Genomic DNA, 144,179 nt, shown 5'->3' with positions numbered 1-144,179 from the left:
AATTTCCTTCCTTCCATCCTTTTTCTTTTTTGAAATGTGGATTTTTGAAGATGTTGAAGAGACTGTTTAGAGTGTCAAAATCTACAATTAATATTTTTCAATGTATACCACTCAAAATATATATTCACAATCAACAAACTCAAAGAGATGCACTGTGAGAGCTTTATATGAAGTCTTTGACATGGTGGCAAAAATGTTTCTAAAAGAATAGTTTCTTCCTCCATCTTTATTAAATTCATTATTTCTTATTTACATTTCAATTGTTATTCCCCTTCCCGGTTTCCAGGCCAACATCCCCCTAAACCCTCCCCCTCCCCTTCTATATGGCTGTTCCCCCCCATCCTCCCTCCATTACCGCCCTCCCCCCAACAATCACTTTCACTGGGGGTTCAGTCTTGGCAGGACCAAGGGCTTCCCCTTCCACTGGTGCTCTTACTAGGCTATTCATTGCTACCTATGAGGTTGGAGCCCTGGGTCAGTCCATGTATAGTCTTTGGGTAGTGGCTTAAAAAAAAAAGAAATAAGAAAAGAAAAGAAAAAAGAAAACCAATCTCCCAAGGAGTACACAGAAGACCACACCTGAAGCAAGCAAGCAAGCAAGCAAGCAAGCAAGCAAGCAAGCAAGCAAGCAAGCAAGAAAGAAAGAAAGAAAGAAAGAAAGAAAGAAAGAAAGAAAGAAAGAAAGAAAGAACAGTTTCTGACTGACCTAGACACTTCTTAGGTCAGATCTTAAAGATATCCCCATGGTTTACAATAATCTCAATCACATAACTCTGTTTCAGTAAGTGGCCCTGAAAAATTTAACTTTGCTTATGTGCTTATTCAAAGATTATGGAGTGTTTTCCACCAATTGTTTTACATGTTTTCTATATTAGTAACTGGCTGTAGGCAGTTTGTTGGAGTCCAGAAGGCTCACCATCATGAAGGACCCCATCAAGGGGTCTAGAATTCCCTCCTTTGCAGTATTTTACCTGTAGGAGGCACTTCAGCTTTCTGCATATCATTACCATGAAAATGGAGAGCCAACTTTGAGCTAAAATATCACTTTCTTTTTGAAACCCAGTAAACAATGCATTTCTACAGACTGTCTACTAGTGGTTCATGTCTTTAATCACAATACTAAGTACTTAAGAGGCAGAGACAGAAAGATCTCAGTGAGTTCGAGAACAACCTGCTCTGCATAGAGACTGCCAGGCCAGCTAGGGACCCATAGTAAGATCCATTCTCAAAATTAAATAAAATGAAAAGTAAAAGGGAATATATTAAATAAAATGAAAAGTAAAAAAGAAACATCCTCACTTTCAAGAATGCTGCCTTGTTACAGAGAGAAAATGATAAGCTCTGTATGAACTGTGGTGATAACAAGTGATAACAGCTGGGGGAAAATGTTATCAAGAAAGCAATGTCTGAAATATTAGTCCCCGGAGTCTATTAAACAATGCTCTAAGTCACAATTCTGGCACAGAAAGGAAAGACCCACGTTTCTTGAACAATGGAACTAGAAAGATCTTCCTCTGGTTAAAAGTGCACAGAAAGTTGGCAAATTAGGTGATAGCAAAGAGAAACTCCTCTCCTGTCAGTGAAAGGAAAAGGGCGGATGGTGGATGCGGGTCCTTACATGCACACCAGGAGATGCATCCTCACTATCCATCACAGTGATTCCAAGACTTATGTATTATACTGTTATTATTTTCTCAGGGTTGGCTTGGAAGTAAAGGATCAATAAAAGTTATATAAACCAATAAGGTAGTGCATACCTGGAATCTCAGCACTCTAGGAGGCTAAACCAGGAAGAATGCTAGTTTAAGTCCAGTGTGAGCTATATAGCAAGATCATATGATCCAGTTATGCACTCCTGGGTGCAAACGTGAAGGAGCCAATGTCACAATGTAGTAGGTAGCACCTATTGTTCCATTATTCGTAATAATTGAGTTATGAAATCACCCTAGGTACCATTAATATTTAAATAGATAAAGCAAACATGGTTTGGAGGTCAGAGAGATGGTACAGTAGGGCAAAGGGTTTGCTGCCAAATCTGATGACCCCAGGATCCATATGGTAGGAGAGAATTGCTTCCCACTAGCTATCCTCTCACTCTCACTCTCACAAAGTGCATACACATGCCCTCACAAAGTCCACACGCATGCATACGCACGTGCACGCACACACACACACACACATGATAGATAAACTATGTAAACAAAAAGACAGAGAGGAGGGATGGAGGGAGGAAGACAGAGCAATAGAGACGAGGGAGAGAAAGAGGAAGAAAGGAAGTGGGGAAGGAAGTTGCAAGGACAGAAGGAAAGGGATATATATACACAACAAAACATTATTCAGACATAAAAAATAAAATTATGATGTGAATGGAATAAAATATCATAATGTTAATCATAATCAACAAGATGTACAAAAAACTATTACATGCTTTCTCTCATATACAAAATCTGAATTTTTTTTAAAAGGCATGAAGTAGAAAGGGAACTATTTAGAAAGAGGAGGGAACCAGTAAGAGATGGGAGAAAATGAAAGAGAGGGTCATTGGGACAAAGAATGTGGTCAAATTGCGTTCTACGTATGTATTAGAAAAGTGAGGCCAATTATTAGAATTAGCATACACTCATACAATATTTAATACTATTGTTTTATTTTGTGTATAATTGTACAATGTAAGCCATGTATACCCACACATCATCATGTCCCTCCTTTTCCTTCTAGTGACCCTAATCTCTCAGATATTTTTAGAGAAACATTAGTTTACTGACGACCTGAACTAGAGTCTGTGCCCAGTGCTTACTAAGTTTCAAATAAGTGTCCTGCCCAGGGCATTAAGGAAGAAGAGGAGGAAACATAAGACCACATAACAGTGCAAGAAACTTGAAGCTCTAAAGGTGGTTTTTATACCTAACCACCCATGCAGAGATCATGCCACACTCTACGTACCAAACAAGCCATTAATCTCATTGTGCGAGTGTGGACATCATGTTCAGGATTAAGCAAGTATTCTTTATCAGGAAATATAAGGTTAATGCCAGTTTTAAATGAAAGGAAAATCCTTCCAGGTTTTATTGGACAGAACAGGCTGAACTGGAAGGAGAAAGGGGAAAGGTAAAAGATGAAAACAGGGCAAGGATACAGAACAGAGTTTCTCTGTTTATACATACTTATTTATAAAACTGGTGAAAGACAATGGCTAAAGCAAACTTAGCAATACCTTGAAGTCTTCAATCTGCATCAGAAGTGTTGATTCCATCTGGTTGTCGTTGGAAAGATCTCTTAATAATTATATCAGCTTAAAGACAATGAGTGGGTTTGACTTTTCTGCTATACTTGCCCTTCTGGGAGTCATTCTCATTCTCATTCTAAATATTAAAGTCTTTATGGCTAAAGCATCTAAATGGCAGTGTCCTCCAGGACCCAAACCTTGGCCAATTATTGGAAATCTACACATCCTCAACCTGAAGAGGCCTTATCAAACCATGTTAGAGGTAAGACATAAATACATAAATGACAATTCACATTGTGTGTGTGTCTGTGTGTGTGTCCTGTGCATATGTGTGTGTTTCCAAATCATTCTTAGCCTAGAATGTTTATTAGCTTACATGTGCTAACTATAGCTCATATATATGTTTTGGATTCATCAGCATTCAAAATTAGCAGAGCTAGTTAAAAATGCATATATGCATTTAAATTTGTATATATATATATATAGTGTGTGTGTGTGTGTGTGTGTGTGTGTGTGTGTGTGTGTGTGTATGAATTAGCTAGCTAATATGGTTCAAGGGTAGAAGTGGCAATTTTATTCTCAAGTATTTACAGCATGTGAACTTCTTCACTTCAAACATTTTGGTCTACATTTAATATATATTCTTCTAAAATCTCCTGGGTTTTGATCATTGACTTATGGGCAACTTTCAAATTAACCTCTCAAACCTGTATACATAAATAAGATAAACACCCATGTTATGGATATAACAGTTTAAATCTAGGTCTTCTATTAATTTGACAAATGACTTTATCTTTTGTCCTTTGTGTCACTGCCTAACAGGTTATGGACCTGGGACAAGAATTAGACTAAACCTCTTCCACTTTTTCAGTGAAAAAATTTTGTAAAGTTATTGTTTATAGGGATAGACAATGTGAATATTTTGAGCTTGCAATTGGCTATATGCTCTAAGTTGTTTCTAATTGAGTCCGGTTCTCATACAATTTGTAACATTTCAATTTTAAAATCTTAAGGCCAGCACAACATCAAGGCATTCAAAATTCTAACATGGATTAGCAAAGGGCTCATGAAATCCCATTTTTAGCTGGGGAGCTACTGGTCATTAATGACTGCTATAGGGAAGAGAATGATGACAGTTACCTTCGGGGATGTTAGCACAAATAGGCTATCTATTGTGAGTAAATCCATGTCCATACTGGTGGCAAAATTTAACAAACTGTACTTGAAAAGAGTACATGATTCTTATATCAGGAATATAAGTGATGGGTATATAGGGAGAAGGTAGATTTGGGAGTGGATTTGCTCAGACTAATATACACTTATGAAATTTGCCAACAATAAAAAGGAATATTGCATGAGCTTTGTAGAGAATTTTAGGTTCTTTGAATTTTCTTTTTAAAGTTATATCCTAGCACCTGCCCTTTGAAACTTTTATGTTTAAGAAGAATTCTTTGATCTACTTATGTGTACATGGTCAAATTGTCTTACAAAATAGTGATGCTGGCTTCCAGCTTGCCCCTTACTGTGCAAAGATGAACTCATGGGAGATAGGAATATGCATTGTAATATGAAATAGAGAACCAGAGTTCCAGCCAACAGCCTCCACTGCTTGCCCTATGAATGGAGCACTCGAGAAGAATATACTTAAAGAAATGTACTTGAATCAAAAGAAAAACAATAAAACAGATTTAAAATTTAATAGTAATTAATCACTTTATTTGCATGATGTGTGTTTGGATAAATGTTACATAATACTCCAGAGAAGCTTGAGGGCAGCTTTCTGGCGGTGAGTATTTATGTTCAGCCTTTGTGGGTTCTGGAAATAAAGCTCAGGTCACCAGACTAGTTTGGCAAAGACCTTTTCTGATGAGCTTCATTGTTTGCTATAAGACCACATTTCACACCAATGATCCTATACTGTGCACTTGAAATACACAGAGGTGGTGACTACATATCAGAAGTATAAATCTATACACTGCAAAAGGCTGGAGAATAAAATTAAATGGTGTATGTGTTTACATGTTCATATTATGAAATCTTTTATAAAATTTATTCATTCTTATTCAAAAAAATAAAAATAAAAAAATAAAATCAATAAAAAAAACTTAAGGCACAAGGTAATGAAGAGAAAACTATAATTTCACCTCAGTTGGCAATTCAAATTTGTTTTAAAATTTTTTAAAATAAATCAACACAAGGCATCCACATTCTCCTAACTAACCTGGGGAAAGACAAATTGACATTTCTATCTCCATTTTACAGATCAATATACTTTCACAGAATATAGAAACAACTTAAACCATCTCTGTGGCTCCTTCTACATCCAAAATCACAAGCCGGGGTAATCCCTCATAAGAGTAAGATCTTTCAACACATCTCTGTTTACTGCTATGCTCCTCAAAGTTATTTCCACACTACTCCTGTCCTTTGCTTATACATTAACTAATCTACCTTCTTCACGGTATGCTCTTTCCTTTCACATTTCTACAGATATGCCACTGTTCTGAACGATTTCTACAAAAACAGGAGGCTTCTACTCATTTTCATGACCTGCGTCATTTTTTTTTTTTTTATGAAACTTATCCTTAAATTGATTTTCTGGCATCAGCTAGTCTACCCTATATAAAGTAGTTCTCAATCAGTACACCCTGCTCTCAAACTCCTATTTTATTTTCTGCTTCCAAAATATGAATCTTAGTTTTACTGCTTTTCTAAATCCTTAAGTCATCCTTCTATTCCTGATGAAATTGTAAATAAGTCAAGTTTCGTATATAAAGAAGCATTCCAAATTGTTATCTCAATCTCCACCAAAACTCAGTTAGATTAAGATTGCAGGTTCTCAACTAGTGGGCCATTAATTGGGTGAGCCTTTTTGAACATCCCCACTTGCTCTGTGATCTCATGAAAATACAATATCCTTTCTATCTATTAGTGATGATATATCTACTCAGGCAAGGTTATAACGGTGCTAAGAATAAACCAAGATGTCCTATATATTGGTTCCTGCTACTTTTCAGTTATCAATGAAAAGTGGAGTTCTTTTATTTTCAGTAAATAATGTTATCAGTAACGGAGAACTAACTTGGCCCCACTAACATCATAGCACACATTAAAAACCAGAATGTGAATATGGAATAGTATCAGTGTGGTAAGTCTTTCATCTCCCTGGAATTATGGCTGGGCATTTTCTGTTTTCAAACAAACACATATAGGGAGGGATTATGGGTATATTCTGTAATAAAAGATGACTCATATTTTCAAAGTCGAAATCAAATAGAGTACAGGGGCCACCAACTGAAGGTCGTTAGAGTATCTCCAGGAGGTAGAGTGGCTGGAGAAATGACCTTGGTAAAGCAGTGCAGAGGCCATGAGCAACTACCCTTTTAATTATTCTGTGATGTTTTAGTTGTTTCTCTGTGTTTTGTACACCACAGCTCTCCAAGAAATATGGCCCCATTTACAGCATTCGAATGGGGCCAAGGAAGGTGGTGGTGCTTTCTGGCTATGAGACAGTGAAAGATGCCCTTGTCAATTATGGCAATCAGTTTGGCGAACGTTCTCAAGTCCCTATATTTGAAAGACTTTTTGATGGAAAAGGTAATGACCCCTTATTTTCAAATACATTCCTTTGGTCATAAGTATTGACTCAACTGTGTTATATTTATTTATTTCTATATCTTCGCTTTGATGGTTCTATATGATCTGAACACTAGTCTTCCTCCATGGAAAATAATGAGTTTCTTTGCAATTTTTCATTGACACCTTAGTCACACAAACTCGATATAAGAAAAATATAAACATTAAAAATTGTGCACTGAATTTATTGAGAAAAAAAAACACTGATTTTTTCCCAACCCAAAAGTCCTTGCTGTTTGACTAGAAAAGAAAATATCCTCTTACTGAATAAGCATTAAAAGAAAACAATGTGCTTCACGATCTGCCACTGTAAAAACAGGAACGAATGCCTTTTACATACTGGAATCAACATGTTCACATTACATGTATGTTCTCAGGATTAAAATATTAGCTATTACTCAAGATACTGTCCTTGCTAATTGGACCCATATAAAGAAAAACAAACTTACCATACACTTATGAAAAAAGCTAGTTTTGTGAGTTAGAGTAAGCTCACCCTCAAAGTTTGGCTCATATGTTCCCATAAAAGCTGAGAAGCCAGGGTCTTACATCCCTGGTCATTTCTGACCTGTCTCCAGACCTTTGGAAAGACATTATAGTCATATAAATATCTAGACAAAATGATGACTTGGTTTTCATAGATATTTGTATGCATTTCAAATAGGAAAGAAAAGTATTTACTGTGCTTTCTACAATAAATCCTTCAAGAAGTGAAAGAAGAGACTCCCTAGACTTGGCGCTGGTTGGGCTTCGTTTGTTTTCTTTTCTTGCTTGCTGAGAAATGAAACTAGGGTTGAAATATGCAAGATAATATTTTTTACTATACCATGAACCCATTCTTTCCTTATTTTTGGGAGGGAACACAAAAGCTTTTGATTTCAATTTTTATTTATCACTGAGCACTAAATTTAAAACTGTTGGGAGTACTTTAAACACACTCTCTTTCTCTCCAAGGAATTGCCTTCGCTCATGGCGAAACGTGGAAAACAATGAGAAGATTCAGCTTGACCACCTTAAGGGACTTCGGCATGGGCAAGCGAATTATAGAAGACACAATTATAGTGGAATGTCAGCATCTCATACAGAGCTTTGAATCTCACAAAGGTGTGTACAACAAATAAAGCCTTTTCAGTTTTCATGAAAAAGAAATAAACAAAAGGTATATTCAGTCACTTAGTTTGACATAATTTAACCTGTAGAAAAATTACACTGATATGTATATACCCACCCAGTGCTGCTGTCTACTCCAATACTGTCCATGTTGACTGTAAATGTTTATTTACATTTTCTCCTCCTCCTCCTCCTCTTCTCCTTCCCCCTCCCTCTCTCTGTGTCTCTTTCTCTCCCTTTCTTCCTCCTTCCCTTTCTGTCTCCCCTCCCCCCTCCTCCCTCCCATTCCCTTATCTTCCTACATAAATAAATCTATTAAAAATAATTTTTATGTAAAATATATTTTGAATCTTTGAAAGTGCCTTGAAACCACGCTGTCTTTTCATTCTCAGAGTACAATAATGTTCTCATAACAGAAACCCAATCTTCCCATATTGAGACTTTAACTTTGACATAATACAGAGCATCTGGGGAAGACAGTGGCATTTTCAGCCACATAACAGAATTTAAAAACTAGCCCATCATAGTAAGTTGGAGAGCAGATAAAAGGTGCTTTGGGCAACAGAACAGAGAAGCCTTCCATCTGGACAGCTGCCAGGAGGAGGGCGATCCAGATAGAGGAGGCAGCAGAGTTGTCTTTTGGAAGGGAGAACTCAGAAAAAAGGGTGTCTTAGTAGGAAAAGCCTGTGAGCCCCTACACCCCACCCAAGGCTAGGATTTTCAGGTCTTCTGCACGTGTATCTTGTTTTTTTGTTTTTTTTAAATATTTGAGCTTTACCTGATCTTCTTTAGGCTATAATGCTTTCATCTCAATGCAGGAGCGTGCTTTATTGCAAAGGGGATCCTTAGTTTTTATCCAGTTAAGGGAAGCAATCGTTAGTAAAGGATAGATAGCATCGATCACAGACCAGGGCACTTGAAAAGATGATTATCCACTACCAGCCATTAGAGGTGTGAGCAAATGTCACACCTGACATCAAATGATGCCTGGCAATGAGACAGCTCCAGGTCCCTTTTCATGCCTTTCCTGTTTTTCTGATGTTCCCTCTCAAATGAAAGCTACAGAAACTGAAACTTCTCCACTCTGAGGAAACCCTTCTGCTCAAAGCAAGCCAGGAACATCATCCTAACCTTCACTGGCATTTCTTAGTTGGCTGCAAAGAAATTCTTGATCTACCATATATATCAAATCCCAAGACTCACATTTCTGAAGGAACTATGCTCTTTTCCCTTAGAGGAGGCGATAGACAGACGGAAACCAGGAATCTGAGCAGCTACCCTGGGTTTCCAAAGTGTCTATTGTGACTCGATCACATCCTTTGTGTCCAATCCTGTTTTCACTTAACTCTCCATGTTTCATGGAAACAAAGTGTGTAAAATGGGTAGCTTATTCTTTGTCTCTGTGTCTTCAATCTAAGGGTGCCTATGCCACACATAATGATCAAACAAACTTGTTATTCTCTCATTAACATATTTTGGTCATAGTGCTATCAGTGTACTGTTTTGAATGAACATGGCCCCCATAGGCTCATATATTTGAATACTCAGTCCTCAGTTGTGAAACTGTTTTAGAAGGATTAGGAAATGTGGCCTTGTTGGAGACGGTGTGTTACTGGGAGTAGGCTTCGAGACTTCAAAAGCCCACACCATTTCCAGTTAGCTGTCTTTGCCACCTACTTGTGGATAAGAATGTTAGTTCTCATCAGGCACAGTGGTGCATACCTTTAATACCAGCACTTGAGAGGCGGAGACAGGTGAATCTCTGTGAGTTTTAAGCCAGCATGGTTTACAGAGCCAGGGCTGTTAAACAGAGAAAGCCTGTATTGAAAAATCAATAGGGGCGGGGAAGGAGGAGAAAGAGGAGGAAGAGGAGGAGAAGGGGAGGGGAGGAAGAGGAGGGGGGGGGAGGAGGAAGAGGAGAGAGGAGGAGGAAGAGGAGGAAGAGAAGGAGGGGAAGGAAGAAGAAAAGAAGAAGAAGAAGAGAAGAGGAGGAGGAGGAGAGGAGGAGGAGGAGGGAGGAGGAGGAGGAGGAGGAGGAGGAGGAGGAGGAGGAGGAGGAGGAAATGAATGTAAGCTCTACTATCGTGACTGCCTGCTTGCTTGCTGTCATTCTCGTCCCTAATGGTACCAGACTCTAAACCCCCAAAACTGTAAGCCAATTCAGTGCTTTCTTTTATAAATTTCTTTGGTCATGGAGTTTTCACAGCAATAGCAAAGTAACTAAGACTGTCAGTCATGACTTTTTCTTAATTTCAACATTTAAGCAACAGAAGCAGATGGATCTCTATGAGTCTGAGGCCCGTTTGGCTATATAGCAAGTTCTGGGCTAGCCAGGGTTACATAATGAGATTATGTGTCAAAAATAAATGGGCTTGTTTGCAGGTGGTAAGCTAGTTAATGCCCAACATTGTACAGCCCTCTTGCAATGCACTCAATATGAGAATTTTTACTAATAAATAAATGAATGAATAAACAATGTTTACCTACTGATGTTTACTCAATAATCTTATAATCCAGGTAATTTGTATATGTGTGCTGGGCATTAGGGCTCATGCATACTGAGAAGGCTCTTGATCACTAAACTGTAGCTACCATCTTCCCTTTACTTTTTATTTTGGAACTGGGTCCCATTAGGACCTAGTGACTAGGTTATTTAAGCTGGCCTTGAACTTATTCTATACCCCTAAGAAACCTCGAACAGTAGATCTTCCTACCACAGCCTCCCCAGCAACAGGGATACAGAGCTGAGAAACCAAGTCTGATTTCACACTCTGTGTAGATTTCAGTGATGCAGAAAATATCAAAGTATAGTAGAATGCTATACTCAAAACTTAAATGCCGTATATGACAGTAAATGATATTTCCTGTATCCAATACATTAACAATGATCCTCTATAAACACACTGAGTACCCAGGTACACCTGCAAATGTTAAATGCCTCTGCCACATTATTATTTCTCTAGCGAAACTGAGTGCCTACTTTTCTTTTACATGCCCATTGAATTTTTGTGGCCATCTGAGCATTTGTGCCAAAATTTAGGCATTAGTCAAAGTCAAAGCTATAAATGTCACATGTCCATTAAAGGTACAATCACAAATAATTCTTCCATGAAACTCTTTATTGGATAGATTGTCCCAATCAGTCTGTAACTGGGTTAGTGCTGGGTATGTGAAGATTCCTGATCTGTCTGATGAATTGCCTTATAGGAAAACCCTTTGAGATCAAAAGAGTACTGAATGCTTCTGTCGCTAACGTCATTGTGTCCGTGCTGCTTGGGAAACGGTTTGACTACGAAGATCCCCAGTTCCTGAGACTCTTAACCTTAATTGGTGAAAACATAAAACTCATTGGAAACCCTAGTATTGTGGTAACTGTTTCTTCTTTATTTGATTTGTTTTCATTGCTCGATTCCTCTGTGGTACACTTGATTGTTCAAGAGACTGTGAAAAGGATGTCAGTGTGTTCTAAGTCATGATAAACATGTTTGTTTAGCCTACCTGATGATTTTCTCACCACAAAGCACTGCAATAATTACCTGGATTCATGGACGGTGAGTCACACTAATGTTATATGGTTTTGGTGTACCTTATAAGTGTAGCCATGAGTTGTTTACCTACATCAACAATCATTATAGAATGATTGAATATGAACTAAATATCAATAGTAGATATTGAACTCACAGTATAATTCAATTAGGAAAAAGAGGTTATGATGACTGTCTTACTTAGGGTCTCATTGCTGTGAACAGACACCATGACCAATGTGAGTTTTATAAAGGTCAACATTTAATTGGGGCTGGCTCACAGGTTCAGAGGTTTAGTCCATTATCATCAATGCGGGAGCATGGCAGCATGGCAGCATCCAGGCAGGCACGGTGCAGGAGAATCTGAGTTCTACATCTTCACCCGAAGAAAGTCAGGAACAGACTGAACATCCTCAGGCAGCTAGGAGGAGGGTCTCCAAGCCCACCCCACAGTGACACACTTCCTCCAACAAGGCCACACCTTCTAATAGTGCCACTCCCTGGACCAAGCATATGCACACCATCACAGAATGGCTTGACAATCTGATTCATTTATCACTGGAAGCTCCATCTTCTACAGAATGGAGAAATGAACAAACAGAAAAAAGCACTGGCTGTTCCTCTAAAGGATCCAAGTTCCTTTCCTAGAACCCACATGGTGGATCACGGCTAGCCCTAACTCCAATTTCATGGAATCAGATCAATTTTTCTGAGCTTTGTGGACATCAGACACTCAAGTGGCACACAGATATACATGTAAACAACACCCACACTTAAAAAAAATAGAATAGCTTTCATCTTCCAGATCCAAGAAAATAGAAATTTTGAATAGTACCAATCAATACAGCAAACAATTTAAGTTTTTTTCTACAAATGCAGGTAACCTATTAATATATAGGTACTTAGAACAGGCACAGGCAACTGTCTCATATAACCTTAGATGAGATCTTCTGTTCATTAACTCATCTGAGACAAAAACTAAAGGTGTTATTTTTGTGACTTTTTTCAATAATAATTTATCATTTACATGGTCCAACTAGTTTGTGCCTTTATGTAAAGTACTTTTTTTATATTCCTTTAGCTTTTTAATATTTTTCCTATTCTGGGATTTCTCCTAAGAAGCCACAAGAAAGTACTGAGGAACAGAGATGAACTATTTTCCTTCATAAGGATGACCTTCCTAGAACATTGTCACAATCTTGACAAAAATGACCCCAGAAGTTTCATCGATGCATTCCTAGTCAAGCAGCAAGAGGTAATGGTGTTTTCCTAGGAGGATTTAACTGATTGCTTACAGAGGCAAAACATTCCTTCAAGGAAGAAATTCGAATGGACCCAGATTAATAGTGAGTACTGTATAGAGTCTGAACATGCTGTTTATTATAGTTTGAATACAATTTCCACCTTAACTATAAAGAGAAATTGTGTGGGGAATATTTTAAAAACTCAACTAAAAACTAACTTTGAAACTCCCTAAACAGAAATAGGCTTTGTTATTTTCAGAATTATTTACCACGATTAGCATCTGGGATGCACGTGACTATCCAAGTTCTGCTGGACACTTGCATAATCAAAGGAAATTCCTCTGAGTTGAAGAATGCAATACCTGCTGCTTTTAATCCATGGTACTTTTTTATGATTTACCCATGATGAAATTATTCCATTCTAATAACATATTTTACCATTTTAGGAAAACAACAAATCCGCTGACTATTTCAATGAGGAAAATTTGCTAGCCCTTGTTAGTAATCTATTTACAGCAGGAACTGAGACCACAGCCGCCACACTGCGCTGGGGAATTATACTCATGATGCGATACCCTGAGGTCCAGAGTAAGTCTCCAAGAGGCAGAGTGTTCCCCAAATGGAGCAAAAGAAAAGTATCTTGGAATAAAAAAAAATTGCAGAATTCTACAGTCACACTGCTACCTGTAAATTGCAGCCTTGACAATAGTTTGTGGGGTTAGTGTCCTTCTAGAAAAAGAGAGGAAATAGTTTGAACACCCTTATAGAAGAAGGGGAGGGAGAGGGGATAGGGAGCTTATGGACAAGAAGCTTTAGTGCTGGAGTGATGGTCCAGTGATTAAGTGTGCATACTGCTCTTGCCAAGGGTCAGACTTCAGGTCTCAGTTTTCCCATTAGACAGATTACAACTGCTTATACCCCTAGCTCCAAGGGCACTTTCTTCTGGACTCCACGGACACCTGAACTCATACTCACTTACCCACAAATAGACACATGTGTGCACGCCACACATGTACATGTGCATGTGCACAACTAAAAGTCAAAGAAATCTTTCAAAAATTATTTTTCAGAAGAAAATAGGATTCGTTCTTTAAGCATCCTAAAATGGTCTGAAATCTTTCCATAATCGTTTCCAGAGCAACCTTAAAATAGAAGGAGGGTAGCAGGGTCTCATGCTTTTAATCCCAGCACTTGGGAGGCAGAGGCAAGTAGAACTTTGTAAGTTTGAGACCAGCCTAGTCTATAGAGTGAGGTCCAGGATAGCCAGCTACATGGAGAGACTCGGTCTTAAACCCTTCTCCACTCTCTTCCCCCACACCCTCTCAAAAGAAAACAAGTAGGGATGATGAAGGTAAAAGCACCCAGGTTTGGGTTTGATTGTATGTGTGAAGAAAACATGTAGAATCACTTGAATTCATGTCCATGTCAGACACTAAACTCTAATTGCATTCTATCCAGAAAAGGTCCACGATGAGATCCACAAAGTTGTGGGCTCAGCTCAGCCTCGGATTGAGCACCGAACTCAAATGCCCTACACAGACGCTGTAATTCACGAAATACAGAGAGTTGCTAACATCCTACCCACAAGCCTACCCCATGAGACAACCACAGATGTTGTATTTAAAAACTATTATATTCCAAAGGTAAGGGCTTAAGCAGAAAGAATGAGAATATATTCCCAATCATGGAAGCACTGAGATTGAAGTTCAATGACAGTCTTAGCCTATCTTTCTCCTTCCAACCCTGGTCGCTCTCCTTTCTGTTTACTATCTTACTCCTTCCTCCAACCAGTCAAAACAAGATAACTGTGTGTGTTTATGTATGTATGTGTGCATGTGTGTGTGTATGTGCCACAGATGACTATTCTCTAACACTTTATAAAATATTCTTCTATTTATGCTATAATTGAAAAAAAAATGTGGTTCAGAAAAGTTAAGCCTTTTTGGAAATGAAAGGTTGCTCTCTGAAGGAACTAAGAGTTTTCCAGTAAGCTGTTTCACGTTCTGAGCTCTGAGCCTTGAGCTTTTCCCAGGCAGGCTCTTTCCATCAGTACCTCCATACTTTCATCCTACATGCTTTAATCCCATCACCCCATAAAATAATATATACAGATTCCCAGGCACCTTCATGCCAACCTTTGAGTTCTTGTAAACTGAAGAAATGCATGTATGTCTTCCTAAAACTACACTGAAGGCAAGAGTGAGCAAAAGGTTGTGATAGCACAAGGCACCAATCCTTTTCCTCATTGCTTAGTCTGATCACTGCATAAAGCCATGAATGAATCCTACTCTGGGACTCCTAATCTCTGAACAAGACTGCACTCATCTTTGGAGTTTCTCTTCTCAGTGTAGGCATACCACTAAACTGAGTTAGTCAGATTAAGAGTGAAGCAGAAAAACAAATGCAAGCAATGTGGCATTGGTAAGCCTCATGATATCCTAATAAGATAAAACTTGTAAAGAGAAACAGTCAGTTGATTTTGAGTTTTGCCAGTTCAAGTCCAAGATTAGGCAGAATAGCCCCATCTAAACTGAACTGATGGGACAGTAGGTGTCATTGAGGCAGGTGGAGAGAGAAGCCAGTGAACAGAGAAAGGCTGACAGACTAGAGTCTGTCAGAACCCATCCACTGGAATAAAGATGATCTTCCCCATGATCCACCTCTCCTAAAGGTTCTAGCATACCCTCTGAAACAAGCCATGAACATAGGAAGATTCTTCCCACCCTCAAACCATAGCAAAAGTGAAAACAGAAAAACAGTATTAAACATTATCTAAAAGAAACAGTAAAGTGGTAAGCTTTTAGTTTTATCCGTAAACACTGTTGTTGAAAGGGCTTAGATGCAGCAGGCGTCTAATTAATGTGCTATGTAACTAGGAGGTAGGCTCAGTCTTGGCACATCTCAATCAGCTCTTCGGTGAAGGTGAAATAATTGTTATGAAGAAGAGACACATAACCCTTCGCAGTAGATATGTAGATGATAGATAGACAGACAGACCGACAGATAGATCATCCATGTTTTAAAACGAAATGCTTTTAGTCGACTGATACTAGAGCTAAAAAAAATTCAGGAAGATATCATTTGATAAAATAGTTAACCAGAATACTATATTTCAAAGGCTTATTAAAGAGATACCTATCAAGAGAAAGTAGTGAATATTTTCTTTCAATCAATTAATTTATTTCCTGCTAGCTAAACTTGAACATTGAGTAGCCTATGTTTATACCTCCTGCTCACAGTTCTGCTTTTAACCATTATTTGACTTTGTTTTGTTATCTATCATCTTCAGAATGTCTTTTTCTATACAATTAAAGTCACCCCACACCCTTCATTTATAGAAAGCTGTTTTACAGCACATGGCATAATATGAAAGCAGATAAGTTTATATTTTAGAATCTGCCTATATGATATTTCTTGATTTAACATCCACTGTCATAGAACTTGGGATATAAGAGTAAATGTTCAGTGAGCCATTGAACCATCTAGAAATTCTACCAGGTTTTTTCATTTGTATCCTTTCATCTACAACCTACAACCCCAGTAAGGTCCACTTAATTTCCCCCCTGCAGGTTTAGAAGAGAATTTATTAAAATTAACAAACTGACTGTGGTGGTTCATATTGTAAGCTCAGCACACAGGAGGCTAATCGTCATGAGTCTAAGCTGTTTTGGGCTACAGAGTGAGTTCAAAACCATCCTGGGTCACATAGGGAAATTCATTAAATTACCTGCTGTTATCATATGACCAATACACACTAAAGGCTCATTCCCATGACCTGCTTTTAGTTAGGAACTAAAGAAAACTTTGGTGACCAAAATGAATATCCCATTACTGAACGTAAATCTTTCCCTGACTACTTCATTCTCTTCTAGAGCATTCCATAGCTGGAAATTTACCAGCCATGGTTATAATGCATCACTGGAGAAGAACCTCTTAGGAAAAAATTTAATTTATCTCTTTACACTAACAACACTTTTTATTTTTAGGGCACCGAGGTCATTACCCTGTTAACATCGGTACTTCGGGATCAAACACAATGGGAAACACCAGATGCTTTTAACCCTGCTCATTTCCTCAGTTCCAAGGGGAGGTTTGTCAAGAAAGAAGCTTTCTTGCCCTTTTCAGTGGGTAAGGTGCCTTACTGAACACAGCTAGTTTACAGAGTAAGAGAGATGTCACCTCAAAGTTAGGACAGGTCTTGTGACTATTACCTCCACCTCTGCTCTTGCATTGTGATCAATATTTTATCCAAGCCCGGCTGGTCTTGTGTACACTGTGAAACCTCTTTGAACCTTTAAACAAGTGGCAGTCATTCATAATGAGGATGAGTAACTTGTTCATGGATTTCAAAATTCCTGTGGAAATCAAAATTTTTATTTTGAGTCTAGATAGATAAGCAGTTATAAGTGATTTCTGCAAAAGACCTGAGTTTGGTTCTTAGCACCCACTTTTAGTTAATGACAACTGCTTTTAACTCCAGCTTCAGGAGTCCCTGGTGCTTCTGGTTCCTGCCAGAACCTGCACTTATATGCACACCCCTATACACAGACATATAAATAATTAAAAAGAAATTTATTGTGGGCCTCAAAGAAAGCTAGGAGTACCAATATTTGTTTGTTTGTTGCTATTGTTTTGAAAGTTTCTCTGTATAGCACTGTCACCCTTGAACCTACTATGTAGACCAGACTGGCCTCAAACTCAGAGAGATCCATCTGCCTCTGCCTCTGCCTCTGCCTCTGCCTCCTCTGCCTCCTCTGCCTCCTCTGCCTCCTCTGCCTCCTCTGCCTCCTCTCTGCCTCCTCTGCCTCCTCTGCCTCCTGCCTCCTGCCTCCTGCCTCCTGCCTCCTGCCCCTGCCCCTGCCCCTGCCCCTGCCCCTGCCCCTGCCTCTGCCTCTGCCTAGAGAGCTGGGATTAAAGGCATGCTCCACAACACCCAGCCCAATACAATTTCTTAGTCATAGACAAACAAATAAAATGCAAAATGTTAGAAAACATATTAAATATAGAGCAAATTTATGTGTCCACTACAAGTGGTAGCTATAACTTCTCCACCCATTTATCCCTCTAGTTGTGTGGAAGGCATCCTTTTCTTCCGTTTTCATTTACACGTAGTCACACTTTTAGAAGTCTTGTTCTTTGAACAACTTTTATGATCTTTGTCTCACGAGATTGTTCTCAGATTTACACATGCAATAACATTCTCTTGCTATTACATGTTTTATCTTGTTGGGCTGTTCAGTGTTTACCATGAAACTCAATAAAGTTTAAATGGAAGGTTGTAATTAACATCCCAAGTTACTTTACTTCTGATCTTACTAAACACCATTTAATTATGTCCTTATTTCTTGGGCAATGGAAATATCTAACCCCAAACCTATGCTAGCTTTTCCTTCCATAGACTCCTCCATGGCTTGTGACATTGTATCATAATTATCTGTTTACTTATTGGTCACCTACTAGATGACCTATTCCATAGGCAAGCCCATGAGAACAATAACTGTTTCAAAGTCAAGCACAATAATACCTGTGCCTTGTTAACCTTAAACCTGTTGTGGACTGAGTGGTTAGTTTCTTTATGAACATTGCAGAGAGGCAATATCCTTGGCCTTTCATCCCATAAAAATCTTGCCCCATTCCTGTGCCCAATAAAGAAGTAGTTATATAGAGAGTAATTCTATTCCATGTAGATCTCAAATAAACCAAAAGAGTTAACATGAGATCATTTCCTTCTGTTGTAAAACAGAAGCCTTCTGCATTTGAGTACACCTCTGATTTGTGTTCCAAGAAGTAAATCAGAGATCTACAACTATATGAACTATAAAAATTACTGGTCATAACATAAGCAGCATGTTAAAGCTCTCCTCCTGGGAGCAAGGTAAATAGATATAGTATGTCTTCAGAAGGACTGAAAGCAGATTATAAATTAAAACTGCTACCTTTCATTCAATTATGTTGCCTTTAATCTATAAAACTATTTATCTACATACTATATATCCATAAATAACCCATTATATTTAACCTAAAAATAAAATTGTTTTTAACACAGGAAATACAGATAACCACCAAGAGCCTATGGTTTTAATAAACTTCTACCAGGAAAGTTTCCTTTCTCAATTTTATTGCATTTTTTTTCAGACATTTCCACAAATACTTTACATGTCAGAGTTGTGTCAATTGAGTCTAACTTTGCAAGATGCTTCTCTTTCTTAACCTCATTTTCAAGATCACTGTAACCTAGTTCCTTCCTTTGGTATCTGAGCCAAGATCAGCTAACTCATTCCCTGTGTACGTGGGAGTCAAATCTCATCCAGCCAAAGGCACAAGGACCTCATTGTCAACTTTCCTAATCTTTACCTGACAAATTTCTCATCCTTTCTATCAAAGTTTAGTTATAAAGCTTTCATTCAAGGAATGAACCTTCCATGGTTTATCAGGTATCTTTCCACCGGTCAACTCATGGATTATGACATGGTATAATACTTGCCTATTTATCTATAGGTCATCTGTTAAACAGTAAATCTCCTTGGAACAGTAGCAGACTCAGCACCAAGTTCAGTAGCTACCCTATTGACATTCAACATATTTATGGCCTGAATGATTAACTTTTCCTTAGCAGACACATCATGTACTTTTACCTCAGAATCTTGTGATGCACACGATTTTGTCAAAAAAATATTTTCAAATTAAAATACTGTTCTTGGGGTTTTTTCTGGGGGAAGGGCTGGTTTTGTTTTTGTTTTCTGTTGCTGTGATAAACACCACGACCAAAACAAAACAAAACAACTTGAAAGAAAAAAAGCTTCCAGGTCACAATGCATTACTGAGGAGAGTCAAGGAAGGAACTCAAGGCAGTAGCCTGGAACCAGAAGCCTTAGAGGCATCCTGATTCCAGGCTCTCTCTTTGGCTCATGCTCAGCCAGACTTCTTAGACACTGCCTAGAGAAGATGCCAACCATAGTGAGCTGGGCATTTCCACATCGATCATCAACACAATCTTTCAGAAACCTGACTACATGCCAATATTTTCTGGACAATACCTCAATTGAGGTTGCTTCTTATTTAAAATAAACGATGGGGACAAAATGTTATGTTTAATTGCTTCTCTTCATCATTAAGGCTACCATTTGGATCTTTTTCTTTTTTAGATATATTTCAAAGTCTTACCTAAAAACAAAACCAATAAAGCTCAGAAGAGGTTTGGATTAGCTCTGATCTGGTCCAGCATTGTTGGGGTTCTTGTGCTGATGTCTTATAACCTCCTACATTATCTGTGTCTCCAGGTCGTCGGATGTGTGCTGGTGAGCCACTGGCAAAAATGGAGCTTTTCCTTTTCTTCACCAGTCTCATGCAGAAGTTTACCTTCCAACCACCCCCTGGAGTCTCCTATCTGGACCTGGATCTAACTCCAGACATTGGTTTTACCATTCAACCACTGCCTCATAAGATATGTGCTCTGCTCCGAACCTCAGCTCTTTGAGTTCAGTGCAGCCCCAATTCTTGGTGTGATCTTGTAGTCCTTGGCACAAAGGCTTTCCTTTCCTTCATTTCTATAGCCGTGGTATTCAGCCAAATCCTGCAGTGTTATTATGGCAGTTAGCCTCCTTCTCACAGGGGGCTGTCTTTTCCAGAGTAAGTTTCTGTGCTAGCTGCTGTAGAAGAAACTCCCTACTGCTATTGCAGAAAACAATAGATGAACAGATAATTTCACAAAAAGATCCCAAACATGGTCTTCTAAGGCATGAGACGCCTAAGGATCACAAATCGAGAGTCGTAATTGGTGTTTATGTGCAGGAAGGCAGTATAATATCTATGAATAGCAACACAAATACAGTAAAGAAAATTCAACTCTTAGTGATGCACACACTAAACTTACGGCATTGTTTTCATTCTGAGAACAAGCAGTGGCTAATAACAGGTAATTGCTTGTGAGTACGGCCAGTTTGCTGAGATCAGGAAGTAGTAATTAATCTGGGTCCTACTAGATTGCTTGTTGGAGGGCTGCAAAGGCACTGGGCGTTTACGTCTGGCATGAGAGGTTCGATTTCCAGAATTCATGTAAAGATAGAAAGTGATGTAAACCTAACCCCACACATCACATACACTCATGTTCTCTCTCTCTCTCTCTCTCTCTCTCTCTCTCTCTCTCTCTCTCTCTCTCTCTCTCTCTCTCTCAGATTATTACTAATAATAGTATACATGTCATATCCAAAATGTGCAGAGTCATTCCTGTGGTTTGTGTTCTAAAGTCCCAGTGAAGTCAAATACAAAGGGACCCTGGCAACAGATCAGAGAAAACCCATGTTGTTTCCCCAACGCAAAAACATCTCCAGTTTTGATTAAGTCAATTGTACCCTCCCACCATCAATATACATACTTCTCCCATGCTCATATCTGATTTGTATCTAAGTGAGAATTGCCCTAGACAAAGAAGACTTTATTTAACGAATTGTAATAGGCTAGAACTTGGTCAGAACCCAGCTCTACTGAAGCACAGAACAGACTTTCAGCAGTGGGGTGTGTCGTGGAAAGGTCCAAAGGTTGTGAGGAAGTCTGACCAATAGGCTGTATCCAGCTCACTGAATCTCTCCTGCATTTCCAAGTATTTCTATGGTAGGCTGTCTGCCCTGGCTACTGGGTTCCCATTTGACTTTTCTTTTTTATCAGAAGCTATAGCTAAAAACCCAGAACTTCACGCTTCATAGGCAAGCACTCTTCCACTAAGCTACAGCGCCAGCTTGAGCGCCTCATTTGAAAAGCTACTACTTCACACGGAGAATAGGAGTCAGATATCCTATCTTCCTGGATGATTACAATCTCAAGGAAATCTCTTAGGTCCTTAAGAAATAGGGTATGGATCTGTGAAACTGTCAAGAGATCTTTTTAATACTTAGAATTTCCCTCTTTTCAGAGGAATAGAATTAACAGAGCATTTTCTCAACTCAAGCCTCAAGAGAGAAGTGCTGGTCATCAGGAAGAAAACCTACTACAGTTCAGTAAAATGCCAGAGAACATTAGGCACTTAGGTCATTCTCAACACATTATTATCCACAAAGCCTTTTGATGGGAGTCCTTTAGGTGCCCTGACAGTCCAGAGAGGTACAGGAAGTAATGAAATGGGGCACAAGTTCCATTCGGGCTCCCTTCGATGTACACAGGCAACTGTACTTTCGTGGCTACTCTTAGTTTATTTAGAGGTTTCAGTAGTATTTTAGTCAGTTCTGAACGCACAATCAAAATTAGCGGGTGGACTTGTTTCTCTTACTTGAGGAACAGTAAAAATAACTTAGGACAGAGATCCAGAGAACCAAATTTTACTTGTAGCGTTGTCAGCTTTTCATGGTTATGATGACAGACTGGTGGGGCATATGTCCTCCATCTGCCAAACAGAAGAACGGGGGAAAATAATGTTCCTCATTATGAGTACAATGTAAAAAAACATAAGTATAATGTAAAAAAGGAACAATTTCTGCTGTCGCAGAGAGTGAAATAACACCCTTTTGTGTCATTCTAAAGGAGTAAATAAACTAAATGAAAAATTAAACAATAAAGATGAAAACTTCTGCAGAAGATAAAGTAAAAATACTTATTCCTACTAATGTAATTTTTCCCTTGACTCATTCTTTGATCATAATAATTATGAGATAAAGAATCTCTTCTTCAAGTTATTCATGTCTAACAAAATTGTATTTATACAATAAAACTATTACATTTTATTATTTCTCTACTTTAAGTTTTACATGTAAATTATATATCACAATCAATAAGTTAATTTTTTTCCTTACTCACTTAAACCTCGGCTCAACACTGAATAAATCAGTTCTACACTGAATATGGGTTACAGAATTCTTTATTTTACCCCAACATAATTCCCAAAAAAGAAATTTATTCTGGGATTGTTTAACTTATACCTTGGTAATTTTCCTGAATAGTCGAGATGGAAATGCTTTGACACTTGAATTCTTAAAACTTTCAGGATCTGGATCAGCATCAAGTAGCCCCGTTGAATCCATAGTCGGTTTATTTCCTGGCTTTGGTGGATATACTGAGGGTCAAATTCAGGGCCTCAGACATGCAAGGCAGGCATTCTGCCAGAGACACACCCCTAGCCCAAGTCTGAAACCATGTGACAGTAGCAGATCTTACATGGCAATGTTTAAAAACAGATTTAAAAAAAGGAACTCTGCACAAATTGTTTGAAGTTTTCTGTTCTTTGTCATTTGAAATTACAGCTGCGATACTGACGAGATTGTTCAGTAGAAGAACAGGCACTACTCTTGCTGAAGACCTCAGCCATTTGGTTCTCGGCATCCTTGCTGGATGGCATACAACTGCCAATAACCCCAACTTAAGGGGCTCTATGGTCCTTCAAGGACACCTGCACTTCAATGCACATTACACCCACAAACACACACACACAAAATAATAAGTAAATAAATGAAGGAATGAAGGAATAAGAAAGATGAAAGAAAAAAGAAATTAAGAAACTAGGAAGAAAGAAAGAAAGAAAGAAAGGAAGGAAGGAAGGAAGGAAGGAAGGAAGGAAGGAAGAAAGAGTTGATTAGAATGAATCAAGTACACTCACCACCATGACTGATTGCTACTCTGATAATAATAGCTAATTTGGGTGTTTACTACGTGGCAGGCACTAAGTAGCTTTCATTAAACTTAATCTCAGAGAATTACCAAAATGCTGACAGAAGGCCACACAGTAATCTGTCATTTGTCCCTAATGGCTGGATTGCTCAATGACTGCCAACTTTCTGATATGTCGTCCACTTTGTCACATAGCCTAACCTATGAGAAGATGTCATTCTAGACAGTGCATGCACACACACACACACACACACACACACACAGAGAGAGAGAGAGAGAGAGAGAGAGAGAGAGAGAGAGAGAGAGAGAGAGAGAGAGATTCTTGATGCTAAGGATTTGATTTTCACTGAAGCACACCTCAGGCCTCCCCTTTCTCTGTTTCCTCTTCACTATTAAAAAAAAAGTCCAAACAGATTTAAACAAAGGAAGATTTTATTGGAGATTTTTATATGCTAGGGAAAGACGAATATACCCAGTTCCTCTGAGACTGATGTCAGGAGAGTTTCTAAACAGATGACAATGTACTGAAGGACTTTGGAGACAAGTTAGTCAATATGATTAGGCCATCTGTGTTTGTCAACTGACAGTGAGGCAAGTTAAACTTCTATTCTTTTGTACAGAAAAAGGGAAATTTGGGGCCCTCTCTTCTTCAATCACTCCATTTCAAAGAAATAACTCCTGGGCCCTTAGTCAAGCTAAGAGAATATTCAGAATTCTCCCTCTGCCTGAGTGTACTTGTTTCCAGCCAGCCTGAGGGATGTTAGTCAATTCCCTTAACATACTACAGCCTCTATATTCTTTTTAAGATTTTAATTTTTATTTATGTGCACATGTGTGAGTAGGTGTCTCATGTGTGTTAGTTCCTGAGAAGGCAGAGGAAAGCACCCAAGCCTCTGGAGCTGCAGTTACACGTGGCTGTGAGATGCCCACATGGATACTGGGAATCCAACTCAGGTCCAGCAGTGAGCACTCTTAACTGTTGAGCAATCCTCTCTCCAGCCCTCTGTTACTATCTTTTAAACTGAGAAGGCAGTTTTAAACTCACTTTCTTGTTGCTGAGCATAACCGTCTCTAATTTTGCAGGAAACTATTGGCTGGAACAGTGCCAGAAACTTTAACATTACTTCCTTCTGCCGCCCCAACTAATCTGGACTGTTTTTCTTATCTTCCTTTGTGAGGTTATTTAGAGAAATAGGTTCATAAAGAGTCATTCTTTGTAATTAAAGAGCAAAGTACTGGCTGTGGCCCTAGAGATTTCAGGGTGCTTCAGAGTCCTGGCCCTGTTTCCTTCCTGAATCGATTGACATCTAAGCCCTACCTTTGCCCCACTCCCTCATAATTCATCCTGAGTGACTACCTTGCTGGGACTCAGAGGTTTGAAGCTGTGCTGCCTCTCATGACTTCATGTTTTTACTCCCTTGAGGGGCTTTTGACATTAAACCATTTCACATTCTTTGATAATGAAATAATCATTCTCATTAAGAGATCCAATAATCAATCAATAGTTAATTATAGGATGATACAGCTGTTTAAAAAGACATGATTATTTTCTTCCACTTTACAAATCCCTATCATCTGTATTGTATACCCCTTTACAAACGCTATGTCCATGCTCTTATAAACTGTTACTGCCCTGGCATTGTTAACAATTAATGAGAATTTTTAATAAATATTTTTAATTGTAGTGAGTGACAGGTATATTAAGTAAACATGAGGGATGGGTTGATGCTTGTGAAATTTTAAAAGGAATCACTTAGGGAACTTTGCAAAAGTGCATGCCCTGACTCAGCAGACAGTGAACGCAGTGGAGACTCTGTTCTTTCTTAAAAGACCCCTTGCTACTAGATAACCAGTGACACAGACCTGTGTGTTAGCCTAGCATGCTGGTTCCTCCCTGCTACTAAAATAAGACTCAATGATCAAAAGCAACCCAATGAAGTAAGTGTTATTTCTTCTCAGAGTAGCCAGCTAACTAACTAGCACTCATAAAAGTATTCCTCGGAAAATACACAAGCGTGACATTAGGATTATTTTTTTTAATTTATGCTTACAATAAAATAGATCAGTAAGTAAGCATTAGCTGAAATGAGTACATAAAAGCCACACTTAAATGTTAAATGTTCTACAAGGCTGATTAATTAGTTAACTAATTAACTGATTGCAACTTTAATGGTTATAGAGTTTGACTGTTGCAGGTCAAGACCCAGAGTATCTTGAGATATGGAAGCTAGCCTGTACACATGATGTAACGTCCTTGAAGTAGACAGATTCTTGGCTTCCACCCAAAGGCTATTAATGACATCAGACTGCATCTGAGACCTATAGCAGAAAGTTCCTACTTTTGCTGTAACCTGCCTACCTGATGTTTCTTCAAGTATATTAAAAACTGTGGATTTATGAACTCTTCTGTTTTTCTAATACTATAAAAATGTCACAAAACCACATTGGCATATGGGTTCCTAGTCATCCATGTTTAGTTTTAGAATGAATAATCTTTTATTCCCTTTGAGGTGAAAACTGTGTGTTTTGTGATGACATCGACAAACATAAAAATAAATCAAAATAAAACAATATTGAAGAAATACTAAATATCAAAAGTTTGGGGATCATGAGAGAATTTTTGTTGTCTTTTAATCTATCTTTATTAATTTCATAATATTTCATTAATTTTTCTCTAGATGATGAGAATATTTTCTCATTCCCTTCCTTTCTTCCTTCCTTTCTCGTCCCCTCCCTTTCTTTCTTCTTTCTTTTTTCCTTTTCCTCCTTTTGTTTCACTATGTATCCCTGCTGGTCTTAAAATCGCAGACATCCTCCTGCCTCTAGGTCTCTAAATTAAAGGCTTATGCTGCCACAGCAGCCACAACATTTTATTTTGCAAATAAAGATTACTCTATTCTTTTACGAGTCACTTTCAGTGAAAGGACAACATAAACCCCATTTGTCTCCATTTAAGGACCAGGCCTCATTTTGTAAAAAGGCTTTATCTACCACTCCTGGAACAGACTTAAGTCCCAGAAACTAGCCCATAAGATACCAGCTCCAGGGACAGACCATAAAATCCAGAACAAGATCATAAAACCCCCTCTGAAGAACAGCCTGGGGTTAACCACAAAAATAGGGAAATACCTTATCTCAGAATGGGCCATCTGCCCTGGGCAGCCCTATTTCAGCACATGGTTAAATGTTCATGACAAAGGAATGCAGACCACTGACCACCTGTGACCCGCTAGCACCCACTACTTAAATTTTAGATTACCTAATCCTTCAAGAGAGTTCCACTGGTTCCCTATGAGAAGGCCTGTGCGCCTTTGTCTAGAGTAGCCATTTTGGAGGATGGTTGATCCCCCCATGTTGGATGTTTCTGCAGAATAAATGCTCTTTGTTTTTGCATACTATTTGGGGTGTTCAGCAATTGTTGGACCCTTACATTAGGGCTGTACAAACAGTCCAGTGGTTAAGAACACTGGCTATACTTACTGAGCGCCCACGTTCAGTTTCCAGCACCCACATGGAAGCTCACAAGGGACTCTTATACCTTGTTTTGTTCTTTGTGGGCAGCCAGCACACACTCTGTGTACATACACCCATACAGGCAAACACTCATGCACAAAATAAATTTAAATTTGAAAAAAAAAACTTAAAAAAGAATCACAGTGAGTTTTAATAGAAACAGCTGGTTTAGCCCCTCAATATTTCAGCAGGTCCAATGTATCCAGCATCACAGGTAATAACAGGTGTGACTAAAGGGATTAGAGAGAGGTGTCGGCCAGGCATTCTGGCACATATTGTCTTCTCAATATGTGGGAGGTTGACATAGAAAGATCTCAAGGTCAGTTTATCACAGGTTAAATGGCAAGTCCAAGTCAGCCTGGGCTATATAGTGAGCCATTGCCTCAAAAAATAAAAAAAAATAAAACAAAAAAAACCCCACATACTAATAAAAAGGAGGTAGACACTTGCCTGATCCTTGGTAGTTATGTGATTTGGACATTTGTCCCAGTCATAATGTGCCCAGATGGGCCTCTTGGAGTCTTTAATATAATTTATCTAACAGACACAATTTTAGATGAAGTTGTTTTAAGTGGAGGTTAAGTCCTAGAGTCAAGACCCAGCTGTTGGAAAGATTCCTTGGTACTGAGGACAAGTTCAGATTCTCTTCCGAAACAGGAAAGGAAAATGTTCTTCACCTGTAAAGCAAATCAAGACAGTTCATGCTCTTTCTTCATTCCCAATGTGACATCTATTTTAAACCTGTAACCATGTTGCAGACAGCTAACAGGGAAGTAACTTAAACAGGTTTTTTTCAATCCAAGGCCTAACAGTGCATGCCTTTTATCCCAGCACTTGGGAGGCAGGCAGATCTGAGGGCAGTCTGATCTATATAAAGATTCATGGCCAACCAAGACTGCATAGCAAGACCCTGTCTCAAAAGAACATTTATCCAAAGCGTTGACCCACCAAGGAAATGGGGAAGGCTTTTTAATCTGTCCATTCATTTAGCATAGTGACCATGGTCCTTTAGCCTTAGCTGATGACCCCACATGGTGTAGAAGTCATTTCTACGGAACTTGGAAAATGTACTTGCTGATATACTAATGATGGCAAAAGCTAAAAGTATAGAAGAGTATAGGAGAGAAGGGTATAGGAGAAGCCTTAGTTCAAAAACCAGTAGTTCAGTTTTCACTGGTTGTTGTGTTGATTGCTTAGTTTTTATGATTTCTATGCTACGCTATTAAATAAAAAACCGAATCCTGGTCAGGAGAAAAGTGGGTTAAATCATAACAACCACATTAGTAATCATAGAGTTAATGCTGAGTGTGTAGTCCATACCAGGCAGTATTCTAAGTATTTTAACTAAATCCTACCCAAAAAATTACAACGTTTATTATCCCCATTTAACAAGTAAGTCATAGAGATGAGGCACCTTGCTCAAAGTTTCCAGTTAGCAGAGGGGTTAGTAAGAGTCACTTAACTCCAGAGCCTGCCTTTGAAAGATGAAGGATGCTACTGGTTTTGGTGATTGCAAAAGAGGTTTGCTTCTCTTGTTTCAAGTCAGTTCACCCACTTGGGACCAATCCAAAAAGCATAGATAGGACACTTAACACTCACAATTAACTGTAAAAAGAAGCCATGCAGAATTTCTGCCAAAGAAGAATGTATGGGGGGAGGGTGCAGGGGGTGGCAACAACTCTTTAATCAACTAATCAACAGATGAATAGATGAGCTCAAGGCTAAGTTCATTCTTCAAGGGAAGCTCCCCCAGGCCTGAGCACTGCTAGTGGTGAATCTTCAGGCAACAAGCCTTGAAGGATGCAGGGAGAAAGATAACTTTCCTAAATCTGCTGACTTCCCAAATCTCAGTCAGAAAACTATGATGCCCATAGTCTTCTCTTTTGAGACTGGCCTAGAACTCAGTCTCCTGCCTGGACATATTTGGACCCCTAGAAGTAAGACCCAGCAAAAGTCATCCACAAATTGTTAGGAGGGAGATGACCACATTCCTTGTCCACTTAGTAAGCACACGCAAACACTTGATTGTGATCTACTCAAGCTATGTGACCTCTAGGCCAAAGTTAGCTCACCTATAAAAGAAAGATGCTATCTGACCTGGCAAAAGATAGGAGGTGGAACAGATGATGGCTTGAAAGCCATTCAAGCTCTAACTGAAAAAAGCTGGAAGGACTAGGGTAAGTTAAGAACAGTGTTTAATCTTCACCCCTCAGCCCCTGAGCAGAGCCCCATTCCTTTGTTACTGTCTGCTACCAAACACCCTTCCCACAGGGACAACTCAAGCCCTTCACCTATCTCTAAGAGTTTTGTTTGCTCCTTAGAATTCCAAACTGCATCCCAACACTAAAATGCTTAATGCCCTGGAGCAGGAGAGATGACTCAGCAATTTCATACACTTGCTGCTCCAAGTTCAATACCAGAACCCACATAGTGGCTTATAACCATCTCTAACTCTGATTTCAGGGGATCCAGTGCTGATTTCTGAGAGTGCCAGGCTAACTAGTGGCACACAGATGTTCATACAGGCAAAATTTCCACATAAATAATAAAGTTTAAATGTTGGTGTCTAATGGCAAAGGATTTTTTTTTTAAAGCAGTAGACTTAGATCATTTTAAACACCCAGAAAAGGATGGGAGAGAGGGCTCCATGGTCAAAATCTCAGATTATTCTTGCAGAGGGCCAACTTTGGTTTCCAACACTCAACTCCCCAATTTTCAATTTCCTTTAGTTCCAGCTCTAAGTTATCCTATGCCTCTGGCCTCCACGTACCTAACTGCACTCAGGTTCCTATCCATATATACATACAGCTAATTAAAGATAAATCGATTTAAAAATTAAAACAGTAGATTTACCGTCAATCCAATATTAACTACAATATTAACCTACAATATTAAGGGATTTATGTACTTTTATGTGCACTGACGTTTTGTTTGCATGCATGTCTGGGTAGTGCGTCAGATCCCTGGAGTTGCAGACAGCTTGGAGCTACCATGTGGGTGTTGGGAACTGAACCCGATCTTCTGGAAAAGCAACCAGAGCGCGCATAAAACCACCGAGCCATCTTTCCAGTCCTTAACTATAAATCTTATTCGTTAAAAGGTTAAAAGGTTATGGATGTAAGAGTGGGGCCTTCAACCATGTATGACGTATTGCATACAACATGTCTATCTTCCTTATTAAATAGTAAAGCAAGATGCCCTCTGCAATAAATTAAATTGCATTTCAGCCGCAAATCACAGATCAACATCCCAAGGTCCCCCCACCCTCCAGTCTTTCTTTCCCTCACACTAGTACAGAGTACCTAGAAACATTTTGCTTCACTTCCTGGTCATTTTATTTTTCCATTAAAAAAAAAAAGTTCTTTAAGGCTTTCAAAGCAAAGACCCTCTCTGCATCCACTCCACACACTACATATCCCAGAGAGCAGACCTCAAACTTTTCTTATGCTTTCGGCTGCTCAATCGGAAGAGGGATGCAGACTGACATTACAAATAGCTTGCAAAATGCAAGCTGACTAAGGTTTTGCGCTTTCAAACTCCCACTTACCAGCAATGTAAAAGATACCTTTTCTTCTCTTTAACCACTGTGAGACACGTAAGCCACAGAGGACATCTCAGGCTGCTTAAAATTTGTTCCTCAAGCATTTTCCCGCATCCAATGTCCTGGAACATTTCTCAGGCTCCAGAGATCTGTGTGTTTAATTTCCTTCGAGCATTAGGTCTTTGGAGCGATCTGGGTTTGGCTGGGGCTCCGGTGCCCCATGAGCTGTGTCACTCCCTCTGGGTCCGAAAGGTGACTGCGGTCACAGAGCGCTCCTCGGTCCTTGTGGTCATACTCCCCTTGGTCCATGCGGTCCACAGCACCTCCTGCGTCACCTGGTAATCCACGACCCGCACCAACACCGACCTGGGTGTGGCTTCGGGGTCCCGGGGCTGGCCTCGGGGGGCCGTGGCAATGCGCCTGCGGGAAGGCTTCGGATTCGGTTCGGAATAGCGGTGGTCTCCAAACGACCGGGGAAGGTCCTCGCTATCCACCAGCCCTCCACAAGCAGGGTCCGCTTGTGTTCCCAAACACCTCTGTGGGTGCAGAAGAAAGAGCACTTTCTCTCTGACCCACGACTGGCGATCCACATTCTCTCCGGTCTGAGATGTCAAGTTCCCACTTGTTGCTGATAGGAACCTATCCGTCCCCGCCAGCGCGGGATTCCCGGCGCCGGAATCCAAGGGTGGCCCATGCCCCTCCCCACCCGGAGAGCACGCAAAGCTACCCCGGGGCCGGCCGGGCTCCATCCGGGAGAGGAGATCATTCATACGCCCATGTTTCTCCAGTTCTGGGAGGAAAACTCCAGCTAAACTCAGAAAACCGCGGGCGGTGCAGCTCTGGGTGTGGCTTGAGCGAGTCACAGACTCGAGCTACCGCCTGGGGCCACAGGGTGAATTCCCGCCTCCTATCCTCATTGGTTTCCGCCCTTTTCAAACACAGTCTTAGATCCTCTCTCTTCCCTTGGACATAGCCGCATTTCTTCTAAGGTGAATTTGGCTCCATTTGCCCTCACCGCCATCCTTTTTCTCCAAAACTAAAAGGAGAGACGCATGGGTGCTATGATTTTCTCAATTTCTCAAAGCACCGTTTTTTATTTTGTTTCTGCGGATATTCAAGCATGAAGAAACAAGTAAGCTTGGTTTTTAGTTTTAATGTTTTAATTTTATTTTTTTGAGACGGTGTTTCACTATATAGCGTGAGTGTCCTGCATTCTGTAGCCTCTGCTAGCCTGAAACTCACAGCGATCTGCCTGCCTCTGCCTCCGAGTGCTGGGATTAAAGACTTGTGCCACTACTGCCCGGCCTATTGTGGTTTTTAATCATCTGATTTAACTAAATTCTTCTGAAAAGAATACTTACATAGTTGAGAAAAGGTCTCGTGCTGTAGTCCTGGTTGGCCTGGAACTCACTGGGAAGCTTGGCTGTCCTTGAACCCCTTGGCCGCCCTACTGCCATGTGCTGGAACAGAAAGGATCTCCCGTCCACTTTCACCGTCCCCTACTCTATGATACCTCTAGGTCTATGAAATGAGCTCCCAGAGTGAGGTTGGAGCAGTTCAAGTCTTAGGGAACAGGGCTGTGAGTTTGTACTATTACTTTGGAAAGCCAGGATCCGTGGGGACAGTGGTCAACTCCGTCTGTGCTTTAGTTGTCGTCATCATTTGTCTGGAAAAGAGGCTTTGACTTGAAACAAACGTCTAGAACAAAGAAGAACAAATCATTAAAGGCGCTTCAGAGTTCTTGTGCCTTTTTAGATTCCCCTCCCATTGGCCCACGAGCTCCTCTTTTAACCTCACGGATAATAAACTCATACATATGTGCCCGTGTATGCATATACCACTAAGCTTACGGGTACACCTATGCCTATGCCACAATAGTCTATGCCTGAGGTTCATAGAGAACACTAGCCAAGAAGAGAAAAGATTCATATATATACGTTCTAGTTCATCCTTGGTAGTAGCTGTTTGTTTTATTGGAAAATACTGTTTTCCTGTTCAGTTTAGCAAAATGGCCACGACTGTGAGAATTTCTGCTCTTATATAAAAGACTGAACAGCATGGTGAAAAAGACATCCTGGTATGAGCGTGGAGTCTGGCCTTATTGTGGGCTGACTGGCCACTGCTAACCCACATCTAACAATCTTGACTGCCTTAGACAAGAACGGATTTAAACTCAGTTATCCTTCACAATGAAATAAGGCGTCGGTGCTATTTCTTTGGTATCTTTGAGAATTTTGAGGCATGTTGATCCTGGTTAGACATCGATAAACCGGAGACCCTGGTTGCTATTATGTTATGAGTTTGTTCCTGACCAACCTCTAATTTATCTCTTTATAAGACTGTAAGGCTCTGTCTTGTACTTGACCAGGAAGTACTTAGTAGGTGATAAATGTCAGTAGCTGGGTGATGATGGGACTGCTTATCTCTGTCATGTTCTTCACCGGACATCAAGCAGGAGGCATAGACATTAACTCAGCTCTGGATGGTTGAGAATTACCTACGGATCAACATTCTACCCTGTGCTTACCTATTTAGTTCCCAGTGGTTTGGAGTTAGGCTTGGAACTCTGAGTTGTAGCAAGGCTCTCAGTAATTCTGATGTGGGTGGTTCAGGAACATTAAAAGAAACATATCACAAATTCACAACAGCTGCAGATGTTTATAACATGTTAGTATTAAAATGGGTCTTTTAACAGTTAGGTGTGGATGGTGAAGGGGTTCTCAAGAACCTAATCCTCACTGTTAAGCTATTTGCTACTGAATGATTCTGGAGAAGGGAAATCATTGTCTTCAGTTGTATAAACAATGGTCACCCTACCAGGCTCCAATGAATAAAATCATCTAATGGTCACATAGGTGACCCTGATTAAACTAAATGGATCACAAATGGTTAGCCCCAGAAACATTTATTCAAGAAACATTGTACAGACTGAGTAGGTTATACTTAGGATCATATATATATGCATCAACTATCATGTGATCCACTTAAATCCAACATAAATCCAACATAACTCAAACACCAGGTCAATGCAGATAACAAAAATTTATTGTAATCAAACTGCTATTGATCAATCAGGAGTGCAGAACAGAGACCAGAGCTGAACTACAACCCTGAAGAGACATTGTATAGCATATTTAAAGAATGAGACCATAAAGTGAGGTAGTGTGTGGTAGGCTATACCTTTGCCCAATCATATTTTGATATAAGGGGTTGAGCAAGGGACTTTCCATCAATCAGGATAGGAATTGGTTCCTAGGCTTAGGAACATGAATTTAATTTGATACCGACAGCAAAATGGAGAAGTTGTCCTTGAGATGTCTGAAGTCAGAAAACAGTTTCCTTATGAGTTGTCCCAGAGATATCTGGACTCAGATAAATGTTTCCTTATAATAGAAGCCGTTCAGCTATTGGGAAGTCCCTAGATCCCCTAGGGCCTGAGACTTTGAATTTAATTTCTCCCTATGATTAAATGGATGGTGTTTGAAAGCAAAATTGTAGTACTTAGAATAAGTTTCTTTTGCTTGTTCCCAACAATTACTCAAAAAACACGCCATGAATTTGTAGGCAAGCAACTAAGAGTATTTGGGAGGACTTGAAGGGAGGAGAGGGAAAGGAGAAATGATATGCTTTTATTATAATTTCAAAAAAATATCCAAAAACAAAAATAGAAGTCATAAGCCTGAGGAAGGTTGGTGGGGATGGGAAGGAGAGGAATAGGAGAGATTTCAGAGAAGTGTGGGGAATAGAGTATTGAGAATGCATTAAATACAAGCATGAATTGCCAAAAATTCCAGGCTGATTTTGCTCCTTTGAAGATGCAAGAAGAATACTATCTATTCCCTCTTTTCAGCAAAATTGGGAGAATTCTAGCTGGAGTGTGTGTATCTGAAGGAATTATGATGTAAACCACAGACCCATTGCTTTCAAGTAGTTTTCTTGCCTCAGGACCAGGTGAAGAATTAAAATGGAGAATGAAAATTGGAGGAAACCGTTTGCTAAGGAATGAGGCCAATATACCCCTCAGAGAATTCTTGCATCTTTATATGAGAAGAAATGGTGTATCTATGTGTATAAGACAAAGAATAGAAAGATTCATGATAGAAAGATTCAGGGAGTAAACAAAACTTACAAGGTTCAGGGAGCTGCTGAAAAGTCCGCACAAAGTTCTATGCACAGTAGCAGTCGCTGAGCAGAGAACTAGCCATTTGACAATTGTAAAGGGACCTCCTGGAATGCAGTTTGGTGAGTCAGAGGTCAAGCCGGGTGGGCTTTCAGGTGATGTAGCTGCCTTTGAGTCACCTATGCTCTTGTAATTAACCCCAATAAACTCACAGGTCTGCTAAGCTAGACTTAAGTGACATCATGACTTTGGCTTGTTGTCGGGGCCCCTTCAAGACTGAGTGTAGAGCTGTTCGGTCTCTCTTCCTTCCCTAAGTCACCCAACACTGTTAGTAGATTGGAGTGGTTTCTAAAATGAACAAAGGGTGCTGAGGTGAACCCACTGGCCATCTCTCTAAGTTACTTATGAGAGCTGCAAGCATGCCGTTCCCTGAGAACTGGTGAGCCAATTTATACTGAGCTACACTGAACAGTAGTGGTGAAACTCCAGTTTGCACTATATCCTCAAAAGCCAGAAGTGCAGTCTCCATGTGTGCCCAGAGCTAAGGCTGTCTCACAGCTGTCTATACCCAAATTCCTGCCCCGGAGAGAGCTGGTCTGAGTGAGGTAACCTAGTCACAAAAGAACACATATAATATGCACTCACTGATAAGTGGATATTAGCCCCAAAGCTTGGATTACCCAAGATAAAATTCACAGACCATATGAAGCTCAAAAAGAAGGAAGACCAAAATGTGTATGCTTCTGTCCTTCTTAGAAGAAGGAACAAAATACATATAGGAGGTAGAAGGTGGGAGGGACTTGGGAGGAAGAGAGGAGGCAGAGGGGAAAGGGGGGGGATGTTGGATCAGGTATGAGAGGAGATAGGGATAATATACAGAGGGTCAGGAATTTGAACAGAAGTGTGTAGGAATGGGGGATGGGGAACTGGGGATAGCCACCAGCAAGTCTCAGATGCCAGAAATGCAAGAGGGATGAGAGTAGCTGAAATGCCCAACAAAGCAGAGGGAGAATCTGTAGAGACCGAGACCTTATCCAGCAGATAAGCAAGGCCCCCAGTTGGGGGATAGAGCCACTCACCTTTCTCAAAAATTTAACCCAGAATTGCTACTGTCTAAAGAAAATACAGGGATACAGGGACAAAGAGTGGAGTAGAGACTAAAGGAAAGGCCATCCAGAGACTGCCCCACCTGGGGATCTATTCTATATGGAGCCACTAAACCCAGTCACTATTGCTGATGCCAAGAAGTACTTGCTGACAGGAGCCTGATGTGGATGCCACCTGGGAGGCTCTGCCAGAACCTTACTGATACAGATGAGGATGCTTGCAGCTAACTATTGAATTGAGCATGGGTCCCAAATGGAGGAGTTAGAGAAAGGACTGAAGGAGCTGAAGGGGTTTGCAACCCCATAGGAAGTACAACAATATCAACCAAACGGATACCCCAGAGCTGCCAGGGTCTAAACCACAAACCAAAGAGTACAAGTGGAGAGACTCATGGCTCCAGCAGCATATGTAGCAGAGGATGGCCTTATCTGGCATGAATGGGAAGAGAAGCCCTTAGTCCTGTAAATACTGGATTCCCCAGTGTAGAGGAATGCCAGGGTGGTAGGTGGGAGGGGGAGCATCCTCATAGAAACAGGAGGAGGGAGAATGGGAGGGGGAACCGGGAAAGGGGATAACATTTGAAATGTAAGTATATAAAATATCCAATAAAAAAAGTCAGAAGAAGATTTTGATTAATTCACTGTGAGAAGAAGGTACATCCATGACGTCTCACCACATGACTGTGCAAACCAGAGCCACACAATGAACAATAATTACACCAGTGGGGCCAAAGTGAATGAGGGAAAGCCCTTGAGGCTTTAGGCATGCACAAGAACTGAAGGCAACTGAGGAATGCTGGGAGAAAGTCTTCCTCAAGGAGAGCATACCAGTTGGTTATTCCACCCAAATTTTGGTCAGGCCTGAAAACATACATACAGTTAAAACATACAAATTGGGAAGGTTAAATTTAGGAATCTGTCTATGTATGTATGTATGTATGTATGTATGTATGTATGTATGTATGTATGTATCTATCTATCTATCTATCTATCTATCTATCTATCTATCTATCACATATCTACCTATCATCTATCTATCTGTCTATCATTTATCTATATGTATACATTCATACAGTATGTATGAAATAGCAAGAATGAAAAAGGCCATGAATTTGAAAAACATTGAAGAAGTGAATATGGGAGAGTTTGGAAAGAGGAAGGCAGAGGAGAAATGTTATACTATAATCACAAAATAAAAAAAGGAAAAAATTACGATTACTATTTTTTTTCCTGTAGTTTAAATGTTTACTTTTGTTGGTGTTCTTATTTTATGGGTTAGACTTAGAAGGATGATTATCTCTCTCCCTCCCCTGTCTTTCTCTCTCTACACATGTGTGTATTCTTGTGTGTGTGTGTGTGTGTGTGTGTGTGTGTGTGCGTGCGCGCGCGCGCGTTTATACTGGGAAAGGCACCCAGGGCCTTGAACACTGAATGTTCTAAAAAGGACTCCATCACTTAGCTAACTCCTTCACCATCAGGAGTTATTTCATAGACTTATAATTACCATATTCCTGTCGGTTATTCTAATTCCACTTCCTCTAGATATACCATCTGCGTGCAGCCTCTTGGCTTAATTTATACCCACACTAATATTTTACAGCTTTCTTTCCTTATCAGATCTAACATTCAAGAGTTGAAACACTGGTCTAGCAGCCAGTTCTCAGCTTATGGGAAAGTAAATGCAGCCCTTCCAGCAGCCAGGAAGTGATGAACAGAATGGAATGTCGTCGATCAAGCCTTCCCAGAACAAAAGCCTTATTCATTTCCAGCTACCTTGTAACCAGAATTCCAAGTCACACGTGAGTTTAAAATACCTCAGTGCTTCTCAAACTTAACTGGACATGGGAGTAATCTGGCAAAGTGTTCTTAAAATATGTTATGCGGTCTTTTCTGAGAGACTTTACTATAACGGTGGTGGACTATAGCCAGGGCACGTGGTTCTAACATGCCACTATAGTTCAGACTCGTTGAATCAGATCACTTTTAAGGCAACACTAAATGAAGAGTAAAAATTGAAATGGTACAGTGAACTGTGAAAGTACATAAAACTACTGTGTGTCCACTCAATATGTTTGTTTTCTAAGTGGGACAGCACCTGGGGAACCTCTAAGGTAAGTCTTCAGGCCTCCATATGCATAAGAATGTATGTATCCACACAATGAATGAATGAATGAATGAATGAATGAATGAATGAACGAATGCATGTAGAGAACAATAAATACTCACTGACTTACACAGTCAAATATTGACCAGCAATAACCAGAAATGAGTCATGGGTTCATGATGCAATATTCTGGAGAGTAGGACATATTCTGTGTGCTTTCACTTGTGTGAGATAGGGAGAGAGCTGAGTGATTCTAGGTGACCAAATGCCTGCTTCATAGAGGTCCAGAGGGAGAAGGGTAGGAGGGAAAGGTGAGCATGTTCATTCTATTGCTTGTTGTGATGCCAACGTCTTACTAGGAAATGAAAGCATGGGTGACTAAATTTGATTAAGATTGTTCCCTTTTTTGTATTTTTTTATGTCTGTCATTGTTTGGATGAATAATTTAATAAGCGTGTGTGTGTGTGTGTGTGTGTGTGTGTGTGTGTGTGTGTTTCTTTTGAAAGCATAGAATGTACATTAAGAACAACAGCTTCAGAACTTAGAGTAAATAAATGTCATCAAGGGGAAAGAAAGTAGATTAATGCTAGAGTAGTTGAGAAAGACTTTTCAGACAAAGTGAAATTTTACATATTTTGGTCTGGGTACCTTTGCTGGAAGCTGGAAAAATAACAGCTCTGGGCTAAGTACATACATACCTACTAAACACAAGAAAGAAAATGGAATTCCAAGTGTTGCTAAATCAGATCTTTAATAGGTAATGAAGGTACATGAAGTTGTCAGGGTCATGACCTCAATATGATGGGACTGTATCAGACAGGAAGGACAGAGATGGATTTAGTTCTTCTCCATGGGAGGACATTGCCCTTAGGAGGGAACTATCTGCAAACCAGAAAGAGAAGCTTCACCAGCCTAGATATAACTATGTTAACACCTGGATCTCAGAGCCCCCAGCTCCCAGCTGACATTTTTCTTTAGTTAGCTTACCACCCGTTTTATCATACTTTGTTATGACAGTCTAACCAGATGCACCAACCCAAACCTGTTTAAGGAGAACAGGCTTTGTTGTAGGGATACCAAGAACCTTTAGTAGAAGAAAACTATTACAAAGGAATAGCAAGCTGGTTCTGTAGACGGTCTTAGCAGGATCCATGTCTCAGCCGAATGAAGAATTCTGTCGCTTATTCTTGAAGCATTTACCCAGTAATTAGAGCCCCACTTGGAAACAAACTGGAGCAGTGCAGCTTGTACAACCTTTCTCTTATTCCTTAATATTTACTATTATTAACAACAATAAAACAAATGAGATTTGAAAATATTCTAGAGACTACTGTTGGCTTTAGAACATTTTAAATCTGCTTTTATAATTGTGTGTCTATGCATGTCTGTGTGTAGATAAATCTACATGAATAAAAATCCCTGTAGAAAACAAAATAGGTCCCTGGCTGCCCTGTAGCCGGAGCTACAAACTGTTATGAGATGCGTCCTCCTACATGATTGTTGGGAGTCAAACTTCCTCTGCCACTGTAGCAAATGTTCTTAACCACTGAGCCTTCTTGCCAATCCACCTCCATAAATGGAAAAAAAAGATAACTGCATAATAAAATTGTGAAATCTGTGTTACAGGTTGGAGGCTTGGTTCCCATCTGCCTGAATCTATTTGGGAAGGCCTGGCAAAGTTTTGGAGGAGGGTTTAGCTGGAGAACGTATGTCACTGAGGCCATATCATTATGGTGGTCACAGCATGTTCTGGCTCTGCACTGGCTGTCTCTTTCTGCTTTCTGACTGCTATGAGGTAAGGGTTTGCACTTTCCAGGGCCTTCTCCCATGATGCTTGGCCTCAGTATAAGCCCAGAGTAACAGAAACAAGCAACCCTTTTTTCCAACCTTGGAAATTGTGAACCAAAATAATAAAAAAAATTCCTCCTTTTAAATTACATCAAGTGTTCAGTCACGAGATGAAAACTGAACCAACAGACAACTTAGATAGGACAACATTATGAGCCACTATGAAGTGGTAAACAGACATATTTGAAGAGATCAATTTTTTTTTGTTACTGTTTATTTGTCTAGACAGGGTCTTTCTATGTAGCCCTTGTTGACTAGGGACTTCACCATACAAATCAGAGCCTTGAATTCGTAGAGATCTACCTCCCTCCACCTCTAGGGTGCGGAGATTAAGATCATACTACTCACACCTAGGTATTTTTACATTTCTCACAAGTGAAAAATAATGTCCATATATTGTCCATACTCATAGCTTCCCTATATCCTGCATTCTGATACTTCTCTCAAATCTAGATTTATTCTTGCTACAGGTGCTAACGTCCATTCTTACAGCAGATAGGGCTGCCATCGCAAGTCACTGCCTTCCCCATGTGAAATGGAAACATACCTCTGGGTTTGTAGTTTGCTTACCATGTGACTGGCAAGCCTTTACATATGTGAGTGAACTTTACTCCACTGATGTTGGGTTTGGCCACATGCTTTCTGAGTACATGACACCCAGAGAGTTCTGACCCTGGAAGCCTGTGTACAGAAGCTTGCAGTCATCGAAAGGTTGGTCCTGAGGTTGGCCTGGATCAAGATTCTTATCTTGGCCATGATCCCACAATGAAGACAAATGCATTGATCAGAGCAGAATAGAACCCAGCAGAGCTGGAGCAGCGATGCATAACCAGAGAAAGGAATGACCACTGTTACTACAAGCCAGTGAAAAGTTGGGGCTTGTTTCTTACTACAACCTGACCCAATAAAAGCTGTCCCTAATGAAATTTCTGCTGAATCACTTCAGAATATTCCCCATTCATATCAAAATCCAAATGTCCAGAATAATAACATTTATTCTCCCTGTGTCTCTCTTTTACTTTCTTCCCCTCCTTCTCTCCCTTTCTTTCTACTTCTTTTTTTGACACAGGATCTCTATATAGTACTAGTTATCCAGGAGCTTGCTATGTAGAGCAGGCTGGCCTTGAACCCACAGAGATCCTCCTGCTAAAATTAAAGACATGTACCACCATAGTCAGCTCTTTTAGTCTCTTAATTCTCTTTTCTAATTCCTCTTTCTTATCTCTGTGGTTAACAAGACTACGATTTTATTGCCTTTTCTCTCCTTCAATAACTCCTTCTCCCCCACATACCTAGTATTTAATGACATATTTGAAATCTCTCTTCTTTTTTTTTTTTTTTTTCTTTTTCTGTTCCCTTCCTCTTTAGAGGAACTAAATAACAACTAAATACTCTGAGGCAAGTCATAAAACCATCTAACTTTATTCAACCAAATTACTACATATGGTAGATTAAATTCCCTGAACAGGAACCTAATGAATAATATCAATAAGCACAAAGTATAAGTTTGAGAAAATATGAAATGACTCAGTATAAATAAAACCTAATCTCATTATGAATAATCTTGGAGACGACAAACAATTTTAAGGGTGAGCTTACTCACTTCCCTTTATAACTGATGTTCTTGTGACTAATACACCCTGGCTGCGAGAAGAAAAGCATAGTTCAGATTTTACCAAAGACTCAGGAGCCAGATGGTGTGGCTCTGTTGCTCAGAGAGTCAGAGAAAGCACCCAGCTGACCTTCCTCCTCAACCAACTTCCAAGAAGGGAAAAAAAAACCTGTTCTCCTTCCCCACAGTCTTAAAATCCTTCCAACTCAGTGTTTTATCCTTTTACTTCCTGGGTATCTCTCTATCTGACCTCATGACTTGCTCTCACTCTCTCTGGTTTTTAACCTACGTTCATTCCCTGTTAACTGGTTGCTTGCTCTGCTTCTTGGCCTATGGTTGACTTTATTCAATCTTCTACAATAAACAGAAAGCTCTCAGATTAAAGGCGTGTGCTAGGGCTGAGCCACACCACAACTAGAAACAAGTTTTACATGATACAGTCTTGGGGTCACAGTGCGATCACATATCCTCCAACATGAATGCTTTGCTAAGACGGTATGGAATTCAAATGAAATACTCTTGTAAGCTTTTCCAAATAATCTAACACATACACACACAGAGAGAGAGAGAGAGAGAAAAGAGAGAGAGAGAGAGAGAGAGAGAGAGAGAGAGAGAGAGAGAGAGAGAGAGAGTCTTTGGTTTAAGTCTCCCATTTACTTTTTTTTTTAGGAAAATATTTTTTTCTTTTATTGGGTATTTTTTATTTACATTTCAAATGTTATTTCCTTTCCCGGAGATAAGCCCCCTATCCCATCCCCCTCCCCTTCTTCTATAAGGGTGTTTCCTTTCCCATCCGTCCCCCTTCCCGCCCCCCAACATTCCCCTACACTGGGGGCTGTCCCTATTTGCTTTTAAATTGAAAAGCTACTGTATGATTTTTATAAGTTCCTCATAGCCAGAACAATGGGAGTGCATGTGTGTGTGTGTGTGTGTGTGTGTGTGTGTGTGTGTGTGTGTGTGTGTGTGGGTGTGTATGTTTACATTTTCATGTATTTTCCACAACACACAAGTGGAAGGTAGAGGACAATTGTGGAATCAGCTCTTTCCTTCCATCATCCTAGAGGTAGAGCTCAAATTCTTAGTCTTGGAGGCAGGTACGTTTGCCAGATGAGCCATCTCACTGGCTGTCTCTGAGACAATGTTTACAACCTGGATTTTTAAAAAAAACATTTTGAGTTACTCCCATGCATGTTTGTGGGAGAAGATTATAGAAACCTAGTTTTACCCAATATGTGTTCTGTGTCGCTGATCCTTTCACTACAGAAATACTACATGAAACACTGACACAGTTTCATGCCATAGAAGGGGTGCCAATTCCTGTGCATAATACTGTTGGCAAGATATTTTGAAATTCCTGGTTAAGACACAAAGAATACAGTTAACCGAAAGGAATAATCTATATGTGTATTTAAATCATACTATTGTAATATTTATCTATAACATTCTGATTAGTAAGTAGGTGCTTTTGTAGAAATTTTTAATTAGAATTAATTGTTAGCTATTTGCAATATTCAAGGGTTTAAAGTAAATTCCCCATTGCTCTCTTCTGTCAGAGATCAGATTAGGGCTCAGCTCTCTGGTGATAAACAAGCATCTTACAGAACAGGAAACTGTGCCACCAGTAATAAACAGTCAGGATTCAATGCTGGTAATGAAGACCCAGGGTTCTTCAGACTATAAGCAACTTCCAACATAAACAAAGTATACCTCTTCAACAGAAGCATGCAGTGTTGCCACAGAACGAATTTAACCTTTTACCCAATACATTAGCACTAATCACTAAAATTACTAATTGCTAAGATTAGTGAGTTAACATCGGGATCTCTGTATCTGCTATGGTTTGGCTAAGAAATGTCTTCTCACAGGCTTATTATGTTTGAAAGTTGGGCCTCTACTAGAGGAACTGTTTTAGGAAGAGTGAGACCTAGCTGGAGGGACTGGATCACTGTGGCTATGTCTTCAAAGAGAATACCTGGCGTATTTTTTTACTGCTTCGTATTTACCAGGAAGTGAAGTACAGACTCTGCCACATGTTTGTGTCTCTGATAATTTGCCCAAGTACATGAGGTTGAGCAGCTGTCATGAGAAGCCACTATGGCTTTAATCTGTATTAAATCCTTGCTCTCTAAATGGAATATGTATTTTGTTCACAATGATCATTAACAACTAACAACAGTCTTGAGTACAACAAAAAAATTAAGGATGCAAGGTTGCTTTTCTTCCTATGACATTGCTGTATAAAAACTCTCTCTCTCTCTCTCTCTCTCTCTCTCTCTCTCTCTCTCTCTGCCTGCCCCCAACCTTGTGTTTTTTGGGGTTTTGATAACCAGAGGAGTAATGTTATATTCACAGAGACTTTGCCCTCCAAATATTCAAGTCTGTATGAAGATTCATGAATGTGCTACTTCTCTAAGGAAGAGAAAGCAGGAGGAAAATATTGTCTGTCCTTCCCCAGGTTTACAAACAAGTTATTCTAAAATGTTTATCAGTTCCGAGAGAGGTTTTTTAGTGTCTTAGGGTTTTATTGTTGTAAAGTCACACCATGACCAAGCAATTCTCATTAAGACATCAAATTGGGGCTTGCTTAGAGTTTCCAAGATTCAGTCCACTAACATCATAGTGGAAAGCAGCATCCAGGCAGACATGGTGCTGTAGTTGGAGCTAAGGGTTGTGTATCTTGATCCAAAGGCAGCCAGAAGGAGTTTCTCCTGCACTGATCAGAGCTTGAGCATAGGATCTCAAAGCCCAGCCCCACAGTGACACACTTCCTCCAACAAGCTCAAACCTACTCCAAAAAGGCCACATCTCCTAATAGTGCCACTTCTAGGGCCAGGCATATTCAAACCACCACAAGTAGCAATTGTTCTGTTGCTCTCTGTTTTGTACATATTGTGCCCACTCCTTAAGGGCAAGATTTGAGCAGAATGCAGTAGACTGAGCTGGTCTTTAACATTTTTTCTTCTTATTCTTCTTGTTCTTCTTGTTTTTCTTGTTCTTCTTATTCTTGTTCTTCTTGTTCTTGTTCTTTGTATCTTTTAGATAGCTTCTTCTTCTTCTTCTTCTTCTTCTTCTTCTTCTTCTTCTTCTTCTTCTTCTTCTTCTTCTTCTTCTTCTTCTTCCTCCTCCTCCTCCTCCTCCTCCTCCTCCTCCTCCTCCTCTTCCTCTTCCTCCTCCTCCTCCCCCCCTCCTCCTTTTTCTCCTTCTCCTTCTTCTCCTCTTCTAATACCAGAACTTTCTTTAGCACCACCAGTGGTATAAATAATGACACAAAGTCTTCTATATAGGTTAAAGCTTAGGCCTTTTCCTAGGGTAGTCTCCCAGCTAGTATTTAAAGTTTACCAGACTGTTCTAGCCTAAGACCCTCCACGTGGCTAAACACTACATGGCCAGTTCTGTACACCTCTGCTTTGTTGTTCCTACTGAGTCTCTCCTGAACCTCTTAAGTCTGCTCTCTTTCCCTGTGTCATTTTTCTGCCTGGAAGTTCGATCTCCCATTTTCTGCTCCAACTATTGGCCATAACATCTTTATTACACTAGGAAGACCACCTCTGATAATAGTCTACCTTTCCTATAGACAGGTGAGGATGAATATTTACAAAAAAGGAAATCCTGTTGATAAGCCATAGCAATAACAATACCAAAATACTGTCAGAATTTAGTTCTTTGCCAGCATAGAATTAACAATTGAAAATAGAGACACATATCTTCATACAATGTAAAAAATATTACCTCAATATCCTCCTCTTATTTTTCGATCTCTCTTTTTTCTTTTCTTCTTTCTTTTCTTTCCTTATTTTCTTCTCAACCTTCCTTCCTTCCTCCTCCCTCCCTCCCCTCCCTCCCTCCCTCCCTCCCTCCCTTCCTTCCTTCCTTCCTTCCTTCCTTCCTTCCTTCCTTTCTGTCCGAGAGAAGATCTCACTATGTAACTCCAACTACAACGGCTGCAGTAACAAGAAGCCACTATAATTAATCACGTTCAATCGTAGTTCTCTAAATTCTGGGAGTCCAAACTCAGTGAGAGAACAAATATCAGATGGTGAAGTCTCAAGACTTTATTGGCTGAAGGCGAGGTGACACTTCTACTCAGGAGATAAATGTATGCCTTCTGCATATAACATCCATCTTTTATACACATTTTGTTGCTAAGCAAGGAAGAGCTAGAAAGCAGATTACACAGGCCGATGGAAAACGGTTGGCTTAGGCTAAACCACAAAGTTTTTCAGAGTTTAAAGTAACAGACATGGTCTCAGGTGTGAACCAGTTTAATCAACTGCTCTGAGCCGAGTTCTCACCTTCCTGTTTTTGTACCTTCCTTACAGCACACTGAACCTGGGTACAGACAATTTAACCCTTGGGCTCACTTCTTTTGCAGATTTTTTTTCACCTGGGTCACTTCAGGATTAGCCTAGAGCTCCCAACGTGTATGTAGCTCAGGCTAGCTTTGTCTCCACCTCTTCTAAAGGAGTACAACAAAAAGTCTAAAGTTCCGCTCTATTTATTTATTTTCAACATTGTAATTTCATTAAGAAACTAATAGAATCTTTTTGATGCAATTCTTTCTTTGATTTCTGGACCGATTCAGTATAGAAATGTAGGATTGTGGGTGGTAGAGTCAATCTTTGCAACTTTAATTCCTACTTCTGTTATGTACTGTTATATATATAATGTTATATATAAAACTTTAGGCAGGAAACTAAGTTTCATCTAGCTCCAGTTTAATCGAAGGGAAATTTGGAGTGGGAAAAATAGATATTGATAGAGAAGATTACTATCTATAAATCTTTTAGAGGGCTGGAGAGATGGCTCAGTGGTTAAGAGCACTGACTGCTTTTCCAGAGGTCCTGAGTTCAATTCCTAGCAACCACATGGTGACTCACAACCAACCATCTGTATTGAGATCTGATGCCCTCTTCTAGAAAGCTTTTAGAATAATGCCTGCCAGTAAATGTCATTCCTCCTGGAGAGAAGGAAGGAATTTTTACTTCTTTCACTCATTTCAGTACAACCATACCTATTCTGTTCTTTAGCTGAGATAAAGGATTCTTAGCAATGCTGTTGACTAATTTATCCCTTTTTGGTTTCTATCATTTACAGTACTATTTGCCCCGTGAACTTTGACTCCTTTCTCCTCTGTCAGTTGCATTTTCTCCTACCAGAGTTTGCCATCGTCCAATACTGGTGCTCTCATTTAAGATTTTAAAGCAACTTAAGACATCGGAAACTCAATTTGTATCGATAATTTTTAGTTGTGGGCTTACTTGACCAAAGTGAAAATAACATTTATATATTAAGTAGAGTTCATGGGAACTTCTTTTTTAGTCCCTTCTATAGTTTGAGCCGTCTCTTAAATATTCACTTTTAAGCAATAGTTTTATTTAGATTTAACCATAAAATAATTAAAATGATAGTATAATAAACTTCTATATACTTTGTACTGTATTTATTAATATTTTGTCATCTACAATATCTACATTCTTCCTATTCTTTCTTTACACAAACACAAACACACACACACACACAGAGTATGTAAACATGTATACATCTTTCACTAGGAAAATTTGAAATTAATCTACATAAATAAGATTTACTATAAGCCTGGCAAAATTGTTTAAAATACATTCTTATGTAATCACTTGACCCCTGCAACATCTAGGAAAGTTAACATTAACTCAGAAATGCAAATTAATATAAAATTTAAGTTTCACTGTTCTGAGACCTTAAAATACATTTTTTACCCAATTCTCCTGAAGGTCTGTCAATTATAGTTGATAAAATCTTTTGGCTGTCTTATAATATGAAATATAGTATTTGTATTTTTTCCAATGATACCAACTTTTGAAGTAGTCATGCAAATTGCTACTATGTCCCACATTTTAGGTTTTTAAAATAGTTTTACTATGATTAGATTGTTTTTGTTTTGTCTTGTTTTGCTTTAGGGTCTCACTATGTATCCTCCATTGGCCATCTTTCTGTCTATAGCTGTGTGCCAGGTTAACTGTGCGTACCATGCACAACTTTCGTTGGACACTTAAAATTTCATGCTTTGTTTTGTAACAGATCTCACTCTAGCCCAAGCTACCCTAAAACTTGAAATGGAAGTCATGAGCCTCCATAGGTGGCTGTCTAAAGATTGTAGATAAACATTCTACTTAGAAATTGGGAAAGCACTGCCCTCAGAATACCACATTGCATTCCATCAGAAGTTTCCCAGGACAAGACTGTTCCACTGTTCTCAGGGATGGTGACCCATCTGAGATGGTGAGCAGTAGGCTACGATTGTGCACTTCCCCCTGTTACGTTTAGTAAATGATCTGCAGCACAAGAATTTATATATCATTACCCTGTTTCCCAGCAATCCTGTATTGGTGCCAATGGATCCTCCTTGCTAGAATCGATTATTGAAATGGGTAATGCAAAACGACAACTTTGTCATCCCTTCTGATTTTTTAAAATAAGCATATTTCCACAAGTCAGAGCAAAATGCTTATTACTCCACCTTTGTTTTCATTTAATTTTTGATTCAAGGATTTATTTAAAAATATGCTTGCTATGTATGTTAGTATTGTTCTTTGTGAAGTTTGTTAATACCTTCTCAGAAAGCACAATTTTAGGTGGATACATAAATTTTTAATCATGTGTCAGCAGCAAGCCTGTAAAAGGAGCTTTGTGACTGTTGCAAATGTACCCAGCCACATGGGGAGAAGTGCCTATTGTTATTTTAAAAATGCATTTAAAAGTAATTGTCAAAGTGTAAAACAAATTAGCCAATGGGTGGCAGAGTAGAAACTGTAAAAATACCTTAGATATTTAAATATTCAAAAAGCCTATCAATTGAGGTCTAACTTCACTTGTCACTTTCTTGAAAAACACGGTCCTCCCAGTACACTTGTAGGATTATTTCAGTTAAGTTAGTTGAGGTGGAAAGACACACCCACTGTGGATGACACCATTCCCTGGGCAGAGATACTAAACCATATAAAAAGGAGTAGCTGGGCACAAGCATTCATTGCTTGTTCTTCTTCCTGACAACAGATGTATATATCTATAGATCTTTCTATGCCCATCTCAGCTTTGAATAAAGACACAGAGATTTTATTAATTATAGCTTTAGGTCTAGCTTACTCTTGGTCCCAACTGGATCTTATATGTTAAGTTGGCCCATATATACTAAACTATGTTCTGCCACATGGCTTGTTACTTACTCTCCTTCAGGCCTAGCCTGCTTCTTGGTTGGTGTCCAGTTGGTGAATCCTCCCATGACTGACTGTTTCCCAGAGTTCCTATCTCTACAGAAGTCCTGCCTATTCTCTCTTCCTTTGCTATAGGCCACCAGATTTTTATTAGACCATTCAAAAGGTGAGAAAGAGGGGTGTTTACAAAATATGATGTCGCCATATGAATAACAATACTAAAGTCTGGTCTGCTCTCAACTTTTTCAGTACAGATATCAGCATTTGAACAATACGAAAACAATCTTTACACAATGTACCAAAAAAAAAAAAAAATCACCCCAACATAGATTTTTTTGAAATAGGGTCTCGTTTTGTAGCCCTGGCTATCCTAGAGCTTCCTATGCAGACCAGGTTGACCTCAACTTACAGATACCTTTGTGACTCCAGCCACTCAAGTGCTGAAATAAAAAGTGTATGCCTCGGGGTTGGGGATTTAGCTCAGCCGTAGAGCGCTTGCCTAGCAAGCGCAAGGCCCTGGGTTCGGTCCCCAGTTCCGAAAAAAAGAAAAAGAAAAAAAAAAGTGTATGCCTCTACACCACATCATGCTTCTCAGTGTACTTTATCACAACAGGAAATGTAACACAATAAATATATGGCAAAGACAATAAGTAAGACAACAATAGATAAACTTGACAATATCTACATTTCTGATATTCTATTACCTGGGAAAATTTTGAAATATTTGGAAAAAATGCCAAGATTTATTTTCTTAATAGGTTAGCAGTCAGAAAGCTGTTAAGTTTTGAAAATGTTTATAATTTCAAACAAAATGTTTTTCAGTTACTGGGTAAATCAAGTGGGACAATTTGTCAAAATAATTTGAATCGAGAGTTTTGCATCATATATCAAGATTTTTAAATGTTCATATGTGTTGATGTGGCAAGCAAACTTCTAGATAGAAATTTTTCTAAAAATAGCTCAAATGCTGCAAAATTTTAAGGAAATGACTAGAAATGATTCAAGTATACCGCTTGTTAGAAATAATCTCAAACTAAAATCTGACATCTAGTGTTCACTGTAGTAACTGCAGGATCTTGACTAACATCCGAATAGCATGGCTAGCATTAGACAGTGTTTAAAATCTCATGTACATTTTGCTTTAGAAACACAGATCTTTTGAGTGAAGACAAAGATTTGGGAGGAATACCTGCATGATGCTTGTTTTTTTTTTCATTAATTTTAAAACACAGAAACAGGAGACGTGTGTCAATGTCTAGTGCGTTGGGGGCCCTGAGTATGGTCGCAAACCACCAGGACACAGGGGGTGCAGAGCAAAGACAGAAGCAACTGCATTCAGTTGCAAGCTTTATTAATCCTTATATAGTTATGAATATACATTCCTTCAATTTCCATTTTGGCAAGATACCATAAGATCGTTATTCCCATGATACCAGGAACAACTGAGGCAAGACTAAACAAAGAAATAAGACTAAACAGAGGCTTCTTCTCAAAATATTCATATAGCAAATCACCCCTCTTCTTATCTCAAAATATACTCGCCATAACCAAGAGAGTGTGAGAACCTCTCCCACAGAGACAGGACACAGCAGAACATAGTTTAAGGTCAAGTGAGAAAACATTTTGTTCTCAAGGGCAGCATTCCAGCCCCTACTTGCACCTGTCACCAGTCCTTACTTGACCCTGCCTGGGAGCTGCATCTCTATGCCTTAAACAGACATGCAATTCCCTTACAGAAAAGGAAATCTCTCAGGAAGTGTAGGGGATATGGACCATGCCTCCAGAAAGACATAAGTCATATGTTTTGCAATGTGGCAGAATGATGCTTTGGGAGGGGGTACCTTGGCAGGCCCGTACTGAGGCACACTCCTCAGGTACTAGCCATATGATGGGTCTAGTATAAAATGAAGTTATATGGAGTAGAGGCAGTTAAAGAAAGGGAAGTGAAAAGAACAAAAAGAAAGAGAAGACAGAAAGAAGGGAAGAGGACAGCCAGGGACAGAGATAGATAGATAGGTAGGTAGGTAGGTAGATAGATAGATAGATAGAGAGAGAGAGAGAGAGAGAGAGAGAGAGAGAGAGAGAGAGAGAGAGAGAGAGAGATTGCTGCCAGGCTCAGAGTGAGGCCTTCAGCAGTGTGATATGGGATAGAGCAGAGCGGGTGAGATGATTTGTTGACTGAGAATTAAGATATCCAGCAGATATCTTAGGGCACTGCAGTGCTGGACCTAGAGGGGATAAAAGACTACTACACTTTTTTTATTTTTTATATTTTACAACAACATATATATGTATGTATGTATGTGTGTGTGTGTGTGTGTGTGTGTGTGTGTGTGTGTGTGTGTGTATGTGTTGTACACCCATGTGGGGCAGGCTCTGAATGGACGTTCCTTTAGTCTCTGCTCCAAACTTTGTCTCCATATCCTCTTCTATGAATATTTTTGTTCCTACTTTTAAGAAGGAGTGAACTATCTGCATTTTGGTCATCCTTCTTCTTGAGTTTCATGTGGTCTGTGGACTGTATATTGGGCAAATATCCACTTCTCAATGAGTGTATACCATGTGTGTTTTTCTGTCATTGGGTTACCTCACTCAGGATGATATTTTCTAGTTCCATCCATTTGCCTATGAATTTCATGAAGTCATTGTTTTGATAGCTGAGTAGTACTCCACTGTGTAGCTGACATTTCTCGTTTCGTTTTCCCATTCTAGAGCTTCTTTCACTCACATTTAACACAATCTATTCAAGGTCTTGTTCTAAGCAGTTTTAGTGAAACTGGTAGCTCATGTTTGCCTGTGTCCTGATGACTCCTGATGATACATTTGTGTCCTAACTTCTCTGAGCTTAAGACTTAACATTCAATGTGACCCCTACCATTTCCTATTAGAAAACCACACAAACATTTGCCCTCCTCCCAACTGCCCTCTACCCAGTCATTTTTTTCTGGTCTCTGAAACACACCAGCAGTCACTTGAGACAGTGCTAAGGATTGACATTTATCATTATACCTGACTGCTTCTAAGCTCAGTCCTACCACTCATGTCCTCTATAGTAAACTAGTCACTTTTTCAGCTTAGCTTTGCCAACATCGAATTCAAGTCGCTATTGTCCCTTGCTTACTGTATAGCCTTCCTAGTAACAACTAAACAAATTAACACTCTGCTACCTGTGCCCAGGACTACTTGCTGTCCAACCCTACTTGCCCTTGGGGGTTGGGAGTGAGGTAGCTCAGAATCAAGGCACAGACTCTGGAAGTGGGTGAGAAACACCACAGCAAGCTCATCTAAATGCTGCTGCAAGCTCCTTTAATAGCCTCCACCTGTATCCCAAGAAAGCATCTCTTCTAAACAGCAGTTCCCAATTGGCTGGAATTGCGTCAACAGTCCTTGGTCTCTTAGGCAGTCCTCAATTAGGTCCTCCTGAAGGAGATGCCTTTGCAACTGCGAGGCCCCTGGCATTTAGGAAGAGGTGGCTACACTGTTCCTCCTACAACAGTCCACTTAAAAGTCTGCATTGGTTTATATCACACAGAAGAAAAAAAAATAAATCTATTTTATGTATGAGTATTATATCTGCATGTACACGTACATGCCAAAAGAGGGCATCAGAACTCCTTATAGATGGTGGTAAGCCACCATATAGTTGCTGGGAATTGAACTCAGGATCTCTGGAAGAGGAAGTGGTTCTTTTAATTGCTGAGCCATCTCTCCAATCCATTGAAGAACTTCTTTAATAATCTGTCAGTCTCCCCCACCTCCAAGCCCCCCATCTTTCCTCTAGGTTTTTCTCCATACATTTACACATTCCTTAAATATGATTGAAATGGAGTTGAGAGTTGACCAATTATATCCATCTCGGTTCCATGTAAGATAGAATCACTAGTGCAGTGCAAACTAGGAGAAAAAAATGTAAATATTGGGTCCAATATTTCTGACAAAATTACATAGTTACTGAGTAAACTATCAGGCACATTAAAACTTGATGTTTTGTCTATTATATAAGTAAATATATAGACTCTTTTAGATACTATTTACACCATACAGCAATGATTTTCTTGAAGAAGCAGAGAATCAAAATGTTTTTAAAATTTCTTAACATGGGAATTTACCATATTTAATGATATATCTGCATTACTCATTTTCTTTCCCATGATAATAGCCATCATGCTGAGGGGCAGGGCAGGCATATGCTAGGCACGAATTTTACCAGTGAGATATATCCCTAGTCTGTTTAAGCAAGACCAATAGTATTCTGGTGGACATCTTAAAGGTTTTTCAATGATGAATGATTTTATGCACTTGCATGACTTTTAACTAAGGTATGTAAAAATTACTATGTAAAGCTGAAAACTGGACAAAAAGAGTTAAACATTTGAAAAGAAGATGATAGAATCACTTCTAGAAGGTGCTAAATGACATAAGAAGCAAATGAAAACAAGCAGAAGATGAATTTTTCCCACAAGGAACTGTGTTCATGGCAAAGAGAAGAACCATCACTTGGTGAAACTACTTTTTCTCAGGTCTGAGCAAAAAGCAGGTTGTGTATACCCAGAGCCCAAACCTTGGAGCATCAAGGTAAGGGATGCTGTTAACATCCTTTCTTCTACAACCTTGCTGTTCGAGTCAGCCAGTGGTCATTTTCGTTTTGCTAACACTGCTGTCATACTTTTAAAACTGTAACAACTACAATACAATTCCTGCCCTTAAGGCTCAAGGAACATTCCAGAAGAGAGGGCAAAAAGATATTAAGAAGTAGAGGAACAGGACATAAGATGGCATCTCCTAGAAATGTTACAGAAGCTACATCCACAAAGTTTCACCAGCATAGATGCCTAAAGATGTGAACAAGGACAGCACCAACAGACATGCTAGCTTGAGGCGTGTGTGTGTGTGTGTGTGTGTGTGTGTGTGTGTGTGTGTGTGTGTGTGTAATCTCATGAGGCCCCACCACTAGACAAACAACTTTAGGAAAGTATGGAATGCCAACAGTAGGGGAAATAGTCTTCAGGGAAGATCAGCCCCTTCTGGTTATCCAGTATTAAGCTACCAGCCTTAAAGTCATGTGCACATAGGATATGATGTATTATATGAACGGAACAGGTTGTATTCATATATTAGAAATGTGTAACTAAAATTTAAGCAAAAGGGGCCATGAATTTGAGAGCTCGGACTACACTGGAAGGGTTAGGGGGATAATGGGAAAGGGGAAAATAATATAATTATATTTTAATATAAAAATATCACAACTAATAACAGTGGGTAAGTATACAGTTTGGAATGCAACAGACTCAGACTGTGGTCATTACTTTGCCACTTATACCATAAATAACTTTTGGTGAGTTAATACGTCACTAACTCAGAACTTATTATAAGAGTTTATGTATTCCAGTGATTATGTTGTATACATACAGTATTGGGATTACCTATCAGTATATAGTTTATATAGTATATAGCTCAATAAGTGGTAGGTCAATTATCATTAGGAAGAAACAGAGCAATAATTATCCCACCAAGAAGGAGACAGATGCTACTCATGTTGAGTCAGGGCTAAAGATAATGAGCATCTCCAGGGCAGAAATTAGACCATGTTCTCCCAAGAGTCTTACGGGCTCCTCTTCCTTCCCTCTGGTACCAAGGACCAGTTTCTAGGTAACCACTGGCTAAGGGTGACCTAAGAATAAATCCACCCTCAGGAAGTCTTACTTATTATTACATTTTGTAACATGTCAACCACCTTGTCTCCTTTCTCAGAGGAAACACCAAAAATTTAGATTTTGACTTATTTTGTTGTTAAGACTTTTTTAAGTTGCATGGGAGAGGGAAGCAGTCACTTGTATACGACAAAGTTAACTTTAGTGAGTCTCTATAAATTCAGCCATTGCACTTTTGTCCGCTCTTATCATATGGTTTATCTTCTTCTTTATGGGTCTTGAAAAACACATATCCCCAGACCAATGGAAATTAAGCTTAAAACAATGATAACAGGTGGTGAAATGACTTATCAGATAAAGGGTGCCAGCCACTGAGTCTGACAGAGTTTGATCTCTGAGATCTGCACAGTGGGAACAGAAAACCAACCTTTACACAGTATCTTCTGACCTACACACAGATGCCAACAACCTCAAAAAGAAGAAACACAACCATACAATGAAATAAAACACTAATTTATTTGAGAACTAAGATAAAAATTACAAAGTTCGGGCTTTCCAGTAATGATCACATTGAATGTAATCTTGAAGTATTCGTCTCTAGATCTCAGATTTCTTCAATGTAATAAGATTGAAATTGAATGTGATGTAAACTTTCTAGGATTATAAACATATGCCTATAGAAAATATACATGTAACATAAAACGTATATGCCATTTTTTATAATCTTGTTCACACCTATGTATGGGCTTCAGATGTTATGAAAAAGCAGGTTGTAATCTAGGTGGCTGGCACAGTTCATAGGTCCTGTCTGGTCTTTGGAAGGCAGCTGTTCATGAAGCCAAGACAAATGAGAAGGAAAAAACGGGGAAATGCAAATTCTCAGGCTCAGGTGCTCACCCAATGGGGGGCAGGGGTTTGGGGGCTGGGCCAACATCTGTGCTGCAACCTTTCTTTCTGTGAGAGCAAATGAATGCTCCCAGGGAAGAACTGTGGCTTAAAGTCACAGTCTGCCCTCGCAGCTAGTCAGTGAAGAGGAAAATGGCTGTCACCTACTGAGAGGCTAGAGACAAGACCTCCAGCTGAGGGGGCAGAAGAGGGGCATTTTTACTGGCAGGAGGTATTGACAGAGACCTGGAGCCGGGAGGTCAAAGGCCCCAGATTAAAACACTCATTTTCATTCAGTCTTACAACACTAGAGCAACAATAGCTGATTTTAAAGACTTCTTCCCTGCAGTGACCCCTCTACTGTGAGACACAGCTACAGGGACCCCAACCCCTAAAGTTCTTGATGGTGGAAATCTAAGATGCAAATAGTTTTGGGGAGTTGGGGAGGTGATCTTGCATGCCTTTCTCTGGCCCTTTTCAATGACACAGGCTCCTCTTGGTTTAATTCCCATCTCACTGGTTGCTATAAGGGGTGTCTTCTAAGGGAAAGTAAGAACACTCTTGGAATTCACCTAACTAACGGTGAGCTTGTCTAGAGAAAGCTGCAGGGGTTAGAATAAGCCTGTGGAAACGACAAGGCAAGAACTCAGCGTGGACACTCTTCAGCAGGTTTATAGAGGCCATGTTGTCATCAAGGACGTTTCCTTGGGAGGGAAATCCCCGGCTTTGCAACTTCCTGGCCAGAGTGAGGGCCACCAGTCGGCTGTAACCTTTCCTGCGATGGTCAGGCAGGGTGTAGCCATGACACATAGTGGCAAACTGATCTGTGATACCCCAGGACACTGGGTTTCCCTTCTCATCACGCACGCACACGCTGGGAAAGCAGGCGATGAGTTTGGCCAAGTACCGAAGGCACTGCTGGTTGCCTCCTCGTGACCAAGTTCGGTTGAGAAGATCAGCATCTGTGACACTCAGGTAGGTCAGTCGTGGGGTTGACCCAGTTCTAGAAAATGGCAAGGTGTAGGGGTGGGGAAGACATTGGAGTTACGTGATTACCAATAAATACCCTTTTTCTACCGATGTAAAATAAACTATCTTCAAGACTATGTCTGGCATTTTCAAGATTTTAGAACTAAGTACTTCCTAGTTAAAAGAGAAAAAAAAAGTCATGTCAAATTTAGTTTTATGCCTGCTTGTTTTCGTCAGCTCTATTGACTGAGATGTGGCCGAGGCTGCTTCAGCATCTCCATTCTCTGGGAGACGAAGTACAACTTAATTTAGATTTGGATTGCTTACAGACTGACACAGGAGAATAACAGACACTTAGGGTTCAGCCAGTCACAAGCAGGCAGTTGACCTGAGTCACTCCCAAAGGAGGCAGATTCCAAGCGGTGGCCAATGAAATGATTTCTCTACTTTGTTCCCACAAGTGCCCCACTCGCTATCACGTGAATGGTAGAGTGTTGGAGTCCCTTGATTTGTGAGTGTTGTCAGATTCTTGAATCATTCTTTGCACAAATAAGCTACAATACAGTTAACACACACACATACTAGTTCTCCTCCTCCTCCTCTTCTTCCTCCTCCTTATCCCTCCTTCCCCCTCCTCTAACTCTTTCTCCTCCTCCGCCTCCTCTCCCCCCCCTCCTCCTCCTCTTCCTCCTCCTCATTATTGGTTAGAGTTGTCCTTAAAAGACCTCCATGAAGTCTTAGGCATTCCAGACCTTTGAGCTCTAATACTTTGGTACTAAATGGTATTCTAGCATTCAGAATTGTTCTGCTCTTGCATAGCCAAGGCTAGCAAATGAGTAAAAAAATCAATATATATATGAACATTCTCTGGAAGAATTGACTTTGCCTTGGCTGCTCAATTTTTCACTGGCCAAGTTTTGCCGGCCACTAGCCTTTATTTGGTTTTTATTTTACCAAGGCATCTAATAATTTTATACGTAAAAGCCCTGATAAAGTTCCTGGTACATTAGAACTGAAACAAGGGGGGCTGGCAGTGGTTAAAAGCACTGTCTGCTCTTCCAGAGGTGTTTCAGCATGGTGGCTCAGAAGCATCTATAATGGGATCTGATTCCCTCTTCTGGCATGCAGGCATATATGCAAACAGAGTGATTGTATACATGAGTAAACAAATCTTAAAGAAAAACAGAAATAGATTACAGCCTGTGAGGCTGAGTGCCCTGGGATTTGCTTTCACCGTTAATTCGCTGATACTGCTTAGTCCATTGACTAGCAAAGACTCAGACTTCAGGCCTGCTGCGCTTTTATAAAGATAAATGTATCTGATTCAGTCTTACACTTTTCTCCAGCTGTAGCACTGGCCGTCTTCTATCCAGGAGGGAAGGGGCAAACTGCTTTAGCGTTTTTCAGTTAAATTTGAAAGTATACTTCAGAGAAAGGGCAGAGAGCTTCGAGCACAAATATCACTACAGACAGAAACACTGCTTAGTCCTGCACTTCAGGCACTGCACTACACTTTGTACCAGGACTGAGTATTAGGAGTACAGTCCACAACTGGAGTATGGCGTCTGATTAAAGAAAAAAAAAGTCACTCCTGGGGGAACTCACTGGAATAAGCCCTATGACCTTTGCATGGGCAAGGATATTTTAAATAAGATATAGAAGTATGAGGGGAAGGTGTAAAAATAGGATTACATCAAAATAAAAGCTTCCAGAAGACAGCTATACTAGGTATTACACCACTAATACACCATGGTAAAAGCTATGTACAGCAGAAAAAAAGAAATAATGGAGTTAATGAAGGAAAACCCTGCCGAATGGGTGAAGGCACTTGCAAGTTATGCTTGACTATAATATATGCTGGGGTCTAATATCCAGAACAGAAGGGATAGAAATAACTCAATGGGGCTAAAACCAAATAACCCGATTTAGAAATGACTAATAGGTCTACAGAGACCTTTTTAAAAATAAGGTATAGAAGACCAAGAGATAGATGAAAAAGAAAATTGTGAATCAAACACACAACGAGATATCACCTCATGGGGGTCAGAATGGTTCTTATCCAAAAGTCAAAATGGGACAAGGAGTCATGAGCTGATGGGAAAAGGAAACCTTTACCCAGCACTTCGAGGAAGGTAACTTAGTATAGTTACTGAGGAAAACAGGGTGGACACTCCTCAACAAATTAGAACTACCATGTGATCAAGCAATCATATTACGAAGAGTATACTAAAATAATAAAAATCAGTGTGTAGTAGAGACATCTGCAGTCCCTGCTGAGCACAGCATGCTTCACAATAAGCAAGACATAGATTTATGATGTTTATGAAAACTAGGACATATACAAAATAAAATCATATTTATCTTTAAAAAGAAGGTTGAATCTTATCATCTATAAAAATATGGGTGGGAGTATTATTATATTCATCAAAATAAGTCAAGTACAGAAAGACAAAAAAACTCACACACGATCGCATTCACATGAAAATCTAAGATTATAATCTCTAGAAACCAGAGAATGAAACCGTGGTTAGCAGATGTTAGAGGAAGCTAGGGGCAGATTGATTTTTCTTTTTAAAATCTTTGTCTTTCCTAGGCATGGAAGCACACACCTTTAATCTCAGAATTTGGGAAGCAGAGGCAGGTAGATCTCTGCATTTGAGGCCAGCCTGCTCTATAGAGTGAGTTCCAAGACAGCCAGGGCTACATGGAGAAACCCTAGGTACAACCTTTACCACTAGAAAATACAAACCAACAGATAACTAACAAACAAACAAACAAACAAAGAACCCAACACAAAAGCAAAAACCCCAAATCCTGAAACAACCAGCAAAAAAATCTCTTTCCTTTAGACATGCATCTTAAAGTTAGGATTAAGCATGCCCGTGTACTGTCGATTGAATGGTGTGTAGCATTCCTATCGTGGAGTTTTCAGAGTATATGGGAAAGATTATCTCTGTGCTGGGGGAGAGTGTTTCTTTTCAGTGTTTGTGTACACTCAAAGTATTCATACTGCGAAAACATAAAACAAAATCCTAGTAACTTCCTGTGACTTTAAAGTTAGTCTTTAACACCAGTTCCTTCAACATGTACCAGAGGGAACAGGGAAACTAACATGCACCGAGGCAGGCACTTTGTAACTGATCTTGAGTCATTCTTTTACAAAAAAAGAAAGAAAAAGAGAAAGAATAAAGGTACTATACTCAGATTCTTTTAATTTACTTATTTTTTTAAACAAAACTCTGTGTGTTTGTGTGTGTGTATGCATATATGTATGCGTGTACATATGCACATATTTGTATATGTATGTATTTATGGTTTATATATGGTTGGCCCAGGGAATGGAGCTATTAGGAGGTATAGCCTTGTCAGAGTAGGTGTTGCTGTGGGCATGGGCTTTAAAATCCTTGTCCTAGCTGCCTGGAAGTCAGTCTCCTCCTCCTCTTACCTTGGGATCAAGATGTAGAACCCTCAGCTCCTATAGCGCCATGTCTGCCTGGATACTGCTAAGCCCCCACCTTGATGATAATGGACTGAACCTCTGAACTTTTAAGCCGGCCCCAATTAAATGCCCTTTATAAGAGTTGCCTTGGTCATGGTATATGTTCACAGCAGGAAAACCCTAAGATAGGTATTTGTGTTTATATGTACATATGTATACATGCATATGCATATATGTATACATGTGTATGTATATATATATGTGTATATAGGTGTATACACACAATATATATTATCAAAACAGGATTTCTCTGTGTAGAGCAGATTGTTCTCAAAGTCAGCAGACCAGTTTGTCCTCAAACTCAGGAAGATCTGCCTGACTCTGCTTCCTGAGTGGGATTAAAGGTGTGCATCACACAGCTGGGCTCAAACTTAGGTATTTGTGCTAGGATCAAAGGCACTTTGCCTGAGTGAGCTATCTCTCAAGCTCCTAGACCCTAATGTTTGAGAAGAAATGAGGTCCAGGAAGGAGAAGCTGAAGGGAAGATAATGACAGAGGAAGGCCTCCAAACAAGAGAGAAGAAGCAATGGAGACACACACACTGTCACGTGATTTTAAGGACAGCCTTCTCATGCTGTACTCTCTGTAATTAGTTACTGGCCTTAGAACTCACTTGCTTTATTTCCAATGTTAAAAATAGAATAATAGCTGGGTGGTGGTGGCACATGCCTTTAATTTCAGCATTCAAGAGACAGAAGCAGGTGGATCTCTGACTTCAAGTCCAGCCTGGTCTATAGAGCAAGTTCCAGGACGGCCAGGGCTACACAGTGATACTCTGTCTTGAAAAACCAAAATGCATAGGATAGCATAGGATAGGATAGGATAGGATAGGATAGGATAGGATAGGATAGGATAGGATACGATAGGATACGATATGATACGATACGATATGATACGATATGATACGATATGAAAGGATACAATACAATACAATACAATACAATACAATACAATACAATACAATACAATACAATACAATATAATATTGATGGTTCTACTTTAGAGGCCCATGGAAAGAAAGGAAGAGTGATATATATCAAACATTTAGTCCCTTGTACTGGAAGCTCAACATAAATCTGGAATACACCTCTAGCTTTAACAACAGAAACCTCAACAGTTTTGGACTCCAGTCCACAGAGATCATTTAGAATTAATTTATGAAGGAAGAAACCAAGAGATGATTTTTCTATATAGACTCTATACATTATGCAGTTTTCATGAGCTCAGTGACTATAAGCAAAGACACTGATTTGACTTCCAGAGAAGTTATAAACCGTGAAGCACAGGAAAGAGGAAGAATACATAAACACACAGATATCACATACACACACACACACCTACACAGCCACCTACACACACCCACACCCACACACACCCACACACCTCCCCCACCCTCCCACCCCTCTCCCAACACACACATACACTCCCCCCCCGTCCCCTCCCCTACACCCTCAGCTCAGTGGCTCAATTAAAAAAGCTTAACCAGTTTTAACAATAACAGTATGTTAGCATTGTTTTCTGGACTTGTATAACAGTACACCCAGCCCTAAATGTAAAACTTGGCTTACATACAGGAAACTGTGGTCTGGCTCAGATGAAACAGGAGAAAAGTGGACAGCCTTGAAGGAAGCCAACTTTATGTCCAAATCTAACAGCTTTGCGCTGGCAATGGCTTTGGAAGCGGTATATAATTCACTTTGCAACCCTGGATAACAATAAACACAAAAACACACTCGTGATAGTTGAGCCAAATATCAATACTGCAGGTTTACTGCCCTGTCATGTCGTAACCAGAATACAGTTAGTTGTATGTATAACTCTAAGTGTTGTCCTCCTCACCTACAAATACAAACCATGTTTTCATCACCGGCCAGGGGAATTTCTGTTGGAAATATCTCAATGGAAATTTGGAGTTTCTTACTGGAAGTTTTATTTGTTAACTTTCTTAGTGCCTCAGATTATTTTAGACTGTCTTTTTTATTTATAGCTTTAAAATTAAAGAGCAACTTTATAAGAGTTTAGATGTACCCAGTATGGTAAGATGTGATGTTTAGCTTCAACTCGACAGCCTAACATCAGTTGGGAAGAGTCTCAGTAAGGATTGCCTACATTGGGGTTGGCCTGGGTCCAGGTTCCTTTGGCGTTAAAATATGGGGAGAACCAGGCTGCAGTGGGTGGCACCATTCAAACAGGCATGGGGCCTGAACTGTTTAAGAGTAGAGAAATCAAGTTGAGTATAAAAGCAGCTAAGCAATACGCATGTGTGTGCATACACACTCATTCCTCTGCCCTTGACTGTGGCTGTGATATTGCAAGTTCCTTCTTTCACTTCCCCCCAGTGATGAATGATGACTTGGAGTTAGAAGCAGAAATAAACTCCTTTCTCCCCTAGATTGCCTTTTGTCATGATACTTTATCGCCCACAAAAATGAGATTAGAGCACAAGGCTACTTTTACAGTTTCTCTTCCATTGCCACAATATGCATTATGATATTCCAGGTGTAGGTGGTTGTTAGTGAGGCCTCAATCCCACTGATTTCTACAGATATAATATAGGGTTTGCACTCGTTCACTTCATATTTATTCTATGGTGTTCTAGGAATTGCAGCCCACTGCCTCCCCAGTGTACACAAATAGGGTTCGTGCTCTTCAATGCTACGGCATTACTTTTCTTTTCGAGTCCCCTTATTTTCTATCCTTTGCAGTCTGACTCTTACTCTTAGTGAACTGAGTCCTTTATAACTTGCCTTTCCCTCTTCTGGTCTCGGTTTTGAAGAATGCCATATCTGTATGTTTTCCTCCCCATCTGTGAGCCACTTCTCAGCATGGTCTTGAGACTACAGCTGAGGGAGAAGGCATATTGAACACAGTGTGACAGCTGAACCTCGACATCTTCCCCTGGGAGCTACATCTCAGTCAAGACTAGGAAGTTCACAAGTTCATTCTACTAAAATTACTGCCACAATAGCTAGCATCCCTTATTACAAAATTGAGCTCTATCTAAGTAAATAAAAGGTTTGTGTTTTGTTGTTATTTTTTAAACAGTGTGTTATATCATGTGGCATGGGATGTCCTTGAGTTGGGATCCTACTGCCTCTGCTTCACAAGCACCGGAGTTTTAGGTGTGTGCTCCCTTATTATGCAACCGTCAAAAGACTGTCTACCAGGAAAAAGTAAGCAGTGTAAATCAGAGGTAACCTGGCATACTCTACTATAGGAAGAGTAACCATACAGTCCTCAAATATATATGTTAAGTATATACGGACTTGTCCATGTCTACCTATATGTAATGTACATGTGTACAACATATCTTTTAAGAGAGATTTAGAAAAAGTGTGTGTGTGTGTGTGTGTGTGTGTGTGTGTGTGTGTGTGTGTGTGTCCACATGGGGGTTACAGAGAACAGAAGATTGTGTCAAATCTCTTGGGGCTGGTGTCACGGGTGTTTGTGAGCTGTTTAACCCTAACATGATGCTGGAAACTGAACTCGGATCCTTAGGGAGAGCAGCAAGGGCTCTTAACCACTAAAGCATTTCTGCAGTCTCCATGAAATGTCTTTTCTTTACCTCTCCGTTATACCTGATGCAAAAGGAGATTATGAGTACGTAGTGTATGCCTTGAACTTGATCTTACCTTGTATTTGAAAAACTTGGTCCCAGTTAATAACATCATGTTCTTCCAATAGCTGTTGGTAAGCTCTGACATCTTTGTAGAACACAGCATACGCATTAGTGTAATGGTCAAGGTTATCTGTCTCAGCCTAGGGCAGAAGACACAGTCATGAATACAACAGCAAAGCAAATCTTCTGATTAATTCATGTCTTAGACTACTATCTAAGTTACCATTACTACCTAGCTAATTTTCTATCTCTCAAATTAGTTGCCTGGAAACAGAGGAACAATGAGACTAATAAACTACAGTGAGAAAAATAGAAGTTTTGTGATTTTTTTCTTCCAAAACTACAAGAATTATTTCAAGTTTTGAGGATTTAATTTATATAAATAAAAATTGGGGTGGCATACAAGTCCAGTCTGCATGAGCTGAGAGGCTGTTGAGAGGCTGAGGCAGGAGAATTGCTTGATTCTGAGAGGCTAGCTGGGGAATATCAGGATTTCATCTCAAAGCATGACAATAACAAAAGATGAAGACGAGGTTTGCTGGAAATGCCGCTCAGCAGCAAAGCCTGGCATAGGTCAGATTCTCTTCTTGTCACTTGCTTACTGTTTCTATAATAAACCACTCTGACCAAAAAGTGACTTTGGGTGGGGTGCTTGGCCTATACTTCCTGGTCACAATCCATTACAGGGGGAACTCGGGCAGCAACTGAAGAAGGTGTGAAGGAATGTGTTTGTCCGGTTCATGTTCAGCTGGCTGTCCCCTATAGCATAGTCAGAGTCTGCCACTCTGAAGCCTGTGCCTTCCCATGCCAATCATCACAGACATGGCAAGAGACCAATAGATGCTGTACAGTGCCTCAATTGAGACTGCCTCAGGTGATTCTAGAACACATCAGTTAACAGCTACAGCTAATAAGGAAACCTGGCTATAACCCCTAGCTACACACACACACACACACAAATACAAACAGAAAAGGTAAAACGCGGAACAATGACAGTAGCTCTCACAGCCTATCTAATGGGGAGGGCAGCTCATGTTTGGTCTAGTTTTGCTGTGGCTTCACAGGCATCATGAGGCCTCCTCCTTCTGCTGACTTCTTTACTTTTTTCTCAATAGTTTTTCAAATTCCCAAATTCATCAATCATAAGAGACCCCTACTCAGTGAGGGAACTAGTATATGCATACTGCTTGCTGCATCTTCTAGAGATTATAAGGTAGTAAGGGACCACTTATGGGCTAGCAGTCTTCCATATCTGAGCCTCTAAAGTAATCAATTACAAACTAGGGATGAAATGTACCATGTTACCATGTTTGTTATTATAATGGTCATACTATTCTCTTTATCCAACCTGTTCTCTCCAGTTGGTGCAGACTTTTAATTTTTTTTAAATTAAAAAAAATATTTTATGAGCATTGGTGTTCTGCTCCCATGGATGTCTGTGTGAGTGTCAGATCTCCTGGTACTGCAATTACAGACAATTGTGAACTGCCACGTGGGTATGGGAATTGAACCCAGGTCCTTTGGAAGAGCAGCCAGTACTCTTTAGCACTGAGCCATGTCTCCAGCCCTACTTTGCACTTTTCTTATTTGCCTTTCAGCACCTTACCTCTCTCTGTCGCCGGGTGATGATGGCTTTGAAGTCTGGCCATGAATCCAATACCACTTCCTTTTGAAATGGATTTCCACGATTTATGTTCATCACTGCTCCATACACCTGAGCCGGAGAACCGGAAACAAGACAGTTATACCACTAGCATTTCCAGCTGCAACACCATCTTCCAGCTCTACTCAAAATCACAGCCCTGAGAGGGGAAATATAGATAAACTCACACAGACATAGACAATATGGATTTCTTTAGCATTGCCATTTCAAAGATGCTCATTGAAACGGATAGACTCACTTAAATGCTGATACCTTATAATCCTAAAGAAGGTGAGAGAATACGTGGTGGGCACCAATTAATATGAGGGTAATATGAGAATCTGTTCTGTAGTTTTCCCATCTTTTTCCTTCATTAAGAAAAATATCTTAAAACATCATGCATACGCAGAACTAATGAAAGTTGGAACAGGATTCTTGAACTAATGTTCATAGCTGCTGCTGCTGCTGCTGCTGCTGCTGCTGCTTCTTCTTCTTCTTCTTCTTCTTCTTCTTCTTCTTCTTCTTCTTCTTCTTCTTCTTCTTCTTCTTCTTCTTCTTCTTCCTCTTCCTCTTCCTCTTCCTCTTCCTCTTCTTCTTCTTCTTCCTCCTCCTCCTCCTCTTCCTCTTCCTCTTCCTCTTCTTCTTCCTCTCTTCCTCCTCCTCCTCCTCCTCCTCCCCTCCTCCTCCTCCTCCTCCTCCTCCTCCACCACCACCACTACCACCACCCTCACCATCATCTTCAAACTGGAAACAACCTAAATGTCTGTCAGCTCACAGGCAACTTCAGTGCTCACAACCGCCCTATTTCTCCATTTCTTATAATCTTTGATTTATGACATCGTTTATACTGGCATGCAGTGATCAGGAGGCCCCCTTGGATTTTCGATTGTAGGCTTGAGTAACCAAGAGGTAATGAGCCTTCATCTAAACTTCAGTCCTAAAGCATATTCTTACCTTCAATGCCACTACATCCACAATCTTCTACCATTTAAAACACTTTACCTCAGAAATAACATAATCTTCTACCATTGCCCAAATTTCCCCTAGGTGTCCACTAGAACAACAGAAGGATGACGGAAGCAGACTGAGAAACCAACATGCTTTCATCAGAGAAGAACAGGAACAGCCACAAGTCTGACATTGTCATTAGATGAATGCAACAGAGAAATTTAGTGTTACTACCAGGCTTATACTACCTTGAGTGATTCAGGAAAGTGACTCTTCAGCATGTTCTCCAGTAAGAGTAATTTGGTGGAGCAGTTGAGCACCAACATCGTCTCCACAGTTATATACTTCTGCACCTAATGAGGAAATTGAAGATAGACTTTTAATTTGTGCTTATTAACACCGCCTATTATTAACATATCTACTGGGAACATGCTTGTGATGATGTTTTCTTTGGGCATAACACTGATGCTTCCTTGGATGAGGAAGGAAATGGATGGGAGGCAGCAGGGTAAGTAAACTAGTGACTTTGTCGAAATGGAGATCACTAGACGTCATCCTTTATGGAGGGGGCTACAGATCCACTGTAGCCTTATCATTTCCAGCAGGGAACTTGCCAGAACTGGGATATCGCATTTATGTATGTTCTCTTTCAGTGAGTTTCCCTCAAATAGCTTCTTGTTTCCTTTAAGTCGCCTGTCATGTAAGTTCCGTGGTATAGAAGAGAACTATAGACATCTATGGACCAATGAAGAATAGGACTAGAGAAATAACTGGGCTGGTCATTCTAAACTCAAATAAAAACCCAAACTCCTTTAGAGACAGTGGTCTTTCTAGCTCTGGGAGGCCCCTCCTCTACTGAAGGAACTGTCATGCTTAGCAACGAGCTTTACCTTTTGTTTGTTCTGAAACCTTCCCCTGTCCCTTAGTTGGAGAATAGAATTAAACCACCCACTACATACATCATTCCCTAAATGTTTTGAAACAGTTTTTGGAAGAGGCAAAATATATGTGTTTACGGTCTATTGTCATGCTAAGTATGCCCCCCAAGACCTGAAGTCTGCCCCTGGAACTCTGTCCCCCAAGTCAATTCTGATTGGTGAATAAAGATGTTGATAGCCAATAGCTTGGCAGAAGAGACATAGGTGGCATAGAGGTTTGTTGAGATTGTGAGAGAGACTGCAAGGAAAGAGTAAAAAGCCACCATGGAAGAAGAGCATACAGAAGGGGGAAGGAAAGCTGCCTAGGCTAATGGACAAGTTAAAATGGCCCAGAGGGCTGCCCAATTGTGTTAAGAGAAGCCCAGATGGAACATAGTAAATAGTAAGTAATAACTTGGGGTAATCAAACGTAGATTCTAAGAACGTGGAAGGTAGGCAGCTGCCCAGCTCTTGGTTGCTTAAGGCTATTTAAAAATATTAAGGCTGTGGGTTTCTCATCCAGGAACGTAAATGTCTGGGGCAAGGAAGAATGCCAGCACTGGAATTTTTTTCTTTTTCTTTTTCTTTTTTTTTTTTTACTCTTTCACAACTGAGATTTTATTGGTCGAGGAGCAGAGTACACAGACATTCCGGTTCTTATCACAGGTACCCAAAATCCAAAGAGCCATATAGTGTTCATGTACCCAAACTCTGAAGAGTAACACTGCGTTCATGTACGCAAATGAAGGGCTACTTATTGTTTTTCTTTGAACTTATTCCAGTGATGCTCCAGCCTCAAGCTTAGCAAGTTTCCTGAAGACCTCTCACAACAACCGAATGCTCACAATGCTCAGTTCCACCAATTCACAGTTTTATGCCACACACAGAACGTACTCAAAATCTCCACCTTTCACAGCACATTATCACAACTGTTAGGAAAATGGACTGCCATGACCACAGACATCACAGTTCTGACAAGGCAAGGACCGAAGACTGGCTTTCTTACAAAATGGTTCCACTAGGAACATGGGACCAGATATAACTGAAAATATTCCAGACACGAATGCGTGACTGAGACCCCACATTGCCATTTAGTATGCTTTGTACCATAGGCTATAAAACTAGCCCCCTCTACGGAATGTTATGGTGACCCCTGAGACAGTCACAACCTCTCCTGATTCGGTATCATGCTATTTTCTGGTTGTACCAGAAAATAAACACTTAATTACACTTAATTTACACTTAAAAAATGGGATGAGGTGGGATTCCCTCACCTTTCAAAAATGTTTCTAGAGCTACTAAAAAACTTGCATTTACAAAATAGTTGATAAAAATATTCCTCTGGATTGTACAAGAATTGAGGCAAGGACCACTGACAGACGTGATGGATGCTTAGTCAGACTTTGCTTCTTCCTCTTCCTCAGAGGCTGGGCTCTGGTTTTCCGTCTCTCCATTTTCTGCAGGGAGATCTGTAGTTCGCTGGTCAGCGGCTTCAGCCTGTCTGCCCTTCACTCCCCTCTTCCCTTTTATCTGCGATTTTTTGTCTGATGCTTTATCCTTTCCCACGGCCTTTTTCAATTCCGCGTCCACCTTGGCAGGGGCAGGCTGGGCCGACAGCCTCGCAGAGTGGCACTTGGGCTCTGCCTTCGCCGCTCCTTCCACTCTAACCTTCCTCTTGGGCATCAAGGTGGGAGATGCATGTGACGGAGATCTGTCAGGGAGCTGCACTGCCTAAGCTACCACATGACCTGCTGCGACCCGTGGCGGGGGTGATGGGAGAACAGGGCACACTGGGATTTTTAATATTCTTTTTTTACTACATATATGCAGAACAATTAAGTTGAAATTTAAATTCATGCAGATGGGAAATGAGATAAAAAAAGAAATAGAGCTGATAGAAAAGTTGTTCTACAAACATAAAATATGTTTGAACAGAGATAATCGGTCTTACTCCTACATTTGGAGTTTGATGACCACCTGCCTTCTAATTAGGATTTATTTGTAACCCCTAAATCAACACTGGCAATCTGGTAGCAGTTATCTGTGGATGTGCAAAGAGCAATAAAAACCGATCTCCTGACACACATTTCCAGGTAATGTTCAAGAGAACTTTATTGTCATATTTCACGTCTTATGATGCAAGCAGGTGTCACCATTTAGTGCTTTAATGTACTTAATGGAAAGTTTAATGTACTCAACTGAAATTGGTGCTTTTTGTTGGCAATTTTGATGTTTCAAATGTGAAAATAAGCAATGGCCCTAAAAGGCACACCTCTATATCACCGTTTCCAAGGCTTGGCAAACATCATAGAAGAATGGGCAGGAAGAAAGAACCAGAGGATGGGAGATAGAAAGCAAACAATGTGGTTATCTGTACAAGATTGGGCCCGTCAACATTTATCATGGATGGGAGTGAGAGGCTCTACATCTCCCTTACAGATTGTTGGCAATTAACAGTTGTTAAGGGAGTGTGTGCCATTATTTCAGTGGTATAGCCATTAATAAATGGCCCTTGCTCTAGTGAATTACCTCCTACCCATGATCAAGGGCAAGGAATTCTAATTAAATGCAGTGCCCATGCATAAAAAGAAGACATGAACGTAGGAGTTAGACTTAAGGGTTCCAGTAGGAGAGGAAGGGGATGACTGAAAAGAATTGCAGGCCCAGGGGACAAAAGAAATACAGTCCATGACATAATATATGAAATTATCAAGCAATTAAAAAATGGCTCAATAAGCACTGCTTTGATATTTCTTGGTGCAAAAGGGCTGTGATCTCTTGGAGGAAAATGTTAGGTAAGCATTTTTCATGTATGTGTTTCTGTGTTACTGACAAGTTCATGAGAGCCAATGAGTAATGCATACTGAATAAACAACAACACACCAAGTAACATTATGTATTTCTTGTGAATGAAAACAAGTCTCCTTATGTCACTATCAACTAAATCTGTGTTCCATATGACTTTATGGACTGAGACTCCTCATGAGAAATGAGAGGCTGAGTGCGAACATTTGACACTAAACCTTACATGATTAGGTACTACTTCAGTTATCTATGAAATTACCCCATGTTCTTTTCCTGTCGGTTGCTTGCTTTTGCATGTCTGTGATCTCTATACTATAGGCCAGTTCCCAATAGTCAAAGCTTTATCAGTAACAGTCTACCTTCCAGGCTAAGCTCTTGGAATTGACAAGTGACTCAGGTAAACTTAAGATTAAGACCAAACTTCCCAGCGTCTTAAACATATAACACTAATTTTAACACACACAATGTGAAAAGGTCTGTTCAGTAAAGAGTGATAAATTTCATACCTATGAAATTAAATGTGAAACTTTGGTTAATGCCACAAAACCGAATATGGCACCTGCCATAGATGAAGAAAACATTTTTACACATTTTAAAATTTTATGTATGGACACATATATACATATACAACTATATGTTATATATACAACTACTAAGTATTAAAGTTATGTAAAAAGAATGACATATCCTTCCTACTCCACTACACATCTCTAAAGATCAGTATATCTACAGTTGGAAAGTAAAGGGTTAAGACCCATTTTTAAACTTCTATCAATAGGCGCACAGGGAAAGTCTCGCCAAAAAAAATAAAATAAAATAAAATAAAATAAAATACGTTTTTTTCAAGTTGTAAAAATCTCGAGTTTCTTCATGGGCATTAAGCATTTATCAACACAGAGTAAGACTTGTAAATTTTTCCTGATTAATTATACAAAGAAAACATGGCTTTCTTTTGGAAATGTTTTTTTTTATTAGAAAAAAAAAAGGAAAACAAGATTTGTTTTCTTGGTGGTGCGCCATTTGCAACACAACAGCTAACATTTTTTTCTTCGTTATAATTTTCACAGAGAGTTCATATAAACATAATCTCCCACTACCGTAAATCATGCAATCCAGTCTTCCAAATTTCAGAAATTTCAGAAATTCCGGAGGTCATTACATCCAGGTGGGATGGATGAAGATTGCTCTGGGAAAACTACCTTCTTCACTACGGCATCTCAGCTACTGGTAAACTTTAAGTTACAATCATTAATTTAAAAAAAATTTTTTTTTTTAAACTTTCAAGGACTACTCTAACAAGTTCCTTCAATCGGAGTCATACAGCACAACGGAAGTTTATTGTACAACCCTAGAGGGTAGATATCGAGGAAAGGGTTTGGGTAGGTTTATTAGTGCTCTGGGAAGGGTCCTTTGCTGTTCCAGCCTCTGAAAGTTGCTGAAGGTTAACCCCAGAGTGCAGAACTGTGTTCAGGGAGGCTCCTTGCTAAAGAGAACAGCAATGAACACTTATCCTCCCATGGAACAAAATCATTTTCCTTAGGTGTGAAGCTTTGGATTCAGCTCTGATTTCTGACTCTGATATAAATATCATGTAACAGGGAAAAGACAAAAACAAAAACAAAATAACAACAAAGCTTTTTATCAATCAGATTCACAATTTTTATGCTTTCTATGTGGCACTTTAGAGTTAAGGCGAATGAATCAAAATTAAGGTTAAAAATATGACTGTTTTTCTTTCCTTTCTAAGTGAGGCAAGTTTCTTTTGAGCACCTGCAATCCATTGCTTGAAATTGTCATATATTAAAGTACCTCTGGTGCAGATGACGTATCTTTTGTTACTCAAGTTATAATCCTACCACGGTGCAGAGTTTGAAACCTGATGTTTATTTTCCTACCAAAAATTAAAAAAAAAAAATGAAATCACACAAAAGTGTTCTTTCATCTGAACCTAATAGTTATCCTGTCTACACAAAGTGAATTTTTATCTTTTCTGCATCTCTCATCCTTTCCTAGTGATAGATTAATTATTTGGAAGGTCTTATTTTGTAACATACCTTGCTGTGAGAGTTCAGTCGGAAACAGGTATTTTAGCTGTGTGTCCATGCAGAGCTCCTTCTATGTAAACGGTAAACTTATACGTCAGGGCTACTTTTCTAATTAAGCCTTAGTGGAAAGGGGAGGGAGCGTGGCCACACCTAGGGAAGGGGAGGGATTTATGTAGGGCCTGATTAAAAAAAATCATCTCAAATGTACACTATTTGCAATCCATTTCTTTTTGACCTCATCTAGTCTTGTAGTGTGAAATCCAACAAATATGAATCTTGAGTAGATGTCTGTCTACATTTTTGACATAGAGGCACCTATTTAACAGACTCTTATCAGAGGGAAATAAAATAGAACAGAAGCCACCAAAGGAAGTACAATAAGAAAAGTGGTATTTGAGCTGACATTCTTGAATATTTTTAAATTATTTTCAAGAAAATGATTTTGTTGCCCTAAACTTCCCAGGCTATGGAAGTCTCAGAAAAGGATACCCATGAAAAGAGTCGTTCTGAGCACCTCCCATCTGTGGAAGCTCAGGTGTTGAGCTCCACACACCTTTGGAAAATAAGCCACGGAAATGCGGTCAGCTGCAGAGGGAGAGTGCTTGCTTGAAGTAGTCACAGGGGAGGGTGCTGTTTACTGTCTTCGATGCTAAGTCTAGGTAAGTGAGAAAGGACACTCATACTAAAAGACTCTGGCCTCAGGAACAAAGAAGTAACCAGCAATTGAAAGTCAGTGAGTTAAGAAGTTATCTAAATTGCATTGTGTTAAAATTAAAAGTGTTGTATGCTGGTATGTTGATAAAAACTTAAGACACATGAGAGCACTGTATAGCTTTTATTGTGGTCCTAAGAGTTTTCCAAGTCATGTTTCTTAGTATTAAGTTTTTGTAAGTACTAAGAAATATAGACCTAAAAAAATAAACACACTATTATTGTGGAAATAAAAATGTGTGTAGCGCATCCTAGAAAATTATTTGAAGTTAGAGGTCAGGTTATTTATGGCCTCTGAGATAGGAGTGTCTCCCTCAATGTGGACCATTTCCTGTACAACTGCATTCAAAACAAGCTTCTAATCCTTTCGAGGTTCTTTGTTTTGCTTAACATGAGAACTACGTGGAATAGTTGCTTCTGGCCTGAGGGAAAATAAGAAGGGCCAAGTGCACGTCCCAGAAAAACCGAATTGGTTCAGGATGATTATGACTGTTCTGCAGTACGCCTCTTGGAGGAAGGTGAGCACTCAACTTGGAACTTGCGTGTGAGTGAATGAAGATAAATGTAAAGTGGCTTTCCTCAGTAAACACAAGGGCTAATTCTGTACTTCATTTGTTGTTTCCACAGGAAAAACACACAGATCTGTGACACTGTAAGGAGATCCACTAATATTTAATAGTTCCTTACAACTGTAGTTCCGGAAGTTTCAAAGAACTCAAGAATCCAACTATGTTGTACGTGTTCAAATTCTATTACAGACCATTTGCGATCTTAGGACTCTTACTTAGCTTTCTGGTACCTCACTTTATCTGTTAAATGGATAAATAGTAAGTATCATGTGGTTTAATCCTTACTGAGTTGTTATGAGATTAAATATTGTTATAGGCCAGGAATGAGCTTGCACGTGGGTACACACACACACACACACACACACACATACACACACACACAGAGCTCGCTAACATTGTTACTGTCACAAAGACCCCTTTGTGGTATTTGTCTCATTTGAAAACTTGCATTAATTTTAAGAACTTCCTTAGAAATGAAAATTGTTAAAATTGTCTAAGATATATTTCTCCCCCTATTGGTCCGTAAATGAACTTTCCTTTAAAAAACATTCTAAAATAGTTTCATTGAATTTGGAAGACATCTTTCATCCTTTTGTTCAACTTGAACAGAATCATTACTATCTTTGTACTGTTGCTATAGTAACTTTCGGCCCTGTCACAGAAGCTATTTCAGAGGGTAGCAAACTGGGCATGGTGGTGAATGCCTTGAATCCTAGCTATCTCTAATTAGAGCCAGTAGAACTGACACAAGTTCCAGGCCAGCCTGGGCTACAAAGGGAAGCCCCCTCAAAAAATAAGGGAAACACCTAAGCCAAGAAGTGGCTGTGTAGTGATTTAGTAGTGAAGAAATGCAGGTAAGAAGGCAGCTTTGTAGGCAAAGTTCCGTTGAACACAAAAGGGCTCACACCTGTAGCCCCACTATGACTCCACTGGAAAATTTGAATTTCTCTCTGCATTTCCTCTCCTTTCCTCTCTCTGACCCAACACCTAATCTTTCTTGATAGTGAACGAAACTTGAGAGGATTTAGACATGCTTAGAAAGGAATCCGGTGTGAACAATCCAAATGTTAATTTTGACAGGTGCAAGCTGCATACTTTTGGTAAACAGAGAATGCAAAGAAATGATATCCAACCAAGTAAAATAAATCCTTTAATCGTAGGTTCTGCTGCAGGTGTTTTACATGGAACAGAGCCTAATTGTTGAAGCTATGCAAACAGAGGTGGCAGGCAATAGAGAGGCTTATATAAAGAATATAAATGGCTGACATGGAGGCTGCAACTTACCTGTGTACTGTGGCTCCCAAGCAGTTATACCAAGTTACTGTCCTTTCACAGTTTAGTCAACACTTACTTCCCTGTGAGTTAATTCAACACTTTTCATTCTTAGTTCAAAATGATAAAGATTCACTAACCTAAGTGGTGAAAGCACTTAGTTTCTATGTCTAAGTGATCATTATAAGGCTGAATAATTATTCAAACATTTCTTAGCTTTTAAGGTTAACATTTCTTAACCTTTCAAGAATTAACCCATTTTCTCTTGGTATTTCACATACATCTATTTAGCAGTTCCTTATATATTTGGGCTTGGTTTAATGACTGCTCTGTTCCCTGCTCTGTTGTGTGCTCAGTATTTGGCTTGACTCTTTTACAAATCCATTAGAGCCATACAGTTACCACGGTGTCATCTCTGTTTGCTAGGACATGGGCTTTTGCTACACTGACACCTGTTGTTCACTCATACCTTACCTACTTAGCATCTACTTGGAAACAAAGAATATTAGATGTGTATTTACCTCAGATCATTTACAAAAAAGATGCCAAAATAAAGCAGTTAAAGAAAAACTATGTTTTTGATTGTCTGTTATGTTCTGGACTGTATAGCATAGCTCTAAGTTAAAAGGCTATAGTTCCAAAGCTAGAAGGGTAGCAGTTCAGCCACGACAATGAGGTGGCTCTCGTTCAGTAGTAATGATAAACTGATATTCTGTTGACTTGAAATTATCTACTAAGTAGATACCCCGAGGAAAACAGTTTGCTAGTGTAAATGATCTAGCTAATGATAACAATGACTTAGGGTTCTATTAACCTAAAAGAACCAAGTTTTCAGTTGCTGAGTGCAGGGTTTTAAGGCATCAGGTGTAATCTATTACTTTCCTAAAGTCCTCCTGACCTTCTGAAGATGCTCCTGCTTCTGATTCTTTGGGCTCGAGCAGCTCCAGGACCCCTAAGCCATGACCTTACTCTATAACACATATCAATCCCAAGGTACTTAGCCATAGGTAAATTCTTGGGCAGTTCTGTTTGGGAGATATTAGCCGTATTATGGCATTTCCTAAACTAACAAAAATATTCTAGTACAATAGAAAATTTGGGGCTGGAGAGATTGTTTAGCTATTAAGAGCACTGGCTGTTCTCCCAGAGGTCCTGAGTTCAATTCCCAGCAACCACATGATGGCTCACAACCATCTGTAATGGGATCCAATGCCATCTTCTGTTGTGTTTGAAGGCAGCAACAGTGTACTCACATACATAAAATAAAAAAAAAAAATCTTTAAAAAAATTCAATCGCAGTCATAAGTGGATAAAAAAAAAATCAAAGCCAATATACTATACTATTGCTTAGAGATGATTTTAGACCTGCTTATGGAATTATTTCTTCACATATATAAACTTATCAGAGTCAAGGCAGATGCTTTGCTGGAATGCAGCTTGATATAATTAATGCTTTCTTGATCAAAAATTGCCAACTTCCCTGTCAGCTGCCCTGGCACATATGTTATTCTAGAAGATAGTTGTTGAAACATAAGATGAACACCCTTGCTGTGCACTAATATCAAGCTGTCTCATAAATGACATGGCCTGAGAAACCCGTAACAGTTCCTGATAAAGTGCAGGAACGTTTTGGTTAGCTGTGGGCCACTTCTGTGGAGCTTAGCACAGCAACCCTTTTTTGCACTGCACAATGCCAGGATCCTGCTGTTAAGCCAACAACCATCCTTTTGCCTGCCAGTCTCACATGTTATCATTTGTAAGCCTAGACTGCGGCTCTTCCCCGTTATCTATCTGCCTTCTACCTTCGGCGGTCACTCCTCCAATGCTGGGTTTTCCCAAAAAAGGTTTTCCAGCTGTTTTTTGTTGCTGTTTGCTTGCTTTTATCTGAAAGGATCTATATACTCAGGTTCCCCTTAAACAATCTTAGAGTCTGCTTTGAGAAAGCAGAAAATATCCAGCATCTAACAATTCACTAGGCAAAGAACCAATGTTATTATCTTCAGTGCAAAAACACCTGAAAAAAAAAAATAGCAACAATTCCATAGAGAGGAGGGGTTTAAGAAGGCATTTGGGATTTTCTTTCCAAGTTCCACATAACCAGACAGAAAATGAAGCCTAGCAGTCGCAGAAGAGAGGGAGAGAGAAGTAGGTGCTGTTCAGCCACTCTTCATAGCCACAAAGTAACCTCCAATAAATAAGTTTCATTCATACACCATAAATATTACATCATGACATTTTTTTTATTTTTGAAAATAATTCTCAGTGCATGGTTTTAGGAAATCTCTCTCTCTCTCTATGGATTTCCTAGATTTGGTGACTGCTATGTTTTCAGTACATTAGATACTAATGATAAGCCCATAAAGTCTAGTTTAAAGTAGATAACAGAGGGTAATTGTTCTGCAGAGACATCAGCTTGGAAGTATTAATACAGGTAAGTTGCACACCTTTGGGCCAGATGTGAAACTCACACCTGTAATCCTAGCACTCACAATGCTGGGGCAGGACTGCTGTGAGTTCAAGGCCAAAGTTGGAGACAAGAGTAAGTGCTGAGCCAGCTAGGCTACAAACAGAGTGAGAGACTGTCATAAAAAGATAAAAGTTTTACAATTCATGAACAATAAGTTAACATGGAACAAGGCTTAAACACCAAAACAAAAACCAACTCTTTAGGAGCCAGTAAGTTTCATATACGCTTCTTGAATGAATGCTGCCATGTTCTTCCCTGGGGCTGAATTCTGAAGAACATCCAAGTCCTTCAGAAGAGCATTCTGGTTTGGAATTAGTGTTAAAATTTCTTTCTGTGGGTAAGACAGCACAATTAGTTTTAGCATTTTATAATGAAAAATGTGAAACGTCTGTTATTTGGAGACATACTATAACTACTACCCAAAGTCACTAGTCATCAACCACTGGCTGTTCATTTTCTTTCCTTTTCTTTTTTTAGTATAAAATAGTTTATTCAGGGCATGGAGAGGGGAGTTAAGAGGGTAGTAGGGGCAGAGAAAAGCAGGGAGAGAGAGAAGAGAAGTAGAGGAGGAGGGGACCGCCATGAGCATGGTGGGGGGGTATTGAGGGGGGAATGGGGAGAGAATGGGGGCAGGAAGGGAGGAGCAAGAGAGCCCTTCACTTTCAAGTAAGTCTTTCCTGGTCCCCTTTCCTGCTCTGCTGGAGTACTCCAGATAATAAAAAAGAGCATTTATATGACAATATCAATGAGCTCTTTGGAAGAATTTACAAGAATATTGATTAATACCATACCACAATGCTAGTCTCTCAAGAGCTGTATAACTTTGTTAAAAGTCAAACACCAGAGAGGGATATACCTATAGTTATGACTATACAAATATGTAAAAGTATATAAAGGAGTATAAAATAAAATTTCTTATTTCTATAAATACTTTACAACAATGGTATATCTATGTAATATAATGTTATATAAACACTGATAAGAATGAATGTACATGAATGAACAGAAAAGATGTTCAAATTATATGCCAGTAAAGAAAAGTAATTTATCAAAAGTTTTATAACAGGATTAGTTTATTTAAAGAAATGGGATATGGTTTTTTTATATCACGCAGCGCCACGTGCGTGCGTGCGTGCGATGGAAATCGTATTGTGTGTGTGTGTGTGTGTGTGTGTGTGTGTGTGTGTGTGTGTATAATAGAGCCTGGCAATAGTCAGTATGGTAAATGGGTACTTACCTGAAGTATAGGTGCTTTAAGACTTTTCTGAGAAAGTTCTGGAAGAGCCAATACTTTATTGCTATCTATGTGAAATACCTAAATAGAAACAGAAAGCTAGGGTTTATTTCAAAAAGCTGATTTTGTTCACCTTGCAAAACTCAAGTTATCTTGGTACCATTTTAGCATTAAAAATTACAGTTAAAATACTAACAATATGGTTTTAATCCATTACCTCTTTCATCTCCTGTTCCTCTTCCTCTACTTCATTTGTTAGGATTTGAATTTTGGTCTTTAGGCTTTGAATATTCTCAGTCATTGACTCTGTGGTCTCTACTATTTTGTCTATTTCTTCCTAAGGCAAAAAGAAAAGTTAATATTTTAAAGTTTAAATGTATGATAAATGAAACCCTAGGAGATTGCGTATATATAATACCTCATATTTTAAAACACTCTGGAAGAAAATGTTAACTAGTTTTGCTTATCTTTCAAAAAGAAACCCTCTAGAAAGCTACGTGACCAATAGAGGAGATAACTCTGCCTGTCGATGCTTCTTCAAAACCTTACCACAGATGCTAATGAGCACTGGAGAGTCTGCAAAACCCTTTGTGTGAGCTGCACTACCCAGGGACCCCAGGCAACAGCATCTGTTAAATAACAGGTAATTTCAAGTGCCAGAAACAAATGAAAATATTTTTAATTTTAGTTTGGAACATTTGAATGCCTGCTGTTTTAATATGCCAAAAGAATGGAATGCTAGGCACTGGAATCAATATTAAAAAATTAATTAGTAAAATACTTAAAGAAATATGCTAACTTATAGAGGAAGACAAAATATACAAAATTTATGAAACAAATATCGGAATAATACAAATATGCTGATTGCAGGCCAAGTACACTGTAAATCAGCTCCTGGGTCATTAAAGCTGCACTCTTTTAAAGTGTATAACATTTCACTTGTAAATACTACAGTGCACAACTCTGAAGGACTTAACAAATATATTAGGATCAGTATACCACATTAGTTAAAATCCTAATAAAGTCTGTAATATTGAACATATTCACTTTTTGATTTCCTTGTACACAGGAACCACTTTACACCTTGAGTCAGGCTCCATGTTGGTTATGACTGGTTTATCTTTCTTTCAAGTACTTTTTTGTCCTATTCTTTATGTCACTGAAATTGCTAGGTAGAAGGAAGCAGGCTGTTTGTTTTTATGAACATTCCAGAGCTTGAATTCTTTGTAAACTGCACTCCATAGTGAAGTTAACCTGTTCTTTAGCACCACACTGTTATGAACTGGCTGCTGTATTCACAAAGTACAGATAAAGACAATTATAAAGTAAACCATGTATATCAGTTTGTTATTGCTAACCTAATAGATTAAAAGAAAAATGGCATGCAATAATTATCCTGAAGGGCAAAAGCCCAAAACGAAGATGGTGGCTTGGCTACGATCCCTCTAAATTATGTGGGGGGACTTTTGGTTTTCATGTCCCCTCTGTTTTGTAGAGGGTTTTTTCTTCCTGGATGTTTGCTTTTTTCCCCCTGCTGCATGTAAATTTCTTTGCTTCCAATAAAGGCCTTTCTCTAACTGATAATTTGTTGTGTTCAAGATTTCACTGCTGCTACTTATTGAGCTTGCTTGAATTAATTGATTAATTAATTTCTTTTCAGGACAGGGTTTTTCTGTGTAGTCCCGGAAGTCGCTCTGTAGGGCAGTCTGGCCTTGAATTCAAGAGATCTGCCTGCTTCTGTGCCAGGATTAATGGTCTATGCAACCATAGCCAGTTACTCCCTGCTTTTAAATTCTTATCTGGCAGAGAAAATAAACCCTATCTAGACTCCAGATGGTATAATTTTGGGGGCCTTCATCTCAGAATTTTTTCTGAGGATCACTGAATTATTAAGAGCCTACCTTCTCTATTAGCACAGCCTAAAGAAACATGCTATCTATCACCAATTAGATAGCTTATGCTCAGAATCTCTGCAGTTTCTTAAGTTTTATTGTGGCCACTTAGATCGCTCCCCTTCTTGGGCACTCTGACTGCTCCTCTCTCCTCATAGCCCATTTTGACAGTCCAAGGAAGCTAGAGTGGTAGACACTCTACCCCCTAGACCCCCAGTAGCACTTAGGGTAGTCTCTTAAAGGGGGAAATGAGGAGCTAGGAGTTAGACTGCCTGGTACACAGACAGATAGGGAAGTAGAGATTGTGGTTAGATAATAAAGGCAGCAAATTTCAAGATGTCTGGCTTCTTCCTCACACTCCTAACCTGAAGCAAAACACTAGCAGCTTAAAACAGAGGCTTTGTGCCACTCCCCATGGACTGGCTTAACCAGTTCAAGTCTGGAAGAGGACAACAGTTTGAGGGTCAGTCGCTGTCCTGCTTTTCCTCAAACTAACCATTAAATTAGGCTTGGAAGAGCTTTCTGAGACTTGAAGACTCAGCTTCTGAGCTCCCCTGCTCTGTGGAGGGTCTTCTTCTCTGTGTTCTGCTGCATCTCCAAGAAATGTGTCTTCGATTGCTGAGAAAAAAGGATTACATGGGAACCCTAGGTATGAAGGCATCCGCTTCTAATCACAAATAAAGACAGGAGCAGGAAGATCAGGGTTTTGAGGACAGCCTTGGCTCTAGGAAACCTTTCAAAAAGAGACAGAAAACTATAGGGGAGAGAGCTTCCTTGAGAATTAAGACTCTGATGTATGACAGCTTAACATTCATTCACTTTAATCAGTTTGTTTATGGCTCAGCTGGATAAAGTAACATTTTATTTCAAGTCAGATAAAGTTTAGACTCTTCAGACCTTGGTCGGGATTAGAGATGTAACTGTGGTGTGTTTGGACACAAAGTCCTCAATACCCATGAGCGATAGAGATAATAACAATCAAACGATGGTTAGATGGTTATAACCTTCCATAACACTATGGAAATAATGTGGAATACTATAGCCCTCCCTGATAAGAGTTGGTAATTACAAATATTAAAAAGTCAACTAGAATAGAGGAAAAGATTGGGGTTGCCCATGCCTAGGAGTATTTGGCCAACATAAAATAAACTAAATTCTATTTTTTTAATAGACTTTTTGGTCTTATTATGGTTTTTTGCTAATTTATTTTGATTTCCAGTTTTTCGGTTTTTTTTTAACTGAGTCAAAATTTTTATTATTCGTTACTTGCAATTGAAGTACTCCTTGATGACATCCTTGGCCTAGGATTTTTTACCATAGTCCTTAACTATACAACTGCCACCAACCACTTTCTGGGGCTTTCTCTCTCCACTGATTTGACAGAGGCCTACCCATTCCCCTAGTTTGTCATCAACCTTAACCACGTTGGTTTGGTGCTTAGTAGAAAGCTCGATATACACAGGTTCATCACAGCTCGGTGCAAGCACACAGACATGGGCATAGCGCTTTGGCAGGTTTGCATATGCCATGTGCTAGGCCATTCTGGATGAGGGTGGTCTTTAGCATCTCTTGGAGAGCAGTGGTGCGTCCATTACAGCAGGTGTGCCTTCCTCAGCTATGGCTGTGGAATATGAGTAACACCGAATGGTGAATGCACCCGAGGCTCTTCCTCTGTGTACTAGACAGAGGCAAGAGAAAAGTGGTTGTCGTTTTTTCTTTTTTGTTTTGTTTTAAAGAGAGAGATACAGATAGAATATAAAGGTGAGTAAAGGTAGAAAAGTAGGAAAGGAAGGAAGGTCTGGGAGAAATAGTGAGGTGAAGGACATGAAGGACATGATCAGAACACATGAAAAAATTTTTCAAAAAAGATTTTTATAAGAATGGGACCATGGGTAAATCATAAACACTTCAAATTTAGAGGCTCATGTTCAAGTGACAGCTTTGCTTTTATTATAAAACATACAAAAATCAACAAAAAACCCTGATCCAAAATTTGAGCCCACTAATGCTATGAAGCTTACAGTTCTCCTGCCCCCCTTGGCCGGCTCTCCAAGCTTACAATCTCCTGCCCCCCTTGTCCGGCTCTCCAGTTCCAGGCCTTAGACTGGCATACCTGCAGTGAAGCCAGGCTCTCCTCATTCGCCCTTTCCTGTTCCCTTTCCATTTTCAGCAGCTTTGACATATCTCTTAAATAGTTGAGCTTTCCTGGGGGGACTTTCAGTGTTGCACACTGTTGCAGAAATCTTAAAAATAGAATACAGGTTTATTTTGTGAGGAATAACTTTTTTTAAAGTTTCATCTTTTCACACTTGAAAGGGTTACAACATTCATTTTTTATTTTCCCCCCCACAATAGCTAATGCATTCTTTCCCAAAAACATTCCTGATAAAACAACAACTACCTTTTTAATACATTGACAATTACCTCAAGTTATGGAATGTTAAGGCTACTTTACTTGAACACTTTTTAGTTTATACATTTTATAATATACTTTAAAATCAGAATTTCCTATTATTATTTAAATACACTTTCTATACTACTATAGCATGTGAGTCTGTCCATTTAGTATCGAATATGGGATAAAAGAAAGAACTCTAGAAGTTTTGAGCCTGACCCTAAACCCCACCTTTCACGCTAAAGGACACAACCAATAAAGGTTAATCTAAATGTTTTCAAAGATCATTTAGTTTTAAAGCTAAGGCAGATAAGATGTCTACAAGCTTTACTGTAGAGTAGTATGACACAAATTCTATCTTATATCCTAATTAAAGTCTTATCTGTGTGAGTCCCCACTTCCAGCAGACAGCAAAATAATGTTCTCAAACTCGATTCTTCAAATTTATGAGAAAGAAATAAAGAATAAAATCATTTGCCTCAGTAAGTGTAGTTTTTCTAAAAATTCTACTGTAAGGTGAATACCCTTCCAAAGCTAAAATACAAAAAGATCCAAGATTTCAACCACTTTTGGTGCCAAACTGATGGAAACTTCCCTATCTAATGGAATTTCACAAACTAGTGGAAAATTCACTCTATCAAAAGACACTGATTTATGAAAAAAAAAAAAGTGTAAAAAGCACTCTATAAGGGACTGGTAAAATGTTTCAGTGGCTAAAGACCCTAGATCCTTAGCATGAATGCCTGATGACCTGCTTTCAACACATGGGACACAAGGTAGGAGAAGAGAACCAATTCCTCAACATTGTGTTTTATCTCTAATGCATGCCATTGCCTATGTGCGTGTGAGCCTGCACATACACAAATAAAGATGAAGTTTTATAGAAAAATTGCATATAACTAATTCAAGAGAACTGACAAGATAAATAAATGAAGTTTGTGTTCAGATTTGGTATCTCTAGAACTCACTGTTATTTATATATAAATATCTCCAAGTCTCAGAGTAACTCCAAACCTAAAACACTTCTAGTCTAAAGTATTTCAGAGAACAAATAAATGTACTTAAGATTTGAAAACTGGGCTGGAGAGATGGCTCAGTGGTTAAGAGCACTGGCCACTGTTTTAGAGGTTCTGAGTCAATTCCCAGTAGCCATAGGTAGGGTAGCTTGCAGCCATCTATAATGTTATCTGATGCCCTCTTTTGGGTTACAGGTTCTATATGCAGATAGATTACTTATACATAAAAATAAAAAAATAAACATGAAAAACATAAGAAAAATGGTTTGAAAGCAGCAACTTAAGAGTGAAACCCAGATCTTTCTTTTAGGAACCATGCTCAAAAGCTAAATCTTTCTGTAGGAAAACATTGGTGGCACAAACCTTACAGTTAGTCAGTCTTGCTAAACTGTTAGGACCTACAAAGTCATTAGTGGACTACAATGAGCATCCTTTGTAAAAACTCCAAGCAGCATACATTTTAGTTTTCAATTAACATAAACACTATGATCTTTCTATTTCATTAAACCACTTATGTGTAAGGTTCAATTTACTGTTCCAAATGTTCTAAGTGTTTGAAGTTGGTGTTATGTTTTCAAGAATCTGAAAAACTTAAAGTTTAAAAAAGTATACCCTAAAGACAGTTACTCTATCAACTACACAGTCACTATTTCTCCCTGGCTCCTATGTCCTATGGGCAGTTTTCTTTAGAAATTAAGAGCTAACAGCTTGGTCTGCCTGGCAACACCTTCTGTTTGCTCATGGGGATGGGAACAGGACTTAGTTCATTCCAACAATGCAGTACAATCATCACAAGTATAGGAACATTTTCTCAGCCAGGCCTCAGTCAGAGACCATGGGTTCAAGCTAGACATCAACAACAGAAACAACAGAACGCCTACAAACTCATGGAAACAGAACAACCCTCTACTCAATGATCACTGGGTCAGGGAAGAAATAAGGAATATAAAGCTTTCTAGAATTCAATGAAAATGAAGGTACAAGATATCCAAACTTATGGGACACAATGAAAGACATGCTAAGTGTAGAACACTAAGTGCCTTCACAAAAAAAAGAAAATTGGAGGGTTCTCATCCTATCGAGTTAACAGAACACCTAAAGCTCTAGAAAAAAAAGAAGCAAACACACCCAAGAGGAGCAGAAGGGCAGGTAATCGAACTCAGGGCTGAAATCAATAAATTAGAAACAAAGAGAACAATACAAAGAATCAACTAAACCAAGAGCTGGTTGAGAAAAATCAACAAGACAGATAAAACTTGTTGCTTGTGTAAATAATTGAGCAATAGAATATATGACCTTGAGTGGGCAAGACAGAACCTCAGTGAGAAAACACCCCCACCAGATTGGCCTGTGGTGTGTTTTCTTGACTGACAATTGAAGTAGGAGTGCCCAGGGCATTGTGGGTAGTACCACCGCTGGGCTGGTGGTCTTGGGTTCTGTAAGAAAGCAGACTGAGCATGCCACAAGGAGGAAACCAATAAGCAGTGTTCCTCCCTGGCTTCCACTCTAGTTTCAGCCTCCAGGTTTCTACTCTGGCTTTCCTCAGTGATCAACTATGAGTTGTAAGGTGAAATAAATCATTTCCTTCCCAAGTTGCTTTTGGTCTTGGTGTTTTACCAAAACAAAAGAAAATGTAATCAAGACAGAAGTGAAGGAAAATAATTGGGTAAACCACAGCAAAGGAGCGTCGTAACCTCTGACTTTAAGTTGTTAAAATGTAAAGAAGTTAACGTTATCAAGTATTTTTTAAATACTGACACAGAACACTAAAATAGTGGCAATAAAAATTATACGAGGACCATACTCTTTTGTATACATTCTCTGAAACCTACTATGTAATTCTAAGCATCATTTCCTTTACAAAGTAATGAAAAGCATATACTGTAGAAATCTACTTTAGAACATATGCAGATATCACTTCTGTGGGTTACCTTTTCTTCAACTGGTCGAGATGATACTGAATTTGTTCTTTTCTTTTAATGTTTTTGTTTAAAATTCCACTGGGGAACAAAAAGATTGAATAAATATTACTTTGAAACATAAAACAAACTGTATTTCAAAAAATTTCAAGTGTTCATCCTCACTAGCTAATCAGAATTATTTACTTTCTCCTTTATACTAGATGATCATTTGTTATTATTATTACTATTATTTATTTTTACATACCTCCCAATCTCTTCTTATCACCTGCTCACTCCAATCCACTCCTGTTTCTCTTCAGAGAAAAGTAGCCCTATCATAGATGGTAATCAGCTATGGCATATCAATTTGCAGTAACACTAGGCACCTCTTTATCTATTAAAGGTGGACAAGGTGACTCAGTAAGAGGAACAGAGTCAGAGATAGCCCTTTCCTACTGTTAGGAGTCACAGAAGAGCAAACTACACAACTGTAACATAACGTGTACAGGGCCTAGGTCAGGCCCATTCAGGCTCCCTGGTTGGCAGTTCAGTGTCAGGGGGCCACTATGAGCCCAGTTTAGTTGATTCTGTGGGTTTACTAGATGCATTTTTAAACAACATAACTTACCTTTAATTGAAATTCTTAATATTAAAATTTTTAGTATTGTATTTAGTATTGTATATCTATGGTTTTATTGTTCCTTGTATATATTAAAGCAAAATAGTGGGTTTCATTCACACACAAACACTCACACACTACATGGTAATCATATCACATTTTTCTTCTTTACCCACAATACACTTTAAGCAGAACAAGGCAATTTCTTTGAATCACATTGCATCATAAGAATTAATATATCCAACTTCTCTGGTGCAGTTGAATTCTATCAATTCTATCAGGGTGGAGTTCTCTGTTTCTATTTTATATAACATGGTAGTTTTCACGGAAAAGTATTAATCATGAACATAACTTCTGAAGAATCGATAATAGAACAATTTAAAAGTTTTAGAGACTGCAACCCACACATGTTTGATTTTTACTTCACCGACAGAATCCAAGTTTCTACAATTAAGAAAAATCTTTTTTTTTTTTTTTTTTTTTTTTTTTTTATTGGTGAGGGTAATGCATACTGATCACAAATCAATGAATGTCTTTTCTGAAACTGAAGAATCTTCTATTGCCTTAAAATACTATCATGGTATGCCAATCATGAGTCAATGAATATCTTTTCTGGAATTGAAGAATATACCGCCTTAAAAGGCCGTCACGGTTTAAATTTGATATGTCTGCCATTGGCATATGTGTGGAATATATAGTCTTCAGCTCATGGAAATTCTAGGACGTAGTGACGGCTGAACAATACACAGGGCACTGGGGTATGCTTTTAAGTGACACCGGGCCCCTGCTGCCGGTCTTCTGCTTTGTTTCCTGAAGGGCATTGCTCCCACTGCCATCATGTTCTGCCTCCCAAGGGCTCAGAATCACTGCCGCTAAGGACTATGGATCAAAGGTGCTGAACCCGTAAGACTCAGCAATCTCTCTGCTGCTTAGGATGTTTATGTTAGGCGTGCTGTCACCTCCATGAAGAAAGAATATGCAGGGATACTCAGATGTGCAGTGATAGCAGACAAATGTAAACACCCAAGAGTCAAGAGCTAGAAAAAAAAATATTTAAACTCACAGAATTGCTGAGTCCATCATACTTTGCAAATACTCTTCAGTATTCTTTGGAAGAGGTTGCCAGGTTGTTCTCTTCTTGGATGATATTTTCACCCGTTTTAGATGAACACATTTTGTTTGTTCTGTTACTGGTAATACAAGAGAGTCTAATCAATCTAGAAGTTTTGCAGTTTCATTTAAAAATAATTTTAACAAAGAATAGTACTGGCATTATGAAGCTAAGACATTCTACTCTTTAATCCACGTCTTACTGCAGGTATAACATGTCAGTTACTGAAGATGCATTTGCTATTGGGACAATACCCGGTATACTACCAACTGACACTGTAATACAAAGATTTTTCAGTAAAGGATCAAGTTATTATTATTAAAACTTGCTTCTGAAAAATGACTTGATTTCTTAAGAATTTCAGTAAAAATACTGGAAAACTATTTCTATCAAACATTAGAAAAGAGAATAGGCAAGAAATAGACACTGACTGATATTACAGATAAGTAACTCATAGTGGAAAACAATGATTTATTTTCTAGTTCTTATCAATATAGCAGGTAAACCTCAAGAGTGTTTGCTAGAAGAACTACATAATGAACTGTTCTACTTACAAGGGATAAGCAATAATATACAGTATTGGCTTCACAAAGATTAGGTAAAGACAAAGGGGATGCTACGCAAATTCCAGGAGTGCAGAAATTACACAGTAAAAGCATGGTACTGCAGGAAAAAGAAAATCAGAACACTATCTGCACTGATTCTTCTTACAAAGAATTGATGTTTAAGAAAATGGCATTTCGAATTAATTACCTTAGAAATACTTAAGCCTGTGATTACAAACTCCCTGTACAGTATTAGTAGAACTAAAAGCACAGGTGTCTTGGAGAGGAAGAAGTAGGTTTGTCTTTATATCAAAGATGAGTAACTCATAGTGGGGGATAATAATTTGTCTCCTAGTTCCTTGCAATGTGACAGGCAAACCTCTATATATTTGCTATTAGAACTAAATACTGTGGATGTGGTTTCTTATGACTACCTTTTACTATTTCTGAACTCATAATCAAGATGCTGAAACATTTTTCATGAAAGCCAGTAGAAGACTCTTTAAACAAGATACAGAACAATACCTTTAGAGGACAGATGTCCTGCATGACTTCTGTTTCTTTTCGCTCTGTTTCCAACCTAGAGACATACAAACAACACATAAAAAGATGGTTTTATAACACATATTCCATGTATATAAATACTGTATCCTCCAGAAGGCAGAAAAAAGTATAGTATAGGTAATAAAGAATGCACTAAAATATGTGACATAAATTACAATTTGTAGTACAACTGACTTTTAGCCCTTTGAAGGGAGTAGATATTTCTAACCCAAGAGATCTGAGAGATAAGATTTGATACTTGAATACCCCATTCTCTGGTGAATCCACTTCCTCATCTTCTTTATCAGCTCTTTGTTTTACATTTCTTTTCATCCGTTGAGATTTTTTCTTAGAAGCATTTGCTTTACCAGACATTTTGATCTAAACAGTACAGTCACAATGATACATAGTCTGCAAAGGTGGGAAAAAAACAGAGATAAAGGCTCGCATAATGTTTTTCTCTTTTTGAAAAGAGTACATTAAAAAAAACACTTTCGTTTATTCTTCTTTCATACAATACATCCTGGCCAGTTTCCTCTCCTATTCCTCACGACACGGGCTCTCTCCTCTTTTCCCCAACCACTGCTTCTCCATTTCCCTTCAGAAAAGAACAGGTCTCCCAGTAATATCAACCAAACATGGTATAATAGGCACAAACCTTCATATCAATGGCTGGACGATGCAACCCCGTAAGAGGAAAAGGGTCTTCTAAGAGTGGACAAAAGAGCAGGAGATACCCCCACTTCCACCTTTCGGAGTCTCCCCAAAACACCAAGCTAAGTAACAATTATATATTATATATATATATATATATATATATGTACACATTATTATATATATATGCCCTACTGCAGACCTATGAAGGCTGTGGTTGCTACTGCAGTCCCTGGAGTCCCTACAAGCACTGCTGCATTGATTTCTGTGGTGCCTTGCACACTCCGGCTCTTTCCTCCCCTCTCCAGAGGCTTCCTCAAGCTCCACCTAATGTTTGCTGTGAGTCTCTTCATCTGCTTCCAACAACTGCCAGAGGAAGCTAAAAGAAACTACATATTAAGAGTTCTAAACTATGTCTTCAGAATTTGGGAAAAGCACCTTATGTTTTAATACATTTAATCATGTTAAAAAAAAGTAACTTTGGGACTAGTTCCACTGTTTAAAAATCATAAAATTCCCAGAGCTGAATAAATCTAGCTTGCCATGTATGTCTGAAATTTCAGCATTCAACAGCAGAGTCAGGAAGACTGTAAGTCAAAGGCCATCGCCAGTTACAGAGTGGTTTGAGGTAAGCCTTTGACAAGACAAATAAAATTCTGTCTCAAAATCAAATGATCAAGCAAACAAACACAAACCTTTGGCTCTCGTTAGTAAAAAACAAAACAAAACAAAACAAAATCATTTAATTTCATTGCTTAAAATGGCTATCATTTGCATAGTTTCAGAAAAATCATTTAAAGATGCTTTTGATTTTTTTTTAATACTCCCACATAACAATATTATCTCTATTTCTAAATTCAAGAAAATATAAAGCAATGTCAGGTCAGAGAACATTCAAGTAATAGGTTTAATCTATGGCAAAGTAATTTAATCTACGGCAAAGGTGAGAGGAGTTACGGTTTAGGCTTTTCTATCATTCCACAACGTGAAAGTCTGTCCCTCATAAGGAGGTAGGCAGTACCTCCATCAAGACTATGTGAATTGTAATAAGGCTACACAAGGAAGCTGATTCCTCAGTGTTCTTGTGAATTACAAAGCAGACATGAGAATGGCGACAGAGCTATCTTCGGTAACATTTAGAGTAACTTTCCTCTAGTAGATTTTTATAACCAAACTCATTTCTGATAAAAAGAAAACAAGGATGAGTTATGCATTCCTGCATTTTATAATGAGTAAAAGATTATAAATTGGACAGTGAAAAAAGTATATATTCACATATATACGTTATAAGTCTTAGCATGTATCTACTAAATTTACAACCATTCTCTTTCTAAATTCTAAATCTAAGTGCTTTGCCTTTATGTAGGTCTTTGAACCAAAAGCATGCCTGGCAGTTATAGAGGCCTGAGAATACAGGTTCTCTGGGAATTGTCAGAGATGACTATGCTGTGTGTGTGCTAGGATTGAGCCTGGACCCTTTAAAGAGTAGTCAGTGCTGAACCCCTGAAAAAAATTAAAACCAACCAAGCAATCAAACAAAAAAAACAAAAACAAAAACAAAAACAAAAAAACCAAAACAAACAAACAAAAAAACTCAAAACCTTAAAGTCTCCTCTCATTTGCTTAAGATTAAAAGAAATCATGGTATCAGGCACAAATCAGGTACAAGCCTAAGTCGGACGGCGTGACAGTTCAAAAGACAATTAATTGATTAGTTTTGCTTTATGAACCTGGTTTTGTTTAGACTTGAATCTTTATGGGAGGAGTGGGAAAAGGCGCCCTGCTACTGTTTGCTTGTTGTTTTCTTTGCCGGTTTACTGGAACTAGTTAAAGTCAACTTATCTCAACTTAAGCTGTTTATCTGCGAAGCACTAACGAGAACGAACTTTGGCTACACAGTCGGTAGCTCCAGGATGAGGTACAGAGCTGCAGGAATGAGGACCGAGAGGGTTAGCGGGGATAGAGACGGAGGATGAATATTTTTATTCCTCCCTGGAGTTATCTCGAACCGCTGCCCTAGATGATAGACCTACTCAGACATTAGATATTACCCCTTAAAAAAATACAAAACAACGGAGTTTACCACAAAGTCGTGAAGCTCAAAATTAATCCGCTCTGGATCTGTCAGCCGCTTAAGCACTTCTTCGATTTTTCTGTTTCTTCATCGACTCAAAAAGCGCGCGTCTGGTTTACTCCGCCCAAAAAACAGGAAAAGAGAGACAACGTCAAGGACCTGGGAACCGGAAGTGTCAATGAAGAAAGCCGACACACTGGTAGAAAAAGGCTGGCCTGAGGGCGTATGTCTTATACGTCATCAGACGCGCGCCCGCAACGGCGGGATTGGATTGGCTGAGCCGAGGGCGGAGTTGGCTACGCCCCCTGACTTGACTGGCTCCGGAGCTCCAGCGGCGAGCGCCAGTGGCTCTAGGGCATTGGGGTTCGATCTGCGCGGTCGACCCCCAACACTGTGAGTAAGCCCGTTCGCTCTGGAGCACGTCAGGCTTGCAAGTCTCTCCCCCTATTGAGTTCATCCTTCTTTCTGCTCCACCTCTCTGTCTTGCTATCTTTTCCTTCTTCCTTCTTCAGCGTATTTCTGTGAGAGGAAGCCGCCTGCTTGCTCCTGAAGAAGCGTAGATTTTCATTTGGACTGACTGGCTTCTCGTTTCCCGCTAGGCTGTTGGAATTCGGAGGTCACTGCTGTAAAGTGCTTTTCAACAGCGCGGTAGCCTTGTCGCTGTTCTTCCCTGGTTTCCCAAACACGATCAGGGCGGAGGTCACTTGTATAGTTAGAGGTGCATGGGACTCAAGTGGTTTCTAAGGTGTTTTTGCTAGAGGTAATGGGACAAAAAAAAAGCTAAGTGACACAAGGAAGAATTGAAAAGAGAAAGGCGGGTCTAATTAGATAAAAAAAAAAAACAAAAAACCTAACTTCTCTGTTTTGCCATTGAGAGCGTGACACATGAGTGTAATTACCACTTGCTGATTTTTTTCCAACATAGTTGTGTTTAATGTAAACATAGTTTTGTGTTTAATTATTTCTTTAGTCCAGTCGTTGTCAACCTTCCTAATGCCAAGACCCTTCAATACAGTGGTGACAGTTATTCTTTTGCTACTTCGTAACTGTAATTTTGCTACTTTTTATGAATCGTAATGTGAATATTTTTGAAGACAGAGTTTGCCAAAGAATCATGACCCACAGGTTGAGAATCATTGCTTTGGGCTAGTAGTCCTTTATGCTAATAATTTTCCTGCTTTGTGTTGTCCTATGTATATTGAACAGTGAGAGTGGCTAACTCTTCTGGAGTGTTACTATAACTTTTAAATTAATTACAAGATACTTAGAGAAAGTGCATGCAAAGGTAATTACACAGAGTACTAGTTTCCATAAACAAGGTACATCATGTAATTTATCTCCATATCACATAGTCACCATAAAGGCTTCCTCTTTATCTTTTATGTACTAACTGTCCTAAATGAATACTCCTGTAAGTTCCAATATGAAATATAATAGTTCCGTTAAATTCTGCCGTTTGTCTATAATGTAGCACACCTATTCTAACTGTAGATGTTTATTATGTTTGTTTTTCTGAGGCAGATAAAACAGCAGAGAATTTCTATTCTATCTTTCACTATAGAAACTCCCAAGGTGGATCTTATCCAGTTTAAGGGCATAGCATTTTGTAAGCTTTGCAAGTTTACACTGTAAAGAAGTTAAAAATTATCCTCATCAGTGATTTATGCTTCTTGTTTTGTGACTCATAATAAGTATTTGGCAGTTTTCCAGGCTTCACTAAATTGATAGGTTGGAAGTGATATGAAAAATAGAATTTTAAATTCATACTGCCCAATTAGTGTAAAGCACCTGGCGAGACAACTATGTTAAAGAGATCTGTGTCTGATTTTCTTCTTTAAAACTGTAGGCTCTACATGTTGAGGCTGTGTGATACTCAAGTATCAAGTAAATTGGGGCAATTTGCTGCTTTTCTGTGTGGGTAAATGGCAAATGCAGTGAACTATGAGCTTTCTAGGATTTCTTGTACATAAAATGTATAAATGGCCAAGTCAGATATAAATTTGACAGCTATACAGAGACCAGGTCATAGATCCCGTGGATGCCTGCTAGTCTTATCTACTGTATTTTCTCCACATACCAATATAGTGTCTACTATAAGCTGATAATCTGTAAATGGGTTTTGAATGCAGATTAATTGAAATATTATGTTACAATCTACCACATAATGTAACCTTTCAGAAATTTTGAGGAACGTATGATATGGTCAGATTTGCATTTTATAAGTATAGAACAGGTTGGAGGGGGCTAAAACTGGTCAGTAAAACCAACCATGAGACTGTGAAGAAAGAAGACTAGCTGGAAGAACAAGAGTGTTATATCAGGTGCAAGACCAGGAAAGGGAAGAAAGATGTAACAGGACCAATATTCCTTCCTTTTTTCCCCCCTACTCACTGAAAGCTCTCAATTTTCTTCACACTTCTAAATGAATGTATATTGTTTTCTTAATTTTCCTAGGTTCGTTCTCATTTTTGTTTGGGAGTATTCATGCTTCACCATGTTGAGAGCTAAGAATCAGCTTTTTTTGTTATCGCCCCATTACCTGAAGCAGCTAAAAGATGCATCATCCTACAGATGGAAACGGCTCCTACATCAGCAGCAACCCCTTCACCCGGAATGGGCTGTCCTGGCCAAAAAGCAGCTGAAAGGCAAAAACCCAGAGGACCTAATATGGCACACCCCAGAAGGGATCTCTATAAAGCCCTTATATTCCAGGGCTGATACTATGGACTTACCTGAAGAACTGCCGGGAGTGAAGCCATTCACACGTGGACCATATCCCACCATGTATACCTATAGACCCTGGACCATCCGTCAGTATGCGGGCTTTAGTACTGTGGAGGAAAGCAATAAATTCTATAAGGACAATATTAAGGGTAAGACTTTAATATGAGACATGGTGCTCAGGACAACATAAGACACGAATTCATTTCTGTAAATAGGACATTCATCTTGTGCTTAATTTTCTGTGAAGCAAACGGATGCTTTTCAACTCCGTGTTCAAAGAGATAGGAATCAAAAGTAAAACGTGCAAAACAGTTGGAGAGAAATTACACTTCTACATGCATGGTAGAAAAGAAACAAGATTATGACGCATGTAGCAAGATGCAGTTTGCCTCTGGAAAGCGTTTAATTAGTTTTTGTGTAATAGGAGTTGGGAGGAGAGCTTAAATGATGCCAAGCATAGTCCTAGGCTATAAGGTGATAACCGTATGCACAGTGACATCTGTCTTTCATTAGAAAGTCATAGCTACGGAGGGTTTCCATTCTAATGTATGGGAAAATCTTCCTGTTTGAATGGTAAGCTTTAGAATTTCTAAGCTTATGCTGCGTGCGGAGAGCTCGGGTTTATTTTTAACGTAGACAATTGTAGTTGTTTGAAAACTGCACAGGGATTGCAGGTTTAGCTGAGTGGCAGTGCACTTGCCTAGCGTGTGGAAGGTCCGGCATTTCATTCCTACTTCACTTCTGAGTGTGATGAGAATGATCTCATCGTTCTAAATTTCTATTTCAACAATACTTGAGTGGCTCTGCATTATTCAGTGACCACAGGAAAGAATAACTATAGAGGAACAAAAGCATATGCATGCTAAGTTGTATTGAGTATATGGGGTCAGCTAGAGGTTTTTGTGAATTTGGAAAATATCTCAATAAAAAACTTAGTAAAAACATCTACAAAAAGTATCTGATGCATGAGCTCAAGCAGCAAATCCTCGTGCAGGTCTGAGATGAGTGGTTCTCTGCTGTTTTTATTATTTCCATGAATCTAGCAGCTCACTTTGTGTGTCCCAGCCTCCGGGAAAGGGCTGATTCCCAGGAGGTCAGATGTTTTTCAAATTTGTCTCACATGAGCACGGACATGTAATAACAGTGTACTGTGATGAGGGACATCTGCTTGCACTCCCTCCTATATGAGACTCTAACGTATGCAATGTTTTTCTTTATGTCCTTAGCTGGTCAGCAGGGGTTGTCTGTTGCCTTCGACCTGGCAACCCATCGTGGTTACGATTCAGACAATCCCCGAGTTCGTGGCGATGTCGGAATGGCAGGAGTTGCTATCGACACTGTAGAAGACACCAAAATCCTATTTGATGGTATTCCTTTAGAAAAAATGTCTGTTTCCATGACCATGAATGGAGCCGTCATCCCAGTCCTGGCAACATTTATAGTAACTGGGGAGGAGCAAGGTGTACCGAAGGAGAAGCTCACCGGCACAATTCAGAATGACATCCTAAAGGAGTTCATGGTCAGAAATACTTATATTTTCCCCCCAGAGCCATCCATGAAGATTATCGCTGACATTTTCCAATACACAGCACAGGTACGATGGCCTCCCACAGATCTTGCTGTAGTCATTTGTAGGGATTTTCACAGAGTGCTACAAGTTACCTCAAATTTCATAACGGAGTAAGTTATATTGTCAGGCTGCTGTCTTGTCATAACCTATATTTTACTGACTGTTTTTTTCATTGGTTCTTAGTTGTCTGATAATTGTTCGCGTCAGGGAACTTTAACTACCTTAGTCCTCTGTCCCCTTCAGAGTTCAGATGGAGTGAAGATACATACTGGTGTCGAGACAAATGGGCATCACAATGTCAGCTTTCATTCTTCTACAAAGTGGCTTGGAACAGACCACTTATGTGTCTGCCACCTCAATGACATACTTCACCCAAGTTAGGCCCAGATTAGCGGGGGATGAAGGCTCCCTGGGCTGCTGTAGAGGCAGCATCTCCTCTACATTTGACTTCAGGCCATGTATGTTTTCTGAGGGGCTCACAGTTCACTCCTAGCTAGTGAGGCTTTACTCCTTGTATCCCTTAAATCTGCTTAATGCTAAAGACACAGTCCGTTCTGCATCAAAGCTTCTTTTTAACCTATTCACACTGTGTTTCTAGTTAGATCAGAAATCCTGCAAGCATTTTCTGCATGCCTCATTTGATGCTTAGCCTTTGTACATTGCCAAGTATGTTCATGTTTTACATCTGCCCAGTTGAATTGTACTAGATAGAATTGTATATGTATACTCACGTTCTATAGAGCTGTGTATTTGTATCACATTCTGAGTTTATAAGATATATGTAAAGATTGTGAGTAGTGATGTGTAGCAAGCGTATAAATTGCAGGAGCTTAAGCTGAATAGGAATCACTTCTGTTTGATCTAAGAGAGTTAGGAGGAGGACTATGAGGGGTTTGCGTCTGCAGAGCTCCATAGTAATTGGAACTCCAGGTTCCTTTTTTCTTGTTTCTCTTTTGTTGTTAGGTGTATCAGTTATGGTTAAGGAAGGAAGAAGGGGTGGATGGCCAGATGTGCGAGAGGTAGAGGGATCTTACAGAGGAATGTAGCCAAGTCCTCCTTCTATCTCTGTGGACACAGTAGTAAGAATAGACTGGAGTGTAGGACTTGGTACCGTGGAACTCTAACCATAGGACTTTGTGTGAGAGGAAGAAGCTGGAGACAGGTGACTGAAGTGCATAGCATCACCCTAAGCTTCTATATCCTGGTGTACTTTACCTTGTAAAAGAGCCTAATGTTATCCAAAAGTTGAGAATTGCTTTACGTAGTCCTTCCTGTAAGTGACAACATCCCAATTTCAGATGCTGATCAACTGATGCCTTTTGAAGTACTTTATAAACTGATAAGTATATTTTATGGGAAATTATACATATTATAATATTTCTGTGTTAACCACTTACAAGTGTACAGTGGCATGAGGTGTATTTCCACTCGTATGCAACCATTATCAACATCTGCTTTTACTCATAGTTTTGTAGAACTAAAGCTATCTATTCAACAGAAAACCCCATTCTGCCCCCTTTCCTACTTTGGTATTCCACCATTGCATTGCTATAAACATTAGCGAATTTGAATACTGCACGTTGCTAAATGAGTAGGATCATTCAGTATTTCCCAGTGTTTGTCCATTTTATACCATACCAGAATTTCCTTCCTTTTAACGGTTGAAAAATATCCTATTATACTTTTTTCTTATTTTAAAGGACTATCAGTACACTCCTCTGCACAGCAAAGCACCTGCTCCTAGATTTTGTGTGTTAGCTCCAAATATACAGTCATTTTTTTCAATTCCATGTAATTCTATCGCCTTTCGGTTTTGCTATAGTTCGTTTTCAAAGGGCTTTTGGGTTACAAGTAGAATATAAAAAAAAGAACTACATATATTGTATGAATGTATATTTGCATATATGCAAGGTATATATAAATGTGGTATATTTATTTTATACCATACATAAACAATGGCGACTAATCTTTTTAACTGCTTAGTCTCTGCTGGGAAATCTTTGATTTTTTTTTAAGCTTGCATTTTGTCCTGTTTTACTTCCTGTTTTGTTCACAGGGTACTTGTTCATATTTGATACCTAAATTCAAATGAGAAAATAGTCTACGTAATAATCTAAGTAATAATGTATCTTCAACTTATCAGGTAAAATTAAAAAGTCTTTGTGAAGTGTGAGCCTAAGGGATGACTGGTGCAGCTGTTGGGAGATAAACAAGCGTAACATCTTGAAAACACTTCATAGATCGATTATTTCCATTTGAGAGTGAGTCTAATGTAACAGATGCTGGTATTTTTCCAGTTAAGATTATAAACTACAGAGTATATCTGAAATTGAGCATCATTTAAATATACTTGCTTTCCTAAAATAAGTCTAACAAAACTTTTCCATATTTCATTCTTTGTTGTTTTTGTTATTTTTAATAGCACATGCCAAAATTTAATTCCATTTCAATTAGTGGGTACCATATGCAGGAAGCAGGAGCTGATGCCATTTTAGAACTGGCCTATACCATCGCGGATGGCTTGGAGTACTGCAGAACTGGACTCCAGGCTGGACTCACAATTGATGAATTTGCGCCAAGGTCAGTAGATTAAACTTAGGTGTCTTCTCCATTAAAAGCATGCATAGGACCACTTTCTGCTTGTAGAGCAAAATACACTGATAAAATAAATTTGTAGAGATAAGTGCCATGATAAATTTAGATTGTGTTATATTTTTCCAAGTGAGAAAGAGAAAATAAGTCAGTATTATCTGTAACACATAACAAAAAAAATTCAGAAGTTAATTTGACCATACTTCATTAATTGGAGTAATGCCATTTCTCTAATGATTTACAGAGTACAACTATGCATATGTAGAAAGTATATTAAAATAGAAACAGAAAATAAAGTCACTCTAATTTTTTTCCATTTGAAAACATGGAAATCACCTATTCCTTTTTATTCCTTTTTTCTGTAATACTTACATAAATATTTGGGGATGCACAATACTATTTTGTCTCAAAATGAATTGTTAATAAAGTTATATGGCAAATATAGAAACATGTCATTGAAGTTTCTGAAGTATTTAAATTGGTCAGAAACCAGTCTAGGTTTCATTCCTATCAGCAATCCCTTGGTGAGCTTGTCCCTGAAGCTAGTCTCACCTTTGTGCTGGAAATTCAAATGTATAAAACGTGGCTAGTGACGGTTCCTTTATTCTAAGATATTGTACCTCATTACAGTGACTGCAAAATGTGGTCCAGTTACTCCTAGGGATTACATGCATCTTCAAGGTCTTTAGTGTTCTGGAGTATTTTAAAAGTGGGCTTTTAAATTTTCTTTAAAATTTTTTTCCTTTAACTTTTAAATTTCCGTTTCTCCCAGAATTTATGTAAGTGTTTCTTTAAAGCTACATGGCATGATGTACTGAAATAGATTGAAGGTATATAAGGTCTTACCTGTCTTCTTTTAAGCTGCATATTAAAGAGGTTTCAAGAATGTGAAAGAGGACGGGGAAGATGGCTGGGTTGGTCATTATGTGCTGAGCATGTGCGTTCAGTCACATCTGCGTTCAGTCACTGTACTCGAGTGTCAAGGCTAGAGGTGCATTTGTAATCCCAGTGCTGAGGAAGCAGAGCAGGCTCCTGAGGCTCATGGACCAGCTATCTCAGCTTGTTGGAGAGTTCTGTATCAGTCACAGATCCGTCTCAAAAATAAACAAAGAAAGGTAGATGATGCTCAAGAAACACATCGTCCATTGTCCAATGTCCTTTGTCCTCTGCATGCACAGCTGCACACACAAAATGGACACCCTTGTCGTAAAAACATTTTAAAGTAGAAAGTACAATATTTTGTTTTAAGTTTGTGATAAATATTACTCTTCATAAGATACTATCCATTTTGCATGTAATATTATTATTTGATATCAACTAACGGATAAAATTTAAATAAGTATATTGAAATAAAGAAAAGTTCTTCAGCCTTCAGATGTTGAGAAGGAGCACAGATCCTAAGACCTTAGTGCTTACAGGAGTACATTGGGTTTCATTAAATTTTGGTATCTTAAAGCTCACTTGTTTAATTTGAGATTTTACAACTCTGGCTATCAAAGGCAAATCAATAATCTAAATATGTAAATCAGTTTAGTCTACAACAGAATGTGAAACCAAAGATCACAGTGAGGCCGAGGACAAATTAGAGAAGAAAATGACTAAACGCAATGCTCAGCCATGTTCTTAAGACACACACAGAGTTAACCCTGCGCTACACAAACAAAGCAAGCATGTGATTCTCTTCTTTTGCCACAACCCCTGTGTTGCAAGGTTGGTATTCCAACCTTTTTTTTTTTTTTTTTAGAAGAAATGGATCTTGAACTGGACATGTAGCTGGATGGTGGAAGCTTATGTCTAAGCCAGTGTAAGGCCATAGGTTCAGTCTCAGCCCCAAGAAAATAAAAGAGTTTGTTTCAGGGATACTGGGGGTGCAGTTCAGGGTCCAGGGTGTGTTAGGCAAGAACCACAAAGCCACATCCTCAGCCCAAGAATCTGTCTTTAAATCAGCATACAAGAGAAAATTCCTTCCTAAAGAAAATCACTTGTGAAGTGAATAATTCTGGACAGAAGCAGATGTTCAGAGCCACTCGTATGTTAGCTTACAGTTGCTTAGATAGATGTGCATGCATTGCTTTTGATTCAAATTACATTGTCTGATACTCTAATCTGGACATAGTTTTTCTAGTGTGTGATACAATTAGTTTACTTTCTTGATTTTTAACTTTCGGCGGGTTCTGGACTTTGCCATTTTAGGTTGTCTTTCTTTTGGGGAATTGGAATGAACTTCTACATGGAAATAGCGAAGATGCGAGCTGGGAGAAGACTGTGGGCTCACTTAATAGAAAAAATGTTCCAGCCTAAAAACTCCAAATCTCTCCTCCTAAGAGCACATTGCCAGACATCAGGGTGGTCACTTACTGAGCAGGTCTGTATGTAAAAATAGAGAACTTGAATATGAAAGTGACCGTTTTATTCTAAGCAGCAGGCACAGCCAGGAAATGTGCCCGGCAACCTGTTTGTTAATATTTGAGAGTCATAAATTGGAATAATTTGGAAGCATAGTGCGTACTTAGGTTTTGCGTTCACACGTATTGAACAGTTAGCTCCCTCTAGTGGTTAACACTAAAATCTTTCTTATCTTGGCTTAGTCCAGGCAAAGTCCTGCTTTTTTCTTACTATTTTAGGTTAGCATACAACCTCTGTTTCAAGTCCTCTTCAGACACATCTGGCATTCTACTTTGATTCCTTCTGTCCACTCACCTTCACCACTCCCTTTCCCACTGATTTCCTTTCTTTTCCTAGATACCATTGTCGAACTTTTTTTTTTTTTTTATCATATGTATTCTCTCACCAACCATAAAGTATCTTCCTCTCCGTTCATGCATGGCCCTCTTTTAGTTTTGCGACCTACAAACACACTTGTAAACACCCCCACACCCCCACACACAAACATACACACACACACACACACACACACACACACGCACAGAGAGAGAGTTTTAAATCTAGGTTCTGTGGATAAGAGGAAAACATAGGCATTTATCCTGTCTCTGAATTATTTTTCTGGGGGTTGGGGATTTAGCTCAGTGGTAGAGTGCTTGCCTAGCAAGCACAAGGCCCTGGGTTCAGTCCCCAGCTCTGAAAAATAAAAAAAAAAAGAAAAAAAAAAGAAAAAAAATTATTTTTCTGAATAGGATTTCCAGTTACACAGATTCCCCTGCAAGTCATGATTTCATTTTCTTTATAGCTGCATAAGAGCCAGCTTTGCTTATGTACCACATTCTGTTTACATCTGTTGCTAGAGATCCAGGGTGACTGGAGAGTCAGGAGACTTGGGTGGGCAAGCGTCTCTGTGCTGTGTTGATTTGGAATACTTGGGTGTGTACTTGCAGCACTAGAGCTGGAACACATAGTGGTCCACTTCTCGGACTCTTAGGAATGTGCACACTGGTTTCCATGGTGACGACACAGCAGTTTGCACTTCCCAGTGACCAGGGCTCGTCTTCACGTCTGCCAACATTTGTCGGTATTTGTTTTCTTTTCTTGTATTTCCGCCTTCCTTTTTTTCTTTCTATCTTTTAATTTTCTCCCATTCTGATCTGAGGTCTTACTGTGTGTCCCTGACTGGTCTGGAACTCATTACGTATGCTAGGCTGGCCTCATTTGCCTCATTCTGCCTCCTGAGTGCTGGGATTAATGATGTGTACTTCCATACAGTGTTTCGTTTGTGTTCATGACGATAGCCATTCTGACTTGGATGTAATGGAACCTTTTTAATCTCTCATGTATTACATTCTGACTACAGATTTCCCAAACTCCTCTCTTTCCAGTCTCTCCCTCTTACCTCCCTCTTCCCCATAATACACCCCTCTTCAGTTTTCCTTAAGAAAAGGGCAAACCTCCCAGGGACGTCAATCAAACATGGTATAAAAACACTGCAGTGAGACTAGGCACCTCCTCTCATATTGAGCCCTGGCAAGGCAACCCAGTAGGAGTAGTACAAGGGTCCCCGAAACAGGCAAAAGAGTCAGAGACAGTCCCAATGCCCACTGTTAGGAATCCCACAAGAACGCCAAGCAACACCCCATAATATAAATGCAGAGGTCCTAGGTCAGACCCATACAGGCTCCCTGATTGTTAGCTCAGTCTCTATGAGCTCTTATGAGCCCTGGCTAGTTGATTCTGTGTGCTGTGTTCTTGTGGCGTTTCTGACCCTTGGCTTCTACAATCCTTTCTACTCCTCATCCTCAGGGTTTCCAAGCTCTGCCTAATGTTTAGCTTTATTATGATGATGATGATGATGATGATGATGATGATGATGATGATGATGATGATGGCTGGTGAAGGCTCCTTATGACATGGAATCTTAAAGCAGTTTAACATGCACTTCCCTGGTTCTAAAGCTGTGAACACTTCATGTTCACCTGCTCTTTGTGTTTCGCCCTTTGAGAGCTGGCCAGCTCTTTGGCCCATTTGTTGACTCAGTGGTTTTTGGCTTGGAGGATTAATTTTTCAGTTCTTTATATATCTTAGGTATTAGTCTCCTATTGGTAGATTATATTTTTATAATTTAACCATTCAATTATTTCTGAAGCAAGTCTCTTTATTATGGTAATGGTTTCCTTTGTTATATAGAAGGTTTTTAATTTCATGAAATCTCATTTTTCAGTTCTTGGGATTATGTACTCTGCTAATATAGTACAAAATTATTTGCTGATGAAGAAATAAAAACACCATTATAATTCATACTTTTAAATAATTTTAAGAGATAGGTTTTTGCTTAAAACTATCTCTTTAAAATTTTATTTTATCGAAACATATTCACATAGATACACACAGTTGTGTTTTAAGCAGAATACAAACAGGCATTCAAAGACAAACAGGCATTCATTTGGAAAGTATAATTTGACTCCATTAAATTTGTGTGGTGATAGTCTTATTTCTATATCGATTCATTTCCCATGTTCACTTACTGTGATTTTAAGTTACATGTCTTTTCGACTTTTACCATTGAATGACATGAACATGTTCTTCATGACTAGAGAAGTACAGATGCCCAGGTTGGAAGGAACTTCTATAACTATATTTGAATATATTGATTTTTTTACAGTTAAAGCTGAAGTTTATAAAAGTTGAGTGACTGGCCAACATTACAGGAATATAACGAAGTGGAATCCAATTTCCTACCTAAGAGTTTACACTCAATCAGTTTAATTAGTCATTTATTAAGTGCACACTTTATACATATCCACTGAGGTGATACTCTGAAGTATACGACATAATTAGGAGATAGCAAAAATTTTTCTTGTAATCTAAGAAAACCTACACTTCATTTTATGATTATGGAGCAGTAGTAAAACAGTGTAACTGTGTTTGACATTTCTTTGGAATATTTGAGACAATGTTTTTATGCCCAAACCTGGACTAGACACCTTGGCTCTTAATTCTTTCCTCGCTTGCTGACTAAATTGGTTGACTCTATTTGCTACTCTGATGTCTGCTATCTGATGTTCAATCCATCCCCAAAGTGCTTTTGAAATTGGTGTAGGTGACAGAGTTGTTGCTTAATTATAATGTGTCTTTTCACTGTTGCCTGTTAACCTTTTTCGTGCTTTGACTTTGATTTTTGGTCAAATGTTTTAGGATCCTTACAATAACATTGTCCGCACTGCAATCGAAGCCATGGCAGCTGTGTTTGGAGGAACACAGTCCTTGCATACAAACTCTTTTGATGAAGCTCTAGGCTTGCCCACTGTGAAGAGTGCTCGGATTGCCCGGAACACACAAATCATCATTCAGGAAGAGTCTGGGATCCCAAAAGTGGCTGATCCTTGGGGAGGATCATACATGATGGAGTCTCTCACAAATGATGTTTATGAAGCTGCTCTGAAGGTCAGATGCTCTTCTTTATAACTTAGCTTTTTATAATTTTTTAATCTATAAATAACTGTTGTTAGATTTATAGTAAAATGATAAAATATATCTGAGTAAAGGGAAATTTTGACTTTAGAGTTTTTACTACTGAAACATAATTTAAAATACATTTCTGTTTCTATGATTGTATTTTATGCAGGAATCAAAGATAGCTACTATTAAAAAGTGCATTTGCTTAAATAGATGCACAGACAGACAGACACATACAGACAGCACACATACACAGACACATGTACATTTAATAGACACAGACACACACTGACAAATACAGACCTACACACACACACACACACACACACACACACACGTGCGCGCGTGTGCATGCACAGATAGATGTACAGGTACAGACACAGGCACACAGTAACACATACATGCACACACAGGCACACATGCTGAGACACACAGACAGACACACACACAGAGACAGCACTCTCTTGACTTCATTTCTTATTTTTCTTTTTTTTTGAATACATGACACAGCTTATTTTTTATTTTTTATCATCTGTGTATTTTAAGTGACATGTGTACCATTCTAATTTTGTTGGCTTTAGTTGTTAGACACAAAGCTTTAGACAATTTCTGTTGCTTTCTTGGTTAAGTAATAGTATTTCAGCTAGTTAATATCTTTTCTTTCCTCTTCTTACTGATATTATATATTATTATATCAGGGTTCCCTCCTTAACTGTTCTCATGGTCTTATTTGATTTGAACTTCTCTGTAGGTCTACTGAGATTTGTGGAATATGAAGTGTGACTCTCATACCTGTTATTTCGAAGTACTTCTTTTGTAAAAAATTATTCAATATTCATATATGCCTGTCATGTATTTTGGTCAAATCCACCCCCTATATCTTCTGTTTGAATTCTTCCTGCATTCACTTTTCCTCACTACTTTATGTGTTATATACACACTAAGTCCATTTTGTGCTGCCTCTCTGAATGGATGTGAGACCATCTACTGTCAGAACTATCTTTCCTGTAGAAAATGGTCTTCCCTGCTCCTAGTAGACACCAACTGCCAAGAGCTCCTAAAATAGATGGAACTTCACAACCTGCTTCTCTCTCCAAAATGAGATCCTGACTGCCTTAATCTCATGCAGGTCTTTCACATGTGGTCCCAGCAGCTACTGTGAGTTCATGTGTAGAGTTTCCTGTCGTGATTGGCTCAACTGTTTTTCCCCAGACATCTACCTTCTCTGGCTCTTAAAGTCTTTCTACCTCCCCTTCCACAGTGTTCACTTGAGGCCAGGGAGAAGGGATGTGATATAAATGCCCTGTTTTGTGTGGAGCACTCCAGGCTCTTTAAGCATCGAATGGTTATATATCTATGTTAATCACAAAGCCCTTCTCTCAGAAGTTTACTAGGAGATAAATTACTTATAATTTTACATGTCTGACAGTTTCTCCATTCTGTTCTTCTCCTTGATTAGCATTGATAAAATCCTGAGCTCAGCCAGGTCAAGGACCTCAGTGACTCAGAACAGGGAATTGACGCAGCCTTCTTCTGGTCCATGGGAGATGTACACAGTCTATACCAGAACAGGAACAGTAGCCTCCTCCTCCTAGTCTGAGGCTGCTGCCATGTGTAGGCCTCATGTGGAGACTCGCTAATCCCTGCTCCTGTGCTGAAAACGGCAGAAGCACTGAGCTGGATGGCCACTGCTCCTAGCTGGCACACCTCTCTGCATCACAAAGCTCAGGGCCACCCTATCCCTGCTTTGCTTATGTTCTGTCTTCCTCAATCTTCCAGCATTCCCCCTCCTTCACCCCAGTCAAGTTCACAAACCCATGCACATGAGCTGTAGCAAACTTAGTTTGGAACTATTTCTATTAATAATTCTATGAGCAGATTTGCTAATATTAGTCTGCTTTTCATTCTGAGTTCATACTCTTGCGTCTAATATTTGTGATCAGGAATTCAATTCTGTTTTATTCCAGATCTTTCTTTTTGAATGCATCAAGATCTCTTCTGACTTGTGTCTTGACACACATCTTGTATGCATATTTTTCCTATATTGTACTGGGTTTTTGACGGTTCTCCTCCATCTTGTATATATAACATATATTACATTACTTCTTATTCATGTAAATAAAAATGAAGGCTTGAGAATTGGAGCTATTAAGTATTAGTGTTTAGCCTGTAATTTGAATGTTGTTAGGGCTATATAACTTCCAGAGCTTAATGCTTTTAGGTCTTAGTTTTCTGTTTGCCCTTTTTCCTTCTTTGCTTTCATTTTTTTCCTTAGTTGATATATGAAGTTGAAGAAATGGGTGGAATGGCCAAAGCGGTAGCTGAAGGAATCCCTAAACTTCGCATCGAAGAGTGTGCTGCCCGAAGACAAGCTAGAATAGATTCTGGTAAGAGAGAAGAGCAAAGCTTATATATGACATTCGATAATTAAGGAGGACTACTAGTTTTTGTCTAGGGTTAGTGTGCTCAATTGATACAAATATTTTTTTAAATGAAACAATAGGAAAATAGGCTTCACTAAAATATTCCTCACAGCTGCATATCTGAATATATCCATATGCATATCTGCATATCTTATGTATTTGCATTCTTGCAAGCACAAATGCAAGTGTACTTATAACACACACATGATTATATGAAAGGATATTGCCAGTGACTGTATTAAGGCTGCTGTGCTTGACCGTCATTGTGCTCTCCATGGGGGACTTCACTCATTCACTCCGGGGATACTATTTGGTACAATCTGTTTGAGGTGTTTGCTGTGGCTGGGCGTGTGGCTGTGACTAGGACAGACAGGAACTCTGGGGAGTGTAGAGATTTCATTCGAGTCAAAGAGGAAATGTACAAGTAAAGAAACAGTCATTACTGATGATGCTAACTGCTGTGAAGGAAGTAAGGATGCATGGAGTGAGTTATCTTTGGAGGAAAGAAAGTGTTGCAGTAAAAATTTATAAAGGAACGTTTCCTATCAGTTCTCACACGCCGGACACACTCGCTGTGGCTGCTACTCTGCCATGAGATCGGCAATCTGCCCCTCCCGGCTGCCTCCCTTTTAGCTGCCCTGTCCCCTAGGCAGTAGTTACCACGCCTGACACAGAGACACCTTGCTCTGCAGGCCCTGCACATTCTCTCTCCGACTGGGCAACAGAACCAGATCCGCGCGCTCCAACTGCCTCCCAGCCATTTATTTCACACACTGTCCTCTTTGGCCCAGTAAAAGTCAAAGTCCCAGAAACTTGTAGTTTAGCAATTAGATTTACATGTTAAATTCTCAATCCACAATTCATCCACACAATAAATTCATTGCCAATTGATGAAACCGCCCACCCAGACAAGATAAAATCAATCTGGTTCCCCTAAATCTGAACTCCATCTTGATCCCCCTCCTTTCTCCTCTTTCCTGCCTTACAAAACCTTTGTCCCCGCCCCACTCTCTACTGTCCAATCATGTATTGCCTTGGCATCAACCTACGAGAAGGTATGTTCATAATACTGACATATTATGGATGGGCTTTGAGAACACTTGTCCTTTCATTTAACAGTAACCGGTATAAGAAAACCTTTTAAAAATCTAGAAAGCTATTGGCTGTTGCTACTTGCTTTGCTTTCTAAGGCTGTGCTGGAAACTGACTCGGTTTCCTGTGTGAGGAACTGAGATAGTGTGTAGCTCAGGAGAGTAGTAAAGCCCTTCCTTGCAGAGAGGCCTTCTTGGAACAGGGTAACCGTTCTTCCCTCCTTATCTGTATCACAGGATGCAGTTTCTGAATTGCGCTGAAATTCATTATGAGTTAAGATGACTCCTTAAAAATATGTGATAATCAGAGCATTCTCAATAAGAGACCATTTGTGAGCAAAGTCCTTATTTTCTTTTGGGAAATCAACAGGTTCTGAAGTAATTGTTGGAGTAAATAAGTATCAGTTGGAAAAAGAAGACTCTGTGGAGGTCCTGGCCATTGATAATACTTCAGTGCGTAAGAAGCAGATTGAAAAACTTAAGAAGGTATGGTACGTGATTTCCTAAGTAGGACCTGGGTTCTGTGTTCTTATATTGTTCTGCATGACATCTATAACAACACATGAGGCCAATATTATTTCTCACTCTCTTTTAATTTTAAACTGAGAGAGACATTGGGAAAGTTGCTTAGAATAAATAATTGGCCAGTCATGACTCACGTAGGTCTCTTAAGACTCTAGTGCTGAAGTCACAACATGAGAACACAGTGTGGCTTAGGATCTGTGTTTGGGTCGGGCTCTCATTGTACTGTTCCACTAGACCATGGGTCATTTGCTTCTGGAGTTTTAAAATTACCTGTATTTACTATCATCTTTGTAAGCTGCAGTGTCAAGGGCGTTGTCTGCATTTGCTGTAGTGTGCCCTGTATGTTCATCTTGCCGAGTACCATGCTTCTGTTTTATTTTAATTTCATCCTGAAATTATAAGACATAATTATATGAAGGCAGAGCCAGGATATGTTTGATAGAGCCAGGTATGGTGAAGGTGGGAGGGGTGCCTCTGTGGGCCTGTGCCCAGGTATTGCTTCTTCCTGAGATCCCAGCCATAGGACAGGTATGGTATAGAGTAGACGTGGGAAGGGGAGTTGAGTAGAGACAGAGAAAGGAAGAGGGAGAGGGAGAAAGAGGAGGCTGGACAGGAATATGTGGAGAGAGAGGGGAAAGGGGAAAAGGGAGAGAGAAGAGAAGGGAGAGGGAGAGAGAGAGAGAGAGAGAGAGAGAGAGAGAGAGAGAGAGAGAGAGAGAAACAGTAAGATAGCAAGGAAGGGCCAAATAGTCTCTTTTATGAGAAGCCAGACCTACCTGGCTATTGCCAGTTAACTGTTGGGCAGAGTCTAGAAGGAATGCTAACACTTTCTATTATCTTTTTCTTTCTCAGTGTCTTTCTTCTCTGACTCAGTCTATTGGATTTATTTTTAAATAAAAAGAGTTGTAATATGTCTGATACCCAGCATGTTGTCAGTCATCTAAAGGACACTTCTGCTATAGTTAAAATCTGAAAGCTCTGGTCTGGTCTTCCGCTGTTAATTGTGAGGTCTTTGGCATTCCACTGTAAATGGACCACCTATTTTCATCAGGCATTTGCTTTAGAAAAGCCTGAGTAACAGTTAGGAAAGTTACTACTATGCTTGCTTATGATTTGTTGGCTTTGTACTAAATCAGAATTATATTGCAGACTCCTGAATAAATGTGTTCGATAAACATACTTCTTCAGTTGAATATTATCATATTTCATAGATTTCCCTCTTTTAAGGTCAGGATCATGGAACATGATGGTCAATAGAATTATGTGTCCAGGTTTAATCTTTTAGTATCCATTTTATTGTCCCTTCAGATAAAACTTCCTGTTTTTCTTTTCTTTCTAAGATCAAATCCAGCCGGGATCAGGCTTTAGCTGAGCGGTCCCTCAATGCACTTACCCAGTGTGCTGCCAGTGGAGATGGCAATATTCTAGCTCTTGCAGTGGACGCAGCTCGTGCAAGGTGAGCATGGGGATCTTGGGAGGACTCCAGAAAATAAGAGTTTGGTCAGTCTAATTTTTCAGAGTGTACTCAACTAAACCATCACTTCTGTAAACTCTTTTGAATCCAAAGGAAAGTAATGGAAGCTACTAGAAACTTGATACTAGTTTTTGTCAAGTTGTAGTACATTTACTGTGACAGAGATTAGTAATTGTGTAATTCGACTGTAGCTCAGATTTTTAGGTTGAGATCTGATGTTCTCTCAATTATATCATCAAGGTTGTGTGTACAACCTTGTCAAAGTCTTTGAAGGAGAGGGGAAAGAGTTTTTGTCACGTTCTCACTTTCGAGGCATTAATCATGGAGCAACCAGAAGAATAAATAGCCCAATCCTAATTCTTTCTCTGCTGTTGCTAAGTAAGTCTGAAGTTGTAAGAGGAATACAGAGGGAAAGGGGAGGGGAAGGGGAAGGGGGAGGGGAAGGTGAAGGGATGGCCAAAGCTTGCCTGTACAAGTGGTGTTTATTTGCTGGTTTTCTCTTGCTATCTTGGCCTATTTCACACCGCTTTCTTCTGCAATCTGCTTGGTCTTGAGTCCCCTACTATCCCTGGGTGAAGCACACTGAAAGATGTATTGCTCATCCGAAACTGTCAGTGGTTCTTCTGCTCTGCTGGTTGGTATTGATAAATGGGCTATTGTTGAGCTGACTTCAGATACTTATCTACCTGTAACTTTTAGGTCGTGTAGTCTTTGTGTTGGTTGACAGATATTATAAAGGGAGTACAATGTAGAATTGCACCAAGAATCCCTTTCACCGACGTATTCTCAGGAAAGATGAGTTCAGAGTATCTTTAAAACATTCTTTTTTTTTTTTTTGGAGCTGGGGACCAAACCCAGGGCCATGTGCTTGCTAGGCAAGTGCTCTACCACTGAGCTAAATCCTCAACCCCTCTTTAAAACATTCTTGACTTTTACAGTTTATTTTTATTTATTCACAAAATATTCTACTTGTATTGATTATTGAGCTAAAGATGTAGTTACTTATTATAAATATATTAACATAAGTAGCTAAACATGAAGCTATTTATTGTAAATTAATGCTCTTACTGGAACCTCTTTTTAAAATTGTAGATGTACAGTTGGAGAAATCACAGATGCTTTGAAAAAAGTATTTGGTGAGCATAAAGCTAACGATCGTATGGTGAGTGGAGCATATCGGCAGGAGTTTGGAGAAAGCAAAGAGATCACATCTGCCATCAAGAGGTACTGTGTGAGCATTAGTGAGCTTGGTTCTCATTTTCATTTTAGTACAGTTCCCTTGAGCCTGCTGATGGCTCAGTATTCCTTTTACTTGTGAAATACACTAGCTAGCATTTTTGCTAATCTGTTATTCTTATAAACTCATAATTATTAAATTAAATATGTATATTGTATAGCTAATATATAATAGATGATTAATCTATAATTTGTAAAATCTGTTACATAATTTATTATCCAGAACTAATGTTATTCATAACAATCCTGTACCAGTATGTGAAGCATTGATATTTTGACAAACAGTGGATTGAATACACAGTGGAGATCCCATTGGGTTATAATGGTGATCATCCCTGTCTCCCGCAAGTATTGCACCTAGTGATGCTGTAGCCATGGTCACCGTCATGTGTTTATGGTGATGCTGCTGTACCCCTGAGTTCCCTGCCAATTACACAGGAGTATAGCACTTACCCTCATGGACACTACATAATAATTAGTGATAACAAACGATGCTGTTACTCACTTGCTGTGCTTTTCATTTTTTTTAAAGTGTGTTCTTCTTAATGGTAAAAATGGTTTACTGCAAAATAGTATGCAGGTAGTAAGCGGCCCACATGCATTCTGCTTACTGTAGCTCAATTGTACCATTTTCTCCTGAACACACACCACAGAGCCTAGATATATAGTAGACTGTACCACTGAGCTTACGTATATTGTATAATGTTTGGACATTGACAAAACCACCTCATGATGTGATTCTCTGAAGATGTCCACCAGGACATTTAATAATTTAATAACTCATGGCTATAATGAGTTATATATAATTATGAAATAGAGTAAATATGGGCTAATGAGAATTAAATTAAATATTTAAACTAGTATTTATTTGGCAAAGTGAATATTATTTTTATCTTGCACCATAGTCGCTATTAGGTGTTTCTTATTTCAAACACTCCTTTGTATAACTGATGCTAATGGTGCTTCAGATCCTCCGGGTAGAGACCTTGCAATCATATGACCATAAACTTTCATGTTTTCATAACTTTCTTCACATGGTTCACTTGCTTGAAGAGTTAAAACTTAGTTTTCACATTTGAAAAGTAAACACCTGTAAGCACCTGCCTGCTTCCTGTGCCAAGAGTCAAGTCAGTTTTCATTGAGCTGACAGAGAGGACTAGTGCGACTGTCTGGCATGAAGCTGCAGTGTGGTTTGTTTCTTGGATGTAACACTGGCCTCTGAGCGATTGGTGTTTTCATCTCTAAACATTCTTCTAAAAACTGCATTAGCATTTATACACTGTGTAAATGTTAGATCGCCAAGGTAAAAGCCATCAAAAGGAATTTAAAAAAACAAAACAAAAATTGATATAGAGTTTTGTTGTGGTTGGTATAATTTGTCATTTTACACACATACACGCATGCACGCACGCGCACACACACACACACACACACACACACACACACACACACACACATTCTGATTATGTGTCATCACAATGGGCTGCATTAAATGCTGTACTGGCTTCACAGAATGCGTGTGGTAGTGTCCTTTTCCTTTCCACCTTATGGAACAGTTTGAGGACCATTGGTGTTAACATTTCTTTGAAGGCTTGGTAGAACTTGGCAGTGAACTATGGTCCAAACCTTTTCTTTTCGGGAGACTATTTCTGATTTGATTCCATCGCCTGCTGTATATCAATCAGGTTTGACCTTTTGATTTAATTTTGGGAGCCTAGATGTTTTTAGGGATTTATTGTTCCTGAGGCTGTGGGCTCATAGGCTGTGCGGTCTTTCAAATGTGGCTCTAAACAGAAGACAGCCATATTCAAGGTTTGAATGGCATCCTTTCTGTTAAACAGAGTCACTGCTAAGATGTACAGCAGTGGGTGTTCTTGAAAGACTTATGTGGATATTTATGTGCATTTTAGGTCTTATATTTGGACAGCTAATAATTGAACTGTATTATTGCCTTTTAAAATGTTCCCAGAGTTAATAAATTCATGGAACGTGAAGGTCGCAGACCTCGTCTTCTTGTGGCAAAAATGGGACAAGATGGCCATGACAGAGGGGCCAAGGTCATTGCTACAGGCTTTGCTGATCTTGGTTTTGATGTGGACATAGGCCCTCTTTTTCAGGTATGCGGCACATTTAGAAAAATAAAGGATAATAGCCACGATGATGTTTTTAAAGTTGTTTTTTTAAAAACCCAACAAATTCTGCATTTTCTAATGTATATTATCCATTTAATTTATGGTAAAAAATAAAGCCAAATTCATGATAGCTCAAATTTTTGTAAAACGACATATAAATTCAGAATAAAGTTTTTTTTTTGTTAAATTATTTTCTTTATTTACATTCCAAATGTTGCCCCAGAATGAAATTTTTATCAGGTTTTGGAAGGTGAAGATTACTTTAAGAGGCTTTATTAGTGTATTCTTTGAGATTGGTATTTTATAGTCCATGAAGATTACCTTGAATATTCCTGGGGGAAATTGTTTGTTCTAACTTACAGTTTATTGGTAAATTCCAGTGCCAGAGACAAATGCAGGCTTGGTGTTCATTGTATTGGTAGCGTCAATGTTACTCAAAATCCTAAGATGAGGAAGTACGATAGTCAGTCAGAATCCCCGGATGTTGACAGAAGTAGCACAGTGCTTTGCAGCAGGTCTTGCTTCACCCTTACGTTATAATAACCAGATCTCTGTCTGCTTTCTGTGCTCAGACTCCCCGTGAAGTGGCACAGCAAGCCGTGGATGCAGATGTCCATGCTGTGGGTGTCAGCACACTCGCTGCTGGTCATAAAACCCTCGTTCCTGAGCTCATCAAAGAACTTAGTGCCCTGGGACGGCCAGATATCCTTGTCATGTGTGGGGGTGTGATCCCACCACAGGTATTCTCTTTTCTGTACTCTTCTGCATGTGCATACATGTACATGTGCCCACACATACATACACACACATGAGTTTTGGCTTACAGGAGTTTGGGTGAGGGGTTACTTACAGAATCAGGGATGACTCAAAGGCAGCTACACCACAAAAGCCCGGTCTGCAGTTCTTGGGTAGCTCAGGAGGTCAGAACAATCCCCGCTTCACAGCTCTGTTGGTCAGTCTCTTCCAGCAGCTGCTCATTGCTTCTGCAACCTTGCAGTGGGATCCTTGGGAATCTTGCAAGTTTCAGCCATTCCAGACTTGTGGATTTTGTTTTCTTTTGAGTCACAGGAACCTCTCTGCCTCTTCCCTTAAGGAAGCTTTCAGTAATTCAGAGGAAATTGCTATGTAAAACAATACACACTCTACACACCATGATGTGTATGTATCAGACTATGAGATTATAGATAACATGGATCTAACACACACACACAGACATATGTACACACAGACACACAGACACACAGACACACAGACACACATAGACACACATAGAGAGAGGGAGAGGGAAAGGGAGAGGGAGGGATGCAGTCAGAGCCAGAAGGCAGGCAGACAGACAGATAACACAGACATGTTTCTAAGGATGAATTTGCTTTAGCTGTAGAGGCAAATTGTATCCTAGATCTTACTTGGTAAATTTTGCAGACAGTGCGCACTATTGTTTCCTATTAACATTATATTTTAATTCATTATATAACATTTAATTTAATTAATTTAACTCTTTACAAAAATTCTATGAGAAATTCTCAGGAACTTATGATAGTTATCTATCATCTTCATATTCAATGAGCAGTGGCAGAAGGATTCAGAAAAGAGCAATAGGTTTCACAATAGAGAGAGAAAAATGCTGTAAATACAGTCTGTCCCCCAACCCTCAATAGTGGTATAGTGGCTTCAGAATGGGTTTGTTAGGTAGCTGCATCGGTTAAAACATCACTCATCCATTTCTTCCATAACCCACCCTCGATTGTTGCCCTACCTCAGAGTTATATCATTTGCATAGCTTTACAGAATTCCTTTACTAGTGAAGCCACTTTGATTAACATGAGTGAAAAATACCCTACTGCTTGCACACGGAACCAGCTTGTCCTGGATACTACAGGCTACAGGAGAAGGAAGTAGATATTTTAACAAAAATAGGAGATCTCTTTGGAAAGGAGAAATAGATGTGAAGTAGCAAACAATGGTATCAATTGATTATTTATGAGCTGAAAGAACACCATCCTGTGTTATACTACTGATGGTTTAGAAAAATAAAGATGCAAAAAGGGCCTGCCCCCACCAGGCTTCCAATGGTAACCACTTTTTCTTTTTAATTAGGGTTAGGAAAAAAAATGGATGTGAGTGTGTATGAGGCTTTCAGAAGCAAACGTTTGTAGGCACTGCAAAGACCTCACCTCAGCATCCATTATTAAAAAGAGTTTTGCATCTAGATGTACAAACTTTATTCCTCTGTTACTATTCAGAAAAAAGAATATCAAATTTATACAGTTTTAGGAAATGGGAAAATCCATCCGTATGAGACTGAGCAATTGGTGATGATGCAGTGAGTGGCTTCTATACTAGTGTCTTCCTATATCGAAAGCTTTTAATGTGATCTAGTCAACATGGAAACACCTTAGTCAATACATTTCTATTTTCCTAAGTGTAGTTTATGCCATTTGAATACCCCATTCCCAGTTCATATCTCAGATGTTAGGATAGCACCATGGAGCACCACTTTCTTAGGAAACAGTAATGTGTTAGCCTGTTCTTAACTTGGAGATGATTGCTACCGAATGTTTCAGTCATTCTTACACGCTCTTAACACATAGCACTTGCTGTCTCTGTCGGTGATGTGTTTTCAGTACTTAGTGGTCCAGTGCTGGGGATACAAAGATGATTGGACATTATCTCTACTCTCAGAAATTCAGGCAAGAAGGACACAGGTTTAGGAGTATATGTTAAATGCTGTTGTATAATTCTTAGCATTGGAGGAGTAGTACAAAGGTAGGAAGGGGTCCTTGGTGGATAATTCATGTGATTAGTAATTTATTGCCTAATTTTGATTATTGAAAACTGGGAAAAGATCTGTGTTGCAACAGTTAAATATAGGCCAGACTATCTGTCCTGTATGGGGTCAAACCTCAAGGCACATACTAGATTCAGTGTTAGTGCTGAACATGTTCTGATGCTAACACAGCCTAAAGCCTGTTGGAGGACTCACGCCCAGGAATCCTTACACACTGTCACTAAAATAAGCTAATGACTGCAGTAGCAGAACAGAAAAAAAAAAACCAAAGAAAACAAAAACCTAGTCTTCATTAGCAGAAGTGATTTACCATGAGGCCAGCATTCACTAGGGATAGATCTATATCTAGGAGGAAGTAAATTGACTTTTAAAGTCAGTGACATATCATTATAGTAAGTTTAACACATAGAACAATAAGCAGTGAAGATTTAGAGAAAAAGTAGGTTTTAAAGCATGGTTCCCTCCTTGTTAAGGCTACATAGCTTCACAAATAACACTGGGCAGATTTCTGGTTTAGACTTGGGGTTGGAGGTTGGTCTGGTACTACTGTGTATTCAGTGCTAAATCCTGGCCCCCAAGACCTGGTTGCCTCTGACAAGGAGATCTTCACATGCACCAAGTGATGCTGTATAAACCCTGCTCCCCAGTTTAAAGTTAATTGGTTAATAAAAGGCTAGAGCCTGCGATTGGGCACAAGGAAGAGAAAGGTGGGGCTTGAGGATTGAGTGAGGGGGTCTCAGGAGAGACCAAAGAGAAGGAAAAAGGACAGGAAGGGAAGAGAAGGCCACCATGAGAGGAGATGGACCGTGAGCACATGGCCAGGAGAAACAGCAAGTAACAAGGGACATGTGGCTGAGATGTGTGTTGGAATCGCTCTCTCACCTGCCCAATCTAGGCCTACATCTTATAAATAAAATACTAGGCCTGTGTGTTTTTTATATGGACTGGCTAGAACATATAATTCCTTTTATAGTCTGAGCACAGTGCTGCTGGTTTTTAGCTGCTTCAGTGAAGGAAGCTCCACAAACAGGGTTCCAGCTGAGAAAGCTTTGGGTGCGCGGACACACTCACACACACACACACACACACACACACACACACACGTACACGGTCATACATACATGCACATATGTATAAAATATTTCTTTGCATCTGAAATAATGTTTATTTTAATCAAGCAAATTTGTTCAACAGGATTATGAATTTTTATATGAAGTTGGTGTTTCCAACGTATTTGGTCCTGGAACCCGGATTCCCAGGGCTGCCGTTCAAGTGCTTGATGATATTGAGAAATCTTTGGCAGAAAAGCAGCAATCCGTATAATGTCTGGATCTTTAGGTATGACCAAAGAAAGTAGTAGTCAGGCTATGTCTACAGGTAATCAACATCTGTTAGTATGCTTGCTTTAGAAACCGCATATTAAAGGACTCTGATTATAAATGTGCAATCATGCCAACACACGTGTTTAAAGAATCTGAGTTATAAAAAAATCTCTGAAAATCATCTAAACCAAATATTTTTCAAGTACATTATTTTAGAAATTAAAATAGTATACTGCTTTGAAATAGCTAATAATACAATTCTTATAAATAATTAAACTTTTGTTTTGTCCTTTGAGATGGGGTCTCACTATGTAGCTCTGGCTGTCTTGGAGCTCACTCTCGCCAGTCTGGCCTCAAACTCACAGAGACCCACCTGCGTCTGCATCCCTAGTACAGGGTTAAAGGTATGTGCCACATGCCCAGCCAATAATTAAACTTTACATTTAAAAATTTGGCTGATTCTTTCTTCAATTTAGTGTTGATTTGAGTACTAGAAACTCAAATTTCTGTGTTAATATATTAATAAAATAATAACATTTATCTTATAAGAGATAGTGGATGGTATTTATGGATGGGAATAGACTGGGGTTATGATCCTCAGCCAGATCTACTATTGCTTCAATAAAAGTAGTATTTATCATCCCCTGTACAATGGAGTAGAGGGCATGGTAGTTATGCCTTCCAGGATTGCTTCAACTCCTTCTCAGCATGGGAGTGATATTGCTAATGTCAGAGCTGACCCAAAATTCTGGAAAAGATGTTTGTGAACACTTTCCTAAATGAAGTGCTGATGGACATAGGAATTTGCTATAATGGCAATCTAAGTCTTTTACACAAAATAAATGAATTTTCAGATCTAGAAACATGCTGATCTGTATAGATTTTTTTATGAAAGATGTTACAAAAATAAAGATGGTCTGAAGAACCCTTGTAGTGTGATGTTAAGAAATGTACTCATTGAAGGAAGAGAATCACTCTGTTAACAAGGTATTCAATGAAGGTGAGCTGAGCAAAAGGATTCTTTGGTAATTTTCTACATTATAGATCAGATAATAGTGTGGAGGAAAAAATCATATATTGTTGTAGAATTAATAGACTGTACTATAATATTGTTTTATTTTCAGAACATGATTCTTGGGGAGGGTATCATGATTATTGTTTCCATTTTAAAGAAAAGCAGTTTGAGCTTTTCAAGGTCAGCAATGTATTCACTGTGTTATCTTATGTACTGTGTATAAAGAAATACATATTCAATAAATGTGATGTTCCTATCATGTGTCATCCAGCACTATGTTCTGGTGACATGGCATATACTGTGTTTTATATATCTACAATTTCTGTTTGAATACCACTTAGAAAAGAATAGTTGTCAAAAGCTACTAGATATTATGTTTGTCAAGTGTTTTTTACCTGAACTCCAGGTAAAGTCAATAATCTTACCATTTGAAAATGTGTTTCCCAAAGTCCCAAGAAGCATGACGCTTAGGTGATAAACTTGGTCTTACTGTAGATTAGGTGTATATCATTATATGTAGGAAACGCCAACATTTAGGTGTACTATTTATTTCAGAAAATTCCAAAGGAAATACAATTCTGTCTACTTTTTCTGCTTTTAGATCAAAACACCTGGGTTAACTAATAAGCACTTTTGGAATTAGACAGTGACCAAGTATGAAAAGCAAGCGAATGTTCCATAGTCACCACAGATTACACAAGAGGAAAAGATTAGGAAGGAATTTGCTATCCTTACGCCTTCCTGATGGGAACTGGAATCAAAATAGAAAATTTAGTGAAAATTATAAAGCACATTCAAAACATAATGCCAAGAGGATTTACCTTACCAAGGTCCCCGAGTCACAGGTCCTCTCACCAGCTGCTACAGTGCTCAGAGCCACATCTCAGCACCTGCATTCATCTTTCATCACAGCTTGGTTTGTGAATTGTTGTGGTGTGGGCAAAGGTGATGAAGACATATGCCATGTGGCATAGAACATGAATCTTTAAGTGTTTACAAACAAAAGGTAAACAGATCAGTGAGAAACAGCCGACCCTTGCACGCACAGCATGGAACTGCAGAGAGAAGAAAGCCTGTGTAAGTCAGGGTTTAGCAAGAAGAATCACTGGGGGAGCGATGTGCCTTATGATTTAATACGAGGAACTGACCTATTAACACAACTGAACCCACAAAAGACCACAACGAGGCAGCTGCTCTCAGCCACAGACATGCTCTGCCAGTGGGCAGTGAGGAAAGGAAGCAGTGTGGTTTGCAGAGAACAACTGCAGGTGCAGCCTCCCTGTGGTGTCTGTGGAGAAAAGGTTTTCAGCTGCTCTGAGTGGGTCAGATGACTCACTCAGGAAAACCACTCATTTGATTAAAGTCTGAATGAGAACTTTAGTTATAAAATCCTTCTCAGTATCATCTAAGGATTCAGAAATGATTAACTTCATGTATGTGCATGCATGTCTGTGCATGTGTCTGTGTGTGTGTGTGTGCACGTGCACACGCGCGTGTGTACCTGTGTCTGTGTGTCTGCGAGTGTGCCACAGAACTGACTGTTTTTATGTTTCTACCATAATCTCAAAGTGACTAACCCTGGAGGCTACCTAACTGGACATACACAGTATTAGCAGTTAGAGGATGCTTTCATGTTCCTGTATGGAGAAAGGCACAGGAACCAGAGACTCACACATGTCTGTTTTCTATCCGACATGGCAGCCCCACATGTAGAAACAATAGATATATGTATTTGGTGGTAGAAAAATTGAAGGAAAATGACACTGAAACTGATTAAAATTGGTTCCCTCCAAGGTATTTGGAAATGCTCTTTCTTACAACTAGTCAATAAAAAGTACTCTTGTTCTCAGTGGTCCTTTATGAACCTCTCACTACTGGGGTTTTGTAAGAAAGTGATGTTAGAATCCAGCCATGCCTCAGCCCTCCTTCCACAGGTACTATATATCGAGATCCCCTGTTGAGACATTACAGGCAACCATGCCTGGATTTCTCACTAGGAAAGCTCGTTCACAACTCCTGCTCCCTATCATCTTTCTGCCTAGGAACCAGAGAGCCTGGCTACACACTCTTGCTGTGAAACCTCCCATCAACAGAGCGCTGTAAGAACAGGCCTCCACTTCTACGCATAATAGTGTCTGTCCTGAACTCTCCTCAAAGCCCTCACCATGTTTTGCCTCTGTCTTGTCCGTAGCATTAATAGTTTTTCTAATAAACTGTTGGTTCCTCATAATCCTTCTAGATATTTTCTGGAAAACTCTGCCTCATTTACAACCTAATAAGTTTGGATAGGGATAATGTCTGTCATGATAGAGAATATGCACAATGTTGCCTTTCCTTCTCAAGACTGAGTTAAAGAATGTACAAGTAGTTGGATTTCAATTTATTCTTTTTTTTACTTTTAAATTTTGTTAGGAAGAGGCAAGAATAGCTTTTTACATATTAATGGGGCTTCAGTATGATGTTTTGTTAAATGCACAATTGTTTCATGATTCTAACAATGTAATTAGCATATTCATCACCTTGAAGTTACTTAATTCCTTTATGACAAAGTCATAAAAATTCACTTTTAAAGGTAGTTTTAAAAGGTTAATTTTATAGAAATTGAGAGAAGAGCAGGTTTGCCGAGGCTGAGGAGAGTCAGGGTAAAGGATAGAAGTTGTTTAAACAACATAATGCTACCAATGAGTTGTGGGCTTTATGGCTTCATTGTTGAATGGTTTCTGAGGATTTGACTATAAAGCCTTTTTGTATTTGTTTTTTAAGTATGGAATAGAGTTTGTTTAGGGAAAGGGGAGGGGAATCGAGGGGGTAGTAGAAACAAGAGAAAGGCAGAGAGAGAGTAGAGGAATAGAGGCTGGCAATGAACACATGGAGAGAGACAGGAGAGGGGGATGGGGAGGGAAGGGACAGAGGGAAGAGGGGAAGAGAGCAAGAGCCATAAAGCCTTTTTGAATGCTGTCTGTGGGAAGATCAAGCTATTCCTAGTCCCATGCAAATATTCCCTTCACTAGTTTTTCCTTGACGTGAATGCTACAACTTCCGTGGGCAGAGAGGTCTTCCTTGGCATTTTTCTCTTTGATAAGTGACTCTTTGATACTCTTCCCTGCAAGTCCTAGTCACCTTTACCTTCTGATCTCTGACCTCTGCTCCTTGGCTCTATAACACGGACACACTCTGCATATGTTTAATTTCCTATACAGTGTGAGTACAAGACGGCCTCCAAGCAGTAGAGTAGACCTAAACAAAGCGATAACGGCCATGACAATGGCAAAAGTAAACACTACACAAACAAGGCGGGATGCTTACTTTATAACATTTACAAAACTTAACTCAAACTGGCCCAAATATAAAAATAAGAGCTAACAAGGGGTGACTGAACTTGGCTGTAGTCTGTTGGATGTGATATCAAAAGCACAGGCAACATAAAAAACATGGAAAATTTTGACATAAAAATTAAAAATTTGTGCCTCAAAGTACAGTACACAAGAAATGAATAGTTGCATAATGGAAGAATATTTAGTGTAGTGTGCTTTTATAATACCCGATCTCCAGAATATATGTAAATCTCCAGCAAAAGAATGACCATCCAATTTAAAAGTAGGCAAAGGGGATGGATTGATGGCTCAGAGGTTAAGGGTACCTGCTGCTCTAGCAGCTGGATTCTGTTCCCAGTACTCACTTGGCAGCACACAATGGTAACTACAGTTCCAGTGGGTCAGATGCTCTCTTCTGGCTTCTGCAGCACCAAGCGTGCACATGGTACATGCATACATAGATTAAAAATAAATCTGAAACAATGAAAATAAAAAGTGGACAAAATGTGAGAGGGATTGAATCTGGGAGGGATTTGGAGGAATACAGGTAAGTATCACAAAACACATTGTATGCATACATGAAATTCTCAAGGAATTAAAGATTTTTTTAAAAAGAGTTTGCTAAGGACTTAAGTAGATTTCTCTTAAATTCTGTAGATATCCAAAAGCACCCATAAAGATAATCACTCTCAATATGCCTTAGTTTTTAAGTGAATGTGAATAGACACCAAGAATTATTTCATCCCTCCTATAAGAATGTCTCTTTCGTAGTTAAAAGCAAGGGAATGAACAAATGGCTAGGATAGGGGGAATTTGGCACCCTGTGCATTTCCTGAAGGAATTTACTGGGGTTCATTTGTTGTGGAGAACAATCTAGGTCCTGCACAAAACTAAGCATGATTACCATATTGTCTAACAGTTGCAATTCTAGTTGTATAGGTCTTACTTTTTAATGTTTTTAATAGGTGAATGCAAGGGTTCAAACACATAATTTGTATAGCAATTGTCATGGCCTGTGTCTCCTCAGCCTATAGCCTATATTTTGAATATTGACATTGTGATGGAGTTTAGGGATTAGATAAGGGAATCACTGTCCATTCTCCATGCTGGAATATATGTCTTGATAAGAATAGACCATAGGCTCTTGCTCCTTGCTCTTGCCCTCTTCCCCTTTGTCTCTTCTATCCCCATTCCTCTTCCCCCTTCTCTCCATGTGCTCATGGCTGACCTCTATACATCTCTTCTACTCTTCTTCTATCATTAAACCTTTCTACATGGAAAAATAAGAGACCGTAGATCCTGATCCTTGTCAACACACCTTTAAGGAGGCAGGCACTGGCTTTAATACATCCCTCAATGGAGGCTCACATGTTGATCTCTCACTACTTCTAAAACTGAAATTTTCTATTGGGCCTACAGGACATTATTTTAGTAATCTGACAGGTTGACACTGGCTTCATAGTCATAAAAGTCAAAAGGCAGAAACAATCCAAGTTTCTGCCTACTGAAAAATGTGGCATATATTTACGATGAACTGTTTGACCTAAGCTAGAAAAGCAATAGTAGTGCATGCTGCAAAGTTGAACTAAAAGGCATTGTGCAAAGGGAAATGAGTGAGTCACAAAGGACAGATACTGTACGCTTCTCCCTATATGAGATTCCTAGAGGACTTACCTGCACAGAGATGGAGATGGTTGTGGAGATGGTTGGTGGTTACCAGAACCTGGGCAGATTGGAGCAGGGAATAAGACTGTAGAGAATTTCAACTAAAGAGAATGGAAACATTCCCGGAGGTGTATGGTGGTGTTCATTACACAATAAAATGACCACATAAAAAGCTATGTAGCTGTATATGTAAACTTAATTGATAGAATCAATGAAGTGCATTTCACATTTTACCATATTTATGCATTAAGGACAATACCTGGCATATGGTACAGTCTTTAGTCTAAGTGTGGGTGATTCTTTTAAACTGTTTATTTTTATGTGCATGGGGGTTTTGATTATATTTAGGTTGGTACACCACTTGTGTACCCGGTGCCCGCAGAGGTCAGAAGAGGCTGTCAGATCCCCTGATACTGGGGTTACAAATGCTGCCACGTAGGTGTTAGGAACCAACTGCAGGTTCTCTGGAAGAGCAGCTGGTGCTCTTAACTGTTGAGCTCTCTATCCAGCCTCTATTGTACTGATCTTATTGTATCTCCCATTGCTGCTGTTCTGAATAAATAAACGGAAAGGTCTGAATCACAGAAGAAAGGCAGGGCTAGATCATTTAGAAGGGTATACAATTAGAGGATCTGAAATTTTTATTGGATATTTTATGTATTTATACTTCAAATGTTATCCCCTTACTTGGTTCCCCCCCCCCAGATCTTTCCTCCCCCTGCTTCTATGAGGATGCTCCCCCTCCCACCCATCCACTCCTACCTCACTGCCCCGGCATTCCCCTACACTGGAGAAAGGAGCCTTCACAGCACCAAGGGCTTCTTCTCTGAATTTTTATTCTAGAGCTTGCAAATAGCCGCATAAAATTTTAACTCGGTAAATATTAAGAAGACTCATGTTGCATAGCACAGCAGCAGTGCATAGGCTGCTTTTTATGGACACAGGAGTGAAGATAAGAGTTGAGAGTTTACAGGGATGTTACAGAAATTCTAAGCCTGTAAGCTTATCTACTTAGGTACAGCTTGGAGGTGGCAGTGATGGAGAGGATGTAGCCATATTTTGAAAGAAAGACTTGTAGAAAGTGAATTTTATCTTCAGAAAGATATCTGCCCACATATTGTATTTGTTGTGTGAAACCTGCTCTCTCTCTCCCACAACGAAGTTTGCTTTTCTGAAGATCTTTAAAAAACAGAGTATCTTTTATTTTTCTTTGGCACTTTCATACATACACAACACTCCCAATTTTCCCTCTCAACCCTCAGACATCCCAACACATCCTTTCCCTTCTATCTCACTCTTTTGATCCTCTCTTAATTTATGATCAAAAACACAGATTATAATGTCAAAATGAAGGAAATTGAAGTTGTGGAATTCTCATGGATTAATACTAGAACATTGTATGCACTCTGGCTTTTGAGCACATGAGAATAATATCCTTTACGATGTAACTGATGATCAACTTTAGTTGTCAACTGGGTGTTGCTGGGAAAAGGGAGCCTTAATTGGGGGTGGGGTGCTTTAATTAGGTTGACTTGTGGCCACTTCTGTGAGGCATTTTCTTAATTGCTAGCTGATGTAGGAGAGCCCAGCACAGTGGGCAGTGCCATCCCTGAGGAGATGAGCTTGAGATACATAGGGAAGGTCACTGAGCATGCCAGGGGAAACAAGCCAGCAAATGACCTTACTCCATACTTGGCTTTGCTTCGATTTTGCTTCAGGCTTCTTCATTGGAACTCATAAGAAGCTGGATGAACTCTCTCCTTCATACCGTGGTGCTTAACACAGCATAACACAGTGACAGGAAGCAAACTTGCACTATGGTGTGTGTGTGAGTGTGCGTGCGTGTGCGTGGGTGCATGTACATGGGTTGACATGTGCATGTAGAGGTCAGAAAACAACTTTTAGGATCAGTTCTTGTCTTAATCCCTATGAGTCTTGGGAGCAAAGTCAGATTGTCAGGCTTGCAAGTGCCTTTATTGGCTATGTCTGTTAAATTTATGACTAAGGAAGATGCCCCCAGCTTTTAGAAAAATTTTAAAAATTTTTATTAAATGTATTTATTAACTTTACAACCTAATATCAGCTCTTACTTTCCTCTCCATACCCATTCTCACAAGTCCTTGCTCCATTCCCCTTAGGAGGGGAATCCCCATCTGTGTGTCAACCCTCTCCTCAACCCTTCACCCCCATGCTCCAACCTTTACCCCGCACATCAAGTTGCTGCAGGACTAGGCACATTCTCTTCCACTGAGTTCAGACAAGGCTGTACATTTAGAGTGCGGGATCCACAGATAGACAGGCAGGTAACAGGCTCAAGGACAGCCCCTGCTATGGTTGTTTGGGGGACCTGCATGAAGACCAAGCTGCTCGTCTGTTACATATGGTGCAGGGGACCTTGGTCCAGCCCGTGCTTGCTCTTTGGTTGGTGATTTAGTCTTCGAGAGTCCCTAAGGGTTTAGATTAGTTAACCATTCATTCTCCTGTGAACTACTTGTCCTTTTTGGGTCCCTCAATCTTGCTCCCAACTCTTCCATAAGACTCCCCAAACTCCATCTAATGTTTGATTGTGAGTCTCTGCAATTCTTTCTATTGGCTGCTGTATAGAGTCTTTCAGAGGACAATTATGCTAGGTTCCTGTGTGCAAGCATAACAGAGTATCATAAAATAGTGTTGGGGATTGGTTCTTGCCCATGGATTGGATTCCAATTTTGGACAGTCATTGGTTGGCCATTCCCTCAGTCTCTGCTCGTTTTTTCCCTGTACATCTTGTAGGTAGGACACATTTTGGGTCAAAGGCTTGTGGATGGATTGCTGTCCTATCCCACCACTGGGAGTCCTGTCTGGCTACAAGAAGCGACCACTTCAAGATCCATATCCCCCACTGCTAGGAATCTCAGATAGTTTCCTCCTTAGACCCTCTGGGGCCTCTCCCCATCCCAGGTCTCTGACACATCCTAGAGATTGCCCTCACTGCTCAGATGATCTCCCTTCTCTTTCCCTGACTCTCCCACTTTCCCTATTCCCTTCCACATCTCCTCTTCCACCAGTTCGTTCTGTTCATTGACCTCCGATGTCTATTCTGTTTCCCCTTCTGGAAAGATTCAAGCATCCTCCCTTGCGGCCTCCTTGTTATTTGGCTTGTTTGGGTCTGCTGATTATAGCATGGCTATCCTGTACTTTATGACTAATCTCCACTTTTTTTTTTTTTTTTTTTTTATTATTAACTTGAGTATTTCTTATATACATTTCGAATGTTATTCCCTTTCCCAGTTTCGGCAAACATCCCCCCCTCCCTTCCTTATGGGTGTTCCTCCCCAACCCTCCCCCATTGCTGCCCCTCTCCCCAACAGTCTAGTTCACTAGGGGGTTCAGTCTTAGCAGGACCCAGGGCTTCCCCTTCCACTGGTGCTCTTACTAGGATATTCATTGCAACCCACGAGGTCAGAGTCAGGGTCAGTCCATGTATAGTCTTTGGGTAGTGGCTTAGTCCCTGGAAGCTCTGGTTGGTTGGCATTGCTGTACATATGGGGTCTCGAGCTCCTTCAAGCTCTTCCAGTTCTTTCTCTGATTCCTTCAACAGGGGTCCCGTTCTCAGTTCAGTGGTTTCCTGCTGGCATACGCCTCTGTATTTGCTGTATTCTGGCTGTGTCTCTCATGAGCGATCTGCACTCACATTTTGATCATCCGTCTTGAGTTTCATTTGTTCTAGGCATCTAGGGTAACTCAAGCATTTGGGCTAATAGCCACTTATCAATGAGTACATACCATGTATGTCTTTCTGTGATTGGGTTAGCTCACTCAGGATGATATTTTCCAGTTCCAACCATTTGCCTATTTAATTTCATAAAGTCATTGTTTTTGATAGCTGAGTAATATTCCATTGTGTAGATGTACCACATTTTCTGTATCCATTCCTCTGTTGAAGGGCATCTGGTTCTTTCCAGCTTCTGGCTATTATAAATAAGGCTGTGATGAACATAGTGGAGCACGTGTCTTTTTTATATGTTGGGGCATCTTTTTGGGTATATGCCCAGGGAGAGGTATAGCTGGATCCTCAGGCAGTTCAATGTCCAATTTTCTGAGGAACCTCCAGACTGATTTCCAGAATGGTTGTAGCAGTCTGCAACCCCACCAACAATGGAGGAGTGTTCCCCTTTCTCCACATCCTCGCCAGCATTTGCTGTCACCTGAGTTTTTGATCTTAGCCATTCTCACTGGTGTGAGGTGAAATCTCAGGGTTGTTTTGATTTGCATTTCCCTTATGACTAACGATGTTGAACATTTCTTTAGGTGTTTCTCAGCCATTCGGCATTCCTCAGCTGTGAATTCTCTGTTTAGCTCTGAACCCCATTTTTTAATAGGGTTATTTGTCTCCTTGCTGTCTAACTTCTTCAGTTCTTTGTATATTTTGGATATAAGCCCTCTATCTGTTGTAGGATTGGTAAAGATCTTTTCCCAATCTGTTGGTTGCCGTTTTGTCCTAACCACAGTGTCCTTTGCCTTACAGAAGCTTTGCAGTTTTATGAGATCCCATTTGTCGATTCTTGATCTTAGAGCATAAGCCATTGGTGTTTTGTTCAGGAAATTTTTTCCAGTGCCCATGTGTTCCAGATGCTTCCCTAGTTTTTCTTCTATTAGTTTGAGTGTGTCTGGTTTGATGTGGAGGTCCTTGATCCACTTGGACTTAAGCTTTGTACAGGGTGATAAGCATGGATCGATCTGCATTCTTCTACATGTTGACCTCCAGTTGAACCAGCACCATTTGCTGAAAATGCTATCTTTTTTCCATTGATGGATTTGGCCCTTTGTCAAAAATCAAGTGACCATAGGTGTGTGGATTCATTTCTGGGTCTTCAATTCTGTTCCATTGGTCTATCTGTCTGTCTCTGTACCAATACCATGCAGTTTTTTATCACTATTGCTCTGTAATACTGCTTGAGTTCAGGGATAGTGATTCCCCCTGAAGTCCTTTTATTGTTGAGGATAGTTTTAGCTATCCTGGGTTTTTTGTTATTCCAGATGAATTTGCAAATTGTTCTGTCTAACTCTTTGAAGAATTGGATTGGTATTTTGATGGGGATTGCATTGAACCTGTAGATCGCTTTTGGTAAAATGGCCATTTTTACTATATTAATCCTGCCAATCCATGAGCATGGGAGATCTTTCCACCTTCTGAGGTCTTCTTCAATTTCTTTCTTCAGTGTCTTGAAGTTCTTATTGTACAGATCTTTTACTTGCTTAGTTAAAGTCACACCGAGGTATTTTTATATTATTTGGGTCTATTATGAAGGTGTCGTTTCCTAATTTCTTTCTCGCTTGTTTTCTCTTTTGTGTAGAGGAAGGCTACTGATTTATTTGAGTTAATTTTATACCCAGCCACTTTGCTGAAGTTGTTTATCAGCTTTAGTAGTTCTCTGGTGGAACTTTTTGGGATCACTTAAATATACTATCATATCATCTGCAAATAGTGATATTTTGACTTCTTCTTTTCATCTGTATCCCCTTGATCTCCTTTTTGTTGTCTGATTGCTCTGGCTAGAACTTCAAGAACTATATTGAATAAGTAGGGAGAGAGTGGGCAGCCTTGTCTAGTCCCTGATTTTAGTGGGATTGCTTCAAGTTTCTGTCCATTTAGTTTAATGTTAGCCACTGGTTTGCTGTATATGGCTTTTACTATGTTTAGGTATGGGCCTTGTATTCCTATTCTTTCCAGGACTTTTATCATGAAGGGGTGTTGAATTTTGTCAAATGCTTTCTCAGCATCTAATGAAATGATCATGTGGTTTTGTTCTTTCAGTTTGTTTATATAATGGATCACGTTGATGGTTTTCCGTATATTAAAACATCCCTGCATGCCTGGGATGAAGCCTTACTTGATCATGGTGGATGATTGTTTTGATGTGCTCTTGGATTCGGTTTGCCAGAGTTTTGTTGAGTATTTTTGCGTCAATGTTCATAAGGGAAATTGGTCTGAAGTTCTCTTTCTTTGTTGGGTCTTTGTGTGGTTTAGGTATAAGAGTAATTGTGGCTTCATAGAAGGAATTCGGTAGTGCTCCATCTGTTTCAATTTTGTGGAATAGTTTGGATAATATTGGTATGAGGTCTCCTATGAAGGTCTGATAGAATTCTGCACTAAACCCATCTGGACCTGGGCTCTTTTTGGTTGGGAGACCTTTAATGACTGCTTCTATTTCCTTAGGAGTTATGGGGTTGTTTAACTGGTTTATCTGTTCCTGATTTAACTTCGGTACCTGGTATCTGTCTAGGAAATTGTCCATTTCCTGCAGATTTTCAAGTTTTGTTGAGTATAGGCTTTTATAGTAAGATCTGATGATTTTTTTGAATTTCCTCTGAATCTGTAGTTATGTCTCCCTTTTCATTTCTGATTTTGTTAATTTGGACACACTCTGTGTCCTCTCGTTAGTCTGGCTAAGGGTTTATCTATCTTGTTGATTTTTCTCAAAGAACCAACTTTTGGTTCTGTTGATTCTTTCTATGGTCCTTTTTGTTTCTACTTGGTTGATTTCAGCTCTGAGTTTGATTATTTCCTGCCTTTCTCCTCCTGGGTGTATTTGCTTCTTTTTGTTCTAGAGCTTTTAGGTGTGTGTCAAGCTGCTGACATATGCTCTTTCCTGTTTCTTTCTGCAGGCACTCAGCGCTTATGAGTTTTCCTCTTAGCACAGCTTTCATTGTGTCCCATAAGTTTGGGTATGTTGTACCTTCATTTTCATTAAATTCTAAAAAGTTTTTAATTTCTTTTTTTATTTCTTCCTTGACCAGGTTATCATTGAGTAGAGCATTGTTCAGTTTCCACGTATATGTGGGCATTCTTCCTTATTGTTATTGAAGACCAGCTTTAGGGGTCGGGGTGGTCCGATAGCTTTGGGATTATTTCTATCTTTCTGTATCTGTTGAGGGCCTTTTTTTGACCAATTATATGGTCAATTTTGGAGAAAGTACCATGAGGAGCTGAGAAGAAGGTATATCCTTTTTGCTTTTAGGGTAGAACGTTTCTATAAATATCCGTTAAGTCCATTTGGCTCATGACTTCTCTTAGTCTGTCTACGTCTCTGTTTAATTTCTGTTTCCATGATCTGTCCATTGATGAGAGTGGGGTGTTGAAATCTCCCACTATTATTGTGTGAGGTGCAAGGTGTGTTTTGAGCTTTAGTAAGGTTTCTTTTACGTATGTAGGTGCCCTTGTATTTGGGGCATAGATATTTAGGATTGAGAGTTCATCTTGGTGGATTTTTCCTTTGATGAATATAAAGTGTCCTTCCTTATCTTTTTTGATGACTTTTAGTTGGAAATTGATTTTATTTGATATTAGAATGGCTACTCCAGCTTGCTTCTTCTGACCATTTGCTTTGAAAGTTGTTTCCCAGCCCTTCACTCTGAGGTAGTGTCTGTCTTTGTCTCTGAGGTGTGTTTCCTGTAGGCAGCAGAATGCAGGGTCCTCGTTGCGTATCCAGTTTGTTAATCTATGTCTTTTTATTGGGGAGTTGAGGCCATTGATGTTGAGAGATATTAAGGAATAGTGATTATTGCTTCCTGTTATATTCATATTTGGATGTGAGGTTGTGTTTGTGTGCTTTTCTTCTCTTTGTTTTGTTGCCAAGACGATTAGTTTCTTGCCTCTTCTTGGGTATAGCTTGCCTCCTTATGTTGGGCTTTACCATTTATTATCCTTTGTAGTGCTGGATTTGTAGAAAGATATTGTGTAAATTTGGTTTTGTCATGGAATATCTTGGTTTCTCCATCTATGTTAATTGAGAGTTTTGCAGGATACAGTAGCCTGGGCTGGCATTTGTGTTCTCTTAGGGTCTGTATGACATCAGTCCAGGATCTTCTGGCCTTCATAGTTTCTGGCTAGAAGTCTGGTGTGATTCTGATAGGTCTGCCTTTATATGTTACTTGACCTTTTCCCTTACTGCTTTTAATATTCTTTCTTTTATTTTGAGCGTTTAGTGTTTTGACTATTATGTGACGGAGGTGTTTCTTTTTCTGGTCCAATCTATTTGGAGTTCTGTAGGCTTTTGTATGCCTATGGGTATCTCTTTTTTAGGTTAGGGAAGTTTTCTTCTATGATTTTGTTGAAGATATTTACTGGTCCTTTGAGCTGGGAGTCTTCACTCTCTTCTATACCTATTATCCTTAGGTTTGATCTTCTCATTGAGTCCTGGATTTCCTGTATGTTTTGGACCAGTAGCTTTTCCGCTTTTACATTATCTTTGACAGTTGAGTCAATGATTTCTATGGAATCTTCTGCTCCTGAGATTCTCTCTTCCATCTCTTGTATTCTGTTGGTGAAGTTTGTATCTACAGCTCTTTGTCTTTTCTTTTGGTTTTCTATATCCAGGGTTATTTCCATGTGTTCTTTCTTGATTGCTTCTATTTCCATTTTTAATTCCTTCAACTGTTTGATTGTGTTTTCCTGGAATTCTTTCAGGGATTTTTGCGATTCCTCTCTGTAGGCTTCTACTTGTTTATTAATGTTTTCCTGTGTTTCTCTAAGGGAGTTCTTCACGTCTTTCTTGAAGTCCTCCAGCATCATGATCAAATATGATTTTGAAACTAGATCTTGCTTTTCTGGTGTGTTTGGATATTCCATGTTTGTTTTGGTGGGAGAATCGGGTTCCGATGATGTCATGTAGTCTTGGTTTCTGTTGCTTGGGTTCCTGCGCTTGCCTCTCGCCATCAGATTATCTCTAGTGTTACTTTGTTCTGCTATTTCTGACAGTGGCTAGACTGTCCTATAAGCCTGTGTGTCAGGAGTGCTGTAGACCTGTTTTACTGTTTTCTTTCTGCCAGTATTGGGGACAGAGTGTTCTGCTTTTCGTGCAGTAGTTTTCCCTCTACAGGTCTTCAGCTGTTCCTGTGGGCCTGTGTCTTGAGTTCACCAGGCAGGTCACTTGCAGCAGAAAAGTTGGTCTTACCTGTGGTCCCGAGGCTCAAGTTCGGCTCGCTGGGGGTGCTGCCACGGGCTCTCCGAGGTGGCAGCAACCGGGAAGATCTGCGCCGCCTCTTCCGGGAGCCTCCGGCACCAGGGTTCCAGATGGCCTCGGTGTTTTCCTCTGAATCAGCAATGTGTGTAGAGAGCAGTCTCTTCTGGTTTCGCAGGCGTGTCTGCCTCTCTGAAGGTTTAGCTCTCCTTCCCACGGGATTTGGGTTCAGAGAACTGTTTATCCGGTCTGTTTCCTTCAGGTTCCGGCGGTGTCTCAGGCAGGGCTCCTGCCTCACCTGGGCCCTCTCCCACGGGAGCCCAGAGGCCTTATACAGTTTCCTCTTGGGCCAGGGATGTGGGCAGGGGTGGGCAGTGTTGGTGGTCTCTTCTGCTCTGCAGCCTCAGGAGTGCCCACCTGACCCTAATCTCCACTTTTAAGCGAGTACATACCATGCATGTCCCTTTGGGTCTGGGTTACCTCACTCAGGATGATATTTTCTAGTTCCATCCATTTGCCTATGAAACAAATGATGTCCTTGTTTTTAATGGCTGAGCAGTATTCCACATACAATATTTTATGTATTTTCTGTATATTTTTCAATTGAGGAACATCTAGATTGTTTCCAGTTTCTAGCTATAACCAATAAAGCTGCTTTGAACATAAAAGAGCATCGCTTCTCGGCCTTTTGGCTAAGATCAAGTGAGCATAGCTGAGCAAGTGTCTCTGTGGGATGGAGGAGCATCTTTTGGGTATATGCCCAGGAATAGTGTAGCTGGGTCTTGAGGTAGAAGTATTTCCAACTTTCGGAGAAACCTCCAAATTGATTTCCAGAGTGGTTGTACAAGTTTGCAATCTGACCAGCAGTAGAGGGATGTACCCCTTGCTCCACAACCTCACCAACACGTGCTGTCCTTTGAGTTTTTGATCTTAGCCATTCTGATGTGTGTAAGGTGGAACCTCAGAGGTGTTTTGACTTGCATTTCCCTGCTAAGGACATTAAACATTTCTTTACAAAAATGGCCATTTGAGATTCCTCTGTTGAGAATTCTTTGATTAGTTCGGTATCCCATTCTTTAATTTGTGCAATTTAGAATGCCAATATCTAACTTCTTAAGTTCTTTCTATATTTTGGATCTGAGCCCTCTGCCGAATGTAGGGTTATGAAGACTTTTTTCCCAATCTATAGACTGTTGTTTTGTCCTGATGATAGTGTCCTTTGACTTACAGAAACTTGTCAGTTTCATGAGGTCCCGTTTATTACTTCAATGCCTGAGCCATTGGTGTTCTGTTCAGGAAATTGTCTCCCATACTGACTAGTTTCAGGCTCTTTCCAATTTTTTGTAAGTGAGAACCTTGGTGGAGGAGGAGGCTGCTCTGGGCCTGATGGGCAGGGTGAAGAGGTTAGAAGGTCAAGGAGTTTGCATGGGACTGTCTCTGATTGACCTTAGACCAATGATTTAACTTCTTAGATCACCTCATGGAGGTAAGAGCCACTCCAAGAGTCTTGTAGCTTATTTCAAGATACATTTGAGTATCTCTGATGGAGATTTTCCCCTGAGTCTCATTGTGGTGTGGAAGTTGTGAAGTGGTAGGCTGCGATAAGCCCCAAAGATTTAACCTCTAGCCTTAATCAGAAGTAATTTTTATGTTGGATGGCTTAGAAATATTTTAAAAGATCCCTCACCCCAACACACACACACACACACACACACACACACACACACACACACACACACACACTCTTTCTTTGATTTTCAAAATCTTCCTCTTTTCTTTTTCTTTCCTGTAGGTGGCACTCTAAGCCCAGGATTACTCTTTTACTGTTTGTCATGCTACTACTCATTTTTGAAATTCTTTGCCCATAAGCACTGTCAGAAAAATGGCATTCCTAGTCCATTGTTTGGAGCATGTTTTGTTGGTAATTGCATATGAACTGTTCTTCACATGGTTGTTAAGGAGGTCAGTTTATTAGCACTGCAATTAAGATAGGATTTATGTTGAATTCTGTTGTATAAACCCACTCTTAATTTACAAAGACTCATTTTAACTTACTAAATTTTCTTGAACTGTGCCATCTCATTTGAAATTTTTTACTGTGTTGAGTTCTTACTATCTACCATGAAACAAAACTATGAAATAGAGTCTGGTTTACACACTAATAATTACTTGGAAATACTTAAAAAGAGAAGTGCAGAAATAAAAAATTTGTTTCATGATGATTTTTTTTTATTATTAAATCAGAGGCAACCTGTTTTCATTGTAATGTGTTTTTCTTTGACTGGTAATTTATAATTGTATTATACTTTGTAATTGTTAAATTCTAATATTACAGCTTTGAAAAATAAAAGAAAATAAGGATTGTCTTCCTTTTCTGCTGCTGTGACTTTTGGTTTTTCAAGGAAACTTCTCATTGTTGGCTTGAACTTCAGGCTCTTAACTGTAGGATCACAGGTTTGTACCCCAAACATGACTTTCCCTCTCTCTTAAATTTGCACAGTTGTAACGTCAATAACCTTATATGTCTGTGCAGACAGCTTTGTTTCTCAGTCTTCTTGGGAATCTTAAGCTTCGCCCGCAGTTACTTAGAGGGGTTCAAGACCAGAACAGTGTGATGTTATCCTTAGGTTTCATGAACCATCGTTCTTTGTCAGTCTGTCAGACCATATGCTCGTCAGAACAATATTAGTGACAATTTTCTGCCAGAAAGAATAAATCATTATCCAGACATTAAGTATTGAAGAACATAAAGCAGATGTTATTTGACATGTTCCTTTTGATTTAAGGCAATTATGCTTTTAAAAATACTCCCCATGATTATAAATATTCCTGGAAAAAGCTGAGTATGAGGTTGATTGTTTTAATATGTTTCTAAAGCCACTAAGGGAATCACTACTAATTTTAAGATTAACTCCAGGGTGATATTTACATTGTCACCATGCACTGTAAGATCTGGCTGTCATTTTCTGTTTAATGAAAAGATGATAGAGACCCACTAACTTGTTTAGTAGAAAGACTGAAATAGTGCTTATGTCGTCTTTTGTAGAGGAGTTTTAGTGTAGTAACATGGCTGCTTTGGCAAGGAATCACACCCAAAGATATGATCTGGCCTGAACACAGACACACCCTGGATTGCAGTGTGTTCTGGATTAAATATAGACATACCATTAGTAACCACCTTCAATCCTTAATGATTAATGCAAGGTTATTTTGTAGAAGGAAGAAGCCATGTTTGAAAGTGATGTCTGATTGAGGGGCAGACAAATTGTTGAATTAGAGAAAGATTGAACAGAATGAGTTAGATATTGGATACGACCAACTTTCACAAGAACAAACAGGAAAGAGAGACTACTTAAAGAGCCATGAGGGAGAGGCTCAGAGAGTTGTGTTCAGTTCAGTTCATAGAGTTCAGAAGCAATCTTTCTAAACAGAACAATTCACTCAGAAGCTGAGAGAAGCCAATTTGAATCAGTTCAGCATAAAGGGGAGTTTGAACCAGAGCATCCGAGTTGAACCAGCCAACAGAAAGAGCATTCAGTCTCAGAGGCTGAAACATTCGGGGCCTAGGTTAGCAGACATAGGCTGGAAGCTGAAGCCTTCAGGGTCTGGGCTTGCAGAAGCTTTCAGCCTTCAGCCTAGGGATAGTTAGAAATGCTAAGGCCAAGCCATGTATTCACAAAGCTTGGGTGCGGCTCTCATCTCATTCCTTCCTCTGAGAAAATAAAAGTGACATTTATATTTACAATCTTTGAACAGTACAGCATGCAGTAAAAGCAACATAAAACATTTACTGCCTAGAAAATATTATATTTTCTGAGAGCCCACCCTGTATCGCAGTATTTAATATGTATTCTAGCCCCGAGAAATGCACTTCGTGTCTAGCTTCTAGAAATGAAAAAAACAAAACAAAACAAACAAACAAAAAACAAAACAAAACAAAAAAACCGCATGCATGCCTCATGGTAACTATGACTACCTGACATGAAGGAGGTCTCCCTGGTGATGTGGAAGTAGAGAAAGAGGAGCCAGTTTTCTCCTGTGGGATAAGGGAAAGCTCCACTGAAGACACATCTGGAGCTTAAACTGCAGGAGGGATACGGTAGGCAGAAGTGTGATGATGTCCAGAAGAGATGTTCGGAAGCACAGCATGTTCAGGGAAAAGAGCAGGTAGAGAGGAACATGACATCCCCCAAGTGGATGCGAGTGAAAGTATTTTCTAAGTTTTTCATTGTTCATTAACTTCTTATTCTGAAACAGCTTTGAAACTGGATTTCTTTCTGGAAGCTTGTTTATTTCACGTATACCTATTACTGATGTATCAACCTTTCTCTATTTCCAAAATATTTCTAACCTTTCATGATTTCTGTATTTTGTGTCTTTTTGTGTCTAAGGAGTTTGAAGATATTGAGGGATAATAGCAATTGAAAATGCCAGGGAAAATGAACAGAAAAGTATTTTGCCTGCCGTTTCGTACGAATAGCCAATCCCTTTGTGCTTGGGAAGGTATTTTCAGGCTATGGAATATGTCCAGCCTACTTTGTAGTCCATTGTAATTATTGAAAATGTTGGTCATGTCCGAGCTGAACTCTTAATTTCAATCCATTTTGTAAGGTCCCTATGGAATCCAAGATTATTACACTAAATATATTACTGGTCACAGAGAAATTTTATAGGTAGACTATAAACTAATATTTTTTGGTTGAGAAAAATAGTTCTCAGTTATGCAGTTATGCTTATAAATATTTGGATAGGCAACATTAATCATATGGGCATTCTCATCCAAAATATGTGTATTGTCTTTAATTAATTGATAAGTAAGATGTTAAGGATCAGAAAGTAATTTATTATTTGTTTGTTTATTTATTTATCTCGAGACTTAATGTGCCCATTCTTCTAAAATGTCAGATCTTATCATGGAAAACACATTTCATTGTCTCTGAGATAAGTGTAGACTTGCATTTGTTATGTATCAAAGGATACAAACTCTACAATTGAATTTTTAATCAATCAGTTACTAAGCATGACTCTTCAGTGGAGAGGAAATATGAAGTAAAATGATGTCCAAGTTGCTGCTCAAAATGCAGTCACATGAATGGGAAGTTCTACTGCAAACTGACCTTAGGTAGACTGCCTCTTTAGCCTCCTTAAAATAGAGTATGCACTATCTCTCTAACAGGTGTGTATAATCTGAGCTTTATTAGTCTACACAATAGGGTTTGATTTTGGTGACGCTGTAAAGGTCTTAGGGAAGTGAAACAGTAATTTATGTAGACTGTACAGATGAGCAGGGAAAAGGGGATTGGATCTTGCAGGAAGTTGGCACTACACACACACACACACACACACACACACACACACACACACACACACACACACACCCTATGTATAGCTCAAGCTCCTGTTCTTTCTCCTACCATAATATTTGACCTCAAAGAAAGTATGGATTTAATGACGCCATTTTGCTTCAAGTATCTGTAATTCCTAGTATTATGAAGAGAAACGACTCCTGAAGAGATTGAGAACAGGGCTTCTGTACTCCATCAGGACCACAGTAGAAAGGAAACAATGTTCTAAGAGATGTGTTCTAACACATCTCTATAGACATATTTTTCTTCTGTCAATTCATTTATTCTCAAATAATGTGAGATGGTTTTAAAGTTCCTGTTTGTATATATGTGCGCATGGGCATGTGGTGAGTATGTGTGAAGGTAATTTTGTCTGTGTGCTGCTGAACATACGTGTTTGTAGCTGAAGGTGAAATATAATTCTAGGTTTGTATAGGTACAGTGGCTGTCATTTATATGATTTTGGTCCCAATGTGAAAATGAATTTCTCTTTCTCTTCCTTTGACCAAGGTTTCATTCACTTTCTCATTGAGACCCTTTGAAAAATAGTATATCACTCTGTTGGCCAAATTTAAACTAGAAATTCTCCTGCCTCAGCTTCCCAAGACCTCAAATTGGAGCTCGAAGGCAAGCAGCAACATAAGTCCCACCGGGGACATCGATTCCTATTAATTTTTCAAACTAAATCAATGCGTGACTTAGTCAGTAGACAGATACAGGAAGTAGCTGTCATTCAGCCACTAACTAGGATTTGGTTTGGGGTCAAATTCCTTATGTGTTCTTCGGAGCCTCCCTTTTTCTTACTATTTTGATATTTTCCTTAAATTTTCTCTACATAAGTGGGCACTGCAAAGAGAGCCAACTGAGAACATGTTAACTTTTCTTCCCTTAGTGAGGGAATCATACCTGGGAGTTATGCAGCTGCACTGTAGACGTTTCACATGGGAAAGGAAACAAAATGAGAATTCTCACTTAGCATTGACTATGAGAGTGCTTACAGGACACCGATACCGGAGACATGGTATTTACTTAGTCGCTTTCAAGGTGTGGACTTGTAATTCACAGAACCTACAGCGGCACGTCCCAAGTTCGGTAAGTGAATTTGATTTGAGTCACCTTGTCAGTTTTGAAGCAAAGTCATAAATATAAATGTCAAACTCTCCAGGGAAGGCAATGGATATGCCACTTTGCTAGCTTCCGCAAAACCCAATTTTCTGTGCAACCCCTGGTGCATTAAAAAAATAAAATTTAATACAAGAGTTGAAGGGTGTTTCCACCTTTTATTAGCTACTGAGAAGAAAGCTGTTTCTATTCATTCAGTCACTCACATCACAGCCACGGTTTCCACATTCCTATGCACCGAGCTCTTCTAGCTGCATAGCCAGCTAAATGACACCCAGAGGGCAGGTCCTTGAAGTGTTTGTTCAGGTGACCACAAATCTAGATCTGCCCTATTTCCTAGAAGGTCAGGCAATGCCAAAGTTTCATTTTTAAAAATTATTTCTGCCTTTGACATCTCTGATGAAATTTCTGCTGAGTGTAGGAAAAACACAGAAATTTTGAGTGGATGAAACGAAGTTATTGTCTTGGGGTTTATTTTGCTGAGCACACCCCAATTGTTCAAGACAGGAATTTGCGTTGTAAAGTCAAATCAACACAATTTTATAAAAAAAAAATAAAATTTACCGAAGATAGGATTAACTCCTACTTTTACTTTACAACCGCCAGAGAGAAAATCCTTGTCTGCTCTCTATGATTTTGTCCATTTCCAGACCCGCTCAGCTCTTTCCGGTTATAGATTCTTTACAACAACCTTCCAGAAACAAAACCACTTAGAATTATAGATTAAGTTGGAGGAAAACTTAGAAAGATAAGGAAAAAATCAGATCTGCCTTCAATAGATGTATTTTTTGGCTAAATTCTGGGTAGGTCCTAGATCCCGGCATGTCTTGATTTACTTGGTTACTGAAGGTGCGATGGCCAGAACATAACAGCCTGATATGAATAGGAGTGATTCAAGATGACCAAGGCAAAAGGCCTAATTGGAGAGGGTCGAAGACCCCAGCGATCTGCAAATCACTGTTCTCCAAGGGATCTGCGTGAAGCCATGAAAGAGTTCCCCCAACTCAGACTCCTAAATTTAGGATTTGGAGAATAGACTGTGGTATACTGACCAACATCCATCCTGACCAATCAATATTCTTGTCCAATATTATGGCTCTCAGTATAGTTCCGTAAGGATTCTGTTATGAGGGAATTTCCATTGTCAGGGACTGCTTCAAGAGAGGGAGAAGGAAGCTGGATAAAATACTGTGCTATACCAAAGACTATACATGGACTGACCCTGGGCTCCAACCTCATAGGTAGTAATGAATAGACTAGTAAGGGCACCAGTGGAAGGGGAAGCCCTTGGTCCTGCCAAGACTGAAGCCCCAGTGAACGGGATGGGGAAGGGAACACCCATATAGAAGGGGAGGGGGAGGGGTTAGGGGGATGTTGGTCCGGAAACCGGGAAGGGGAATAACAATCGAAATGTAAATAAGAAATACTCAAGTTAATAAAGATGGGGAAAAAAAACTATAAAAAAATAAATGGCTGCATAATTGGAAATGCTTGTTACCAACAACAACAACAACAAAAAAGAAAATACTGTAGTATAAAATACTGTAGGGAGGATCTCAGTTGAAATGAAAAGGACAGAGGAAGAGCTGGAACAGAGGAAGGACTCGTGACATTTGCCTGGACGGCACTGGCCATTTAACCTTTAACCATCACAGGCATTCCAAGGAGAATGAGTTATGGCTCCCACGTACAATGAGAAACGAGGCTCAGCATGCTCAAATGGCTTTTCTGTCAAGCTGTGTAGTCATGAATTGAAACCAGGGGCATCGCCAGGGCTTGCTCCATTTCCACAGATGGCTGCTTCATTCTTTATGCTACCCCTGTCTTCTCTCTGAAGAGCTACTAAGGGCCTGCGCCAGGCTGCTATAGCAGGAGCCTCTCAGCCATTTGTGCTGTCACTGTTCAATTTAGGTTTGCTCCTCACGTGCTTACAGTATACAAGGACTGCTTCCTCCCTTTTTCCTATTCTCAGCTGCTCCAGATGACCCAGGGACTAAAAATGTCTCTTATCTGCACTAGGAAGCAAAAGAATCACGTTTATTTCCAGATTCATCTGCTTGAGGGGACTGGGAGCCGACATCAGGTTATTAGGGAAGGCTGGGTGATCCGATAAAGATAGGGGCTGACTAAATTCCATGGGAACAGCCTGGATCTTCTAAATATCCGTAGAGGACATCAGTTATCTGTTTGTTCAGGTTCTGAAAGGTCAATACCTTGCAGAGGTACCCAGCAGGCTCCGTAAACCACAGTTCACCAGGGTGTGTGACCCTCTCCTTTAGGTGATCCCACCCATCCCCCCATATCCGGGGAAATGAATGGATGCTGAGAAGGCGATGTAACTCCCCAGGAACTTCACAGCAAAGCTGTTGTGTGGCAACTATGCTCTCCAGTACCCGAATCAAGCAGTAATCCCAAACAGGACAAAACACAAGTAACTTCTACAGACCCGAGGGGACTCACCTCATGGATTCTGTTCACTTGCAGAGTTAGAGGCTTGGGATTGTGTCGATGTCCCTAAGCACCCCTCGCTGAGGCCACGAGGGTGAAGATATTCCGCATTTTCTTCTCTTGGGCTCTGTCTCTGTGTGTGTCATTTTATGGAAGTTTCACCGCACTCAGTGAGAGTCTGGGCCGCGGAATTTGAGAACTACAATCAAAATTTTATGATGACACACACAGACGAGAAGATAAAATGTATGGGGGCATTTTAGAAAACGTTCCCTTTCAGGCACCTTGAAAGCACAGCAGCTTGAAGGTTGGAAGGAGGGCAGAGCACAGTGATTATCCTCAGAGGAAAAAAAAAAAAAAAAAAAAAAAACAACCCAGGCATCAGAATGATTTGAAGATGAGATAAAAAGCAAAAGAGGCTACAATTTTCAGAGGGATTGAGGGTGGGGGACATGGGAAAGATTGGAAGGAAGGAATGGGAACAATTGGAGGGGGAAAAGGGAAGGTGGGAAGGAATGTAATTACATTTTAAATAAAATACATAAAAAGTTTCCCACTTTCTTATTTTTTTCTCCATCTTTATTAAATTGGGTATTTCTTATTTACATTTCAATTGTTATTACATTTCCCGGTTTCCAGGCCAACATCCCCTAGCCGCTCCCCCTCCCCTTCTATAAGGGTGTTTCCATCCTGATCCTCCCCCATTACCTCCCTCCTCCCTTACTAGGCTATTCATTACTTCTTATGCAGTTGGAGCCCAGGGTCAGTCCATGTATAGTCTTGGGTAGTGGCTTAGTCCCTGGAAGCTCTGGTTGGTTGGCATTGTTGTTCCTATGGGGTCTCAAGCCCCTTCAAGCTCTTCCAGTTCTTTCTCTGATTCCTTCAAGGGGGTCCCGTTCTCAGTTCAGTGGTTTGCTGCTGGCATTCGCCTATGTATTTGCCATATTCTGGCTGTGTCTCTCAGGAGAGATCTATATCCGGCTCCCGTCGGCCTGCACTTCTTTGTTTCATCCATCTTGTCTAGTTTGGTGGCTGTATATGTATGGGCCACATGTGGGACAGGCTCTGAATGGGTGTTCCTTCAGCCTCTGTTCTAAACTTTGCCTCCCTACCACTTTCTTATTTTTTAATCAAACTTTCAGAAAACGTGCCAATCATTTCCTATGTTATCCTCTCAGTGTATAAACCATTATCTCTCCTTCCCACCTTTCCTAGTCCCTTTCTGCTTTTCTTTCTGCAATGTTCTCCCTCCCTCCTCTGACCCTTCTTTTCTCCTTTGTCCTTCTCTTTCCTTACCCTCTTCTCCCTACGTAGTGACTTGCTTGTTTTCCTGCAGTGTCTCCAATAGCATATGTTGGCTTCTAACGCACAATATAGCTTAGGACAGCCCCAAACTCTGGACTACCACCTCCAGAGTTCTTGGGATACAGGCATGGACAACGAACTTACTTTATGTGATGCTTAAGACTGTATCTAGGAAGCCCTCTGCGAGCTGAGCCTCATGTGAATGGTTTTAAAAATACATCTTTTTCTGTTAGGTAGCTGGAGTTTTAAACTCTATGGATAAGTTACTATTGATTCCTGTTGGGGGGTCTCTAAAGCATTCATCTCCATCCTAACATCCTCATCTTCTGCTGTAATCATCTATGCAAGAAATGTTCTTGTTTCAGTGTTTGTTTATTTCTTTAGTAATAACACCTCAATATGCATTTTACATCTCTTTTAACATCCTCACAGATTTCGTATATCTCAGACTCAAACAGCATCGAACCTTCCAAACCAATTTTCTAATCACCTTCATTTCCCAGAATCACATAAATTTCTTTTAATATTTCAATGTAGAACATTCAGAAATTCTCCTAACATTTCTGTAATTCTCTACCTACATCCTGTCCTCTATTTCTGGGGATTTTCAACTTATAGATTAATCGACATATATACTTGCACATATTTATGAGATGTAGGGTCTAACTCAATACCTGATCACAGTGAATAATGACCAAAGCAGAGTTATTAATCTTGACTTCTCAAGCATTTCTCATTTTTATCTGTTAGAAACCTTTGAGTTTATCTAGTTTTCAAAGGATATATTATACATAGTTGTAGTTGGAGTTACCCTGTGGTGGCATATAACACCACAGCAGGCTTCTCTCTTTGAGCTAACATGTATCTTCTTATCTTTCTCCACCCCTGCATCTTGGATTCTACTTTCTATTTTATTGTAGCCAACTTTTTATAACTTCCGCAGATGATTAAGGGCACTTAGTTTCATCTTTGTTCCTAGCCGATTTAACATAATATACTCCCTGAGTTCCATCTGTGTTATTGGCAAAGTAATTTTATTTATTTTTTAGCTGAATAATCGTTCATTTAAAGGCCTCTAAAATAACTTGCTCCTGCACACTTTTGGTGGAATGTAAGATGACACAGGGAAATGTGACAGAACCTCCACAAACAAAATATAGAGCTTCTCCGTGACCCACTGGTTCGGAAGTATCCGAGACATACTCTTTTCAAGTTCAGTTCTTCCACTGATTTACTCTTGAGCATGTGCCACGCTAGCCATTCCTTTTTAGCCTTCCATTCTCCTACACAAGATTTCAGATAATCTAATCTTTCATGGACTCCATGTCTAATACTACTTTTCTGTACTTATAAATACCGTCTTATTGTCTTATAAAATCTTGTCTATCTAAAAGCCAGTCTTCCTCTTTCTTATATGTTACCCTTTTAACCACCCATCCACCCTGCTTTCATTCTGTCTAAGCTCCACCCCCGCAGTTACCTGGCAACAGCCACATATACTGCACCTTACAGTTACCAGCCGGGTATGCCTGACACTATAAAAAGGGTTGATTGCCCCCTCCTCACTCTCTTGCCCCCTCCTCACTCTCTTGCTCCCTCCTCACTCTCTTGCTCCCTCTTGCACTGTTGCCTTCTTGATGTCTTGCTCTTACTCTCTTCCTCCTTTGTCCCTTCTCTTCCCATTCCCCTCCCCCCCTTCTCTCCACAGGTGCTCATGGCCAGCGCTGCTACTCTTCTCTCTCTCTCTCTCTCTCTCTCTCTCTCTCTCTCTCTCTCTCTCTCTCTCCTACCCCCCTCTTCCCTCCCCTCTCCATCCCCTGAATAAATAAACTCTAGTCTATACTGTCATCATGTGTCTGGTCCCTCAGGGGGAAGGGATGTCTCAGCAGGGGCCCACTGAGGCACCTCCTCTCCTCAGACCTCCATAGAACACATCCCCCCTTTATCTTTTTATAAACACACCCTAGGTCCCATGGCTACTACATTTGCCCCATGACTCTATGGCACACACTTGCGATACTATTTGGGTTTTCTGTCTCCTTAATTTGCTTCTCTGTGCCTTCAGCCACCATCCTCCAGCCTCCCCACTCACCAATTCCTACCGAAATGAACACGTTTACTACCAATCTAGGCTCCCTTCACATCCTTATGCGTGCCTCGGACTGCCTGTCACAGCCAAGAGGTTTATGGCCGCCTTCGGCTTACTCACTAATTGAAATCTTTCTGCCAATGTTAAATGTGATGCTGACTACTCTCTAAGGTATTCTTATACCTTTCATCTTTCCTCACGAGCTCATAGCTGAGTACTATTCTAATTTCAGGTGGAACACTTACCGATTAGTGTTTGACTCTGCTTTCTGAAGACTAGGCTGAGTTCAAGTCACATTTGTTTTCTCCACAGGCTATCTTGTATACCTTAGGTGCCTAATTAGTCCCGTAAAATCAAGCTTCTCAGCTATTGAAGTTAGACATGGCAACTCAACAGGAGGAATAGAGGCCCAAGAGCCAGCAAAGGTCAGAGACCCACTTGTCTCACAGTGAGGAGTCCCACGAAAATGCTGCGCTAATAGCCATAATATGTATGCAGAGGACCTGGACCATAAATTACAGGCCCTGTGCTTGCTGCTTCAGTCTCTGAGCTCAGATGTGAGAAACGGCCATTTCTGTGGCGCTAATTGTTTCTTGTTTACTCACTCCTCCTTCCACTTGATCATTAAGGAAGTTTTGGTTGCTATCCTGCTATGTCGCAATTGATTCCCCTCACTGAGTGTCTCTTGACTAAATGTCTCCATTCCAGTCCTAATCAACATCGATGAGTTTTAAACTCATGCTTTCCTGTAGTTACAAAAGTGCAGAGGTTTTAATTTGTGTTACACTATTTCATTATTGAAGTTAACTTTTCTGGTTAAAAATCGGAACCAAGAATCTATATTTCAAAGTAATGCGAAGATG

The 144,179-nt window shown here is 39.5% G+C and overlaps 6 protein-coding genes and 1 pseudogene across 6 annotated transcripts; 2 read left to right on the top strand and 5 right to left on the bottom strand.

The window, feature by feature from the left end:
- The first annotated feature begins 3,302 nt into the window (after window positions 1-3,302).
- LOC116898440 (cytochrome P450 2K6-like) lies at window positions 3,303-20,217 on the top strand. Its single transcript, XM_032899710.1, has 9 exons — window positions 3,303-3,488; window positions 6,661-6,823; window positions 7,817-7,966; window positions 11,180-11,340; window positions 12,578-12,751; window positions 13,187-13,328; window positions 14,199-14,383; window positions 16,727-16,868; window positions 20,021-20,217. Exons 1-9 carry the CDS (start codon window positions 3,303-3,305, stop codon window positions 20,215-20,217), a joined length of 1,500 nt encoding a protein of 499 aa, XP_032755601.1.
- Window positions 20,218-30,372: 10,155 nt separating this feature from the next.
- Window positions 30,373-31,226, bottom strand: C4H6orf141 (chromosome 4 C6orf141 homolog). Its single transcript, XM_032900844.1, has one exon. It carries the CDS (start codon window positions 31,155-31,157, stop codon window positions 30,618-30,620), a length of 540 nt encoding a protein of 179 aa, XP_032756735.1. The 5' UTR covers window positions 31,158-31,226; the 3' UTR covers window positions 30,373-30,617.
- A 24,238-nt stretch (window positions 31,227-55,464) lies between these two features.
- Window positions 55,465-65,906, bottom strand: Glyatl3 (glycine-N-acyltransferase like 3). The gene is made up of 5 exons (XM_032899474.1): window positions 65,829-65,906; window positions 64,597-64,704; window positions 63,004-63,130; window positions 60,944-61,076; window positions 55,465-55,906 (listed from the first exon to the last, which is right to left on the bottom strand). Exons 1-5 carry the CDS (start codon window positions 65,904-65,906, stop codon window positions 55,480-55,482), a joined length of 873 nt encoding a protein of 290 aa, XP_032755365.1. The 3' UTR covers window positions 55,465-55,479.
- A 1,983-nt stretch (window positions 65,907-67,889) lies between these two features.
- Window positions 67,890-68,180, bottom strand: LOC116898127 (non-histone chromosomal protein HMG-14-like). Its single transcript, XM_032899501.1, has one exon. The coding sequence runs from the start codon at window positions 68,178-68,180 to the stop codon at window positions 67,890-67,892; it is 291 nt and encodes a 96-aa protein (XP_032755392.1).
- A 7,938-nt stretch (window positions 68,181-76,118) lies between these two features.
- On the bottom strand, window positions 76,119-87,997 carry Cenpq (centromere protein Q). Its single transcript, XM_032899473.1, has 8 exons — window positions 87,890-87,997; window positions 87,605-87,659; window positions 86,487-86,613; window positions 84,835-84,903; window positions 81,606-81,735; window positions 77,818-77,937; window positions 77,604-77,681; window positions 76,119-76,697 (listed from the first exon to the last, which is right to left on the bottom strand). Exons 1-8 carry the CDS (start codon window positions 87,995-87,997, stop codon window positions 76,566-76,568), a joined length of 819 nt encoding a protein of 272 aa, XP_032755364.1. The 3' UTR covers window positions 76,119-76,565.
- Window positions 80,755-81,418, bottom strand: LOC116897732 (annotated as a pseudogene).
- A 2,662-nt stretch (window positions 87,998-90,659) lies between the features above and the next one.
- Mmut (methylmalonyl-CoA mutase) lies at window positions 90,660-116,072 on the top strand. The gene is made up of 13 exons (XM_032900843.1): window positions 90,660-90,743; window positions 92,805-93,223; window positions 94,301-94,668; window positions 97,067-97,224; window positions 99,430-99,601; window positions 102,820-103,068; window positions 105,356-105,467; window positions 106,965-107,080; window positions 108,460-108,575; window positions 109,686-109,817; window positions 111,799-111,946; window positions 112,534-112,701; window positions 115,944-116,072. Exons 2-13 carry the CDS (start codon window positions 92,845-92,847, stop codon window positions 116,070-116,072), a joined length of 2,247 nt encoding a protein of 748 aa, XP_032756734.1. The 5' UTR covers window positions 90,660-90,743; window positions 92,805-92,844.
- Window positions 116,073-144,179: the final 28,107 nt, after the last annotated feature.

Source organism: Rattus rattus, chromosome 4, assembly GCF_011064425.1.
Source record: "Rattus rattus isolate New Zealand chromosome 4, Rrattus_CSIRO_v1, whole genome shotgun sequence".
Lineage (NCBI taxonomy): Eukaryota > Metazoa > Chordata > Mammalia > Rodentia > Muridae > Rattus > Rattus rattus.
The sequence above is the reverse complement of the archived record's forward strand: the minus strand, read 5'-3'. Positions and strand labels throughout refer to the sequence as shown.

Bases quoted from the DNA above. Each gene is read 5' to 3' on its own strand.
- Mmut (XM_032900843.1), top strand. From the start codon at position 92,845: ATGTTGAGAGCTAAGAATCAGCTTTTTTTGTTATCGCCCCATTACCTG. The intron at 93,224-94,300 runs GTAAGACTTTAA...TTATGTCCTTAG, and splicing joins CTATAAGGACAATATTAAGG to CTGGTCAGCAGGGGTTGTCT. The intron at 94,669-97,066 runs GTACGATGGCCT...TATTTTTAATAG, and splicing joins TTTTCCAATACACAGCACAG to CACATGCCAAAATTTAATTC.
- LOC116898127 (XM_032899501.1), bottom strand. From the start codon at position 68,180: ATGCCCAAGAGGAAGGTTAGAGTGGAAGGAGCGGCGAAGGCAGAGCCC.
- Cenpq (XM_032899473.1), bottom strand. From the start codon at position 87,997: ATGTCTGGTAAAGCAAATGCTTCTAAGAAAAAATCTCAACGGATGAAA. The intron at 87,660-87,889 runs GTATTCAAGTAT...GTATGTCTCTAG, and splicing joins TGGATTCACCAGAGAATGGG to GTTGGAAACAGAGCGAAAAG. The intron at 84,904-86,486 runs GTGAGTTTAAAT...TTTGTTCCCCAG, and splicing joins ATGATGGACTCAGCAATTCT to TGGAATTTTAAACAAAAACA.
- C4H6orf141 (XM_032900844.1), bottom strand. From the start codon at position 31,157: ATGAATGATCTCCTCTCCCGGATGGAGCCCGGCCGGCCCCGGGGTAGC.
- Glyatl3 (XM_032899474.1), bottom strand. From the start codon at position 65,906: ATGTTGGTGCTCAACTGCTCCACCAAATTACTCTTACTGGAGAACATG. The intron at 64,705-65,828 runs GTAGTATAAGCC...TCTCCGGCTCAG, and splicing joins ACTTTCCTGAATCACTCAAG to GTGTATGGAGCAGTGATGAA. The intron at 55,907-60,943 runs GTATGTAAGCCA...GCCATTTTCTAG, and splicing joins GAGCCAGACCACAGTTTCCT to AACTGGGTCAACCCCACGAC.
- LOC116898440 (XM_032899710.1), top strand. From the start codon at position 3,303: ATGAGTGGGTTTGACTTTTCTGCTATACTTGCCCTTCTGGGAGTCATT. The intron at 6,824-7,816 runs GTAATGACCCCT...TTTCTCTCCAAG, and splicing joins AAGACTTTTTGATGGAAAAG to GAATTGCCTTCGCTCATGGC. The intron at 11,341-12,577 runs GTAACTGTTTCT...ATATTCCTTTAG, and splicing joins TTGGAAACCCTAGTATTGTG to CTTTTTAATATTTTTCCTAT.